The sequence below is a fragment of the Tachypleus tridentatus genome, chromosome 9, assembly GCF_004210375.1.
Source record: "Tachypleus tridentatus isolate NWPU-2018 chromosome 9, ASM421037v1, whole genome shotgun sequence".
NCBI lineage: Eukaryota > Metazoa > Arthropoda > Merostomata > Xiphosura > Limulidae > Tachypleus > Tachypleus tridentatus.
This window is the reverse complement of record NC_134833.1, coordinates 133,201,553-133,345,731: the sequence shown is the minus strand read 5'-3', so window position 1 is coordinate 133,345,731 and position 144,179 is coordinate 133,201,553. Positions and strand designations below refer to the sequence as shown.

The 144,179-nt window shown below is 32.7% G+C and overlaps 1 protein-coding gene across 1 annotated transcript; it reads right to left on the bottom strand.

Annotated features, from left to right (window-relative positions):
* Window positions 1-42,349: 42,349 nt before the first annotated feature.
* LOC143226416 (calcium/calmodulin-dependent protein kinase type 1-like) lies at window positions 42,350-125,762 on the bottom strand. The gene is made up of 10 exons (XM_076457351.1): window positions 125,555-125,762; window positions 70,046-70,180; window positions 66,744-66,818; window positions 65,828-65,966; window positions 56,274-56,397; window positions 55,704-55,779; window positions 52,269-52,381; window positions 51,104-51,182; window positions 46,216-46,303; window positions 42,350-45,323 (listed from the first exon to the last, which is right to left on the bottom strand). The coding sequence occupies exons 1-10, from the start codon at window positions 125,647-125,649 to the stop codon at window positions 45,147-45,149; spliced, it is 1,101 nt and encodes a 366-aa protein (XP_076313466.1). The 5' UTR covers window positions 125,650-125,762; the 3' UTR covers window positions 42,350-45,146.
* Window positions 125,763-144,179: the final 18,417 nt, after the last annotated feature.

The window sequence follows — 144,179 nt, the reverse complement described above, 5'->3', positions numbered from 1 at the left end:
TCACATATATACTCGGTTTGATATTTCGTATAAATGTATAATATTCTAAGAAATGTAAGGAAATGAGCAAACCTTCACGAAGAGAATGCTGTAATTAGAAGATTTAGTTTCATTTACTATTTAAGGTTTTTGTCCTAGAAGTGCACTTGTCACATTATTGAACTTCTAACAGCGGAAACGAAACTCTCTTCTCAGCACTGAAGAAGACCGTTTTGTGACGTTTTAATACAAGGTGAAAGTACGTGTGTGTTTTAGCTTTGGTTGGGAAAACTACTGGATGTACGTTAAGTCAGAAAAATATGTTATTTCTTTTTTAAAACAAAGATATCCACTAGTAGGTTAGTGGTAAGTTTACGCTAAGATCCGGAATTCTGGTGAATAGAGCTCATATGGCCCTTTTTGCTGCTTTGCACTAAACCTCATAAAGAAATGTTGTCAAAGGTTTTGACTCATTAATAATTTTTTTTTAAATACAAGAGTAAAGCTTATTCCTGACCAGAAAATTGCAGAAGGTAAATTAATTGTTATTAATAATAACAAAGCACATAGCTTTTTTGTTTGTTTGTTTCTTGGAATTTCGCGCAAAACTACACGAGGGCTATATGCGCTAGCCGTCCCTAATTTAGCAGTGGAAAACTAGAGGGAAGGCAGCTAGTCATCACCAACCATCGCCAATTCTTGGGCTACTCTTTTATCAATGAATAGTGGGATTGATCGTTACATTATAACGCCCCAACGGCTGAAAGGGCGAGCATGTTTGACGCGACGAGGATTCGAACTCGCGACCCTCGGATTACGAGTCGAGCGCCTTAATCGCCTGGCCGTGCCAGGCCGCTCAAACTGGTCAAACAGGTGAAAAAAAAAAAGTGAAATGACCAGTAATAAATTTAATGACTGTTTTGAAAATTGATGACATTTTTATTCACTTTTTGTGGAGGGGGACTTTAAAAATATCTAAGTCTGGATTGTAATTCGGGTGGGTTTTTTATTCTATAATAATAAATGTAATCTCAACTATTGTACAGGGAAGTGGTGTTAAAAGAACTGTTTTTTCGAAAATATTCTGGGCGTACAACGTTAAAACTAAAATTTCCACACTATTTCAGAAGAGTAAATTATTCAGTTAAATTGCTATTTTAGTATTTTATTCCCATAATGCTATCTAGCATTATGAACGCCCCCCACTGGCTTAGCGGTATGTCTGTGGACTTACAACGCTAAAAATCGGGTTTCGATACCTGTGGTGGGCAGAGCACAGATAGCCCATTGTGTAGCTTTGTGCTTAATTCAAAACAACAACAGCAACAGCGTTCTAAACCTATATTAATAAGAAGCCTCCCAATAATACAGCTGTGAATAAGTCTGTGAACTTAAATTGCTATAAACCGGGTTCGATACCCTTGGCGAGCACAGCGTAGATATCTCGTTATGTAGCTCCGTGCTTAACTACAAGCAAACAATTCGTATGATCATAACTGAGGTTAATGTTCAAAATAACTTCAAGACATCACGCACGAGGGCGGTTTTAGGTTGGATCCCTATATGTTTTCGTTTGGTGTATAATATTGTTATGATTAGTGCCTGTCGGCTCCAATTTCTTTTAGCTCATTAGGCATTTAAGTTTAAATATACCCCTGACTGCACATTTAACGAGTACATGTTTTGTTCATATTTAAAATGAAAAAAATTATTATATACCATTTCCATACAATAAGAACAATGCGCAGTTCAGTGAATGTTTAAAATAGTTAAATAACCATGTTAATTATGTACCTAAACTATAAAGGTAGGAGGTATTGATGGATGTAAACTATAACCACAGGGGTAGGATACTAATATGTTGATAACAGCTTTAAAATATAAATCACCATTATTGCAGTTAACTGTATGCGTATAAATGATAAAAAAACATAGAGGTATGATAGGAATACTTGGTAAGTACTTTAAAATGTAAGCAATAATATTATGGTTAACTTGGTTTACTTTGCATGCATATTTTAGGCCTAGTCGTAGAGGACATTGTTTCCCTTTCTTAGTGAAAAAAAAACAAACAAAAAACAACACAGTTGCAGTGGATTTCTGTACGAATATAAGTGTGACGGAAATTCAAAGGTAAACTATTCTGGGCTAAGGTGAGCTTGTATTTCGAGACACGGGTCTGGTTTAGTTGTTCCTGACGTATAAATTCTATATTCAGCCGTCTTGATTTGTCACATAGTTAAATCTCAATCAACTTTAGCCACTTACCATCTACTAAATCACTAAATTTTAGCAACTCAAAATCTGACATTTATGGCTCAAAAAATAACAAAAACTGCAATGTTTGTTACATTTCTTCACATGAATTTTCTTTAAGTACAATATTGTAATTTTCATGTTGTTGTTTTTTCCAATTGAATAACTAAACAGTTTGCTTTCACAATATTTTATTTCTGTAAACTAAGTTACACACAATTTCGACTACTTTCGTTCTCACAAATCTTCAAATACCGGAATAGAAATTTGACTTAAGAAAACTATAGTGTAAATCCTCAGTATAACATATTTTACGGAAGCATTATATAATTAATGAAATTAACATTTTTTATGGAGATATCACATATTTACTGAAAGTATGATTTTTGTGGAAGTATTATATAAATACTCAGTATAACATATTTTACCGAAGTATTATATAAATACTCAGTATAACATATTTTACCGAAGTATTATATAAATACTCAGCATAACACCTTTTACCGAAGTATTATATAAATCCTCAGTATAACACCTTTTACCGAAGTATTGTATAAATCGTCAGTATAACACCTTTTACCGAAGTATTATATAAATACTAAGTGTAACATATTTTACCGAAGCATTATATAAATACTCAGTATAACACCTTTTACCGAAGTATTATATAACTCCTCAGTATAACACCTTTTACCGAAGTATTGTATAAATCCTCAGTATAACACCTTCACCGAAGTATTGTATAAATTGTTAGTATAACACCTTTTATCGTATCGAAGTATTACATAAATACTCAGTATAACACCTCTTACCGAAGTATTACATAAATACTCAGTATAACACCTCTTACCGAAGTATTACATAAATACTCAGTATAACACCTCTTACCGAAGTATTACATAAATACTCAGTATAACACATTTTACCGAAGTATTATACAAATACTCAGTGTAACACCTTCTACTTAAGTATTGTATAAATACGCAATATAACATATTTTGCGGTAGTATTATATAAATACTTAGTATAACATATTTTACTGAAGTATTATATAAATCGTCAGTATAATACCTTTTACCGAGGTATTATATAAATACTCAGTGTAACACCTTTTACCGAAGTATTATATAAATCGTTAGTATAACATAATTTATATACGTATCGTATAAATTATCAGTATAACATTTTGTAGAACTGTTATAGACATTATTAGAGTTATTTATACAGAAACATAAATACTCTGATCGCACGGGAAGTATAGAAAAGCTGTTTAGCAGCCACTCACTTCGAAAACAATATCACGTGGTCTCTCAGGATAACCACGTAAGATTATTAAATCGTTAATGTATTAACACTTTTTTGAAGTAATCTTTCAAATCCATATTGCGCATGTATTACATTCTCAAAAGTTATATACGTTACCACTCACTTCGATTTTTCACTTTCAATTGGTTACTGTTTATTTAAAAATGTTCTATACATGGTAGTAGTGAAAGTGGCATGTGGCAACTGTGAACATGCCTGCGGACTTGCACTTCTAGAAACTGAGTTTCGATACTATGGTGGGAAGAACACAAATATCCTAATGTTTCATTCAGAGCAAAGCCGCATTTAGCTGTTTGCTGTGTTCACAGCAGGTAATCGAACCCTGGATTTGAGCATTGTAATTCCGTAAATCTGCTGCTGTCCATCTGTGATACTCGAACCCTGCATTTGGGCATTGTAATTCCGTAAAACTGCTGGTAAGAAATAAAACACAAATAAGCGAAAGAGTGTTTGCTACACAATACTATATATTATACACAGCATATTCACTGATAAGATTAATGTATAAATATCCCGTATATTAATGTATATAACACCATGCTTCATATAAAATATTTATAATAAGAAATATAGATCGATTGCATTTTACTCTCAATAATATTACATATAACAAGAGATATAAGTTAAACATAGATCTGCTCTAGTTTATCCATTATATCAACTCTCTTAATCATAGCATAAACATGACAACAGATATGAAACATAAAAATCGGCTACAATTTATCCTTTAGAATACTCTATTTTCCAAAACAAGTTCGTAATAACAGATAATAATATTAAACATATAGTTGGCACTTCAAAAGGTCTTTTAACCTGTTTTACTTTGCAATAACTTTTATTTTATAACTAAAACCTCTCTTACTCTGATAACGCAGATTTACCTCTATTACATATACCTCCATCACCGAAGTGGAGGAGGTTATGTTTTTATGCCTTTATGTGTGTTTCTTTGAATGGATTTAGACGAAAGTTGGTATACATTTCGATCAAGATCCAGTTTAGAATTGGATTTTGGTCAAGGTCACGAAAATCTAAAAAATACCTGTCTGTTAACACGAGGACCGATTTTTCGCACTATCTTTACTGTATAATTCAGTCGAAAATGATCGAATTTTGATGAAGCATAGTGTACACGTGTATAACAGTATTTCTCATTGTCCTGTTAAAAACGATCCGTGTTCGTTGATAAAGACGGACACATTTTCGGATTTTCTGAGAGCCGAATGTGTCCTACGCTGCATGGCGGATATATGTGCTCTCCTAAGTGCCACTCGCGCCAGGCATAGCCAGGTGGGTTCAGGCGCTCGACTCGTAATCGCGGGTATCCAGGTCGCACCAAACATGCTCGCCCTTTCAGCCGTGGGGGCGTTGTAATGTTACATTCAGTCCCACTATTCGTTGGTAATAGAGTAGTTCAAGAGTTGGCGGTGGGTGGTGGTGACTAACTGCCTTCACTCTAGTCTTACACTGCTAAATTAGGAACGGCTAGCGCAGATAGCCCTCGAGTAGCTTTGCGCAAAATTCAAAAACAAAAGAAAAACAAACAATGAGTGTCCCTCTGTGTATGTTATGGAACTACATTTTGTTTGAAAATTCTGGGTTGCATATTAGGAATTATCAAACTTTTCTGGAACATTTGACAGAAATGTCAAAATACAGTTTCCAAAATAGAAATATAGTTTTAATAGAAAGTTGGAATTAACAATTAAATTGACTGAATATTAAGGGATTCTTCCATAAAATGTAGGTTGCTTCTAGTGAAACAATATACAGGAAACATGAAACTTTTCCTTTTCCATATTATGCTACTGTAAAAATATATTTAATGAAACTTTAAAACATCAAACATGAATAAATAAATCAACGAAATCTTTAGCTTCTACTGGAATATTAAAATATTGTAGGAAAGCAAACGATTGATGAAATCCACCATTTTCCTTTATAATGTTAAAAGTCGAGCTATAAAATACTGACATATTTTGGGAAACTTTGCTTCAGAATAGTATATTAAATTAAAACAGATGTGGAAACTTTGTCTCGCATAAGTATGAACATAAACTTACGCTTAAAGCAAGCTATGTAACGGATTTTAACAAAACAAATCAAGAAGAAAACGATTACAGCTATCAAAATACACCATTGTTGCGTTCGTTATTTGTAAGGATAATAATGCATTGTTTCATCAGTCAGGTATTTCGTTGTTAACAGTATTGTCGGTTATATATTTTATAATATACCAAGAGATTTAAGCTTAGTCCTAACTCCGTATACCAAAACACAAATGTAAAAGAAACATTATAATAAAAATACACGTGTTAAATATTCATATGAACACGGTTCTAATAAATTGACAACCAATTATCTAAAAGCATAGTGAAGCAGCTTTTATTGTGGGTAACTTTCAAGGATTATAAGGTTTTGATATATTTTTGAAAATTGAAGGAAAAAATATTGTTTTTTAATATTGAAGGAGCTTGTTTGCTATAAACATCAGCGGTTAACAATAACCCATGTAAATAATACAAAGCAAGTATAAACATTTATTTATAAACAGCAGAGAAAAACAAACAAAATTAACAAAACATTTCAGTATTTAGTTCCACAAATGCCAAAGAAAAAATAATATATTAAGATGAGAAAAACTTAACAACATAAGGCTTTAGTAGCTGGTAGGTCCTTCTCTATTCTTTGTAACTTCTCTGCACCTGTTTCGCTTACTGCTGATGACATTTCAGATGACTTGCCAAGGCAGCGCAGTTCTCTCCTAGATGAAGGCAGCTCTGAGGTCCTGGACAGTTGTAGGTGTAAGTTGTATATCTCTAACTGCTTTCCCTAGCACGTTCCACACAGGATCGATCGTATTTAGGTTCTCTGATTTGGCAGACCTGTCAAGTACCTCTATTCCTTCATCCAAAAACAATGCTGTTTGGTCTTAGTCATGTGAAGACGGACATTATCCTGCTGATACACGAAATAATCTCCGACAGGGCCAGTAAAAGGAGACCAATAGGTAACAGGATCTCATTCATGTAACATCCATTCACCTCATAGAGATCTGTATACAGATGTCTCCCGAGACTATGATTGAGTCATCCCCCAAAGGCATAACGATGGGCAACATTAAAGGCTGTCTATCGCTTTCGTCCACATCTCTAAACTCTCACACGTTAATAGGTTGAAGATACACAGAACCTGCTGTCACATATGAACAATACAGAGGTTCGTTGCTAAGGGGTCAAGATAACATATTCCTGAACAAACACCAACTGGGCTTTTCGGCGCCTTGGGTTAGTAAATTGGCTCTAACTGATATTCTTGGCCTGAACGCACCCTCATAGAATTTGTTTCTGACCATTAAGCACTATACATGAACTTTATACTTATAAAACGCTCTTTCTCAATTTGCTATTGTATTAGCGTAATGTGCTTCTAAATACAAGTATCAACACTGTCAACAAAAGCAACACAAAACAAAGAATAAAATAAACCTTAATCGCATATCGATCATATAAATAATATATTTAAAAAAACTTATATAAAACTAACATGTAAAATAACCTCAATAATAAATTCACAGTAACAGATTTGACCAGTTTTGTAAATCAAAGTAATAAAAATACGTACACTATATATTTCAACCGACACCACAAACGAAAGCAACACCAAAGAAAAAATACAGTAAACTTCACTTGTGGATCTTAGAACAATGATTTTCTGCTTCACGTATCTGTTGTAGATTTAATTAATTCCAGTGACTGTTCCTTCAAACAATTGGTCTTATAAACTATGCTCATTTCTCGAAATAGTTTTGTAACTTTCAATCACGTACACGACTGCTGTTGTTGTTGTCATATCATCTCTTCCTTGACAATTAAGCAAGTTGCTAGATCTGAACCAGAGGTCAAACAACGCAAGTTTCCGAACCCCTCCTTTTCTGTAAATTGTATTCTCATTTCTTAGTGTCTGTTTTTTAAAATTATTTTAGGCCAGTGTTTTTCAAACTGTACAGGTGCAGTCCTTTTGGTGGGAAACCCAAAATAACGACAAAGGAAACAGAAGAGTTTGAAACGACAATAATCTAACAAAACTATCACTATCCTCTCTCATTTAATAACTCCTTACAAGCATTATTTCGTAAAAAATTATTAAAAACAGGTACAGAAAATGTTGATTTTGCTGTTGTCACTTGTGAAAATTATTTTTATAATTAGGGGGAGCACAAAGGAAAATTTACTTAGGGGGCGCCATTATTTAAAATCTGGGAAACACTGGGGTAAGTTATTTAGAATATACTTTTCAATCTCTTTCGTCAATTAAAATTGAAGCTTTTAACAATTATTTAGTGGTTATACTTTAAATAGTTTGAAACACCCATTTAAGTTCAAAATTTAACTTTTTTTTTAACGTAAACTTTGGGATGAACTTAAGGGAGCATCATATAAGTCCGAGATCACAACGATAAACGATGACCTTAAATATACAAAAGAATACTAACTAACTAAACGAACCATTAAATAATACTATAAATATATATATAAAAATAAAGATTTTGTAATTACAATACAACTAAATTAATTTACTACACCACTATGAAAATAGAAAAACAATAATGAGAAATTTTGCTACATTTTTGGTGAAATAGTATTTTTTTAGAATGAGTGTTTGGTGGATAAATTAATGGATACATATATTTTAAACTAAGATTTGTTATTTGTAAAAACTCAAGTTCTACTAAACGTTCATCGACAGCTTGTGGGTGTAAAATATATTGTACTTGTTGAAGGATTTATTAGCCAACTTACACAAATGTGTTGTTAAGTAAAAAATATACATCCTACAAGACTTTTCCCCTCGGTGGACTCAGTAGATAGCCTGATGTGGCTTTGCTATAAGAAAACACACACACACATCTACAATAATTATTTGATTGCAAAACGGTGGTAATTTTTATGTGTAACAATATTATACAAACATCTGTCGTTGTTTTTTAAATATAAAACATTAATTTATCAGAATTACGAAACAATATCTGGACATTTTTACTGAAAGAATCTTTTTATTTGATCAATGTGAGATTAATTATGAGACTTGTAGAGATTACAAAATTAAAAAGTATGTATTGTTTTAACTTCAAAATCTTTAATTTTTAGTTACATTAGATGGCATTACTAATGACAATGAAAGAGTTCTCTTTTTAATAAAATCTAAATATGTATTTAAGTTTCCTTAGTACGTTTCTTATTATTAGCCATCAGAACTGATATATCCTTATTCACAACTCTTTAGTACCAGCCATAAACCTTTATTTATAAGATATATTGTGTAATTTTGTAACCCAACATAATCTATGTATTATATTATAATATTTTACAGAATATACACCATTGTCTGGTAAAACTGTAATGTGTCAGTATAATGTTTTTTTGTTGTTGTTTGTTGTCAATTTCAACGTGTTTGTATCCATAATAATTATAGTGATTGGCTTACAATTAATGTTGGAGTACCACAAGGTTCTGTTCTGGGCCCTTTATTATTTCTCATTTATATAAATGATATTCTTTACCAACAGTTTTTTTGAGATATCCAAGCCTATGCCGATGATATTGCTGTTGTTTATAGTAAGCCAAATCTAATTAATGAAGCCATTATTTCTAGTGATCTTAATAAAATTAAAAATTGGCTTTTCTGTAATGACTTATCCTTAAATATATCTAAATCTTTTCTTCTTCAGTTTAACCTTTATGGTGTCATTCCAGCTTTTCCTTCTATTTTTTATCATTCTAGTGATTGTTATACTTACCCTAATTGTAAGTGTCCCAAATTGACTCAAGTTTCCTCAGTTAAATATTTAGGAATTATTTTAGATCGAAAATTAAATTGGCAATTTCATATTAATTCTTTAGTTAATAAATTAAAATATAGTTCTATGCTAATTTTGAACTTAGTCATTGTGCTCCTTATCATATTTTGTTAAGTGTATATTATGCTCTCTTTCAATCTTTCTTACAATATTGTATTTCAATTTGGGGTGGCACATATAAGACTTTTTTAATTCCTATTCACAAGTTGCAAAAAAAGTGTTTTCTCTCTTATTTTACTCATAGGCTTGATACCGATTTCAGTAAATTTAACTCCCCTCTTTCATATGATAAACTTTATTTATATTTTTTAGCTTTATCTACATTGCATGTTTCTTTTAATAGGCCTTTTAAAGTCACTTCATATTTTACACGACTTCAATCTTTTTTTCCAATTAATGTACCCACACCACGTAAAACAGTTACACTTCATCAATATCTTTATTTGGCACCTCGTATTCATAATTTTATTCCTTATAGTATAAGATCTTCTATTAATCGTGTTAATCAAAAGAAATACCTAAAACAATGGATCTTAAATACTGATGATAATATTCTGGGAACTTTATATTGATTTTCTAAGTTTTGATTTTACTTTATTATGTGTTTAACCATCACAGGACGAGTTAACTCTTTGTTGATGGTTTTATATTGATATTTGATTTTTTGTGTCTAATTTATTGCTTAATAAATTTATTATTATTATTATTATTATTAAATGCCCCTCGTAACCCAAGGGTTTTTCAGTATTGAAAATAAACCATAAGTCCATACGTAAATTTGTAATCTGAATTACTCTACGGATGAAAACAAAATTGTTAGCTGCCTTATCGACGTCAGTAATGACGTATTTATTACGTAATGAATGTAAATATTCAGCTTTGGATAAATATAAATTGATCATTGTTGTGAAATGATTTCAAATTTCTTTAATTGATACGTTACGTGTTTATGGATTATGTCTTGAATTCTGTTACAAACATGTTTTTTTTAAAAATAGGATTACTTTTAAGTTTCATTCTTACTCCATTTATACAAAACTTTAATGAGTGAATTGCTAATTGCTCGATTAGCGATTTTCAAGCTCATTCAGAACATTTCTGGAATTTAGAATCTTTGTTCATTAATAGTCGTAAACCATCGTTAGTAACAAAGTGAAGATTAGAATACAAAATAAGATGAATTACATTCACAATCAAAAAACAAACCACATGACAATATTATAATCCAACACTTCTGCCAATGGTACTCTTACAATAATAGCTATTAGTTGGATATTGACTTAATAATTATTATGTAGAAATGTCTTTGACTGTACATTTTAATTTCTCTAGATATCTATACTTCTGTCAACAGATGGAATTGTAAGGTAAACCTAATATTTACGTATTTTTTGTTTGAAGTTTAATTTATAACAAATAGCAAGTGACAGCTAGTCTAGATTGTTTATCGAAGGTGACAGCATTTATTTTAGTGTTAAGATGAATTTATTAACCATTACTCCTAGTAACATACAAACCTCTACGACCTTTAGTTTCATGATAAATTCTCCCATGCTTTAATTCTGTTTGTTCTGTGTTTATATCCGTCGATTGGGAAAAATGCAGATAACTTGCTGAGAAATATTAACCTCTTTATTATTACGATTTGTGTGTGTTTTCTTATAACAAAGTCACATCGGGCTATCTGCTGAGTCCACCGAGGGGAATCAAACCCCTGATTTTAGCGTTCTGAATCCGAAGACTTACCGCTGTACCAGCGGGGTGACCAACTACGGTTTATTTCATAAACTGTGACTAGAGTTTTTATCTTGTTGGCTTCCCTTTTCTCCACTGTAGGCCCGGCATGGCCAGGTGGTTTAAGGCGTGCGACTTGTAACCCGAGGGTCGCGGGTTCGCATCCCTGTCGCACCAAACATGCTCGCCTTTTCAGCCGTGGGGGCATTATAATATGACGGCCAATCCCACTATTCGTTGGTAAAAGAGTAGCCCAAGAGTTGGCGGTGGGTGGTGATGACTAGCTGCCTTCCCTCTAGTCTTACACTGCTAAATTAGGGACGGCTAGCGTAGACAGCCCTCGTGTAGCTTTGCGCGAAATTCAAACACAAACAAAACAAACAATTCTCCACTGTAGCACGTAAACTGTTTAAAAATTTACATTTACAACTTATATTCATCGTATACAGAAATCTTCAAAAATAAGTGTTCGTAGAGGACATTTTTATATTGCATCTTCGAAGAAAATCTCTTGAAGACTGTGACGTTTCGCCTACATGTTGAATTTCCCATTTTCTGCAGCTAACTACTTATACAATATGTTCAGCGCCGCAGTATGTAACCAGAGATCGTGGTAATTACAGTAAATATTTTTTTTAATTATAAACTAATAAATTATTGTGGAAATATGTCTTAAAAATCAACTGTTAAACGATATAGTCTTTCACATTTTATAGACAGATATCTCTTTGTGAATCTTTGTGCTTAATTTGAAGCAAACAGGAATGTCATAAATATAACGTAAGGAGGTAATAATTAAAGTTTCTTTATTTTAGATGCTATACAAAATATTTGGAATCTGAATTGTCTGATCGAAGGATCTCTGTAATAGTTTTATATTTGTTAGTCTCACACCGTGAGAACAACAAGTACAAGTATTTATGTAAAATCCGAACAAACAAACCAGAAATTCTATTTCAGTATCTTTCAAGTTTCGTACGATAAAAAATAAAATACTAACAGCATTATGCTATTTACAAAACTAGGTATGTGTGGAATAAATTAGTTTTCATACAAGTTAGTGTACCATACTTGTTATAATTCTGTTACTAAAAGAAATTTTACTACGTTTCACTGTTGTGATATCCTTAAGTTACACTGACCAAAGTTTTATGTTAAAGAATGAAAGGTGACTGGTAGAGAAGGGGAACACTTTTACGTTAGTTTTATTATCATTTGATAGTAAACTGGTGCACGTGTTGTTACTACGGCGTTGCTTCAGCTGATGAAAGAAATGCTGAGATAATACAGGGTGTTCGGAAAGTTACTGTGCACTTATATATGTATATGATTACAAAATTGCACAGTGACTTTCCGAACACCCTGTAGAAGTTCACCTCTTGCAGACCTACAAACAATCTAAACATGCGAAGGCTTTCTTAATACATTTCTTTGTCAACTTAGAAGTGACTTTTGTCATGCTTATCAATGACCCATTCTATGCATCATTATTTCTGAATGTATACATTCACTGTTTCGAAAATATTATCTTTGCTGTGATGACTACCTAAGAATAGAGCAGCGTTTAGATACCGACAACATGTTACGCTTAACATTTATTTCAGTAAAAGTTTTCTAGTGTGGTTTGTTTTTAATTTCACACACAGCTACACGAGGACTATCTGCTCTATCCGTCCCTAATTTAGCAGTGTATGACTAGAGGGAAGGCACCGCCAACTCTTGGGCTACTCTTTTACCAACGAATAGTGGGACTGAATGTCACATTATAACGCCCCCACGGCTGAAAGGGCAAGCATGTTTGATGTGAGGGGGATTCAAACCCGCGACCCTCAAATTACTAGTCGAGTGCCTTAACCACCTGGCCATGTTGGGCCTCGTTTTCATTAGATATTTATATCAAATCTCTCTAATGCAGAACGTACTTTTCTCGCTGATATCTGATATGGCTAGAACATTGTCTAATTCATGTTTTACTCTATCTAAGTTTTAGCATATTAATTTCAAAAAGAAATCTAGTTTCTCTACTTCAGAATTTTCTCACATCTAACATAGGCTGATGCAGTTTCCAATTAATTAAAAACTGTATGTAATGAAAACCAAGAATCTAAAAATAAGAACTTTATACCTTTTTATATGCTGAAGTATCAATAAAGTAGTCAAACCAACCAGAGAAGCCTCTCCCTTTAGTGGCTTTTATAGGATGTTTATATGGAAGGGTATGAGGGGGCATATAATTAAGGTTGCAGTAAAGTGGGTGTCAATTCTTATTCCTTAACATTTTGTAAGGGATCTGAAAAAATTATAAAAAAGTGCTTTTGGATGATACTTAACAAATGTAAGCTTGAGTGGTTGTGTGCATTACACTATGTAACACAAATTTTGTTCCTGGATAGCATGTGTTATTTTTTAATTGCTTGCGTTGTAAAAGTACAGAAAATGGCCATTATTCTCTTCAAACTTTACTTTTGTGACCTGGATAATGAAATTTAGAAATTAATCTATTTTCTATGTAAAAAAGGGCAAATATGCACATTTTCATTTACATAAGGTCTGAATAAAACAACATATGAATCGAGATTTAAATGTATTTACACTAAAGTTATACAAAAATGAACAAAAATGTTTAGGAGTAAGTAGTTTTTCGATATTTCCGACTGTAATGTAAATCGCTTTCATGTATCAGCTCCCAAACATAGTATCCCATCATGTTTTCGTTATACGCTCCTTGGTAGCGGCGTTCAAAGTCCAGTATATCTTTGTGGAAGCGCTCGCTTTGCTCCTCTGAGTATGCTCCCATGTTCTCCTTGAATTTATCAAGATAAGAGTCAAGGATATGGACTTTCAGGGACATCCTGCAGCCCATTTTGCCGTAGTTCTTCACCAGAGCCTCAACCAGTTCTACATAATTTTCGGCCTTGTGATTGCCCAAGAAGCCCCGAACCACTGAGACAAAGCTGCCCCAAGATTTTTTCCCTTTCTACTGAGCTTCTTGGGGAATTCTGTGCACTGCAGGATTTTCTTTATTTGTGGTCCAACGAAAACACCAGCTTTGACCTTTGCCCCAGACAGCTTAGGGAAGAAGTCTCGAAGGTACTTGAAAATTGCAGACTCCTTATGAAGAGCTGTGACAAATTGTTTCATAAAATCCAATTTTATGTGCAATGGTGGGAACAACATCTTCTGGAGGTCCACTAGATATTTAAATTTTAAAAGATCTAAAATTTGTATAATATTAAATGTTACTATTCAACAAGCAAAAATAGTCCGTCTTCCCTTCTAGAGTTTTTCTTTTTGCAGTGCTCGCAGGTAAAATGAAGTGCCCAGAATTTGTCTTGATCCCGATAGGCATGCCGAAATATGCCTTGTAGGCTTTACACATTTTAGCAGATGCTGTCAAAAAGAACATTTTCGTTCCTGTGCTGATCAGTTAAAAAATAATTTTCTTGAACTTATAAGAATTTTCAAGAACTTTCTAGAATGTTGTAGAACTTACGAGAATCTTCTAGAACATTTCATAGTAATATATATACAGGGGCTCACCACTCACTACTTTAGTTTAGTTCTAGCTGCCTAAGTGAACACATAGACTTATCTGATTTTATCAGAGATGGCATCAAGAAGCTGCCCAGGAACAAGAAAAAGTAAAAGTTTTGTTACATAGAGTAACTGAAAACATAATTGTGCATTTTTCTACTCCTCTGTATCTATAAACCACAATTAAATATTTTTGTTATGTGATGAAATATTAATTCATTTTCAATAATTCTGACGACTATAAAAACTGTTGGACATCCCTGATCTAACCGATTTTGTACCAGTGAATGACTTCCTCTTTGATTGGGTTATAAATGAGTTTATTGACGTTTGACCGCTTCGACTGCGTTTCTCTGACACTTTGTTGGTCAAGCTTGATTTTGCAAAATTTATTTATTTAATTTAGATATGAAATGTGGGGTTAGAGTATACTGTGGGGTGGGGTGGTATTACTTTTTCTTCTCATTTTTGACAGGCTATACGCTACTTAATATTATAATGTTTAAATTATAAACAGTAGTTGAAATAATGTGAAAATAATTTTTAACTAGTTATGCTGAATTTTTAGTTCTAACCAACCTTATATGGCAGAAGTGTGATCTATTCATTGTTATTATAATTACTTGTAAGATTATTTTTTGTTTATACGATTCGTATTATGATTTTTGTTTATATTTTCCGTATTTTCATTAGCAATTATCACAGCTTTTTACCTTAACTTTACTCGTAAAAACAAAAGTTAGGGTAAGATGACACGAGTTCTGAATATCTAAGGTTTTGCTGATAAATTACCAAGCAGGATTTAATTAATATTGTAATAGCATGCATGATTATCGAAACCACACGGGACAATTTCAAATATTCACGTATTTTTCCTGCCCGACTATTATGAAAATTACCCGTCCTTTAAAATAACACGATCAAATGACAGGGCAACATTAATGCTAACATCAATATAAGACTGTTTCCATTTTGTGTTTCTCTTTGTTATGAACGTATAAAGGGAAGTTTTATAAAATGAAATTATTCATGTACAGAATAACAATCCAATCTCAATCCAATATGAAATGTTAAACCACTTATCATTGGACAAACAATTTTTTTTGTGATTTTAATTATTATTAAACTGGAAACCAAGCTCAATTTTCATATTCGACATCATTTTGTTAAACATACCTTAAACTATAATGAAACTAGGTAAATGCACTTTTTCCCTTTTTGGTTGTTCATAAATCCTAAAAACTATGGAAGCAACAGTTATTAGATGTAATTTTGAGTCATGTTTCTAAAAGAGAATAGAAGAAGTCAATTGAAACTGCTAAAAAACCATCGTAATAATATACCTTGTTACTTTCAAGAACAGATAACTAGCTTGGTTTGAATATAATATGTTGCGATATAGCAGTAAACTATAAGCAAGCAATATTCCAGAAAGCTTCAAATTTCAAAATTAGGCCCAGTATCAGATCATCTAACAAACAGAGTTAACTAAATGTGAACTCTCAAGACGAAACCGGATCTCGTAGTGATCCTGATCGTTTTGTATAGACAAAGAAATTGAAATGAAGAACAGAACAACAGTGCACATCCAGAAATTCAGGTCTTGTTTTTTTTTTTAAAATAAATATACAGTAAGTGTAACGTGTTTTTTCTGTATTTTTGACTTATCATCCGTAAAGTACAAAAAACAAAGGAAAGAAGAAATAAAATCATATACTTTCTTACATACAATATAAGAAACAAACAACCTAATCCTGGATTCATATTCCGCTTACAATCATACTAGTGTATCATTAATGTTTACTTTAAGCAAGCAATGTTTGTATAAGAAAAGTTTAGCAGTCGGGTGGAACGTGAAAATGAACGTGAGTTCTTTGAGAAAATATTAGTTCCCCCGAAATAAAATTTCAAAGAAGAAAAGCCAGAGATTCATTTACTCTGTATTAAATATTTCGACAATTAGAAAGACATAATGTTACATCTTACAAACACTGTGGATATCAGTTTTCTCAAAAGAATATTTCATATTATGTTTAAGCTTGAAGTGATTACGTTTAATTTTAGTTGGGTTGCATTTAGTATTCAGTTGAAAATTAACATCACATGCGTAACCCACTTCAATTTGATATTTACGTATTTCTCAAATAACATTTAAAAATTATAACCTTTGCGTAACATATTTGAATTTAATTAACAATTATCATTAATAACACCCTGGGATCATAAGGAAGTTGCCATCAACGTTACTATCATTAATAACACCTTGGGATCATAAGGAAGTTGCCATCAACGTTACTGTCATTAATAACACCTTGGGATCATAAGGAAGTTGCCATCAACGTTACTGTCATTAATAACACCTTGGAATCATAAGGAAGTTGCCCTCAACGTTACTGTCATTAATAACACCTTGGGATCATATGGAAGTTGCCCTCAACGTTACTGTCATTAATAACACCTTGGGATCATAAGGAAGTTGCCCTCAACGTTACTGTCATTAATAACACCTTGGGATCATATGGAAGTTGCCATCAACGTTACTGTCATTAATAACACCTTGGGATCATAAGGAAGTTGCCCTCAACGTTACTGTCATTAATAACACCTTGGGATCATATGGAAGTTGCCATCAACGTTACTGTCATTAATAACACCTTGGGATCATAAGGAAGTTGCCCTCAACGTTACTGTCATTAATAACACCTTGGGATCATATGGAAGTTGCCCTCAACGTTACTGTCATTAATAACACCTTGGGATCATAAGGAAGTTACCCTCAACGTTACTGTCATTAATAACACCTTGGGATCATAAGGAAGTTGCCCTCAACGTTACTGTCATTAATAACACCTTGGGATCATAAGGAAGTTGCCCTCAACGTTACTGTCATTAATAACACCTTGGGATCATATGGAAGTTGCCATCAACGTTACTGTCATTAATAACACTTTGGGATCATAAGGAAGTTGCCCTCAACGTTACTGTCATTAATAACACCTTGGGATCATATGGAAGTTGCCATCAACGTTACTGTCATTAATAACACCTTGGAATCATAAGGAAGTTGCCCTCAACGTTACTGTCATTAATAACACCTTGGGATCATATGGAAGTTGCCATCAACGTTACTTTCACAGCTAACATTTAATTTCGTTCTTTTTACACATTTAAGCTTTCTTAATATGTGGTTTAACTCAACTATAACCTGTTTCTTCCATTGTTTAACTTCAAGATTACCCTGATGACCAGGGTATTCTCAAGCTGCACATCTTCCTAGAAACCCTTCACTGTATGTGGACGTTGTCTTTTAAGATCATGTTTATGTAGAACAGGAAACTATATTCCATTGGAACTGCATCGGAAGACTATGACTATACATTCAGTCATATGGGATTGCTGTGATTCCAGTATCTCTGATAATTGTTTCTTATAAAAACAAGTGTTTAGTTTGAAGTAAGAGCTTGTGACGATTTCAGGTCATTATTACTTAACATGTTGACGTTTTCAAAAGGAATGTCGAGCTTTGTTGCGATTGCTGTCGTTAGATTTCGGAGAACTGTTTTTCGTAACCATAATTTTTATCTTTGCGGGTGAGGTTGTTCCTCTGGATTGACTGAGGTGGGGGAGGGGTGTCACCCATACGTATGATCCTGATCACATTGAAAATTCTTTATGTCGAAAGAGTATTTCCTTTTGTTATAAATTCGTTGACAAAATTTGCTGTATAAATAAGTTTTATCGGAAAGAGCTGTGAGATATGCATCCAACCGTAAGTTTAAAAATGGTAACAGAGTGCATTGCAACGTCGAATGATTGAGAATTTGCCATGAACGAAACAGAAATGGAAATAAGTATAGGTTGTAAGTACGTTACCTGTTCTTATCTGTAGTTGCGATTGACCGCACTATTCGCTGGTAAAAAAAAATAGTTAAAGAGTTGGCAGTGAGTGGTGATGACTAGCTGTTTCCCTTCTAATCATACACTGCTAAATTAGGGACGACTAGCGCAGATAGCCCACGTGTAATTTTGCACGAAATTCAAATAAACAAACCTATATGAATCAGGTCATCTCATAAGTAACGTCCGAAAATTTAATACAACAAGTGCATCATCATTTCTGTCTTTATAGAAGGCTTTAGTGACTAAAATATGTAGTAGGATGTGTAGAAAAAATGTTCAGACAAACAGAAGAAACTAACCTAACTCCACGTTTTATGAATATGGATGTATCTGAGAAGCATATTAGGCATATAATGCTTTATGAGTTTTTTTAAAAAAGGCAATAGTGCAGCGGAAACTGCACAAAACATTCAAGATGTTTATAGTGCGGAATCTCTTTGTGAAAAAAATGTCGAAGGTGGTTTCAGAAGTTCAGATCAGGTGACTACAGCTTAAGTGATGCACCACGCTCAGGTCGTCCTGTTGAGTTTAATTATGACTTGGTGCTGGCTTCACTTGATGAAAATTGTGCTGTAACAGTTGAAGAATTAGCACAGAAACTTAATTCAACCAATTCAACAGTTCACCGTTATCTGCAACAGCTTGGAAAGGTGTCAAAACTTGGAAAATGGGACCCCCTTGATTTGATAGAAGCCAATTTTACAGCAAGAGTGGACAAATGCACTTCTCACCTTTTTTGGACAGGTTAGTGACTGGAAATGAAAAATGGATATTTTATAAAAATGTTAAGCGCCGCAGACAATGACTCACTGCAGGTAAACTTGCTAAAGCACAGCTCAAAATGGACCTCCACCCTAGGAAAGTTTTGTTAATCGTTTGGTGTGATTCATTTTGAGTTCCTGCAACTCAATGTAACGATTACATCAGACTTCTGTTGTCAGCAGTTAGAGCGCTTGAATGTTGTACTGAAAGAAAAGAGGCTTGCCTTGATTGATAGTAAAGGTGTTGTGTTACATCAGGATAATGCATGACCCCGTACAGCAAGGATCACATGTGCAAAGATTGAAGAGCTAAACTGGGAAAATCTTCCACATTCTCCTTATTTTCCAGACCTTGCCCCATCTGATTATCATCTATTCCAAAGTTTGCAGAACTATCTTGATGGAAAAGAGCTTGGAACACATGAAGATGTCAAAACTACTCTCTCTACATTCTTTTCCTCAAAATCCCAAGAATTTTATAGAAGTGGCATTCAGAAGCTTGTGAATCGTTGGTAGGAAGTAATGAATAATAATGTAACTTTATAATAATAATAACATTAAAAGCGCTTGAAATCCTTTCTCTTTTTCTGAACCTAAAAATTGGACTTGCTTAAGGGATGACCTGATAGTTACACGCTACTGCGAAATATATATAGATTAGTCTTTTAGAATACAGCTCATCTTTTAAGACTAATCTTTATCTAAGGTCTATATTTTCAAAAAATATGAAACAAACCATATAAAAAATGTTGCACTCATGTCTCACAACGGATGGTACGAGTTTTTGGTTTGGTGTGTTTTGAATTTCATGCAAAGCTACGCGAGGGCTATCTGCGCTAGCCGTCCCTAATTTAGTAGTGTAAGACTAGAGGCAAGGAAGCTAGTCAACACCAGCCACTGCCAACCCTTGGGCTACTCTTTTACCAACGAATAGTGGCATTGACCATTACATTATTACGCGTTCACGGCTGAAAGAGCGAGCATGTTTGGTGTGACGGAGATGCGAACCCGCGACCTTCGGATTACAAAACGAGTGCCTTAACCACCTGGCCATGCCAGGCCGTTGGGATGGGTATCAACACTTTTGTTGGTAAGCAGAGAACAACGTTTCGACCTTTCTAGGTCATCTTCGTATCCAAGAAAAAACACACACCACGTTTTGCACTAATATATCTTCCTGTACGCACTGATGAATAACTTTATTTGTTTTAGAAAAAAATACTTGAAATATGAGGCTTAGGAATGGTCTGATGATGACAAAAATAACATCATTCAAGAACTGTTCAAGTAGAAGCGTGTTTTTCTTACAACAAAGCCACATCTGGCTATGTGCTGTATCGACCGATGGAATCGAACTGCTGATTTTGGCGTTGTAAATCTGAAGTCTTGTCGCCGTCCCAGCAAGGTACTTGAAGTAGAAGAAATATTACCATATATAGATAGACAGCTACACTGTAAGTAGTTAATATTTACTTATTTTATATAGTTTAAAAGCCTCGAAGATATGTAATCATATGTCAAAATATAACCAAATTATAAAAACGAAAATAAAGAAAAACGTAGAGTTAGGTTAGGACTAATTAAGGAAGCGTGTTTTAGGCGAAACTTTTGCACAAGACAAGGCATTCAAAACGGAAAATTAAAAACACAAAATTCGTGAGCAAAATTTAATACCTATATTAAAAGGACACACAAAAGAAACTTAGAATTTTATCACACTTGATTACAAGGAGTGAAAAACAAAAGTTGTCCTATTTAATTTTTTATCATCCCAGAAACAATCTGCTCTTTAAATCTTTACAGGTGGACCTTGTGCAAACATTTATTGATACCAGTCAGGATTGAAAGAACCTGGTGACATCTGTGGTGACATGGGTATTTGATTCTTTTACAGTAATGACAGATTATACAAGTACCGTACACGAGAAAGATAGTGATATTTTATTCTGTGTGAATGAACATTTCTTTCAAAATAACCGCCCTCATTGACAGAAATAAATATTTTGAGTAAACACAGTGTGATGAGGTTTATCGGACACGTGCGTTCGTACTGTCAGTTGATTCATTAAATAAAATCTGATATTACCCAAGACAATGTCAACGTGAAATCAATGCCTCCGCTAGGGGTTTATAAATCGAACTATGTAAATAATTATATTGTTCCTTTTGTGATGCGACCTCTACCGATGAACAAGTTTCATTTAATGTAAAAAGAAACTTCAAAAAATAATTTTGATGCCCTAAAAAGTGAGCAAGATTTCCAAACTACTGAAAATCTAAAGAGTGCGTTTTGTAATTTGTAAAAAAACAACAACAACAAATTACTAGCATATTATTTAATATAATTGTATTAAAATAATTAATCCACACTTCAGTAATTAAAAACTGCGAAAAAATTGCTCTTCTAGTAACGAACTTAGAGAAATATTAATTCTAGAGACTGGCGTTACATAAATCAACAAAATGATGTTACTTTTTTCATGCGCATGCAAACTTTGCTATAAAAGATTTAGAACCATAATGAAATTTTTACTGTTCATCCTATGATGCGACCTCTACCGACAAACGAGTTTCATTTTTTTTTTTTTTTAAATTTCACGCAAACCTATACGAGGGCTATCTGCGCTCGCCATCCCTGATTTAGCAGTGTAAGACAAGAGAGAAGGAATCTATTCATCACCACTCACTTGGCCTACTATTTTACCAACGAATTGTGAGATAGACCGTAATTTTATAACGCCTCTACGGCGGAAAGAGCGAAAATGTTTGGTGTAACAGGGATTCGAACCCGCGATCCTCAGAATACGAGTTGAGCACCTTAACCAGCTGGCCATTTCATCTAACCTGAAAACAACCTTTAAATAATGAATTATAGTGTCTTGAAAAGTGAGCAAATTTTCTAAACCGATGAAACTACTGATAAAAGGAATTTTTGTAAACTGTAGAAAATACAAATACTAACACGTTATTTGACATCATGTTTCTTGAAATCATTAACCCACAGTTCGTTTATGTTATAAATTTGTGTTGGTCAGTTTAGTATTTTATTAGATTAGTGTGCTTCCGTACACAAAAACCGATGTTATTTTAAAGGTTTTATTGTTTTACAGTCTCAGTTGCTTTCACTTTGTCTCGTACTTCCTTCTTTTGATATAATTGGTCTGACTGCTTTGATAAATAGTCGCGTTGTTACATTTATTCTCATAATGATTTCATTTTATTACCCCTGTTGTGGGTCCTGCATGCCCAGGCGGTTAAGGCACTGGACTCGTAATTCGAGGATCGAGTGTTCGAATCCCCGTCGCACCAGACATGCTCGCCCTTTCAGCCGTGGGAGCGTTATATGTGACGGTCAATCCCACTATTCGTTGGTAAAACAGTAGCCCAAGAGTTGGCGGTGGGTGGTGATGGCTAGCTGCCTACCCTCTAGTCTTACACCGTTAAATTAGGGATGGCTAGTACAGATAGCCCTCGTGTAGCTTTGCGCGAAATTCAAATCAAACCATTGAATTCATTTTATTACAATTGTTGTGACATCCGTATTGAGTCAGATTAATTAAGTAAAGGTTCCAGTATCATCAAATATGGCGACTTGAAAACTTTAACATTTGTCATCATACTAATCCTTGATATATATTTAACATTTAGATCTAGACACAGAAACCACCAATAACCACAATGTGACATAAAACTGACTTTTTTTTTTGTCTATAGGTATGAAAATAGCTTATTGATTGTACAATTTCGTGTTTCAGTGTTATTGCTGGGTCATATTCATCAGTGTTTGTTTGTTTGTAGTGAAGTACAAAGCTACACATTGGACTATCTGTGCTCTGTCCACCACGGGCATCAAATTCCGGTTTAAAGTGTTGTAAGTCCACAGACATTCCGCTATGCCACTTGTCACTAATGTGTGTGTGTGGGAAACACCACTATTCGTCACATTTTGGATTTTGTAACATTTCAATTTATATGGAGACAGCTTCTTAACAAGTATGCTTTCTTTTATATGTCTCATTTGCCTAGAGTTACAACTGCTTAGCTTTCCGTGAAAATTCATATTACGCACATATAGTTAATGTTTGCAGTAAACTATTTTAAGAAATACTTTAGGAATGTTAGTTTCTTTATGCGTTTCACATATTTAACGTTGACATGGTATTTTTTTATTATATAGTCTCATTATTAAAGTGGTTGTAGTAATACCAATATAAAGATGGCGACCGTACTGTGAACTGGACCCTTATCCTGGATTTGTTTTCATCATGTGCTAATTTGCGTGGTATTCTTTACTTAAAGCGCTCCCTTGTGACGACATGGTTGCTAAGCAGCAGAGAAAAATAACAACAACAAATTATTAACTCTTCTTGTACGAACATAGATGCTGAGCAGTAATAAAACAAAGCAAGATACAAGGTAACAACGATCACCTGTGAAAACATAGTCACTAAGCAACAGTGAATTTGCCAGCATAGCAAGGTATGCGTTATGATTGAAACGGCCTAATGTCTCGAGCATATACAAAAAGTAAACAATTATTACCGAAATCAATGTTGCAAAATTGTCTTACCTGTTGTACTTGTAGTGTGCACATTTCTTTCGTTAACCCTAACATTTATTATTATTCTTTTCGAGAACACTTTTTATTCATGTTTTTTTTTGTGAAATAACATTTATCATAGTTCGAAAAGAGAAGATATCGCTATTATTCTATGAAATTAAATAATTCCACAGGAGGAGGATTCTCAAGCCCTTTTGATAAAAAAAAAATGTTTCTCATAGTTTGGAATAATTAATAAAATGACAATTCCATGAAACATAAAAGGGTCGATATTAAATCATAAAAAAACCAAGACTTCGTGAATAGGCTTTTTAAAATTACTTCAAAAAGTTCCTGTAACAACAAAGAAAATTGTAAATAAAACATTTTTGTTTTTATCTGATTAAAACAGCAACTTCAAAGAAATACGTTAAAAACGCGATCTTCTATTAATCTTAATAATACGATTTGAGGACCAATACCCTCGATCAACAAAAAGGCGTTTCCATAAATCTGGTAAGTTTGTGATATTTCTTAATTATTAACTATTAGGGTGAATTTTCTCACATCACATAGCTCCCAAACCTTTTTTTTTTAAGAAAAAATATTATCTGTTAAAAATATCGAATTCGAAAGTTTCTACTAAAGTTTGAACATATAAATTACATGAAAATTCTTGATAACGAGAAGCTCACTTCAAGTAAAAATGTATTTCATAACGGCTGAATGGGAATTAACATTTCTACTAATAAAGCAGAAAACAACGTGTCAACCTTCCAGGTCATCTTTGTTAACCTGAAGTCGAAACGTTGTTCTATGCTTTATTAGTAAAAGTGTTAATACCCATACCAGCCGTTCTGAAATATAAACCTGAAAATTATCAAAGTATAAAGTAATTTTCTTTCATACAAAACTAATTTTAATAACAGACGTTTCTGGGTAAACTTGATCACACCAGGAATTTTAGACAACAACGACATCGGTAGGAAAGTAACAGAACCAATGAAGTTTAACCATAAGATGTGTTATTGAAGAAAAAAACATTTAAGAATTGTTAAACAGTCATGAGTAAAGGTTTGTTTGTTTTGTTTTTTGAATTCCGCATAAATCTACTCGAGGGCTATTTGTGCTAGCCGTCCCTAATTTAGCAGTGTAAGACGAGAGGGAAGGCAGCTAGTCATCACCACCCACTGCCAACTCTTGGGCTACTCTTTTACCAACGAATAGTGGGATTGACCGTCACATTATAACGCCCCCACGGCTGAAAGGACGAGCATGTTTGGCGCGACGGGGATGCGAACCTCAGATTACGAGTCGCACGCCTTTACACGCTTGGCCATGCCGGGCCATGAGTAAAGGAAATATCTTGAGACATTTTCACAAAATGTCTTCATGTAACAATATGAAAATGTTTAAAGTGGAAATTTGGTGCTAAAAAACATACTTTCTAATTAAATTAGCGACCTGTAACATTGCAGCCGAAAACTCGTGTATGTATGTTTTCCTTATAGCAAAGCCACATGGAGCTATCTGTTGAGTCCACCGATGGGAATCGAACCTCTAATTGTAGCGTTATAAATCCGTAGACTTACCGCAGTACCAGCCGAGGACCCGAAAACTCGTTTAACAAGAAAAACTGTTTGTTTGTTTTTTGAATTTCGCGCAAAGCTACACGAGGGCTGTCTGCGCTAGCCGTCCCTAATTTAGCACTGTAAGACTATTGAGAAGGCAGCTAGTCATCACCACCCACCGCCAACTATTGGACTACTCTTTTACCAACGAATAGTGGGATTGACCGTAGCATAATAACACCCCCACGGCTAGAATAGCGAACATCTTTTGTGCGACGGGGATGATTCACTTTTAAAAAGATGTGAAGTTAGACGTGTTAATTAACACTTTGTTCTAATGTAATCATATCCTGATGGTGTCTTGGCTGCACAATTGACGTTTGTTTATAGCGCAAAGCTACACAAGGGGATATCTATGTTGTATCTAGCACGGGTATCGAAACCCGATTTTTAGCTTTATAATCTTCCAGTCTTACCGCTGAAATACAGAGGGAGGGGACACAGTGAAATGTCTGTTTGTTTGGAATTAAGCACAAAGTTACACGATGGGATTTCTGTGTTCTGCCCATCACGAGTCTCGAAACTCGCTTTCTACAATTGTGAGTCCGCAGACATACTTGCCCTGGGAATACGGTGAAGGAATTTCATTTCATATAATTTATTTGAATTTGTTCTCTTGAAAATAACTAGATTTTTCTCATTTGTTTTACAGTCCTTTACTCATTGTAAATTGTGAAGATAGGTGCATGTTCAAGAAGCAGCTGAATTATTTTAGGTTGTTTGTTGTGAGACAAGGACTGTACATCTAAAACCAAACAACCTACTTACATTCCATCACTATATGTAGCCTGCATTGTTTATTTGCTTCACTTTTCCAAACAGTAGTGATAAGTTGCGAATTCAGCGACTATAGTCTGAAGCAGCAAAAATCGCAAATCAAAAAATAGATTAGGCTACTATGTCATGCTTTCCTCCTTAAAATTCGCGTTTTTTTTGAGAAGAAAAAAATTAATAACTAAATAATTTTTTGTATGATTGATAAAATATCAAGTAAGAGAAAACAAACACAGAGAAAGGGAAAAGGGTTATAGCACTGAATTCGTCAAGTACACTGTGGTCTTAATCTGGTCTTGGTTAGAACCAATATATAAAATAAATGTACTCAAACAGTTACCAGCACAACGATACCGTCGTTACGTAAACTCACTATACTCCAAGTTATCATCACCATGTGATATCCGCATTCTGTAACAAGAATCATTACAGCTGTAACGCTAACGCATATAGAAATCAAGTGCAGCACTAAAAATCGTCAGAGATTAATCGAAACTCTTGATGTTCCTTGGTATTGACTGTTACATGAAATTAAAACGGTATTTCATTTCTTATTTGATTTTGATGTTGAGTTAAAATGTTTCCAAGTGTTTTGGTATTAGCAATGAAATGACAGTTATTAACGATTTCGTTGCAAGTGTTCAATATTGTAGTGGTAATCCAACTTTATTAGGGCACTACGTAACCTTTCTACCTGAACTACTAAGCCTTTCTCAAGGTTGTCTAGGTAAATTTTAATTAAAAATTTCACATGTTGACTAAGGAACACTTGGCAGTTAATATGTATATTTATAGAGTTTGAGTGCAAAAGAAAGAATAAAAAAAGAAACATAAATATAACCTTCGGTACGAAGAAACTCACGGACAACCATATTTATTTAACACTCCTACGAAAAGTGGGGCCTAATAGGCCCCAGAGCAACTTGAAAGGTTATTAATATTAGGCTAATAATTTTGTATTTAAATGAAATTGCCATTTAAATCCATTAATGAATGGATTAACGAGATTCCCACTGTCCCTATGTACTATCTAGCGAAACCACAGCCAGGGGAACGGGCTTGGAGAAATCAGGACTAGAAACGTCTTTTCGAAGGAGTGTTAACAAAACTTACCATCGAATTGCATTTTTCGAAAACAGAGGACGCTGTTTGAGGTTACAAAACAGAAACCTGAATTTTAGATTTTTGTGTTTCAAATCGAAACCTCGAATGTTTGTTTGCTTGCTTGTTTTAAATTTCGTGCAAAGCCTCAAGTGTTTAACGTAATTCTCACTAATGCATGTTCTTCAACACCCAGAAGATTATAAAATAACTTTTAAATGTTTTAGATTACATATGAAACTCATAAGATTAAGGTCTTTTTTGTATTTTCTGCTTCGTCGTAATAACAAAGCATAAAATAAAAATTCTACGATAAATAAACCTAGAATGGATATTATGATAGTAAACTGGATCGTTTCCAACCTTAATGTCACTATTAAGTTTTATTTGTAATACACTTTATTGAATACTTAATTTTTTTTAAATATTCATATTATGTCGTGTTTAGGTAAATTAGATATCATGTTTATACATGTTTTGAAATTACGTCCTCTAAAGAGTAAGAATTAAGTTTTCTTTTCTTATAAAAATTTGGAAAAAAACAACAAGTGCAAATATTTTATAAAGGCTAATAAACTTGTTATACAAAACAGAGGTTGGAGTTGGGCTTTGTGTGTGTATATATATATTTATATGTACACATTGTCGTTTATTAAAATCGAAAACGTTAATTTCATTAATGGCAAACCCTGAAATCATTCTCCTAAGTTTGCTTGTAATTCCAAATTTCACTGATTTACGAAATGAGAACTCTACTAAACATTATTTACGTATAATAGAAGATTGCTCTAGTAAATATATGGATCATTTATGCAAGCTCGCTCGCACAAGTTAACTTAATAATAAAAACACTACTGAATTTCTCAAACGTTTTGTATTTTTTTGTTGTCGCTAGTTTCTTGACGTGTAAACATTCTTTAGTTGGGAGAACCACCAAACCATTATTCAAATATAGATACACAACGAGTATGAACTATAAGAATAAATAAATAAAGCGTTTGATAGACAAGCGGACTTATTTCATTATATATATGCACAGCATTGTCTTATTTAATAATTTTTCGGCAAGTGTACTTTTTCTCTAGCCTAATAATGAATTTAATTAAAGGGTAGTAACCCTATTTATGAGTTTTACGCAATCAAGATTGAACCGTTGAATTCTTGAGCGCCAACTCAATATATTGCGGGCCCGGCATGGCCAGGTGGGTTAAGGCGTTCAACTCGTAATCCGAGGATCGCGGGTTCGAATCCCCGTCGCACCAGACATGCTCGCCCTTTCAGCCGTGGGAGCGTTATTGTGACGGTCAATCCCACTATTCGTTGGTAAAAGAGTAGCCCAAGAGTTGGCGGTGGGTGGTGATGGCTAGCTGCCTTCCCTCTAGTCTTACACTACTAAATTAGGGACAGCTAGCGCAGATAGCCCTCGTGTAGCTTTGCGCGAAATTAAAAACAAAGAAACAAACAAGACATTGCGAACTAAGCTAATGGATTAACTTAGAAGGAATTCATAATAAGGCACTTTTAATTATTCCAACTACCACAAGAGTATTAGGTATTCATAGCAACACGTTTATTTATTTCAGATAAAAAAATATCTAAAAGATTCAATTAAAATCTGCTTTTGAACAGAACAAGGACTCGAGGCTCCTTCATAAAGCAGATGTTTTTTTATATGCAAAGATGCATGTATACCTGTGGTTCCCAAACTCTTTTACTCTTGGGGCTTTCTTGATATGCATAAAAAAGTCTGAAGCCTCACAACCCCTAATTTTAGAATTGTGACTGAAAAACAATGTCGTAGTAAAAACAATAACACCGTCTTTCGACATATTGTATCATTTAATTAATTCATTATATTTTTATCGGCATTTGTTTATTTCGATTTAAATTTGATTCAGCATCTTTGTTTTCAGTTCATTTTGGCAACGCCGCAGAAGAATCTTCATGGTATCCAGGAGAGCCGTATCTCTCATTTTGGGAAACACTGATGTATACTATTTGCATGGGCATGAACACTCAGGGGCATTAAAGGGTGGCGGAGGGTTCATAATGCTCCCCTGGTTTGACGTTCTAAGAATGTTGCACATGCGTGGTTCAGTTCAACGTCTCATTGCAAAAATTATCCCATTGTCAATGACTACAGATAGACTTTCTTAAAAAGAAAATTTGGTTAAATTATACTGACATGGATTTTAAATATTAAAATCATTAGTAATAAGTAATTCTTTTCAAAGTAAACGTTGTTAGAGTTTAACGCGTACTTGAAGAGTTTTATATGAATAGCACCTCCTGGTGTTTTAATAATGTTTCTCAATCTTTCTTCTCGCCTGCAAAGAGACGCAAAGCATTCGTTTTAATATCTTCCAGTGGGCTAATGTTTATTCCAATTACACAAAAAAACGCAGATATGACTTCCTAGTACTATGTATTTCATTATCGTTAAAAATTAAACAATGGGTGATGTTTTGCGTGTCTGTTTCTACAAGCCCTATTTTATATATCATTTTATGCGCTCAGCAGTGAGCTTGAGGGCTTATAATGTCAAATTATGGGTTCGATTCCTCATGGCTGACATAGAGCAAGTAGCCTTTTATGTAGTTTTGTATTAAAAACAAACCAGTTACTACAACATTGACCCCAACAGTGATTAATAAGTGCAATATTGATTGAATTTTTCTGTTATACTTTTTATGGCTCATGTATTATTAAGTGTCCCTTAGTCATCAAAGTCATAGACTCATAAGTAACAAAGTGTAAAATAATTAAAAAACGTGTAAAGAACTTTTGTTAATTGGAATGTTTACTTGTAAATAATCCTGTAAGACAACAATTCATAATTTAATATAAAATTTTAAAAATCCTTATTAAACTTGTCTTTTGATAAGTGATATTAATAATCAAAACATTATATTCGGAAACATTATTAAATGTTCACTGAACTTTATTTATTTTCAAGCAACAGCCGTTTCGGTTCTGTTAACTCCAATCAACGCCTCCTTGCAATATGTAGTAATCATTTGCATACACTACGAAAATGTCGTCGCTATGGAAACCAGTAACGTCAAATTTTACTAGTTCGTTGATCTTGTCTCACAACGAATACACTACATAATAATACCTTGTTTGTTTGTTTGTTATGCGCAAAGCGTAAGTAATCACTATCTCAATTCTGGAAGTTAAATATATTTTAGACTGTTAAATGTTGATCTAAATATTAAAACGTTCTTTTCAGTTAAAACTTGTACACTTGATCGCACCAGTGATCGAAACGTCGGACGTATTCTAAAACTATTCTTACTGTAAAATCTGTAAATTGTACTAAAATATACTGTATAGTGTTTTAAAGTTTTGATGACCTATTAATAGGGTATTTATAATACCATTTCGCTGAACAATCCGAGCTATTTCTACATAGCTAGTGCTACCGCCCGCTATGGCCAGGTGGGTTTAAGGCTTTCGACTCGTAATCTGAGGATCGCGGGTTCGAATCGCTGTTGTACCAAATATGCTCACCATTTCAGCCGTGAAGGCGTTATAACGTGACGGTCAATCCTACTATTCGTTGGTGAAAGAATAGCCCAAGAATTGGCGGTGGGCGGTGATGACTAGCTGCCTTTCCTCTACTCTTACACGACTAAATTAGGGACGGCGAGCTTCGTTGTTAAATATCACTTAAAGCTATTCGAGGGCTATCTGCATTAGCAGTACCTAGTTTTAAAGTAACAGACTAAAGGGAAAGCAGTTAGTCTTTATTTGTTTTGAATTTCGCGCAAAGCTACTCGAGGGCTATCTACACTAGCCGACCTAATTTAGCAGTGTAAGACAACAGGGAAGGCAGCTAGTCATCACCAACCACCGCCAACTGTTGGGCTACTCTTTTACCAACGATTAGTGGGATTTACCGTCACATTATAACGCCCTCACGGCTGAAAAGGCGAGCGTGTTTGGTGTGACGGGGATTCGAACCCGCGACCCTTAGATTACGAGTCGAACGCCTTGACCCACCTGGCTATGCCGGGCCTAGCAGTTAGTCAATACAACTCACCACCAACTCTTGGGCTACTATAATCGAATAGTGGGATTGACTGTTACATTATAACGCTTCCATGGCTGAAGGGAAAACATATTCGGCGATGGAACTTAATAATCTTACATGAGAGATTAAAAATGCCTAATAAATATTTATTATTCAAGAAAATGCATTTCGTTCATCTAATTTCATTAAAAGCATCGTTGTTCAAGCAATGAAAAGACCGAACTGGATAATTTATATGCACAACTGTCTACTGGAATTGAATACTTTTTCTTGAAACGGGTTTTTTAAAATGTAAAATATGTATTTTTACTGGTATAAACAGTGACGTAAATATTAAGATTCTGGAAGATTTCTAAATGAACACAAATTTATTTCTAAGTTATTTCACTGGTCAATGTACGATACGTGTGACTGTAAATTAGGCTAAAATGCAGTCATAATGTGTGTTGTCTAAGACGGTCATACTTTTCTCGAACGTCTCGGGTAATATTTGTCTTTTTTGTTTCCTACAATACATAATTATTTATTTCAACTTGAATAGGTAAAAAATCTCCATAGGTCGTACATGTTTTATGGAATTGACTTAATAAAATAACGTTAGAGCAATAATTTCTCCCAGGTGACCATAAAAACAAAGATGTTTCAAATCAGCAAATCATGTTAATTAAAATATATACATATATGTATAGTCTTTAAAATTACGTTTACACATATACATAATTAAAATATTAACATCATTAAAATAATGGCACTGTGAAATTTTTCAGAAATTAAAAAAAATAAGTGTTCAAGCATAGTTATTAATATTATTCTAGGTAGTTAACCAAATTATCAGCTAAGAACATCAGCAAGCATACTGAAATATAAACATGCGTTCCATTCTGGTGAAAGTGATTAGAAATTTCAAATAAATATATATTATTTAACTTTCCAGATAATGTAATTATAGAGACATAATTTGTCATTAAAATGAAGGGAATTCTTTTTGTATATATTTACAATATGTTTAAGTTTTTGGAAGTATTAACTTGTTTTAAAAACAATCTTTTCTATCAACATAGAGTTGTTTCTCCATGCGTATTGTTCTGCTATTACTATTAGCATACAAATTGTTAACCTATAATTAATTCGCTTCCAAAATATGATTATATACTGATAGACAGATCACTGGAATCTGTTGTGAAATGGGAAAGTGTATTTAATAACCTGCAGATTTAAAAGTTTCAAAATGTTTTCTCATGCGTCATCTTCAGCACTTAGCCACTATACTTTCAAAAATACAATTGATTATTATTCACTTCAGTAACAATACCTGATTTTCTGGGCGTAGTTCATTTATATATATAATAAAAATGAAAGAACCAATCAGCGTATAAAAATGGATTTACGATTTCCCCAAAATGCAATGAAGCACATTGTCTTCACTATACCCTTAATATTAACATACTTTTTCTGATTGAGTTAAGTCTTGATGTCATTGAAATTTCGTATGAATTCAGACAATTTTGTTTTTGAAAATATGTTACTCAGGACAGCAGGCATTTATTTACTTGTTTTTAAAATGGAACATTCACATTGAGACAATAAGATAAAAGAATTGATGTTGGTCACGTGCTTTTCTCGAATATTTTTGGTTGAAATCAAGGACTAGTTGTCCTAATTTTGAACTGATACACAAGATAGAAGGCAGCTAGTGAACAGTATGATTTGTTTTTTCGAATTTCGCGCAAAGCTACACTAGGGCCATCTGCGCTACCTGTTCCTAATTTAGCAGTGTATGACTAGTGGGTTTGTTTTGAAGTTCGTGCAAAGTAATAAATGGGCTATCTTTGCTAACTGTCACAAATTTAGAAGTTTAAGACTAATGGAAGGCAGTTAATCATCACCACCCACCGTCAATTCTTGGTCTACTCTTTTACCAGCTAATAGTGGGATTGACTGTAACATTATAATGCCCCCACGGCTGAAAGGGTGAGCAAGTTGGATGTGACGGGGACTTGAACCTGAAACAATAAGCATCACCATATTGTGTCTAGTCGAATATAGGTATTTGGCAGTCACACTTATAATACTATGGCGCACTCATAGCGATTTGTTTCGGTCAAATGACATTACAACAGGACTCTTGTAACGCACTCACTGACTGAAATGAGGGTTGTTTTTTTTTTTTTTTACGATATCCTGGCTGTGAAATCCATAGCACCAGCTTGCGCTCCCGGGCCCTCTTTAAGAGTAGAATGTTTGTTTCAACAACTAAAACGGGCATCAGACATTCGGCTACAACACCTGAAAAGAGCTGCTAATTTATCTCAGTGAGGTTAAGCACAAGAGTACGCAATGGGCTATTTGTGCCCAGCACGGGCATCAAAACCCGGTTTCTGGCATTGTAAGTCCGTAGACATGCCGCTGGGGGAGGGGCAATGAGAAAAAAGTTATAACTTTCTTTAAATCCAAGCGATCTAAAACTCAATATTTCAAGTGCATGTATGATCTCCCAGTCTCACCTAGACAACTTCATTGACTCAACCATCGCGGGACAAGAACTTCCTTCGACATTCTTTGCGACTTTTTTCGTCTGCTTCTTTCAATTTATTTCAACAAACACAACTACAATTACTGAAGTATTTTACTCATACGCGCAAGTTTGAAGAAGAACAACAATTCCCGAACACCCCAGTTAGGAAGAGTAGTCAAACACAAGACTGCTTTCAATTTTTGGTATTGTGTCCTGTAGCTTTAACATCTCCTAGTACGGATGGGACAATATTACAGCATGCTAAACATTCAGAAGAGTTTGTTTTTTTTTTTGTTTTGAATTTTGCACAAAGCTACTCGAGGGCTATCTGCGCTAGCCGTCCCTAATTTAGCAGTGTAAGACTAGAGGAAAGGCAGCTACTCATTACCACCCACCGCCAACTCTTGGGCTGTTCATTTACCAACGACACTGGGATTGACTGTCACATTATAACGCCCTCACGGCTGAAAAGGCAGGCATGTTTGGTGCGACGGGGATGCGAATCCGCGACCCTCAAATTACGAGTCGCACGCCTTAACCCACCTGGCCATGCCGAGCCTCATTGAGAACAAAATTCCTACTTGTAAACAAAAGATTTTGTAAATCTTAAAATAAAAATACTGTGCGTGTTTTAAAGTATATCAATTCTCTAAGTTTAAACAATTTTAAAATATACACCTTGAGTACTGGTAGCGCAATATTGCTGATACTTTATGTACGTTAACGCTTTTGAAAGCAAATTACTGGTAAAACTTACGTTCAGGGCGTAATATCTTGATTAGTGAAGGTTCTTCATGGTGGAGAATCGTATCGCTTTTGGCATCGAATTGGACATTTAAGAAGGGTAAGCGATCTTTCAAAACACTTCAATGGGATTTTGAGTTTCTTCATTGAGAATGTTATCTTGAGCAGCAACTCTTTAATTCAATCATTAAAGTAGCCTTGAGTAAGTGTCAAACATAATTAATATAATGATCATTTAAACATTTTCAAAATTTACACGATATACAACATCGATGCAAAAACATCATGTACAAAATTTTGCAATGTGTTACCTACCGGATTTAATCGATCGTAATTAAATTAAATAAAGTAATTACTGTAACCATTGTGTGACCAGTTCTTAAATGCAGATAAATCACTTTCAATCGCCAATAAATATCTGGTTAAGTGTTCCAAAACTGTGCTTTTGCTGCAAATGAACTCTGCTTTGTTAAAAATATATATGTCAAAACGGCTCGTTTGGGTTGAGAAAATATTTTACGTAGAGGAGCGAAGAACTCAAATAAGCCGTTTTTACATATATATTTTTTTTATACAAGTGGGTTTTTCTCGACATTACTGATTTGCTTTATCTAAACCCATTATATAACATTTCATAACTGTAATAAGCGTTTGTTTCTCATAGCAAAGCCACATCAAAGTATTTGCTGTGTCAAACGATGAGAATTGAAACCCTGATTGTAAATCAAAAAACTTACCGCTGTCCCAGCGTGGTACAATTGTTGTAAGAAATAAAGTTCCTGGAGATAAATATTTGCCGCTCTTTTTAATTTTGTGCTCTTCTGATATTAACTTGATACGATAATTTTAAATTCCATTCCTGAATGGTACATGTTTTATAATTAAGGAAACCAAGATTTGTTTTTAAATTTCGCGTGAAGCTCCCCGAGGGTTATCTGCGCTAGCCGTCCCTCATTTAGCAGTGCAAGACTAGAGGAAAGGCAGCTAGTCATCACTACCCAACGCCAACTCTTGGGCTATTCTTTTATCAACGAATAGTGGGATTGATCGTCACATTATAACGCCTCCACGGTTTGGTGCAATTGGGATTCGAACCCGTGACCCTCAGATTACGAGTCGAACGCCTTAACCCACTTTGCCATGCCGGGCCCTACCAAATATTTAAATTAATAGGTGTTATCTATAGGAATTCAGGTTATTTATTTTGTCACAATATCACGCATTATTAGTAGAGGTGAAGTCTCCTTTGCTAATTTTCATTAAATTAATTTTAAGGATTGAGAACATACGACCAAATATATTTAAATATTTAGTTTTAGTAATAAATCGAAAAAAAATTAATATTAATAACAAAATTCTGGTTATAAACTAACCAGTTTTTCACCAGTGTTCGTATCTAAAAATTGCCATCGACATGGATTTTTATTTTTGGATTTCAAAATTACCGTGAATGTTTGACTGAAGCGTTACCTATAGAAAAACAAACTTAACTGATCGTGATTTTCATCCAGTGTCGCTGATACATGTGTTATTTTGTTGTCTGATGAGAAACGGATACTTTTTATCTAATCTAAGAAGAAAGCAAAAGTTGTATATATATATATATACACGTCACATGTATCGTTGTTTGGACAGTGATGCATCTGCCAGTAACACACAGATATCACACTTCTGGGTAATTCTAAACAAAAACTTTATAATAGAAATCACAAATCGAGTTCAGAAGCAACAAACAACCACCAACTGGCACGAAAATAACTGACTTTAAGTAACTTGGATTTCCAGAGGTGTTCTACTGATAGACGGAATGTTTAAAATAGACATGTATATACTGATGGTGATAAAAAATTGTATTTACACCAACAGCAAAGGTCTTCATTTGTCACTCATAGTACAGAGTTCAAAAAGCCAATACAAAGGAGCATGCTGTCACTCTAAAGAATGAAATTTTGTACATATATATATATGGGAAAGTGTATTTAATAACCTGCAGATTTAAAAGTTTCAAAACGTTTTCAACAAAACGTCCGTCTACGAAGTTTAACCCAAGTAAGGGTTAGCTAACAACTTTATAGCCATTATGTTTAAAATATGTGAACACGCAAGACAAGCAACAACCATAAAATTAATATCTAACGCTCTGCATGTAAGATCTGACACACAAACACTAGTTCTATAGTTTGATTGCCTTCTGTATGTACGTTACGCCATATGGATAGAAACTTAAGCGGTTTCATTCTTCAGTTTGTCCAGCTATAACACGTCTTCCTAAAGTCGCTTAATGTTGTACATAATGGGCTTATACCACCCAACCAATGGTGACACCTTTCGAAAACATAGGTCAGAAACATCCGTCAACTAAATGTGAATGGATCATAGACATTCACTTACTAAATATTTAAGTAAGTCGTATTCATCTACTAGAGATGCTTGAATCAATATCATTTTGAACTAAGATCTTAACATAAATGAATTTACGTTAAACAAAACGTCCGTCTACGAAGTTTAACCCTAGATTTTTACATTAAATAACTTCATTTACAACAAACGAAGTGTAGAGTACACACTCGATAGGCCATCGCACTGGTTAGTCTAGAATAACATATGAACTGTGTTATATTCACTCTGTTACTTAAAACAAATACTTAGATGCGTTAGACACACATAGGGATTTCTAAATTGTGTGGCTAAACTAAAGGAATATGCTAAAAATACAGTTATCTTTAAACGTAACAAAATGCTTGTAATAAAGTTTTTATTTTCAGTTTCAACTCATTAGAGAATTGGGTTAAAGTGGGGGTTTTCTATATTTTTTGGGCCTCGATAAAATTTAATCAAAGTTTATCCGTTGAAAATACAATAGCATATTAGTTATCGGTAGGTAAAGATTCGCGTTGGCGTAAAAAAAAACACCAAGTAAGGGTTAGCTAACAACTTTACAGCCATTTTTTGTTACCTGTCACTACATCTGTCTGACAAATCGAAAATTCTGTGTACTACGCTTATTAAGTATGCAAGAGTGAAAGTTCCTTCGTGTTTGGTCTGACTGAACAAGCAAACTCAAACAAACCAGAATAAACTTTTCAGTATATACACTATCCAGCCATTAAGACCTGCTAAACGTGTATAAATATATAGATAATAGTAACATACTTATAGAGGGCAGGCGTTTATTGCTTTAAAACAATAACAATTAATTCACCACTTTTTTTTTCGCTCACTATACCGATAAAATATCTCTTAGTCGATTACTTATAATTAGGAATTCTGGTCATATAATGATAAGGTAGGTTCTTGGAATATGTTATCTATGCGTAAATTCCACGTTTATTTAAACTGGTTTTCATTAAATATGGCTTACCGGTGGAAAGTACACACAGAAACTGTAACAATAAACGCCTAAGTATTATACGATAACTGATGGCTCTTTATGACGTCACATTATTGAAGGAAAAGTAGGCTTCAGTTGGTAGCATTCTAGTTATAGGTAAGAGGTAGAGAAGTTGAATCACACATTAAAAAAAACTGGACTGTTATAACGTTTAACGGTCATTTATAATATCAGAAAGTGACGTTAAAACACTACAAAGAATTAAATAACATAAGAAATCAAATTTCTCAGCAAAGCATGAAGACGGTTGATGCTAGGACAGTGACGTGTAACTACAATTTATAAAATTTTAATGTGGAATGCAACATCAATTTGCTGGGTCTATCAGTTTCTTAACCAACTAGAATGTGTAGTGTTTCCTAAAAATCACTAAAACTAAAAATGTGCAATACTGTATTGCACGAAACAGTTGCCTTCATCAAATGTATCGTACTTTTTCATTTCTTAAAAAAACAGTTTGTATCGATAAGTCAAAGCTGTCTTTTTGTCGGGGAGAGAAGGGGGGGGGTTACTGTGTTGCATATGCCTCGTACTTTGTCACAGAAAATTTATACCAATCTCCTTGACGAAGGTCCTTTTGGTAAGTTATTTAAAACATCAAAAGCTATCAGAATACGCACAAACTCAAACGCCTGTTTTAGAAGAATTAGTTCTTCGCTTATAAAGCTGTCTCGAGGGTATAATGTATAACATCACGTCTTTCAATCTGGAGGATTTCTAGCTCAGAAGCTAGCAAAGTATTTCAGTCAACACTATAAATACAAATTAACTATTTTTCAACGAATACTAAAAGAAATTGAAACAAAATCACGTCGTATGCAAGATTTAAAAAGTTGACTGAAAAGGCGCGAAATAGTCTCGAGTCTTCAGTATTTCACGTAGAATGGAGAACATGAACCACGTATAAACGGTAAATCTTTTTTTTTTTTTTTCTGAAGTGCATTCGAAAGTTAAACAAAAAACCTTGAATACTTGTATGTGGATCACGTTTTGAACTTACACGGCATCGCTACAAAAAAAAATCTTTACTAAAAATCTGATTTTCTTTATAGTCGGTGTAATTCAATAAATTCGAAAATTAGAGTAATATTATATACAACTTTAACAGCCATTTTGAAAACTAAGTGCATTTTAGCCAACGAGAAGTCTGTTTGGAATTAAGCACAAAAATACACACAAAACAAACATTTAAAACTGTTATGTAATAACAACAACTGTAATAAGTCTAAATATAAACAGATGTATATTATTTTATTGATACATACAGTCATTACAGAACTACAAAGTATCACAAAGTGTTTTTAGCAAAAGTTAAAATGATCAAAATACTTATTTCATTCGCACAAAATACTTTTAACATACTTTGCTTCTAAACGTGATGTTCGTAACTGCAAATGTAAAGCTCGCCAATTCCTACTAGGCAAAAAAAAAAAAAAACAACAAAAAACGAACAGAATAGCTAAATGTGACAGTTTTTACTTTTATTTTTTAACGTCAACTACATTAACTTTTCTAATACTTACTTACGGATCAGGTTGAATTTTGATACTTGGTAGTATAGGTGTTTTTTATATAGAAATTTTAAACGCCACGATAGTGTATTTTAATATATTTACAGAACTAAAAATATTCATTCATTATTACGTCCACTGTATTTTGACAATTAAACAAATACTTATCATGCAAATTTAGAATGTTATTCACGTGAAACACGCATAACCTAGTTATTACAGTAAAATTAGAACACATTCTTCACGTGAAATATCCATAATCAAGCGCCTTTTTATAAAAAACTCAATAAATTACCAAATGTTTAGGCTACAACATAACTTTAGCTTTCTCCCTTGGAAAATAATTCGAAAAACACTGAGAAAGACTATAAAACTATAGGAAAATAAATTGTTCAACAACCCATTTTGTGGTCTCCATGTGTTAATAAGGGTTAACCATGTGTCTGTAGGATTTCAATTAAACATTACACATGTTGAAGGACAATATACATGAATAAATATCTTACAATACTTGTTGTAAATTTAGTAGAAAGACCTCTAAAGAAATGAGATTCTGTTTTACTAACATTTTCCCTTTATAACAAAGGTTTGTTTATTTACAAGATACCAAAAAAACGTTACAATGAAAGTTTTAAACCAATGTGACATCTCACACATACACCAAGTGAGGCAAGTATGTGATTTGTAAGAACACCACCATTAATTTGCCATCAGAGGACAAAAAGAAGTAAAAAGTAAAACAAAAAACAAGAGAGTATGATTTAGTACTAAACACTAAACATTCACTTTAACAGTAATTTTGTTTCAGCAGTAATCTACAGTTTTAATACTGACTTCTGGTATTGTAACACTAACTCCTGTTGTCTTAACCCTAAAACCCTTTTAATATAATTTGTTTTAACCCAAACGCCTTTTAACATTAAACCTAGCATGATCAACATTAATCTTTTTCACTTTAACAATAACCTATGGTGTTATAACCCTAAAAATTGGTGTTTCATTTGAAGTTACTTGTAAAGTTACAAAACCTGTCTTGATCTCAGCTTCAGTGACAATATTTTATGAAGGTGATCCTTTTTAACCATTTTTGTAACACTTAAAAGTCTACATTAATTAAACAAAACAATGCGAATAAATAAGAGTATTTCAAAAACAAGAGAAACAACTAAAATGTTAATACAGATAATTGTTACTTTTCAGTTGAAAATACAAATAAACAATAGTGTTGTTTCAATAACTGTTTTAATTATAAAGTTTACAAACCAATTTAAATTAATGCTTTTAATAATAACATTCTTAAACCAAACTAATGTTTCAATTAAGAGATTTATATATCAGCAAAAATTAACGTGTTGATTAATCTTTAACAATATAAATAAAGCAAACTAAAATAAATGCTTTTGTCTTTTGAAAATGTATATCAAAGAACAAATCAATGTATATGACTCAGTCTTTTAATATCCTTTAAAGACAAAAATAAATGCTTTACACTTTGAAAAACATACTTTAAAAATTAAAATATCTTTGTCTATTACTAACAAATATTTAAACCAAAAACACTTTCTATTTTAATAAAATTCTTCAAAAAAAAACAAACCAAATGTATGTTTTAATATATCTTAAATTAAATATAAAAAAAAACTGATATAAAATGCCCTATAATCTTATTAATAAAATATACATTGCTTTAACTAGTCATAAATGTTATGTTATACTAGCTCACAGATAAATTCTATATATCCTTAATTTAAGATCACCACATTTCTACTGTCATACTCAAACATACTAGATATAAACTACTAGAGATGATTGACAAAACCAGGTCATGTGACACTGTAGAAGTACATGTCTCCTACATACTGACACTAAATTTTAAATTATTAAAGAGCATATCATTTAACATTATAATATACATATTTATGAAACTTTGTTGCTGAATACAAATTATTATAGGTAGTCTTTGTTCTTGGTATCTTTTTGGTAAAATCTTTGAAGAGTACTATCCTGTCCTACCACAGACAGAAACCAAATTCATTTCTGGTATAACAGTTAAAGTCACGACAGGCACCAATATTTTGCCCATCTGTCAAAATCACAACATATCATTGTTAAACCCAACTTATGGAAGCACTACTACATACTACTCCATGTTGCATTTTTAACAGTAAATACTTGTTATACACAATAAACGGTGTTTTTCGTCAAGTAATACCATAAAACATGAGCTCAAGCCATTGTTTACACAATCTTAAGCATTCTTAGAATAACACAGAATGCTTTAAGTTTTCCAACAAATATCTTTACAAGTTCTACTCACAAAAATAATTAGTACTGCTTTTCAGATTTATCATGCCCCATTAGCATAAAAGTTTTAGACATTTCATTGATAAGATTAATAATCATTACTGTTGTTCAGTTTCACTTTGTTATACTACTGTAAAACTTAGAAGTTCTATTAATAAGATTAATAATCATTACTGTTGTTCAGTTTCAGTGTTATACTACTGTAAAACTTAGGTCTATTAATAAATTACTAATCATTACTGTTGCTCAGTTTCACTGTGTTATACTACTGTAAAACTTAGAAGTTCTATTGATAAGATTAATAATCATTACTGTTGTTCAGTTTCACTGTGTTATACTACTGTAAAACTTAGGTCTATTAATAAATTACTAATCATTACTGTTGCTCAGTTTCACTGTGTTATACTACTGTAAAACTTAGAAGTTCTATTGATAAGATTAATAATCATAACTGTTATTCAGTTTCATTGTGTTATACTACTGTAAAACTTAGAAGTTCTGTTGATAAAAATAATCAGTAGTGTCATTTAGCTTCATTCTGTTCTACCACTGTATAGACTTTAGGTCTACTGATAACAATAATCAGTATTGTATACTATTGTTTAGTGTTATTCCATCTTTAGAAGTTCTGTAGAGAAGAATAACAAGTGCTCTTGCTCAGTTTCACTCCATCCCTGCTGAACCACACCAGCAATGCTACTTGTATTGTCATCTGAACTGGCAAGTTCATTAAGTTTTTTGCTTTCATTACCAAAAATAATAAAACTGTAAATTCATAGAAGGATGTTTAAATTAAAATGCTACACAGAAAAATATAAAAAATACATAGAACAAGAAATAATTACATTTACATCATAAACTTATACTAACTTAAGATCAAATTCTCATTCATATTTCGTTTTTAAACCCATTTTAGTTTACATAAAGTGCTGTTTTTCCCAACACCTGGTACACGTGTAAGAGTGGAGAAAGACACTACAACTTCTACTAATTCACACTTAAAACTTTACTTGTGAAGTGAAAAGCATCTATGTATAAAAGAGCTAAGTCTGGACTAGTGCAGGGCCAAAGAGTAATTCACACAAATTAATTAGGAAAAATACATTAAATACAAGTTTGATCTATAAACACACATCCATTTATATTACAATATTACTAAATATTCAAATTATTAGTAGTAATATTAACAAGGGAGTAATGATTTCTTCACAAATTTTAAACTGCTTTTCATTATTAACAGCTGTACATGAAATGCTAATGAAGCTAGATTTGTCTTTACCTGTATATAAAACAACATTATCAATGAAATGAATTCTGCTGTTTAATTGTGTAAGCCTATTGCAGAATGATAGCAAAACTATCCACATCAATTTTGTATTAATCATGAAAAATTGTGATACAGTTATATTTGAATTATACTTTTTGATATGTAGACTTAAAGCTATTTATAGCTTGTTTTAATGAATTAAACTCAAATAGTACAGAACTTAGTTCCAAAAGGTTACATAAGAACTCAAGTGATACATCAACAATGCTTTCTGCTTTTACCACATATAGAAACAACTTCTTTTACCACTCAAACATATACATACTTTTACCAGTCAGTGTCATAAGAACACTAATCAAAATTATTTACTTCATTATGCTATCATACAAAAGTCAAAACTATCAAATTTATCGTCACACAACTATTACATCAGTTACTTAACATAAAAATGTTTTATGACAAACTACATTTGTTCACAAATTCTTCCAAACCTAATAGAATTTAAGTATATTTTTCAAAACTAGCATGAGATTTCCACTTGACTCTAAATCAAACTCATACAACTGTTTTTATCAACTCTCAATTTCTTTTGATTTGTACATATGATTTAAAATATGTATTTTACAGTTTAGTTGAGTCACAAAGCTGGGAAAAAAACATCTGTTGCTTACTAATTTAGATTTAAGTAAAACATTTTCCCAATGCTTCATTCATTTCACTTTAATGTTATTACATTGTATATACTATGAGATATCCTAAACTTTTAATTTAGATTTTCTATGTACAGAATATCTTAACAAATCTTCATAGCTTTTTAATTTAAACCAACATTTTATACTTTTTTACTTTTAATAGCTAAAGAAAGCTAAAATGCAAATGATCCTTTTAATTAAAACCTCTAATATTGTTTAGACAACATCTACAAACAGTATTCCCATTGTATAACACGAGATGTACAAGGATGATGTTGATTGTGTCATTTATATTTGTATATTTTTAGTAAAACATACTAAAGGATTACAGATAGAAACTAAGAAAAGGGAAATTATTCTTTTTATTACCCTCACTTTAGATTATTTAGATTAGCAACACAACCAAACTATTTTCTTCACATAATAAAAAATGTAGATTATAAAACTGTAATACATAAAACCAAACAAGTTTGATGTGCAACATAATTAGATCAATAACCATTACAATATATATATACAACATCACTGTAAACAACATAAGTTGTGTTTTTCTTTGGCAACTACCTATCTAACAAAATCATCTTTAATTGTTGAACAAACAGATGGTTAAAGAAAAACATTAAATATCATAAATCTTACAAACTTGTACAAAAATGTATAAAAAAGTAAATGAACACATTACAGGATTATATAACTTAAGAAATATTATTTTTAAGGAATACAGAGAGAAATTAGTAGAACTCAGTCGCACAGAGCTAAAAAACACGTCCTTACTAAATTACTGACTTAATTCTTTTATATGTTTGTTGTTAATAAACATTTCATATCTTTCGTATACCAAGAACTTGCTGTAGTGTCTGCATAGAATGCAATTATTGATTGAATATTCTCAGAAACATATGTATAGAAGAATTATACATAAGTGCCTGTTTTAGATGTGTGTACAGAATACAAATAAAAGTAATAGAAATACTAAAGTGTCATTTTCACCAATATAAAAAATACACATTTAAATACACAGCCACAGCACATATATGGAGAAAGCAAAAAAAATGTAGAGGACATATTCCTGCCTTGCTACATCGATGGGTCAATCCATCAATTTAATAACCACTATTTTCGTCTCTCAATATTCTTAAATTATCAACAATGTGAATGTAACTGCAGCTAACACAAATATATATGAAAATGAGCACCCCAATAGGGGACAAAAATCACCCAATTAAATAGTTGCTAGTATACATGCTAGCAGTAAATGTTATCTTTAATATTCTGTAATTGCAGCATGGTTTAATTCTTTTCTGAGGTACTGTTTATAGTCACCTTTGGACTCGACTTTGTTGGTGTTGTGCTTGAGACATCATCTTTGGCACTAGCCTGATAGTTAGCTGAATCAGTGGAGCTTCCTGTGCTGTTCATGGCTAGTTTCCTCATCTGTCGAATGACAGCCGTTGCATTGTATGCTTGCTGTAGTAAAGATTTAAAGTTCATAAAAAGCTCAAAATTAATACGTCCTTACTCATGCTGCAAAAGCATACATTTTGATTCAAAGTAAAAATTACAATCACTGAACAGTGGGTAGTAAATGTTTTGATAGCATGTTGTTTCTCTTATGTTTTACAAAATCAGTCCACAAAAATAAAATTCAAACAAGTTTTTGTTTGTTTGTTCACCAGATTAAATAATACTTCACCATGCAGATACGCTCCTTTTCTGACAGAAAAGTATCACACCTGCATCAAACGTAATAAATGTTAGGGAAAAAGTAATAACTTTAAGCATTTTCAGAACAAGACCCATAAAGTATTTGGTTTTCAATGAAAGATTATTTAATGTTTTACTTATGCTTAAACTTTATTGTTTTCTTATCTCAGTATTTAAAATATCACATCTAAATTGTTTGTTTATTATTAAAAAAAAGTTGTGCTGAAAACACAAATACAATTTAGTCGTGGTTTGATTTTACGTTGCACGGTGTCCTTTATATCAGGAATGTTAAACTATATATTCCAAGTCAATCTGCACTATAATATCACCCCTCTGAAGAGGATGTAATAGTTCATATATCATCAGTATAAGAAATCCTAATTTATTTGTACAAGTGCATATAGTATTATTCCAAAATTTAAAAACTGTATCTATCTGTCTAGCTAACAACCAATAATTACTCCAGTTAACAGTAATTTACTTCTCCATTCTTCAGCTGTAATGGGAATAATCATTCAAATAGTGTAAAGAAGTGCATTTTGGATGAGAAAAAATTATATAATTCCAATTAAAGTTTCTCAGTTTTAGGGCTCATAATGCCCTACAATTTCTTAACTTTCAGAGAGATGTTAAGGACATTAAGTGTACAAACCCTCCATTTTGTCTTAGCAAAGTTTTTCTTCAGCTGCTCACTAACAGTTCCATGAATATTGGTGTCCTTAGCTGTATTTCCCGAAATCCTATATAAATAAACAGGTCAGATGAATTTTCAGGTAAGTTACTAGTTTTTATTGTAGATACATTATAAGCATCAGTTTTCAGACTATAATTTTCCAACAGTTGGTAAGCTTAACAGCATTCCAATGACAATGTTAAAAAGTGACAGAGATACAGGTGTACTGATATTTGTCATTTCTTCAAAAATTCTTCACAGGGATGAAAAATTGAAGGAAAGCAGTGGAATTAATACAGGTAATAAAATAATGATGTTAGTATTGAATATGAAATGTGTATTTTATACAGTTTACAGTTATAAGAAGCCTAATAATGAACCACAGTAGTTCACAAAAATTCTAATAGAACATATGGCCAAAAACCCTCTTTAAAGCAGAACTGCTCTTGAAAGAACACTAAAAATCTCTTACTTCAATGGTTAATGCTGTTAAAATATTGAAAAGAGCAAAAAAGTCAATTTCCAATTGTTAGACAAAATTTATCAACTTAGTCTTCATATTGTTATTATTTTTTCACAAGTCTAGAGACAAAATGATTATCAGTATCTTATTCAAACCTTACACACCTACTAAAAAAACTCCTCTGCATATCACAAGGCTATTTTTATGTTGATTCTTGAAATAAAAGGAGAAATGTTTATCAATGTTTTCACTATAACTGGCCAAGTTTCTCTTCAAAGCCATTCAAACGACAGTCTCATCAAAAACACCTAAGGTATACTTTGCCAAAATCTATGTACAGCTACTAAAAAAACTCCTGTGAAGTTTGTAGGACCAATTTTAAGTTGATTCTTGAAAGTTGAGATTTTCACCCTCTATAATTTTTAACTTTTTCTTTGCTACCATCATAAGCTCTCCAGAGCCATTCAGATATTGCTGAAATGTAGAAGCCATTTATTTTTGTAAACTATGTATATATTTATAACAGTCTCTTCAGCATTATTATCATTCATTAAAGGTATAAAGCCACTAAAAAAACAGCTACAAATTTTTTACTGAAACCTAGACAATAAATGCAGTATTGAGTATGTCAAAGTAGTTTTAAAGTTAATTCAGGCATAATCGTTTTGTGACCAGGAAAATTTCTCCAAGTTCTTCACTTTCCACCATTGAAAAATATCCAATGTTTTACTAATGTGCATTAACTGAAAAAATATTTGGACAACTTATAGCACATTAATTGGACATTGCCATGTTGAGGATTCATTATATCTTCAGTTTGCTAATGTACTTTGTCTCTGTGATTTTCTGCAACTATTTCAGTGAGTTTTCTAACAGTAGATGATTACCATAGTAGATTTCTCTACTCTCTTAGGTGGTGATTTATTCTATTATTTTTCTTTCTTGTTAGAAACTGTAAATTCGTATCTTAGTATTATTTTTCATATATGTGTTTCACAACCATACAGCAAATAAATCAGGGTACTTTGTATCAAAACAGATATATGAAATTGTGCACATGCCCATGGCCTATTTAAAATTATTTTATCTTGAAAGTTAATTTATTTGGCAATAAACACATAATATATATAATGTTGTGACTGGCTTGTTTTGATCTTGACACTTATTAACTGCACAGTTACAAGAAATTTCAGGCACAAAACAAACTAGCTCAGAAAATAATGGTCAGGTGGGAAAAAAAAGCCAATGCAGCAGTAAGTTGTTGAAAAACATGAAACATTTACAGAATGCACATGCACATTTATAGTTTAAAACTTATTCTCCATAAATGAACATAAAACCTGAGAAGATAATTAAAAACTGTTATTTTAAGAAGGGGAATAGAAATAATCAAATATGAACAGAAATATGTTGAATCCATTTCTGCAGTACTTATCACTTTCAGTGGAGTCAAAATACAGACTGGTGACTTGAGAAAATAATGTAGACACTATTTCCAGTGTAATTTGTTTACTTTTTTTAAAAGTCCTTAATTGTAGCCTTGAAAATACAATCTTTGCATTTTGATTCAACTTGTTTCTGTACATTTTTCATTATCTCTATTACCCTTTTGAAATTAACAATATTTAATCATATTTTCTTCTTTTTTGATTTACTCTTGTTAGAATTACTGAGGAAGAGTGGAATTTTTCAAAATCAGTACAACTCCATGGCAAGAATGAATTCATGATAGATGACTTCATATTTATTGTTAACATCATAACACAGCTTGGCTGTTAAATAATTAAGAAAGATAAATTAGTAGCACACTGATTCTATATATTCTTCAAATCCTATATAAATATAGGTTAATGGAAAGGGTAAATGACAGCATACTCGCCTGGTTTGTTTGTTTTTGTCTTTAGCCAGGGTTACTTATAAAGGTAGAATTCAATTTGTTTGCTAAAGAATTCAGAAGCATAGGTGAGAGCATAAATGCTACATATATTTTTCAAAATTTAAATAAATGCAGATTTAGTGTGATGAATATGAGAAAAAAAAAAGTCACCAAATATAACTGGTTACCTTAAAGGTTTTCTGAAAATCCTGACATACATAAGCAAATTGCATAAACATTTGCCTTATCAGAGATTTATCTTTCACTGGTGTCTATTATAACTTACTAAAACTGGTTCAAACCTTACTTGGTTAGTTTAACTTGATTTGGTTAATTATTCTAGTAACATATTTTATTTTTGTTATGTGCTGCCACCTATTATCATCTAATAAAGTAGCACGCTCGTTTTTTTAATTCTTTATGATAGATTTATAAATTAAAATATAAAACAATGAATTAAGTGTTTAAAGCGCTATATGGTATAAACACAAGTATAAAACAGGTGAAAGAGAATTTCTATATCACAGGTTCATATCAGATACGTTTCTGTATAGGTTTGAAATGACAAAGAATTACAAGGTTCACATAAAAAAAATTCAAAAATAGAGTGACAAAATTAATAAAAGAAGCATTTACGTATTTCCTTCACATAATATTAAACTACTACATGAAAATACAGAAAAAACTACAGGTGCAGTAATCTACAATTAATCAAAACACTTTGGTGCACCATAATAGACATGACACTTAAAATTAATAAATACATCTGCTTGACAACAAAAAATAATATTCCAAAATTACCAAACAAACAAATATACTCTGTATCACAAACATGATATTCTAAAATAGTGTCATACATCTACTAGAAGATTCTAAAGCATATCCTTGTACTATACACTGCTGGCCAAAATCTTAAGGCCAATGAACATAAAGAAAAAATATGCATTTTGAGTTGTTAGACTCAACCACTTATTTGAGTAGAGCTTTGAAAGATGAAAATAAGAACAAGGAAAATAAAAATAAAAAACTTTTTAGCATTTAATAGGGAAAATGTGAATACTATGAAATTAGCCTAAATATTAGCTGGTCAAAAGTTTAAGACCATACCAAAAAGAAGTCATAAACTGGGTAGGAAATGCCCAACAAGAGGTCTCAGCAGTGAGTTGCACGGCCATCATTGTGAAAACTGCAAACATTTGCTTTGGTATAGGTGACATAAGCATTTGCAGAAGGCTGGCTGGAATGTTATTCCAAGTGGTAAGGATAGCTTTACGAAGATCATGCACTGTTTGGAATTGATGTCCATTTCCATAGACTTCCCTTGCCATCCACCACCAAACATTTTCAATGGGGTTCAGTTCAGGCGAACACGCTGGATGATGCAAAAGAATCACGTTATTTGCCATGAAAAAGTCCTTTGTCCTGCAGACATTGTGGATTGCAGCATTGTCTTGCTGAAAGATCCAGTCATTTCCACACAAGCGAGGACCTTCAGTCAATAAGGATGCTCTCTCCAATATGCCAACGTAGCCAGCTGCTGTTTGAGCCCCTGTATAACCTGAAGCTCCATTGTTCAATGGAAGAAGAAAGCACCCAAGATCATGATGAAACCTCCTCCACTGTGTCATGTAGAAAATGTCTCCAGTGGGATATCCTTATCGTGCCAATAATGTTGAAAGCCATCTGGACCATTCAGGTTAAATTTTTTCTCATCAGAGAACAAAACCGTATTCCACTTTTCTATGTCCCATGTTTGGTGTTTCTCAGTAAGGTTTAACTGAGCTGTTTTGTGGTGTGGAAGGAGGCGTGGCCTTTGAAGACGTTTACGGTTTTTAAAGCCTTTCTCTCGTAGATGCCATCTTATTGTTTTTGAATTGCATTCTGCATCAGTAAGGGCCTTAATCTGGTTCGACAATTCTGCCATGTTCAAACTCTGTCAACTTTTTTAAAAACCACGTTTTTAGTCAATGTGACACAGGAGATGCCAATGGGAGATGTTGACAATGCTAATGCTTGAACACAAATGACTAAATTTCGTTACGTGTTTACCGATTAACGTTTCATTTCAGTATGGTCTCAAACTTTTGACCAGCTAGTATTTAGGCTAATTTCATAGTGTTCACATTTTCCATATTAAATGCTAAAAAAGTTTTTTTATTTTTATTTTCTCTTTTCTTATTTTCATCTTTCAAATCTCTATTCAAACAATTGGTTGAGTCTAACAATGAAAAATGCATATTTTGTCTTTACATTCATTGGCCTTATGAATTTGGCCAGCAGTGTATACATAGTTACCATTTTATACACATTAAACTGACTATGACAGTGCACCAAGTGAAAATTCCAAACTTAAGGATCAAGTAATATATTAATAAATATCTTTAGTGGTACTATTTCAAACACTATATCAAGTAATAATTTTAAGTAAATACCATGAAATATTGTTTATTATTATACTTCCAACAAGAATACAAATACACCATTAAAATAACGACACTCCCAGTAAACATCTAAAACAATATACTTACCATGGATGAGCTAATGCTTTTTGGCAGGTAAACCTTTTACTTGGATCAACACAGATCAAGTGACTGATAAAATCCTTTGCTGAAAAAATATTGACACATAATACACATTATTTTATAGTTTTGAACAGTTCAAAAACAAAAAAGGAAAAAATACAAAATAGAAACTTATGAACAGAACTTATATCAAATAGGGTAATAATTCACTTTGATGTTCAGAACAGTTTCATTGATTAAAACATGTTTAAGCAAGTATATTCAATCACAGGATATTAAATGTTTGTGAGGCTTAATTTTATTATATTATGTCTGTGTGTAGTTATAATCTGGTTAATAACAAACAATCCTTGAAGCTACTTCTGGTAATTAGTATCAAATATATTTTCACTCTGAAAGACAGTTTTATATCAGAATGTTACAAGTGGCTGTGAGATACTTTAGAGCTAGAATTAAAGTTAATTTCTGTCAGGCAGTTATTCTTATGACACTATAATTTTGTTATTACTAGATGTTTCCAACAGCTTTTCAAAATAATGAATACACTGAAATATGACCAAAAATCTATCTTGCTTCATTGTCCACATTAAGAAACTTTTGAGTAATTATAATTTTATTTACTACAAAATATGGTAATTAAAACATCTATGAGCTAAAATGAGTAAACTATCAGTTACACACTTTTGTTTATAAGTGAATTTGTGTTATTTAATATCTGCTAAATATATGATTTAGGTCTACAAGTAAAGAAATTATACCTACATTCTTTGCTAAAATCATTCTTGACCATTAAGAAATTCTTCAACAAAAACAGTTTTGTAATATGCATTTTAGTCTTTCATGTAAATACTGTTATAGAAAACAAGTGTATGTAAGCAAATAAGTTGTGTGTGTGTGTGTGTGTGTGTGTGTGTGTGTGTGTGTGTGTGTGTGTGTGTGTGTACACTTATGTATGAAAGAGAGAGAAAGGGAATATCTTTATCAACAGTGTTTTGGTTGGTGATAAGGTTTTTAAACATTGCACTGGATTTTGTGAAAATACCAATCAGTATGACAATGATAACATTTTAACATAGACATTTCAGAATACAAAACCTTTATATGTTTGTGTGAAGATCCAACCATAATGTAAAGAAAAAAAATGCTTATATAAAACCCAAAATGATTTTACCTGAGTTTGATATGTCATCCCAATAAGGAGAATCAAACTCAAATTCTCCTTTCAGAATCTGAGCAAACAGGTTAGCATCATTTTCATCATAGAAAGGTGGATAACCACACAATCTACAAAGATAAGAAACAACTTACATCCATACACAGTGTACATTACCTTATAAAAAATTTAAGGTATAAATAAATAAATAATCAAAATTAATGCTTTTCAAAAAATGCCACTCATCACTGACAGAATGTTTTCTGTCACAATTAAATTTTTGTACTACTCTTCCTTCAGTCACTTCTATTCTCAGTATATTTGTTTTGTTGTTACACTAAACAGTACAAAGAAAAGGAAAGAAATGTGTGGAAACATAAAGCAACATTCTAAAGTTTGAAAACACACAACACTCTTCTTGTTATAAATTACTCTTCCAGTAACTTAAACCATTGCAAGATACATTTGCTTTTCTCTGTCTAAATGAGAACCTCAACACGTAACATTTACCTGAACCAATAGATTTTTTAGAGAACATACTGTCATTGAAAATATCTACATTTCTTTAAGTATCTATTCAATATTCATATTATAAAATTCTTCTTGAATTCCACAGACTGAGAATCTCTAATCTGGATGTTGAGAGCCAACATTGTCCAAAACTAGTCTTCAGATTATTATGGTATGGATTTTATTATTTAACATCAATAAAATGCTTTTATATTTCAAGTTATAAATTTATAATTTCAGAGTAAGTATTATAATAAAAGTTTTATGTAATAGTAGAAATAACCTTCCAATAACAGCTTGGTTTTACACTGTTCAGCACTGGGATCCATATGTTACATTATATTGAGCAATTTTATATTTTTTTGTCTCTTACAGCAGTCAAGGCAAAGAACTGACTAAAATATTTGGTGAAATCACTTATTTTTTATGTAATATACACAGAAGACTCCAGCAGAATGAATTTCAAAACCAGTTTCTTTTCCTTTTTTAAATTTTTATGTGAATCCTGTTATTATGGACCATGTAATCAAAAAACTCCTGGACTCGTAAGAAATTTGGCATGCGAACAGTTTTAAAAAATGTGTTTAAAAACTGACAGACCCCAACAGTAATAAATTCAAGGCTTAGTCTCAATTCACGAGAGTGACAATTTCACAGTGTAATGTAAACACATTTTAATGGTATAAAAGTAGGTGATATTTCCCACAAGACTCTTTGACGTCCTTGGTTAAATAACGAGATTAACAAGAAAACAGGTTTACCAAGTTTCATACGTTGTCATACATTAGCTACTGACAAAAAGAACAAATAGACACAATTAAAGGATACAACTTCTGAAGAAGTTTTATCAAATAAATTCACATTTTAATTAAAATACATAATGAAAACAACTTCTACAGCAGGTAAGTATTTATTTTAATAACTACAGTATTTTGACCCAAAATGATGAGTTATGAGCAGGTAAGATTTTTTAATGTAATTTCATGAAATTCAGATTCTATTCAAACTATTTTTTAAATAAAATTTGCATAACCTGATACTAATTCATGTAGATAGAATGAATAAAACACTTTGCTGTGATATAACATATGTATAGTATGATTAGATTCTGACACTTAAACCATAGATAATATAAACACCTTACATACAGATAGCTTGAAAAAGTTTTAATCTTTGCATGTGTTAATGTGGCTTATTATAGTTTTAAATAATTATTTTCAGAAATTAAAATATACAACAGATGACAAGTATAGGATCATGTGAATATAACTATTATCCAGGAATTAAAATATTTAGTTTTGAAAAAAAAATCAGATGCAATTAATATATTTTTTATTTCATAGAAAAAAACAAAGCATATGATTTTAAATGATTTGTGTATAATTATGTGGGCTGATGTTCCACTGAGGATAAATATATTGAAAGTATGTATATATTAAAAATCTGGACAATGTATACTGAAAGTACAGATGTATGAAAAATTTGGACAATGTATACTGAAAGTACTGATATATGAAAAATTTGGACAATGTATACTGAAAGTTTAGATATATAGAAATTATGGACCAGAGTATTGATAGTTTGGATATATGGAAAGTTTGGATCAGTACACTGAAAGTATGGGTACATGGAAAGCTTGGATTAGTACACTGAGTATATGGATAAATGGAAAGTCTGAATCAGTACATCTAAAGCATGGATACATGGAAATTGTGTACCAGCATACTGAAAGAGTAAAAGGTTGGACATACAGAAAGTCTGAACCAACATACTGTGTTTGGATCACCATACTGAAAATTTAGACATGTGGAAAGTCTGAAAATATTTTTCAAGCTTGGAAGTAATAGATTTGGGTGTTAAGTTATGAAACAAGCAGTTTGAAGATTAAGAAAAACCTTTAAGACATCTTGAAATTGCTCTAATGCTGAAAAGAGAATAGCCTGATTTAATCAACCATGTGTACCTTCATCTCTATGCGAACATCTCTGAATGTAATAACTATTTTGGTTGGATTTTTATGACATTAAAGTTTAAAAGAAAAAATGCATATAAAAGAACTTCTACTTGAGTATGTTAAAAAAAAACAAATAAATACAGACCCTCTCCCTTCTTTCCATACTAACAAATATTCATGCATGAATTTAGTATGACAAAATCTTGGACTTTTTATAGCATTAAAAATTGTCTCATACTCATTTTATTAGTTTTGGTAATAACTATTACTACCAAAGCTAGACAGTTAGTGGAATTTGCTAATAAATTAATCAAAAGGCTTAATATACAATCACAACACATATAGCCCATTTTGTACCTTTGTACTAAACAACAAATAGAAATATTTTTATTATTAAATAATTGGAATAATGAAAACTGTTAATATTCAAAAACTCTATTATTTCTTAATTAATTATTTTAATCAGTTGTGACACTAACTGATTGAACTGAACAAACCTGAATTCAGCAAAAATAATGATGAGAAATCATAACGCTAATGTCTGAATTATTGGATAGTTGTAATAATTGGAAACAATGGTGGATTATTTTCATTATATTAACTCATTTAACCATTATCTTACTAAAGTGGTTATTTTACTTTACAATATATATGTAATCAGTTTGATCTCCCAGTTCTAATTAATATTTACAAATTTTGATAAACAGAAGCACATCTACTGGATATAATCTTAATTTCAAAATAGCTATTAACAAGTAGTTTGTACAAGGTAGTTTCCTAAACCTGTCAATACTGAAAGTTCAAGTCATTTCATGATACATTAGGACACTTCTATTTTTTCTGAGAGTTTCACAACATATTTTGTAAAGATTTACATATAAAAATATAACATGGAGATATTTTATCCAACAGAGAATTGTTTAAAATCAATATTTATGTTGTTTATATTGAAGCTATTGTCCTGACACATTATTATAAATATTACTTACAATATATAAGCAATTACACCTATTGACCATACATCTACAGCTTTTCCATAAGGTTTCTGGGCTAATACTTCTGGAGCTAGAAAAAGAAAAACATACAATAAATTACATTTTACAAGCAACCAAGCCCTAAAAGATAATCATGCTTAAGAAAACATGGTGAAAATGTAAGCAGCAGACTTTCCAAGAGTAGACTGAAATATTCCTATACTATAAAATGCTAATGGCTAATAAGTAATATCACCAAATGTATCTTGGCTTCTTATATTTCTTTTAGATCTGCTGAAAAGAAGTCCAAACTAACTTATAACAAGCTAGAACCTATAAATTGCAATGCTACCATGGATGAAATATCAACATGACAATCAGATGCAAACCTTTCAGGTACACACTTGCACTTATAAGAACTAACATACTCTTCTTTCAATTTTCTTACACTATGCTACACTTCCATTAATTATTTCTTTTACATTAATGATCAGTTGGTTACAAATATTGCCCTATTCTGTCCATTTAATTAATATTTTCAAATAATGTTACATGGTACTAAAGCAGTTCAGACAAGTTTCCTACCTACATATCCAGGTGTTCCACAAGCTGTGGCCATTATTCCTGAATCTTCCATTTTAGACAATCCAAAATCACTAATCATGATTTTTGAGTCATCATCTGGACTATAATAAAGCAAATTTTCAGGCTGAAAAAAAAATAGTCCAGATAAAATATGAAGCCCTTACTTCTTTGCTTTACCTATAGGTTTGTAATTGTATTTTAAGACTTATAGAAATAGCCTCTTTAAATTTCTTTCAAACTTTTACAAAAACACCAAAAACTCGTATTCTGTGTGGGCAATACAGTATCACCTTTAATGTAAAAGTCTAGTTCTAATGATTAACTTAATGAAAACAAAAAAACATAAAGATTGTTACATTAATACCATGGTGTATGAGGACTTGCACTTAAACAGAACCAAAAAGAAAAAAACAACAACTGCAAATTGACATAAGTGACATTTCACGAGCTGTATTCAACTTTCTGAATTAACAAATATCAAAAAGGACAGACATAATGAATTTTATCAATGATATTAAGGAGACACAAATGACAAGCTTGTCACTACCAATAATGATCAGGTAAAAGTCCAAAACTAAAATGTAGATTAAGATGATAACATAGCCTCTAAAACTCACCATCAAAATGACATGAAACGTACAACATACAAGGCTCGAGCTATCTTATCAGAGCTAACAACAGAATGGTTGTCAAAGTCTATCTGTGAATTAGTCACTTTTTTGTTTGAAATGTGAAAGGCTTCCTTTCATCAGCAACACTGTCTAAAATCTATCAACTGCAAAAATACTGAAGTACAGATTCTTACAAAAAAAAGTAATACTGGAAGATACATCTGTGCCAATGTTTTTTACAGAAAAATGTCTAATACTTTTGAAAAACTTAATCCATTTCATATGTATTTTCTTTAATATATATATTTAAGATTCCATCACTTTATATTTAAATGTTTTACAATAAATATTTTAATTTCAGTTTCTACACCATATCATGATAAAAAGCCAAGATTTCTTATACAAGTTACTTCATTACCCCTCAAGACTAATTTAAGTCTCTTGATATTCAAGTTCATTTAGTATGTCTCATGGTCAGGTGCAGTAATGTCTTATACAAACTACTTTTCATGCATCACATGGTCAATTACTCTGACTTCCTCTACAAGCAACTTCATTACACCACACAATCAGATGGTATGATTACTTGTACAAGTTACTTCATTACACCACACAATCAGATGGTATGATTACTTGTACAAGTTACTTCATTACACCACACAATCAGATGGTATGATTACTTGTACAAGTTACTTCATTACACCACACAATCAGATGGTATGATTACTTGTACAAGTTACTTCATTACACCACACAATCAGATGGTATGATTACTTGTACAAGTTACTTCATGATACACCACACAATCAGATGGTATGATTACTTCATTACACCACACAATCAGATGGTATGATTACTTGTACAAGTTACTTCATTACACCACACAATCAGATGGTATGATTGATGGTATGATTACTTGTACAAGTTACTTCATTACACCACACAATCAGATGGTATGATTACTTGTACAAGTTACTTCATTACACCACACAATCAGATGGTATGATTACTTGTACAAGTTACTTCATTACACCACACAATCAGATGGTATGATTACTTGTACAAGTTACTTCATTACACCACACAATCAGATGGTATGATTACTTGTACAAGTTACTTCATTACACCACACAATCAGATGGTATGATTACTTGTACAAGTTACTTCATTACACCACACAATCAGATGGTATGATTACTTGTACAAGTTACTTCATTACACCACACAATCAGATGGTATGATTACTTGTACAAGTTACTTCATTACACCACACAATCAGATGGTATGATTACTTGTACAAGTTACTTCATTACACCACACAATCAGATGGTATGATTACTTGTTCAAGTTACTTCATTACACCACACAATCAGATGGTATGATTACTTGTACAAGTTACTTCATTACACCACACAATCAGATGGTATGATTACTTGTACAAGTTACTTCATTACACCACATAATCATCATATCAGTATTTTACAAGTTACTGTGTTACTTCAATACACCACATAATCATCATATGTATTTTGTGTGTGTCCTCTTATTACTTGAAAACCCTATTCGATGGCATGTGAAGGTCAGTATTCAGTTCTAACATTTCTCTAACACCACACAAGGGTCTCTATGAATTTCCCAAGAGTTGAATTGGTACACCAGCTAACAATATCCTGAAACAATGGGTGCCTGACTGATTATAACAGATGGTAAAGCATACCTAAAAGTGAAATGAGCAGACTATCTACAACAGTTGCTAGTGACTGAGAAATCAATATATTTCTGTAATAGTTATTACAGTATACTGAAGTCTGATGTCTGACTATAAAAGTTGTTATAATATATTAATAAAACAGATGTTGGACTGATGATAAATACTGCTCTATTCCACTGGAGAGACAAGTGTCTGACAGGCTATAATGGTTGCCATTATATATTCTTGTGCTCCAAATAACAGTGCAAGGCAGAGCAACTGAAAAGGTCAAAATCATAGTATAAAACAAAATTGCTTGTGTTTTTTGCTTAAGTTGACTTAAAAAACAATAGCTGTGTAGACCCAAGTAAGAATTATATAAGGTGGAATACTTCTCCAAAATTAATAATTGTACATGTACAGTTAGTTACTATAAAATAGATTATATATTAAACGATTCTTTCACTTTCAATAAGAATTTGTTGTGGTATGACACAAAGTATGAGGATTTCTGAAATTAATTAAACTACAATGTTGTAAAGAAAATGCATTAAAAATGACTTGGTAGATTTTTTGAAATGAAGACTATTTGCTATCCTTATTAAATTAAACTTCTTCAAATGAAGTAAAATTATTTTAAATTATTTCTGCATGAAACTGTATAGTCAAGTATTATGGATTGAAACGGATTTTGAAGAAACTGCTTTCATTGTTATGTATTTCTGCAATTCATCTGTACTGAAAGATGAGATGGTAACTCAAATTTATGCATAAAAAAACTTGTATTAATTTGCACACCATAAATGATTTTAAAATACATAAACCTGTTAACAGGTAGTTATTGATATGGTGATGCACCATGAAAGTAATAGTTAAAGCTTTCCTTTTCTATACCAAAACAATAATGAATGGAAACAGAAAAGAATAAGTTATGCATCATAAAATTAAGATAACCACTGAATGATTTATTATTATAGTGTAACTTTTTCAAAACAATTAAGAATTAGCATGATAAAGCAAAATCACTTTTAAATCACCATTTTTTAACTTGGTCTCCTCCAGGTAGATGAAGAGCATGTATCTTCTAATGCTTCTTTACCATCCAATAATTGTGGACCACTCTTTATTTTTGGGCTAAATGTCTTGACATTTGAGGGCATTAGTTTGATTCAATACACCCAGATACCTTTCTATATTTTTTTTAATTTTAGAAGTCAAAATTCATAAATCACAAAAACGTCATTCTGTAGTTCACTTACTGTTCAATCAATCCAAATGAGACTTGGCACAAAAATACCTTGCAACAATCCCTACCAACAAAAGCTGACAGATTGGGATATTTGCCTTCATTTTTATTTTACAAGAGCCAGATATAAAAATTATATGTCAAAATTAGGGTTCTTGACCTACCGTTCTTTTATATTTAACCAGTCTAGATAGTGCTTTGCACAATTGTACTTTGCAAATAATAGCCTCCACAAACTGAAATAGAAGTCTGATTTGTTCTTTTCTTTCAATTTTCCAGAGGTTAAAAGTCAAAATATTTCTTACTAGTTTAGCTTGCCAATCTTCTATATTTTGAGCAATCTAGATGAGATTTTGGACAAATTTACGTTATGACTGCTCTCATAGACATAACTGTATCTTTATTTTGGTTTTAGAGGGGTCAAAGGTCAAAATATGTCTCAAAACTAAGGTTTCATCCTGTATTTATCTTTCAATAAGTCAGTCAAGATGGTGACTTGGTACAAAGATACCTAGTGACAATCCCCACACACTGAAGCATCAGTGATTTTGGATTTATGACTTTCCTGAAATTTTAAAAACACCAAATTTCAAAACATGTTGTATAATTAGGGTTTTCAGTTTGTCATTCTTCTACATACCATGCCTTGTTTCCCTCAAAATTATGTGTAATGTTTTTTGTCATTATGAATAAATCTATTTATGTAAAAACTATCTTATGTATCAAAAGGTCACAATTTAGTACGCTCAAATAAATTTTTCTCACAATAAAGTGTCAAGTTACTACTACGTTAAATTTCCATCCCTGTAATGTATAGAAGTCATAGTTTGCCTTTTCCTCTGCCTTTAATACCATTTTCTTTCTTGAAATTATTATATTTTGAGAATCTTGTCAAACAAGATGGATGAGAGAGAAACAGTGAATTTGGTTACAAATGTTGCTTTTTTCTCTTTTTAAAATCTCAGGTAGAAAGCAACTTTATTAAGAGAAAAACATTCTACAAATACAGAATGCCAAAACTATATTACATTAGGACACAATAAAACTGTCTGACAATTCTGTTGACTTAAGCACTGCAAAATATATATATATATATTTTTATATATGTATAATACATGGTATTATACCTTAAATTGTCATTTGTTATTAGCCACACTTTATCTTGAAGAGATTGAAAAACTATTAACCTCTCAATATAACTGAAGAATATTTAAGAAACAACAGAAGTGTAATACTTTGGCAACTGAATTATTAGTAAATGAGTAATAATAAGCTCAAATTTATAAAATCATAAATTATGAATTTCATTTTTTCTAAACTATTAATTAGCACTTTATGTTTTAAATGTATTAATCTGTGAAAAACGTTAACACTCACTATGAATTTTAAGTGTCTATTTTAAGCTATTCTACATAATTTGTTCTCAATTAAACTGAAATTACCTTTAAAAATTCTCACAGGTGAAATAACAACGACAAAGTTTCATTTACACTTCTAAACACCATTAGTGACGTAAAAAAAACTGACAATCCAGAAATGTTAGAATGTGTAGCTAAATAAAGCTGCTCTATAATCCTATAGTTGTTCATATAAACTAACAAGGAAACTACTCAATGGTAGAGGCAGTTGAAATGTGAAAACTTAAACTTTGTCCTAGAGAGAGTACTTTCAGCCCAGCCAACTTCCTGTGTACTTTAATATGGGACATTATTAAACAACCTGAGATAACATACTTTTCTGTTCTTGTTTATTTAACAGTTCTTTCTTCTCTGACATATATCTTACTTTAGTAAGGAGTGTGTCTGATTATTTAAATGATGAATTTTCTTAGTAATCAAGCCCAATAAGCATTAGGCATCTGCATTTTTTTAAAATACACCAAGTTAGTTTCTTCTAAACTTTTGTTCAAGACTATAACAGATTGTTACTCAAGGTTCAAAATTGTATGTTTTGTTTTTGCTACTAAATAAATACATGTAATAAAGAGTAAAACATTATTTCTAAAAATACTTTAATATTTGTTCTAATAATTTTTTCTCTCCTTTATTTGAATTTTTCTATCCAAACTTATTATAGTATTTTCATGATGAAACCTTAAAACGATTTTTCTAAATTAAATGTACTCTATTAAAATTCACAGCATACCTAATTTTCCCCAGTATGTTGAAAATTGCTTGTTTGTGTGTGTGGATAAGTTCTGAAGAAAATAGTTACATCCATAAACTATGAAAAAATGTATGAACAAGTTAGGAAGAAAAAACATGTGCAAGTTTGAGAAAATGTGTGTCTGTGTATAAGACCTGAAGAAAAGTGTGTAATGTATAATGAATAGTGTAGTGTATCTAAAAATTATGAACAGTAGTGTCCTTGTGATGAAGATCGGAGCAGTGCACAGGCACGATAAAATAAGTGTTTGAACTATAGAAAGTAATATCTAAGGTGCAAAAACAATAATGAAAAGACAACTGGAAAATTTACTAAAAACTAATTACTAAGTGTGTGTTGAGACAAAACAGACATCTTAACAAAACATTATACAACTACACATTTTTTTGATAGTGTCATAAAATTTCAAAATATTATTCATTATTAGTTTGCTTTTAATTTAACAAGTTAAACACCTAACAACTTTACTTATTTAACAAGAATCCAGTGCAAAACAAAAAATTATACCAAAGTCCCAAAAACACTCATGTATATTTCGACGAGTATTTAAAAATTTAATTTATGGATCAGTTAATTTTTCATTGTCATTAGGGAGAAAAAAGATTAATGCATAATTAAAATGTTCTTGGTACAAAAATGTATACACCAATTAATATATATTTCAACCTCACTATATATACACTAATGGCCAAAATCTTTAGGCCAATGAACATAAAAAAAATATATGCATTTTTTGTTGTTAGACTCAACTTATTTGAGTAGAGCTTCGAAAGATCAAAATAGGAAAAGGGAAAATAAAAATAAAAAACTTTTTTAACATTTAATAGGGAAAATGTGAACTCTATGAAATTAGCCTAAATACTAGCTGGTCAAAAGTTTAAGACCATACTGAAACGTAATGTTAATCGGTAAACATGTAATGAAATTTAGTCATTTGTGTTCAAGCATTAGCATTGTCAACATCTCCCATTGGCATCTCCTGTGTTACATTGACTAAAAACGTGGTTTTTAAAAAAGTTGACAGAGTTTGAGCATGGCAGAATTGTCGAGCTGCAAAAGCAAAGTCTCTCTCAATGTGCCATCGCTGGTAAGATTGGGCATAGCAAAATTGCTGTTGCAAATTTCTTAAAAGACCCTGAGGGATACAGAACAAGAATTTAAAGTGGTCGACCCAAGAAAATTTCACAGGCATTGAGCAGGAGGATTTGATGGGTTGTCCGGCAAGACACCAGCCGATCATCGAACGAGATCAAGACCCTTACGGATGCAGAATACAGCTCAAGAACAATAAGAAGGCATCTATGAGAGAAAGGCTTTAAAAACCATAAACGTCTTCAAAGGCCACAACTCCTTCCATAAAACAGCTCAGTTAAACTTTGCCGAGAAGCACCAAACATGGAATGTAGAAAAGTGGACATAGGTTTTGTTCTCTAAAGAGAAAAAATTTAACCTGGATGGTCCAGATGGCTTTCAATGTTACTGGCACAATAAGGATATCCCACCAGAGACATTTTCTACACGACACAGTGGAGGAGGTTCCATCATGATCTGGGGTGCTTTCTCCTTCCATTGAACAATGGAGCTTCAGGTTATACAGGGGCTCAAACAGCAGCTGGCTACATTGGTATGTTGGAGAGAGCATCCTTATTGACTGAAGGCCCTTGCTTGTGTGGAAATGACTGGATCTTTCAGCAGGACAAATCTGCAATCCACAATGCCCACAGGACAAAGGACTTTTTCATGTCGAATAACGTGATTCTTTTGGATCATCCAGTGTATTTGCCCGAACTGAACCCCATTGAAAATGTTTGGGGTAGATGGCAAGGGAAGTTTATAGAAATGGACGTCAATTCCAAACAGTGCATGATCTTTCTGAAGCTATCTTCACCACTTGGAATAACATTCCAGCCAGCCTTCTGCAAATGCTTATATCGACTATACCAAAGTGAATGTTTGGAGTTATTCGCAATGACGGCTGTGCAACTCACTACTGAGACCTTTTGTTGGGCATTTCCTACCCTGTTTAGGACATCTTGTTGGTATGATCTTAAATTTTTCACTAGCAAATATTTAAGCTAATTTCCCTATTAAATGCTAAAAAAGTTTTTATTTTTATTTTCCCTTTTCTTATTTTCTTCTTTTGAAGTTCTACTCAAATAAGTGGTTGAGTCTAACAATGCAAAATGCATATTTTTTCTTTATGTTCATTGCCCTTAAGAGTTTGGCCAGCAGTGCCTATGTATAACTGCTACAAGTAGTTTATACCACAACAAGTAATACTTTTGGTAAACTTTCCTTGAAACACTTGATATAAAAGCCAATTAAATATTACTTTCATTGGAAAAATTAAGAACAATACATATTAAATACACCTCAACATTCTGATATGAGTCAATTACTTTTATCAAGACCATTCAGTTACAGATAAATTACTTAGTACTTGGTGAGCAACCTTTTTAAACACTCAAGCTTCCTAACTGTGGGTCACAATACCATTTGGACACCAACGAAATATGCAAACATATACCATAGGTTCATTGTTGTTTCAATGTTGATATCTTGTTGTGTACACAATTTGTTTTAGTAAAATTACCTGTAAACACTACAATCAGAACACTAAATATAATACTGATCAGAAATAAACATTGTATTTAAATGTATTTAAATTATTTCTTTAGCATATTACAACAGAAATGATAATATACTGTTTACTATCAGATGTTACTGACAACATCACAGAGAACATTATTTAGATACTGGTTATCACAAGTCATATACTAATTATTATTAAGCATTAACTGATCCCAAATTTTAAAAATTTGAATGCAAAAATAAGAATGTGAAGTGTACAGACATTTAAAGTGTTACAAACCATTACCATTTGGCAACTGAATGTACATGAAATATTCAGTTTGCGATGACCTCTGTAAGTTTATATTTGTTTGCTTAACTGCATGTGGCTATTAATTCAATACTATGAATCTTAGTGTCCATAAATAAACACATAAAATAGAAATCAATGCCAAAGTTCAAAGGATCATTCAACACTTACATAGATTGTCAATATTTAAGAAAACTTCTTGACACTGTTACATGCTTTTACTGCTTTGTTTTAAATCTAGATTAAGTGTGTTGAAAATACACAATCTTAGTAGTGTTATGTAATTAGCTGTCCTTGGTGAGAAGTCAGCTAATATGAGAAAAAACAACAAAAAAAAACACCTGAAACATTAATAAGAGTAACAGGTGTCCAAGAATATATTTTACTTTCTGTAGACCAACCATATCAAGTAAGTTACAACCAACAAATATAAAGCAATGGTGCTGAGAATGTAAGGAAATTTAATCTCTGTAATGCATCATTCATTTCCTCTGATATTCAGAGAACCCCAGCATTCTAGTTTAGTACATGCAACCAAGTTAGTTAAAATGATGAATACTTCCCTATCTTACAGAAAATCCTGACCTGGTGCCTTAGTCCTCTTAAGAGTGGTCTGGAATAACATCACTCCTAGACATCTGATGTTTCTCAAAAGCAGTTGCTGCAACTGAATTAATTACACCACATCTGCATATCATCTTAAGTGTGTGATGAAGCTTACTGAATGATGAAAAATAGGAATAGCAACTAGTAAAGAAATATGATGAAAATAACCTACATCCTCCACACCACAGCTTCTGCAAGTTCTGGTCATTTCATAATATGATTAGTCTATAATTAAATCAAAACAGTTCTTTCTGCCATTTTTGTACTGAAATAACATACAGTCCAAATTTATAACTAGTGAGTACTTTATATTCTCATGGTGATAATCTAACCCCTGAAATAGTTATTAATTACCTTAAGATCTCTATGTACAACACCTTGGGTATGCATATAATCCACAGCTTCAAGAATTTGTTTAATCAAATGGCTGGCATCTTTTTCAGTGTAGCTTCCTTTTTCTACTATTCTATCAAATAATTCTCCTCCTGTAACCCTAATAAAACACAAAAATAAGTATCATTACAAAGTCTTAAATCTATTTAGAAAATATGGTCTAGATTGTTCCTTATAAGTGCAGAAAATTTAACATAAATCAATTTATCTGCTTGAAATTCCTTTTAAATACATTTAAAAAATCAGTAAAACAAGAACAGTCCAGAAACTGAAGGAAATTTAATATGGTTTAAAATAGATATCTAAGAAAATATGAAAAAAAATGGATGCATCTCACTCAAAATGGCTAAGTAGTAGTTGAAAGCCTGAACACAGAAAAGTAAATGATGCATTTTACATACAGTTGTAAGAGTAGTCTAAATCAAACTGTGTAAGAAAATTGACTATTCTATATTCAACTAAAATTATATCACAAAACTTGTAAAGGAAAACACCAGTTTTCATCTTAACAATCCACATATGAATATACTACAGATTATTACTTCTGAATTGATTAAACTATTTTTTTTTAGAAAAAATATGAAAAGTACAATAATAAATGAATATTTTTTTGACAGTTAGCTGTTCCTAATTTACATTTATTTAGATAGGGGCCTGCACTGTTTCATTAAGATACATTTGTCCTTAGTTATGCTCATTTTTGGTTATTTTTTATACTTAATTTTGACTGGGCCATGACATCTTTAAAGAGCTATTGTCAGTCCAAAGTTAATATAACTGGTCAAAGAAGAGTTAATCACATATTTATCTTATACTGTACGAACAGCCACATGACAAAAATATAGTTACTGAATTACAATGTCAGAAAAATACTTACAATTCCATAACTAAATAAACTTTGCCCTTATCTTCAAATGTCTCAATTAACTGAACAATATTTGGATGCTTTAACCTAGAGAAAAACAACAACAATAACAAACAGGCAATTATTCCAAATACTGATCAAAAATACATTGAAACACTGTTAATCTGACAACTAATATATATATTGTTACTAATGTTATAGTCACCATTGCTAAAATACTACTATACAAAATTTAAACTGTTAATAAATTCCTAACATATGCTCCTTTTTATCAGTTTTAACTGCTAGAGCCCTGGCATCGCCAGGTGGGTTAAGGCGTTCGACTCGTAATCTGAGGTTCGTGGGTTCAAATCCCCATCGCACAAAACATGCTCACCCTTTCAGTCATGGGAGCATTATAATATGATGATCAATCCAACTATTCGTTGGTAAGAAGAGTAGTCCACGAGTTTGTGGTGAGTGGTGATGACTTGCTGCCTTCCCTCTAGTCTTACACTGCTAACTTAAGAGATGACTAGTGCAGATAGCCCTCGTGTAGCTTTGTGCAAAATTAAAAAAAAAACTCCTAGATTTACAAGGAAGAAATGTAATTGTGCTTTAAATATTTAATTAATTTATAATTAATGAAACCAAGCATTTTCTTTTCCATACATGATAAAATTCATCATCTAACTAATTTAAAACACTTTCATCAGGAAATTTGTTGATTAACTCCCATACTGTCTGTTGAAAACCCCAGACTTCTTTCATTTAGAACTAGCTATAAGGATAATGTATTCCTATATATATATATATATATATATGTATGTAGATGTAACTCGCATTTCTTTGCACAAATGGAAAACAGGGTTGGGCTTAATTTGTTTTCTCTAATTATTCCCTAGATACAAATTACTGTATTTCCTATTGATGCACTTTGGGTGTGGTTCCAGTGATGAGAAAATTACATTCTGTAATGAGGTATACCAATTTCCACAAACTGCTAAGAAAGATACTAAAATACTATTAAGAAACAAAATATATGATTCTCTTCAAATTTTAGTAATGTAGGTTTGAAAAAAAAATAATCCAGATTTTCTGAAATTGCTACTTACAATAAAATAAACATACACAGTTTGAAAAGTATATGTTAAGCAGGAACAGGCTTCGGGGATATTTTCTAAAATATTTTATCACTATCATTCTCCAAATACTTTACAAACTCTGCCATGCTCTAGTAAATACAAATATTTTAATCTAATCTTTAAACTGTGGTATTGCAGCATAAGTTAATATTTTCATGAAAAGTGTTTCTTACATAAAAGTTTGGTAATTAAAAACAATATTATATTGCAAGTTAATTCTTACATCTTTTAATTAATCATGATTTCTCTTACTTAAAATTATAACTCAGTGCACCTTCTCCAGGATTAAGGAAGCAAAATGGGAGATGCAATTTCTGGAAAAAATTAGGCATGTAGATAAGAGATTACTTCTAATCCTTTAAATTATGATACTTCCAACTGTCAAAACTACTGTTCAGTAAAAAACACTTGCCCTTTATAAATTAATCCTCCCACTTGCTCCTCCCCCATAACCTCTATTACTTCAAATTATTTACACTTTAGATCAAGAAGCCAGCTTCCCTCAGGAAAACTGTGCTTGAAATGTCAACTGTCAACCCACTCACTCACGGTCTCTCTTGAGAAAGAATCAATATCGTAAGTTACAGATGGAACAATGTTGTGTGACAGTGAAGCTTGCATAACTAAATAAAAATTTCAGACTCTGTTTCACTAACTGTTAAAGAAAAAAATGTTACAGCATAAAGCAATGATTTGGCCTTTACAATAAACAAAAGATCTTCAAAAACGTAGATCTGTTATTTCCACTCTCTATATTTAATTATTATTAATATAAAGCACAAGTTAAAAAAATTACACTCACATGTACTGTCATTTACATTTTTATATGAAGGTAGTCAAATAGATGCTACTCCCCTTAAACCTACTTAATTAACACAATGTATACTCGTACATCATTGTAAGTTCAGCCCAAGGGTGAAATTCTCACAAAAAAGTGTGCATATGTCAAATAAGTTTGCTCATACATCTAATTTATAATAAACTTTACTAAAAAATAAAACATATACAACTACTGTTTTGATTGTTTTAAAGAAACAAAAATATATATTATGCACAACTGAATTAAATATTTCATAGCTGTAAATATACCTTACGTTTTGTTTTGTTTTACTTCTCTTTCTGATAAATGGCAATAAAAGACTTTATAACACTAATATCAGGGTTAAGCATCAACCAATAAAACAAGTCATTTGAATATATTTATCACTATTGCTCAGTCAAGCAAATCACACAGCCAGAGAAGATTATTCAATTGATTTAATAAAGATTAACATTAAAGCTATCTAATAACTTATTGTGATTTTGTTGTCAATAAGGACTAATGTCATTAGATAATTTATTGGTTTATACAAATAGCATTTAATAAGTTTTTACACTTTGTGAATTGTGATATAACTGCTTTCTGGCAGTGGAATGAAAGGCATACAAGGTTAGACAAAAAGCATATAAAACATGTTCCAGTACTGAGTACCAATATTGAAATTAATTCTAGTACTAAGTGCAATCATTAAAACACTTCCTGGTAATAAGTACCAGTGAGAACTTCACAATAATACAACCCACGTGACACACATGGCTTGTACTGACTTAATTCTGCTTACAACACTGTATGTTATATCTTAGTTTCACATGTATGTATGACTCATTTAACACATACACATGTATAGAAATATGTAATTCAACTTCCACTGATATTTACATGGAAACAAAACATAGTGATAGAACTGCCTACATGTTTAAGTGAGTTGAGTCATTTGTCTAGTTTTCTTTTTTTTAAATCACTAGTCACTCATGAAAACTGCAAAAACAACCAATACAAAGGATTTTGGGAAACATTAAAATGAGTTTCCACAGAATAAAGAAAATACTAGAATAATTAGTTTCTTTATCAAAAAAAAGGTGTTGTCACAAGCTGGAACTGAAAATTTCTATTGCTATATGCTTTGTCCAACTGTTCCTGTTACATGTAGTTCATTACAAGACATGCTCAGGTACATAAGAATTTACTGTTGCCCACTGGTAAGCCATATAAGTATATCAAGTATGTATCATATGCTGTATGAGCTGTTCAAAGCTGTTCAGAAATGCTTGACATACTTGTGTATACAAACTTAGTAAAAGACATACACATACTTTTATTCTATATCATACATACATGCTGTACTCTGCTAGAACAGAAAACCTACATACCTCCTTAAAACTTTTATTTCATTCTCAAGGGAGTCTTCTTTTCCTTTGAGAGCTTTTTTGTCAATGCATTTAATGGCAACAAGCTTCTCGGGCTCATCTCTGCTCTCTGCCAGAACCACTTGGGAAAATGCTCCTCTAGAAAATAAGTTAATGCCTTATTAACTATCACATCTTCACTCTCTCAAAGCGGAATTATCAAAAGTTGTGTTTCAGCACACTATTTGTTCTCTCAAATATTCTTTGTATGCGTGTGTTGCAATGTGTTAAAAAGTTTTGATACTAAATATGCATATCAGATAAAAGGGTTTAAATATAAATTAAACCTGTGTATTCATAGATTAAAAACATTTTTTTTTTACTTATACTTCTGTATTAAGTTATTTAAAAAATAAGTGTCTACATGTGCACATCTATGATGACAAAATCTATTCTACATCAGCAAGATGCATAACAAAAAAAAGGGCTCAGTCTTTTAAGATACACAAAATTTATGTATCACCTACCCTAAAAATATTTTATTCTATACTTAAATCAGACTGTTTCTTTGATTTACAAAAAGAAAGAGAAAAAGCATTGGGATTTCATAAAAGAAATTCATTTGTAAATAATTCAAAAATATTGTGAGATACTTTTCTGTTAATATAGAAGGGTAGTTTTTTTAATAACCAGAATACATTTTTTGGTTAATTTCAAGTGCTTTCCCCTAGCTAATCCAGCAAAACAAATGCATAGTAATGTGATGCATTAAAAATTCCCATCAAGAACATGAAGACTTGCAAGTTTAAGCAAGAATCTCCTTTTCTGGCTGTAAAGTAACATTTCACGCAGGTGACTTGCTAGGGCCTCGAGGTTATTACTTCCAGCAATGAAAACTTCCGACTGCTCATACACTGCATTTTTGTGAAAATATAAAATGCATGTGTGCACCATGAAAACACAATGACTATTCTTCTATTTACCTAATGTGTATAATTATAATCTTGTAAAAATATATTTTAAACAAAGTATCAAACTAAAAATAGGTTAAAAATTTAAACTATACAGTATAAACATTAAAATATTTATTTAACAGTTTCTGTAACACATCAACTTCATTTATACAACAACCATTATCTTTACCAAAACACTCCTTATTTATGATAAAAGTAACTGAGCTAACACTTTTTATTAACATTCTTGTTTGAAATCAATAGCAGGAAAATGAAATATGAAAAAACACATCACTCTGGCTAAGTTTCTTTAATCACAAATGTTAGGCATCTTTGATTCCAATGCTTCATCAGGTTTTGGCAATCAAATTGTAAATGAAATAAGTATACCATAAACATGAATTTATAATCTCTAATACTATTTTGCCTCTCGCCATCTAATCCAGTTGACAAGTTCTGATAGTGAATGAACATACCCTTTGCCAGTGAGTCGTTGACACAAAAGATAGATCCGAATGCTATTTACACATGCCTCTAGTTTTAAGTGTACAATCCAGAAATGTGAAATCTCTTAGAGTCTGTCATTTTATCACAAACATTAGGCCTATTAAACCTAATGCTATGCCAGCTTTCAAGCCATAATTATGACACTTGTATAATTTTTATAGTACTTAACTATATTTTAGACATTTATTAAAAACCCTTTATACAAAAGAAAGCTGAATACTTTTATAATTTTTAAGTCATACAAAAGATTCAGTATCAATTACAATGTTTTTGTTTTGTTACAATGCATAATATGGAGATTTTCAGCTTTGCAAAATGAAACTTAACCATATTACCACAACAAATGAAACAAAACCATTTTTTTTAAACAAGTACAAGCTAATCATACATGTAATAACTGTAAGTTAACCATATGTATGACAAATAAAAAACAACCATACATCTAACAAATAAAACCTAGCTACATATGAAGTAAATACAATCAACTGACTGAGGAGAAAATTCACTTTATCATTCCAAACCATATTCTTTATAATAATAACCCTTAGATCACAGGTTACTAACTGAGAATCTACAAAGAGCATGCAATTTAAAATGCATTCAAGTCCTAAAAGTTTAGTTTACTACAGGTGAAGAATGCTACTGGTTTAAGTCAGAGCCCACAAAGTCATGATTGAAGTGATCTGCAGCAGGTTTTTTTTATGTACTTCATGTTGTGCATTACAGACATTTTTGACTCATATTTTAATTATTAAAATGTTTGACAGGAAATAAAACAACACTGAAACATTAAAACAGCTCTTGAAATTAGCAAAATACTGGTAAAATTATGAATGTCAGATCTTGCACACATCAGTAAAATGTAACCATACCTAATTTTATATATCATATCCATATCACAAATACCAGTGAAAACTCTTTGCAATTCCAATTTTTTAAACAGCTTTAGAAATGACAGCTTCTTTTCACAGTTTTAAAGATGTTCTGAGCAATGAGCTAACACCATGCAAAAAATAATATCCTAGAATTTCACCAATTCATTTTCACATCAGGCAAAGATATTAGTATGTAAATCTCAGAGTCCCAGACAATTCTATCCAGTAAACGTTTACTTTGTTAGATATTGAATAACACAATTCTGAAATCAAAGCAAATGTTTATTTACATTTAAATTATTTCTAGTCTCTCATTCAATTAACGTAAATACTGAACATAATAATTTTACATTCTATTGTTCTTTCAATTCAACTAGCATTAAAATGGTAGGATCATGTTCAAGTTGGCATAACTTTGTGTACCTAATGAACAATTGAAATTTAAGCTATAAGCAAAAATAACAACTATAGGCTTTATATAATAAACTAAAATAAAAGGAACTGGTGGAATGATCAAAATTGTCGTACATATCTAACTGCATCTGACAGATCAATAAACCCTGTACTACTTACACTTGAAAGCATTTAATTTTGTTCTTTTGATACCAATTTCTGTCAGTTGTTTCTTCTCCATAGGGTTCAATTATTGATTTTTGTGAAAAGATATTCAAATGCCACAAGCATACAAACCTACATACATATCCATCATATAATCATACAACAAATTCACATGAAATAAGTTTCACACATAACTTAAAATTGATATTAAAAATCAGCCAAAAATTTTATACCAACATATATTTCTTAAAGAATTTTCTACAAAGAACTAATTCTCAGTCAAGTTCATAAAGTAGAAGTTTTATTTTTTATATATCCATAAACTCATATTGATTGTGAAAACAAACAGAAGGAATGAAACCAAAAAAATTTTGATCACAAAAATTATGAGTAAGACATCAACTTTTATATAAATTATATCAAATTTCTCAAACTATTCTAAATTATACAAGAAACTACTATATATTATTGAGAACACAAAAGCTTTAAATAACAAAGAAAGATACAATGCCATAAGAAAAATAAAGGTTTCCAATCATCAACAATTAGTAAATAAAAGAATGCAATAGGTGCAAAGATAAACTGAGGATAATTACTTTGTCAAACTAATAATAAAAGGGTGTGACAAGTGTGTTTGTGGAAGAAAAGTTTAAGCTGGAACTTCTTAGTGAGAAGTTTTATAAACCTAATTTTATCCTCCAGATATGGTAAATTTATCCACAATGAAAATGGAAAAACAATGGTGAATAAAACTGTATACAAACATGAAAAGTGTTATAAGCAGCACATATAGTATTATAGAAAGTGAAACAATGCATGTTTCATTGAGCTTCCATCACCTGAAAAGTGTTATAAGCAGCACATATAGTATTATAGAAAGTGAAACAATGCATGTTTCATTGAGCTTCCATCACATGAAAAGTGTTATAAACAGCACATATAGTATTATAGAAAGTGAAAGAATGCATGTTTCATTGGGCTTCCATCACATGAAAAGTGTTATAAACAGCACATATAGTATTATAGAAAGTGAAAAAATGCATGTTTCATTGAGCTTGCATCACATGAAAACTTTGTTTCCAATAATTTTTTCAAAATATATAAAGCACAACACAGTCATCCATTAATACTTATAAATTTTGGAGGGAAAAAAATAAAATTTTGTGACTTTAGTCACTAACATTAACGACCCTTGGAGAAAGAAGGCACTGGCTGCCAAACAAAATATTATGTCAACACTTGTATCCATAGGTGGCAGCAGCAGAAAATTAAAAACAAAACAAAACAAACTTCCAAAAGTGTGGGTGGGAAGTATAATATTACTTCCAATGAGCAAGTAATATCAAGTATAACATGAAAAGATTCTTTCTACAAGGAACTTGTGAAAGAACAGTGTTAAGTGACTAAGGCCTACATGTATTCAACTTTTAGAAAATAGTTCTATCAAATAAACAGAAACAGAGGAGTCAGGCAAGAGAGGAAGAAAATGAATGATAAGTAAATGTAACATCTATAATAAACATATCATGAGGTGTTTCATAGAAAAGATTATAGATATAATGACAGTTATTGAAACCACACTAATTAAAAAGTTACTGCATATGCAAAGATTGAAAAAAGAACTGAACTAAAGAGAAGTATTATTTTATCTATCACAGAACAATAAAATGTCTTAATAGCTTCAGAAGAATTTCTGTTAGTCAGTAAGTACTAGTATACAAAACTAAGTTCTGTGAATTGTTTAACATATGAAAACTTTTATTGATTTCTAAATCTTAACATATATAAGAAGTGAATTAACAGCATAGTCCAAATTTTATTGCACAGAAAAAAAAAAGATTTATTTTGAAAAAACAACAACAGACTCACCACAAACTCTTTGTTGGAAATATCTAAAAATATTGTGCACCGCTTGTAAAAGTGGTAACAAATAGCCTACTAAAACTCAGATGTACTGTAGGGCTAAAATAGTAGTCTGGTCCATCTTTATTCTGATTTTTATCTGTATGTTTAATATAACTTTATTTTTACTATGTACAAACTTTATTCAGAGTTTCATGGATCTATAAAACTTACATCTTCTAAACAATAATTAACAACTGGAACCAGGTGCCTGTTATACAGCACCAAATGTTGCCAATAGTGCTTAAAATCATAAATTTTAAATTCTTTAACTGACCAAAGGGAAGAAAAAAAAATCAGTCTTTAGAGTACATTAAAATTATAGTTTGTCATTACCAACAATAATATTCAAACAGACTGTATTCTACAAATTAAAGTTGCTATGACAATGTACAACTGTGTAACATTTTACTACAAGTTTTTTCTGTTACTTAAAAAATATACATATATAGATTTTGGCTACATTTACTTATGTTACTTTGCAATACAATTGACTCGTACATATTTCAGAAGCCAAGATTTCTTACAAGGTCAAATGCAAAGGTTTTCACTTGATATATAATTTATATTGCACTTGAATTAAATATTACTGATACCTACTACGTTTCAATTTTAAATGTATAAGAAAAATAAAATTTCTTTCTCTAAGAAACCAAAAGCTTGTTTTAATATTCACAATATTTTGGTTTTTATATCAATTGTGTTTTTATAGTGCCATAAAGAACTTCAGAGATAAAACACAAATGTTTGAAAACAGAAAAAGTTCACTTATTGTCTTTTGTTTTCTCTGAGGAAAAGAAATGGCTTTTATTTCTCTTTAAACACATTCAAGTGTCTTTAATCTGTATAGTTTGTTTTTAAAGCCGAAGATAAATTGAAATTTACTGCTTACACACCAGAGTTGAAAACTGAACTTTTCTACATTACGAGTTGGATATAGTTAAAGTAACAATAAAAAACAATCCATAGAGCACAACATTTTACATTTTTAAAAATAACTAATGACTTAAATGCCTCAGCAAATCTAGGTGACATTTCTGAAGTGAGATATACTAGGTGTTTGTAAAAGTAAAACAAATGAAGTTCCTTTCATAATTTTCTCCCCATTACAAAACCTTTTCCTACTATTATTGTAACTTTATTAATACGCCTTCAAAGAGAACTAAAGTAGATCAGAGGTTCTATACACTACTAGTTTGTTAGGAGTTATGATTAAGTTTAATATATTACATATTAGTAATGTTTATCATAAGTAAAACATAACTAACTTTAGCTCACTCTTCCAAACATTCTCTATATTAAAAAACTAATACTTCATTTACCTTTAAGTTTTATGTTTTGTACTTTTTAACTATCAAATGTGGGAGCTCTAAGAACAAAATGAAATAATTTTAAGTACTTGAACAAGAGATATATTTGTACATACATCAACTGGGTAATATTTTACAGTTTTTTTTGATCAAATAATAAACAAAAGCTAAGTAAATTAAATATATTAGAAATCACAGTTTTTAACTTTTTTGATAAGCATGATGTACTGATCACAGCCACTCATACATCTGTACATCCCATGCAATATACACAAACAAAAAACTGATAAATATGATGTAATTATCTTCACAGTAAAATTATAAAATAATTTCAAAATGATAATTCCTCTTACCTGCTGTGCAGTACTTATTAATTAATATAAAAACGAAAAAATTATTTGTTATAGAATCAAACACCACGTGCAGTGTATCTAAGCAGAAAAAAACAGTAAGAATACTGTAGCAATGGTACCTACAAACTTCATACAACATATGACTGTTGTACTGATGGAATCTCCAAACACATCTTATGATATGCAGCTAGGTAAAAAAAACAAAAACAAGTTGATGTAGCAATAGCAATTACTCCCCTCGTTCCTTCACATTATGCAATAAAATTATGATATTTTCATAACACTCTCAATATCACAACTCACCACAGATGAACAATGCAGGATAATGTATTATATTACACACTATATCCAGAAGTTAGTAATAAAACAAGCTGTTGCAATTCAACAACATTAGATTGTGTTCAACTATGCTTCCCTTCAAAACGCTTTGATTTATACTTGTTTATTACGTGAAAAAAACACAACAAAACTCGTACCCATCTTTTATAAAATCGTCAAAAAATAATTTTGACTTTCAAATGTCTCTTATACAAAAAAATAGATATTGCATTCAAACAACAACATTTAAACATAAATTACTTTTAGCTGAAAACATTTTTTACCTCTGGTAGGCACAGCACACAAAGCTCGCTGGTTAGCTTGGTACTTAACCACAAATAATTAGCCTCGTCTTTATAAACCTTCTACTTCATTATTTGAATAATCAACCCCTTTATATTTCAAAACAAATATTCTTAAAGATAGAGCATTATCAGTTCTATATGGAACTTTCAGTATAAGAATGTTTGTACCTGAAAGTGGTAGCAGATTCTATTACATGCTACCATTTCTACTAATTCCTCTAGTGTTGTAATCACAGAAATAAATTTACTTGAATTACTGTACATAATTCAACAAGAAACATTTCAACTCAGAAAATAAATGTCTGAATTTTCCAATATGATAGGATTCTTTGAAACCTTATTTATTCCAAAAGTTATATATAATACTAGCTAGAGTACCCATCCATTGGGCAGGTAAAATTAAAACCAATTTGTAACATAGGATAGGAAACTGTACATCTAGTGTTGTTCTTTTTTCTTAACATGATAATCCTTAAAAGTGTGATAAAAATTTAGAGGTACCAATACTGAAAAGAAAGACATATTGCTTTTGAGAATTCTATCAATATGACACTCCTCACGTTATCTGTATCACTGTGTCAAGTTGTAATGATTTGGTAGTTTTACAAAATTTAGATAAGGATCCAGATTTCTAAATACAAGTATATGCACAAACACAGGAGTAATGCTAATGGTAAAAACCACCAGTATAATATGCGAACTTGGAACTAAAATACTTCAGCAAAATTATAGTAAAGCTTTATAAACTTGCTACAGCAACTTTTTTAGTAAATATGCATTTATAACTTGGGGGTGAAGCAATCACTGCAATGGTGTGAGAACACAGCATAACTTGTGAACAGATAGCAGACATCAATGTTTTATAAATCAATGATGTGATGACTGTTAAGTTTTACTTATAGATTATAAAACAATGTCAAAGATCAATATAGCTTTATGTACATCATCTATCAAAGCCAGCATCAACAACAATGGATTACTGTTTACGACACAATGTGCAAGAAATGAAAAAACACAAAGATTTCTGAAGAAAGAAGAACTGCTTATCTAACAGGTTGATAATTATGAATGTCTTCACACACGTCATTTTTCAACAATTAACCGAGAAGGAGGTTCCAAGTACAACTTTTTAGTACCTGGTTTATTTTATTTCTGCTCTTTTATGGAACTTTGCCAATATATATATTTAAGTGGATCAGTCAATACAACTAAAACAACACAGCTTGAGCCCCATGGTTCTGACAAGCTATATTGTCAAATTTTACTGGCATCTTCAAACAGTTCATTAATTATTAATTTGTAGGATCAAAATACTGTCTATTGTAACAGTGTATAACAACTATACAGGCTACAGCTACATGTAAACTTCAATTAAACAAATTCACAATGAGACAAAGGTACTGGGAACTCTGAAGAAAATATGCAGCTATCTTAGTATCAGCATTTCTCAGCCTTTATTGAGTTTAGATAGTCTAGAGACTGACTCGCTGCCTCCCTCACGTGTCAAAAGAAAACACAAAATAATTGGTTCATATGTGAATGTTATTATTTATTTGTTTTTGTGGAGTCCCAAGGATAATTGAGAAACACTGCCATAAATCACATCATACGCATCACACCATCTAGATAGTAAATAGCCTTCAATGTCAATTGAACTGAGTACACAATACTTGACGATGAGAAACACGCTTGAAATAAAAATGTATCTCAGAACAGCTGTTATGGGTATTAACACTTCTATTGATAAGGTGAGAATAACGTATCGGCTTTCCTGGGTTATCTTCAAGGTAAGAAAGCACATAATACTTCCCTCAGGCATAAGTTTCGTCTTATATATTTAAATTATCTTAGGGAGGGCAATCACTTAATTTAACGTCTCTACGAAAAATTATACACAAACGCAATGAATCAAAAATTATTTTAAATCATTTTTCTCACGTTAGGCCTAGCGAATGACTTCAACTTTCGATTATTTCTATGAAGGTTGCCCGAAAAGTTCGTAAGCCAACCTAAAATAAAAATCTGAAATATGATTTTCTCTGATAAATACTAAGTTTAAAACCTTTTTTAACTTTTTTTATGAGTAAACAACACGTAACCTATAACTTAACCAGCTTATTTTGTGTGCTGCATACTCTTTAAGTAAAGACGTAATTACTGTTAAACGTCATGGAAAAGATCTAACTTTGTGCCATGATCAAATATTTTGTTAAAAAAGAAAGTGACACTAAGAAATCCACTAGAATGTGGAAGCGACATTAGTAGAGGGTGCTCCGGCATATTAAACAGTAAAAAAGTGGTGTGCTGAATTTGAACGTGTTAAACAATCATGTAAAGATGATCCGAGGTCAGATCGAGCCTCGACATCGGCCGCAACAAACACTATACATAAAGATCATGCTATGGTTATGCATGACAGAAAAATTACCGTAGGGAAGTTAACAGATGAAGTGGAAACAGGTAAATTCGAGCTGTTGAAAGCCAATATCAACAAATTCATCACTTCGATCCAGAGATAAAAATGTAAATACCAATGTTTTACCCCCCCCCCAAAAAAAAAACTCTGCTGGGAAGGTTATGACATCAATTTTTGCCCTCTCTCTTGAAGCATTCAGGTCCTTGTGTTTGTCTGTCTGTGATTCCACGCGAGTATCTCGAAAACTAATAGACCGTTGTACGCGAAAATTTTACACAAGATGGGAAGTTAATATGGAACTGTCCTTTTCAAATTTGGTCCGGATCCAATATATGACACGCACACACATAATAGGGATATATGACATTTTTGCGGATTTGGGTTAATTAACTCTGAAAAGTGTGATTGAATTTGTACCGAATTTCATGGGTACCTTAAGGTCAAGACTCCTCATCAAACTACAAACAATTAGCCAGATCATTGATCATTCTCGATCTGAGAAGGGTTTTCGGGAGTTTTTGAAGGTAAAGTTTAATGTTATCCAATACACTCAATAACTACTTTATTAGGCACACCTATCTAGTACCTTTTATCTCCAGAACAACCTGAATTCGTTGCAGCATGGATTAAACATAGTGCTGGAAACATTCCTTAGGGAGTTTGGTCCATGCTGACTTGATAGCATCACGCAGTTCCTGCAGATTTCTGCCACACATTCATGCTGCGAACTTCCCGTTCCACTTCATCCTAAAAATGCTTTATTGGATTCAGATACGGGAACTGTGCAGGCCATTGGAGTACACTGAAGTCACTGTCAAGTTCGTGGAACCAGCTTGAGGTGATGCATGCTTTATGACATGATGCATTATCCTGCTGGAAGTAGCTATTAGAAACTGGGTATCCCTTTGGCCATAAAGGGATGCACATGGTCAGCAACAATGCTCAGATATGCTATGGCATACAAATGATGCTTAATTAGCATTAAGGGACCTAATGTGTGCCAAAAAACATTCCCCACACCATTACACCACTAGCCTGTACCATTGACACAAAAAGGATGGATACATGGATTAATACTGTTTACACCCAATTCTGACCAAACCATTACACAAGGTGACATTTTCCTAATCTTCAATCGTCCAGTTTTGGCGATCCCATGCCAACTGTAGCTTCATCTTACTGTCCTTAGCTGACAGGAGTGGAACCCGGCATGGTCTTCTGCTGCTGTAGCCTATCCACTTCAAGGTTTGATGCGTTGTATGTTCAAAGATGCCCTTCAGCACACCATTGTTGTAAAGAGTGGTCATTTGAATATTTTTGGCCTTGCTATCAGTCTGAATGATTCTGGCCATCCTCCTCTGATCTCCCTCATTAACAAAGTGTCTTCGCCCAGAGAACAGTCGCTCAATGGATATTTTTATGTTGTTTTTTGCACCATTTTCTGTAAGCTATAGCGACTGTAGTGTGTGAAAATCCCGGATCAACAGTTTCTGAGATGCTGGAAGAACCACTTCTGGCACCAACAATTATTCTACGGTTAAAGTTGCATCTTCCCCATTCTAATGTTTGGTCGAACAACAACTGAACTTTTAACCATATATGCATGCTTTGTATATTGAATTGCATCCATATGATTCGCTGTTGACCTATATACGTTAAAAAGTAGGTGCACCTAATAAAGTGGCCACTGGGTGTCTAAACGCATGCAATCTCAAAAAGAAGCGGCTGGACGAGGGAATGCAATCTCTGTGATTGCTCTTGTTTGGATGTCCTGGGCCTCTTACTGGTTAATTATTTGTAAAGGATATTACTATGTATCCATAAGCAACAATTGCATCAAGATATCAAATAGAAGAGAAGAGGACTGCTAAAAAAACAAAACATGTGGCTCACATTTCATGTTGTGCTTCAAATTACTTAACAACTTCCGCCTTACTTACCTAATTTAATTCAAAGTGACTTTTTTTTTATTTCCTAGTCTTAAAATCACTCAGAAATGTCAAAGATTTTAAGAGTCATGAGGCTCTCGTACATACCTTACAGTCATTGACTGAGGATCAAGAAGAATAGATATTTCAGACCTTAGAGCATCGCTGGCACAAGTGTTTTAACTCAGAAAAGTATTATATTGAAAAATAAATCATTGTTGAGCAATGACTCTTTTCCTTCTAAGTCTGGCCATAAATCATCCGGACACTTATCGTACCTAAAACGCTTGTATAACACTTTAGGATGAACAAACTTCATTCAGGGAATGAAACTCGCATGTTAAATCCGGTATATTACGGAAACATGTTTATATTATATTACACATGTTTTGTAATCAAACCTATAGAACAAACTATGACATTCGCCACTTTATGTTTTAAATTCCAATGTAATTATTATACATATATTTGGGAACTTCTAATGTTTTTGTTTTCTTTTGCAGTTGCACTGAGGCTAAGGTTGAATTTCCCTCCCACTATAAATAGGCAGACAAGATGCTACTCTCTAAATCTTTCACTAGGTTTCGAAAGTTTTTAACCACTGACATTTGATTCATATCTAACAGGCTAGCATAAAGAAGTCTTAGTGTCTAATGTTGCACTTTGCAAAACCTAAATTACAACTTGAGCTTTTATTTTTAAACAAACAATGATTAACTGCTTATTTTAATTTAATACCCACTTCCCTGCACAAGGAGTAAGTATAGACGCACAAAACAATTTCCTGGTAGGAAATAATTGAGCTTAGCTGCTCTGACTAATATATATGAATTTAGTGAATATTTTCACTATGTTATTGCTTCCATTTATAATCATGTTTTTAACTGGTTCGCGTATCGGGTTTTTAGAGAGAAATACAAGAGCGTATGCCTCTTTGATTCAGACATTCAAGTTTTTGGATTGGTCGCAAAGCAAGAAGGCTAACTCGAACGACTTTACTTATTTGCCGAACAAATGTTTTACAATGACAATGCCTGACAAACCAAATGAACCTGGCTTTTTAACTAAGAAACTTTTGTCAACAGTCCTTCTCTATACCATAAAAGTCTTAAACACGTACTTTATGATATTCCATCTTCTTGTTTACTTCAAAAACTGTGAATAACACTTACATACAAAAGATGCTTTTAAAGGAAACTGGGTTAAGGTTTTATATATATGCTGATCAATATATATTAATGCCTATTTTGTTTTTTTCAATCACTTATCAGTCTAGACTTTGGTACCCGGTGGCGACAAAAGCCATTACGTTAAAACGACTTGTTTCTCTTTCTAGAACAGTGGTTCTCAACCTTTTTTCATGCCCCTCACCCCTAAAAAATTTTAATATGTTCTCGCACCCCTCACAGTAATTATTTATTTAAGAATAAAGGTGAAGATGGCCAAAACAAATGTTATCTCGCACCCCTGGTTGGGAAATACTGTTCTAGACGCATAATTATACAGAAATGCAAATTTAATCGTACGTTATATACCTACCTAACTGTTTCTGTATTCGTGTTTTCCATATTGGTTAAAAATCAAACATGATATACAAAACACATACTGCGAAGTTTTTCGTAACAGACAATTTCAGATTAATACCCTGAGGGAGTTACCAAACATACTGTTGGTGAGAACGTGCTTTGTATTCATTATGGGTAAAACATGTACACTAGATAGGTGAAAAAAAAAAAAGTGCCATTGGCCACTATTCAGTTTTTCACATTATACAGCCGCACAACAAAAGATACAATAAATAAATTTTGTATTCCGAAAAGTGTTTACTTTCAAAGTCTTAAGTTCAAAGCTAGTATAATACGCGTTGATCAAAGCGTAGATTGAATTAGACATGCTCTGAACCTCGAAATTAAACAATTTTCGGAACGCTAAGTTTATTTATTACCCTGAGGGTAACGGTTTAAAAGTTAGGAATGTTTAAGTAAAAGTCGGAAATATATCTTCCCTTCCTCAAACTGATTACAGTGAAAAAACTGTGGCTTCATTTCTCAAAAACATTTTATTTCACTGGTGTTATCAAAACACTACCTCGTTCTTTGTATTACCTTAAAATTAGGAATATGATTTGCTAGATTACCACAAATGCATTACATTTCTCACTTGAAGGTTAGGTTGCACTGGAAAATCATTTCGATTGAGCTCCTAGTTTGTAAATATTTATACATAATCTAAGTAAAAATAAGAAAAATAAACTTGAAGAAGTAGCGTTTATAAATACAGAATTTCAAACTACTAGTTTTCATGACGAAATAAGTTAACAGTTTTGTGATGTATTCTGCTGGTACCTGGTCTTGACTTTGTGTCCACAAATTATTGCAATATTCCGAGAGCTTACTGTATCACAAATGGAGCATTTACCAATGGGGGTGGTCGGTCAGATTTGAAAGAAAGAAATTACTAATGCGTGGCATTCAGCACAATGCAGTTTTCTAATCTGCAACTAGTCCACTAACTACTGGAGAAATATAACAGTAAAGTCAGGTTATTTAGAAGTCTGTTCATTTTCGTCACTCCACAAGAGCAGCGAATGTGTTTACGAAAAATTAATCAAGTACAACTTTTAATTTACCAAAATATTCATTTTTTATTTTTACTTCCATATAGTAAATATAAGCAAATTGCTAGTCATGGACGTTAAAATTAACAAACCATTACACATTCAATGTTAAGAGTATCAGGTTATGCGCTAACTCAACAGGAGAGTGCCATACAGTCACAGCTGAAAATGATACTGGCTTTCGGCAAAATGTAACTACAACTAAAAAGCTCAAACAGCACCCTAACTTTCATCTTAGTCATCTAGTATTATATCTGTATGAACAACACCTCCAGACAAATGGTTTTCCCGAAATATCTGTACGTAGCTAAATTCGAAAGAACTCATCATAACAGTACTGATAAGTGTGTGTTTTCTTATAGCAAAGCCATATCGGGCTATCTGATGAGCACACCGAGGGGAATCGAACCCCTAATTTTAGTGTTGTAAATCCGTAGACTTGCCGCTGTATTAGCGGGGGACTACAGTACTGATGAAGCTAACGGAATAATAAAAGTAAATGCATCTTCCTCAAATGAAGACTTGATTAGAAGAAAGTTTGTAAACTGTTATGGTTGGTCACAACAAAACAAAATACATTTTAAAGTAAATTTTCACGTGGATTATTTTACTTTGTCCTATAACTATATCATAGCCAATGACACGTTCAGCTTTCCAATGATTAATATTGACATAGCTACCCGACTCTACGTCACTCTACTCTGTGAAATTTCGTCAAACTGCAAAAACTGTTTCTTCGTATGTGACGATCTCGTATAATAGTCCCATAATTGTTTGTTTTTGAATTTCGCGCAAAGCTACACGAGGGCTAACTGCGTTAGCCGTACCTAATTTAGCAGTGTAAGACTAGAGGGAAGACAGCTAGTCATCACCACCAACCGCCAACTCTTGGACTACTCTTTTACCAATAATAGTGGGATTGACCGTTACATTATAACGTCCCCACGGCTGAAAGGGCGAGCATGTTTGGTGCGACGGAGATTCGAACCCGCGACCCTCAGAATACGAGTCGAACGCCTTACTCCACCTGGCCATACCGGGCCTCCCATAATTGAAACTTGCAAAATACTGTTACATATACTAGTTGTTTGGCCACTGAAACATAAGCAGTATTACTTTACGTACGTTTTTATCAACCTGATGCTTAAAATCTGGTGTGTGTGTGTGTGTTTGTGTTTATAAATCGAAACACGTGATTACAACCAAAAGCTTTTCTGTCTGGCAAGGAGAATGGGAATTAAAAATATTTTTTGTATAAGGAATAGAATACAATAAACAATACAAAACTGTCTTCAAGTATTACTATTACATTTGGCTTTTATGGATTACTTACTAGGAGTGTACACGCACACATTCTTGACGAAGAAAAAATATGATACGTCAATGTGTATCAATCTTAGTGATTTATCACGAAAATCCTAAAACAGACACTTTAAGAACCGTAGCTGTACGCGGAGTCGCTTCATGTTCTGGAATACACAAGCACCTGTTTCACATATAATTTGAACTCTGGCGTTTTACATCAATATTATTCCACAAACACAAACATATATATAATCATCCGGTATTTTACTGCCGATATGAAATTTTTTAAACGTATAACATAAGAAAAATCATGAAAGATGACAATTATACCCTTTTAAACCGAATTCATGTTGTTCTAAAAGTTCAGTTTATTAGAGAAGTTATACAACCAGCACAAAGCTACAAGTAATGAAATTTATTATCACATTTCGAACGCTGTAAAGGTAAAACAACCAATTAAAAATCTCAGGCTGATTAGATACAATATTACCATCAAGGGTACAAGATAATTGCCTGGACAAGTTATTTAGGAAGAGATTGATGAAAAGTTTAAACAAACAATTAGCTGAATAATTTACCAATAAGGTGTGACAGAGGTTTAAACACACGAGATGTGGGATAACGAACCTGTCAAGAGTGTGTGTCAGATTTTAAAACTCCTACGAAAAGACGTTTCTAGTCCTGATTTTCCAAGCCCGTTCCCCTGGCTGCGGTTTCGCTTGATAGTAGATAGGGACAGTGGGAATCTCGTTAATCCATTCATTAATGGATTTAAATGGCAATTTCATTTAAATACAAAATTATTAGCCTAATATTAATAACCTTTCAAGTTGCTCTGGGGCCTATTAGGCCCCACTTTTCGTAGGAGTGTTAAACAAACGAATTAACAATTTGTGTCATTTATCATACACATCTAACCCAGTAAGTACTGGATAGTTGTAATGGTAAGATAAGCTCGCTATACAGTTCTGTTGGGTTTTATTCATTTTCATTAATCCACAGTCGTACCTCAAGACCAGTGGTATATGGTAACTGAAATATAATCAAAATATATTGTTGGCTCTAATAATTTACGTCACATATCAAAACCACAATAATAAATTATAGTGACTTTATACCTGTCCCACGATTGTAAATGTTTATATTGCCATGTGAACACCAAAATACTATTATTTCATTTTCATGAAGCCATGAATGTATTATGAAGTAAACTTATATTCAAAGGAATATACAGTCCAAATTTATTCTTAACAAGTCAGTTCTATCCGTGCCACTGTATATAATTCATCGGTGGACCACAGCCGCCAAATGATAGCATAATCACATCATTGCAATGCCTGTTTCATTATAACAAACCACAGAAACGTAAAATTCTGTTTATTATAAAACAGCTAATGTTTTCTTCATACGAACGTAAGATTTACAGCTGCCTCAATACATTAAATAACAGTCAAAACATAGTCAGAATAAATAAACTTTATACACCCTCAAACAAATGAGGCCGTAAATGAGTATTAAGTACATTCATAATAAAATACGATTCTCATTTCGAATGAATGGAAATTATTCTGACCTTTAAAAACCATAAATGATGGGCGGCGATTCAGAAGTTGGTACTATAAAAGTGGCATTAAGCACAGTCATGTTTGTGACATCACATTATTTGTCGGTAATTTCTCTTTCCTCTTACACTGGTTTATGAAGACAACAGTTTTAATTAACCAAACGAAACAACCCTACTAATAATGCAATCATGCGCTCAGGTTCGTTCGATATAAACGAACGTCCTGTATAAAAAAGGAAACTGCAACTCTTTCTATATCGATAAGGACGTGATGACGTTCTTTTAACAAAAAAAAAAAAAATGATACTGAACACTACACAAACCGACATATTTGAGACTTCCTTAATTCTACCCAAACTCATTTTTATATATTAGTGGCAGACCTGTACAATTAAACAATTATTTTCCGTTCTCCAATGTGTAATTATGAAGTGATAAATGCACATTAACTTATTTCTGTTCATATAACAAGGTGCTGAAAGGCAAATAGCTAACTTAAGCATGTACATCGTGTATATTTTCAATCAGAAGTGATCGTCTCGAAATCGGACAGAGGAATAACATTACTTCTTTAAAAACAACAAATAGCCTTTCGGCACTGATAAAGGGTGTACTTATTTATTCAAATTTATTTTAAGCTACCATATAAGTGATAGAATTAAATGAAAGTTCAACACACCAGTATGATTTATAGCTATCCTCTTCCACAGTTACAGCTTCCACAGCCATTGACACTAGGTGATCTGGTCGCTTGAAATAAGTAATTTTGCCATATTAAGCCCTTCAGCAAGTGCCTAAGATAAAACATTCCATGCACATATATTTGTCATGTTCTATTAGTCTTTTTGTTAACAAGAACTGAGAGAAAGAAAAGTGTATTATAATAGTAATACCTAAACCATACTATATCTTCTGTATCCAATGCCAATGAAGCCTGAACCACACTATATCCACTAGTAATATCCAATGCCAGTGAAGCCTGCTGGCATATGTCTCAGTAGTTTTTCAGATGCTATTTATATTATCAAATCACTTGACAACTGTTACATTGTGAAATTAACTGAATGGAGATGCATAACTTTTGTCAATTTTATTTATGTCACAATATATCAATATTTGGGTAAGGATTATTTATTCATCAGAACTGAGAATACTACATTCTCTACTAGCAAGTTACATGGGTAGCGGCAACACGGGTAATCCATATTTATTTATGATTTTTTCTCTAGATATATAGTTGCTCAGTTTATACATAAATTATAAATTGATCAAGGATCTATTATCAACATAATAAATTTTGAATTCCATGTAAGGGTCATTAAGTAATTTCTTTTTTTTTTTTAACTGCTTTTATGTTTGTTGTTGATCATATGTGGATAATTATGTGTAAAACTTCCCTTTATGAAAAGTTACTGAAGGCTTTTCATGTTAGAGAAGTCTGAAATTTCTAGAACAAATATTTTAAACAATCCTAATAAAACAGTTCTAATAATACATTTAAGATAATTAACTTCACATAGTTACTCTTAACATAACAAAATACAAGTGTGTATAAAAATCAGCAAAATGTAAGAGGGTGATGTGCAGTACTTATCAAATGTCAGTTGAATTGACATATGTTACTCACGTAGTTTAAACAAAATTCATATGTCGGATTACACGTGTATATCTTAGATACATTTTGCACTTGTGAATTCTTAAGTTTTTCTGATGGTTTAAAAATTTTTGTATCAAAAAATTTGGAATATAATTTGTGGAAAACCATTTAAAAGTTTTTTTATCCTATTTGATATTTGCTTTTATCTAAAAACTCTTGTACAGTTTATTTCCACATTATACTTATCACATTTTTTGCTTTGTATACTTGAGTAGCATTTCTTGGGTATACTGGAAATAGGAGACAAAATACAATAATTCAAATATACATTTAAAATTAAACAATATGATTCAGGTAATTCGTATTTTATTTATTTTCCTTTCCCCATCCCTTAAACTTCAAACTAGATTTTTTTTAAAAGATTCATTGTTTGTTTGTTTTTGAATTTCATGCAAAGTTACACAAGGGCTATCTGCTCTAGCCATCCCTAATTTAGCACTGTAAGACAAGAGGAAAGACAACTAGTCATCACCACCCACTGCCAACTCTTAGGCTACTTTTTTACCAACAAATAGTGGGATTAACTGTCACATTATAATGTCCCAACAGCTGAAAGGACAAGCATGTTTGGTGTGACAGGGATTCGAACCCGCGACATTCAGATTACGAGTCGAACGTCTTAACCCACCTGGCCCTTTTAAAGATTTGTATTCATTAGAAGTATAATAAGCTGATACATGAAACATGATGCAACTTTTCTTTTTGTCTTAATTATAGAAATACCAGTGTAACCATTCTTTTTCTAAACATTCAAGACAAATTAGAAAGTTTTTGCATTTTCCCCCCCTTATTGGCCTGAAAACTATTTCAGTATGTGGTATGGTTTATAAATAAATGATGTCATTAAGTGCTTAATCTGGTTAAATGGTTAACTGTATGTATGTCACCTTCTTTGTATTGACTGGATGACATGGCCACCTCATTTCTCCTGTAATATGTAACCTACATTAAAATATATATACACTTTCATGCAAACCTACACAGTAAATAAATCATGAAAAACTGATGTTATAAAAACCTTATGGTGAAACTAAAGTTGAAAAAACATAACACTTGCCATTGTATTCAAATTAGATTCAATTTGTATAAAATACAGGATGACCCAAAGGTAGAAGAAAAGTCTAGCCAGCAATTTCTAGCTATGTAACACATTGTTCACCAAAGATATACTTTACTTTGTTAATTTGTGGATTTTCATCTCACTATTGTTATTTTACATACTTTCTAGCCCTATATTTTGCTCCCTCTTTAATGATGTTCATTAATGTTTGTTTTTTTTAAGCAGTAGAACATTGCCTCAATATTTTATCTTTTATTGAAACTACTCAGGTTGGTTCTTACTTCTCAAGCAACCAATACTAATGTGACCATTCAATACTCATACTGGAACCACCTTTATTGCACTTGCAATTGACTTTACTCATTTATTTATTTATTCAGCCTTCATTAATTGAAATTTAACAGCATCAACCAAAAGTCTTAATATTAAAACAAATATATGGTATGGTTAAAGCAAGATGCAGTGTTTTTTGTATAACCTACTCATATGCATTTCTTTGAAACACCTTTACACAGGCTTATGTTAAGTGCAAGACTAGATATATTTAATATAATATTTAACACTTTGTATTTTTCAATTATCAGTTTAAACTATTTTAAAGTGGAAGTTCAGTTGCTTTAGTGCAAAACTGCACTGTGACTACTGCAGGAATCAAACACCAACTTTTCTAATTACAAACTTTCAAGCATACTACTCAGTTAAGAGAAATGTGACAGTGCTAACTACTATACATACACAGTTTATTCATTCATTGGCATTTGTAACAAGATAGACTCAAAATAAGTTAAAATAGGCAGAAAAAAGTATTGCAGTGTATTCTTTTTCTTTTATTCCTGTTTTCAGTTTTCTTCACTTTCAAGTATACAGGTTACCTATTTTACTCTAAAGATAACTAATCACAGAGCACTGTCTTTTCTTCACTTGTTGCAAGGAATAACATAACTGAATTTTTTTTATTAACCCTACTTAAACAAATTCTATATTAAATAAGTTTATAATTTAATATTAAAAAATAATGATTAAAAAGGTTTCCAAATTATTGGAGCCACAGTTTTATTTTTTTTCTTGTTATTATTATCAGAAAACAAAGATAAATAAAAGTAATTTAAAAGCTTCAAAATAAAGGTTATTCACATATCTTTCTGGTGGACATGTGTTACAGATAATGTAATTTTAACAGCCATAATAACTAAACAATCCTTTTCTTTTCTTTTTACTTTAGGTATGACTATACAAATACTACAAAGGAAGATGTGATATGATTTAAAATCTGTAAAAACAAGTTATAATTTTGGCCAACAGAAACCAATATTCTGACATATCTTTACACAAAAATCTTCATAACTTGATTCTTAGCCTTAAACATGCAGGTGTTATAAAACTATGTAATTTTAGTGAAAGAACTATTGAAGTAAATTTGATATATGATAACAGGCAATGAAATAAGTCAAAATAATGAAAGCCATGAAAAGTTAGCTTTCTATAGGATCACAATAATTCACAACAAAAATGTTTTGACCATCAGTATGCATAATGCATTAATAAAGAAAAACTGGTGTATGTATACTTCTGAAGGACAATAAAATACATTAAAAGCGCTAGGATGAGCCATAAAAATGCCACCACTTGAAACAAAACTTTGAAAACAAGGGAAGATCTTTAATATTCATATAAAAAGGATTTGGTATACCAATACAAAACACATTCCAATGCTTATGTCCTCTTGTATGATGAAAAGTACTCATACTTTTGTCATTACAGCTTATGAATGTATGTATTTGAAACCTTTTTTTAAATACTAAAATACAAGTATTTCTTCAATCTTTATTTCAATTATATTTCTACTCCAGAAAGTTTCCTAGCTTCTAGAGTTTCATAACAGAAATTCAAAAACTTTGAAGTGCTACATCCAACACTAAAACTTCTTTTCTAGAAAGTCAATAGCAAATTCATATCAATACAATATCCAAGTTTTTAGTTCTGTGAGCAGCTGTGAAATAAAGGATTGAAAGCTATTCAGTTTCACATTCTTCTTTATATGCATCACTGAAATGGCTTGCAACATTATATAACACAATACAGAAGAGAAATCTGTCCTCTTCCTTTAATGTTAGAATGAATTTTTTGTAGAGGATGTATAATATGGTATTGTAAACTACGGAACTTGGGACTTGTGACATCATCGCAAACCTCTATTGTAAAACTAAAGATGATTATTTTAGTACAGTTGAGAAGATAAAAAGTGATATTTTTGGTAAAAATGTACACTGTTTAATTATCACATTGGAATTCAACTGCATTTGTTTTCATGGAACACTAATTCTGACAAGTATATCAGCCTTAAATTAGCTTGCTGGACTGTGAATAAAATGGTCTGGGGTAAATACGATCTGCTCAGCTGTGTATGCATTATGAAGGTGTGGTTAGTCTCATTATTTGCTTCAAAGAGCCTTCTAATTAGTTTTTCAAAACTAAAAGTAACTTTACGCAAGTCCTAGAGATATCTGAACCTGGCCATTTAGCAAACATCTTATACAATTGTTTTTCAAGTTGAAAATTCTCACACTTGGTTACTACATTTAATAAATAAAATTTCCTGGAAACTTACAAAAATTATTCTGCTATCACAGTGGCCTACTAACAAATAAATTGATGTTCAAATAAAATAATTCTTACCTTCAAACTTTTTTTAAATATTTCAACTTTGCCAAAGTCATAACACTCAGAAAACCACCATCTGAAAACTATGTCCAATTTTTTCATTGAAGTAAGAAATATTTTTAACTTTTGAATGATATTTATTTTCACCATCTATATGACATTTTGCAATCTAGTGAATGTCATTAATTCAGCTTTAATAATAGTCATGTTTCAATTTAAAAATGTCTAAATTATACCAAATATAACTTCAAATGTGCTTTTGCAATCACACAAGACTTGTATAGCCTGTTGTAATAGCATGCTTGTATATAAAATTCTACATTCGTAATACATGTTTGTTTCTGTATCACAATTTTTTTTTTAAACCATAAGTTCAGTATTGCACATTTAATCATGCTAATGTCATATACAAAGAAATTAATGCCCAGTAATTCAAAGTAAAAAAAAGAAAACTTACACAAATGAAAACTGAGCTTCATAGTTATATAAATATATATATATTAGCATTATTCTTTGCAAGTGATAAATCAGTAAAAAAAAGGAACATCTGTCCTTTGTTCAGTATGTACGATATCAAAATGAAACTTGATAATAAATGATTCTAAAACTGTAACCAGCTAAGATCCATCCATTAACCTACATTGGAACAAATTTTCACATCATTAAAATAATTTTACTATACAATTTTGAATCAAATAGCACATATTACGATTTTTTTTATAAGTACTTATACAATTCCCATACCTGATATCAGTGTTTTGTTTTTACTTGCACACTTCTATGAAATAGGTATACCATTACAATCTAGTTTATTAGTCATGTACTTGTAAAGTATGCCGACTAAAGGTAAGTCATGTACTTGTATGGCATGTCTACTCAAGGTAAACCATGTATTTCTTTGTTTGAAGTTAAACACAAAGCTACACAAAGGGCCATCTGTATTCTGCTAACCATGAGTATAAAAAAACACTCAAGTTTCTACCATTGTGAAGTCTGCAGATAACTACTGTGCCACTGGGGAGGGGTGGGGTGAGAGCGCTCAAAGTAGATTATGTACCTATTGGACATGTCTAATCATGGCTGTTATAAAGATTGACAATTGTATTTCTCATGATTACAAAGTAAAGTTGAAATAACTTAAGCACATCTAAATTTTATACTACACACTTTCAAACATTATTCGATTTACTGTTGGGATTTTATAGATGAGTGACTATGCTAATGCAATACGTAAGATGTTTTAAACAGAGACAAATGATCAAAGTGTAACAGCACATATTTATTAATCATTATATGTTCCTTCAACTCTTAACAAGATAATTTTGGATAAAGATAAAATGTTGCACTCCTTGTGTTTGTGGCATTTGGAGAAGGAACTTGGAGCCTAATGATCACAAGTCCTCTTGGTCCGGAACAGGAACCCACGTCGCCAAATAAGCCTATTATATCGTTATTCTCAATTACCTTACTGACTGAACCCGTTTGAAGTTTCGACTACTTAATGAATTGGGTCAAAATGTTATGAACCAATTACAGAGTTATACATTTTAATTCAACTCAGAATAGAAATGAAACATTAATCAGTGAATACCGTGTAGTGTATGGTACAGTCAAGAAATCTATAAACAGATTGGTGTTGATTTTGGAATGAACAGATGTTGACACACGTGGTGTTTGTTTTAATTCTGTAAGAGCTTTTGGCTACGTCTTACGTATACTGTACATACTCTACAAACATTTAAGCCTTCTAAGATAAGCCGAACACTAATGTGTTTAGTTATGTAAGTGTTAATATTTTTTTTATCCACCCATGTACTTAGCAGTTTAATCACGAAAACAAACTACAATTGTACGTTTACGGTGAAACATAATAAACAAAACACAGTATATGATGTGAGGTAGTTATTGATTACATCCTTCGTTGCTCAAACTTACACTTCCAAGTCTCTTTCGCTAGATTACGGCTGTGTACAGTTCGCATCATTCGCTTCTTGTATTTTTACACATACTGACAAACTCAGCAAGCTTGAGACCAAAAAGGTTCACGCTTCATCACTGTATCGATTCTCTCTATACCGTTTCTACAGCACGGCCTACTTCAAGAGTAACAAAGAAACTTAAACCGCACATCTGCTCTAAATCATTTTAATTATATATATTTTTATGATTTCTCGTTACTTTTAGTACGCCACATGTTATACAAATAAGACGAGAAAGTTTTTATTACAGCTTCTGTATCAATGATGCTGCAGATGATGCTTGGTGCATACAAATGTGTATATTGAAATACAAATACTTAAAAGGTTTCTTGAATATCCTCAGAAAAAACAGTCACAGTTGAACATTGTTATACACACGATCCTATTCAATTATTCCACGTATTCCCTCTTCCTAGTCTCCTGCATAAAACCGCCAATCTTTGTCTGCAGATGGCGCAAGTTAGATTTGGTTAGTTATTAACTGACCTCCTGAAAATGTTAAATTATACGGACATGGTTAACACGATATCAACTTTTTTAACTTCTTTATAATTTTATTTAGTTGTGTGTTGTTGTTGTTGTTTTTGGAATTTCGCACAAAGCTACTCGAGGGCTATCTGTGCTAGCCCTCCCTAATTTAGCAGTGTAAGACTAGAGGGAAGGCAGCTAGTCATCACCACCCACCGCCAACTCTTGGGCTACTCTTTTACCAACGAATAGTGGGATTGACAGTCACATTATAACGTCCCCACGGCTGGGAGGGCGAGCATGTTTGGCGCGACTCGGGCGCGAACCCGCGACCCTCAGATTACGAAGCGCACGCCTTAACGCGCTAGGCCATGCCAGGCCCTTTAGGTATGTAACAATGTGTTTACTGAAGAGTCAAATAAACGCACAAGGTAAGAGACACCTACTCCAACTAGAATACTATTTTATTAAATAAGTATGAAACAAGGGGAAGAATATTACCACTGCTATTTGGTGGAATTGCATTTTGCAATACTTAAAGCAGAAACAAAGTTTCACTTAGTATTTACAATATCTGAAGCCTAGGCCTGTGAGTCTGCAACACGCTCCTGACGAATAATTTGGATAAAAGTCAATGTTTTCTGCAAGTTTTTAAATCCACGTGCGGAAAGATTTTTTTTCATGTGCACCAGTATTAAGGCAATGTACGAACGTGCGCTCAAAACTTTCTATTTTTCTTTTTTTAGGGGAGGAGGGAATCTTTAGACCATCAATCCTATTAAATCATTATGATACCTTTCAATGCTACCAGATGGGTTGTTTGAGATTTAGGCCTATCAAATGCCAGGGTAGGCCACGTTAAGACTCATCATCGTCACTGAAGATGCGTCACTTTTAACAATTTCAAATGGTCTGAAATGCAGTTAAATTGTAATTTAGTTACATAAATGTTGATATGCATACAATTTATATTTGCCAACAGGATTAATAGAGTTTTCTTATCATAAATATATTTCAATATACAAATAATAATGCACTTTTTAATAATATTTATTACAAATAATGATTTATTTAAAAAAAGTTTTACAAACAATATTGAGTCTTCTGCCTGGTCTGGATATTTTATCGAAAGTCCACGATGATCGAATTAATTTTGAGTAGCTATAGTTACAATTCAGTTATTGGGGAGCTAGCTTGCTCTGCGTTCTTTTTCTGTTGGCCACACGTCGAAATTTTCCACCGATAAAGTTATATGATGTTTTCGTAAAAATATTAATGTTCGATATGAATGGACTGAAGTTAAGTGATTTGTAATGTTTGAAATCTATAAACGTTCCTGGTCAAAATATCTGAATTTCCCGATTAATAAGTGTTGATAACAGTATTAGCTTCCAAGGTTTATAGCCAATAATATATACTATCTCTCAGTACTGTGCGTTTGTTACATTTATAGGCGTGAGGAGAATTTCTAGAAAATTTAAGCCTGCACAACAATACTGACTATACACATAAATTGTTAATTCTCATACTCGAAAATCTACAGTTTTCGCGAATACTCGGGAATATCGCAATACGGGCTTAAAAGTTATGCGCATTTTTGAATATATAAATTACACATCAATATTAGAATAGATATATAAATAGTAAGTCTGCCACACTTTCATCCTTAAAACATTAAAGCTTGTCTAATGCCAATTTATATTATATATATATAAAATTGTGAACAACACATTAAATATAATACATTGTCGTAAAACATGAAAGCACATCAGGACAAATGTTATCAATCCACTGAACATGGTTCATCTTCAAATCACATTATTTTAATGTTTAACTCTAACTTAAGTTTTTTTTTTTTTTGTTCTTCATTTGGTTCAAATACTTCAATGAAATCAGTGTAAACGACAATAGGTTGTTATGGTGCAGACACATTCACATTAAAATGTTCTAAAGCTAACAAAAGCATTTGTTTTCACAGAAGAATAATTCTTCTGGTGACAGATAAACATTTTGGAGGAATAACAAACATGGTGTTCAATACCTTTGTCGTCTTATTGTGATACAATAGCACCAACACCACAATCGGTAGCATCAACAGCTTATATGAAAGGTTTTTAAAGTCACGTTCCATCAATACAGGGTAAGTGAACAATAAATGACTTTTTCAAAAGCAGATTGACATGTATCAGACCACTTGAACTTCATTAATTTTCTTCAATAGGTTTGTTAATGGTACAGTGATGTTAGCAAACGTTTTACAAACTTCCTGTAATAAATAGCCATTCACACACACAAAAAAAGCTCGTTAACCTTTTCTCGTTGATAGGGGTTGGATGATTCACAATACAATCAATTTTGGCTTTAACTGGAGAAACATGGTCGTGACCTACAACACGACCTGAGTAAACAACTTTGGCTTTACAAAAGTCAGTTTTTGCCGAATGTACAGCGAGACTGGCTTTCTTGAACCACTAAAGAGCATCACGTAATACACAAGAAACCTTTTAAAGAAGCAACAGAAATTTTCGGGTTAGGTTTTCCATCCAGTTAATAGGTATGACAGGTTTTTAAAAAGTGACAAACATTTCACTTAATATTTAGCCAAAAGAAATATTTCATAATTTTGTCACAAGATTTGTTCACACCTAAATAACCTCCCATGGTGAGTTAATGTGCAATTTTGAATATTTTAGAACAATATGCTTTAGGAAAAATGATTTGATAAACTAGCACCCAGTCTTCCGAAGCTGGCACATCTGGTGTCATCATTTCCTCATAAATACATCATTTTTAAAAAATAACCATTTGGAACTATTTCATTTCATATTTTGGAAGTGTAGATTTAAATTATGAAGAGATCTGCTAATCCTTTTCTTTGCAGTGATCAGTGTACTTTTAATAAATGGAACTTCACCAGATGAACCAAATCCCTCCCGTCCATCACTGTCACTCAATGAGGAATCATCAGTAGAACAATCATCCACAAGAATCCCGTTATATCCAAAAAATGCCTGAAACAAACCTATCATCCTGTGAAAACATGTCTATCATTTGTTTTGGGCTTATTTTTTTAGCCTGAGCTCAAATCACATCATACGAGGTAAACATATTGCGATTCTCCTCAACACCATCTTCAGATGAAACAGGATTGACTCACTAACCATTTTGGGTTTAGCAACAACTTTACCTCCCACTCAATCATTTCCCATCAATAACAATACACCCTCACTTGGTGGATTAAGTCTTACTACAACCTCAACTGGTCCTGAAACCAGGTTTGATGCTAAATAAATTATATGAGAAGGAACATTAATAAAGCCACCCTCAATACTTTAAGCAATAACAGACTCACCAGTAGGATCAAAAGCAATATACTTTCTAACAAAAATGACTGAGTCAACCCAGTAGCCCATAGAATCCATATGGTTATGGGGTTGGCAGTGTCATTTGTCAAAGACACAGAACCAACAGACACAAAAGGTCTAAATTCCTCCCTGATTATATCAGTGGCTTAATCAACAATATTGGGTGATCTGGTGAAACCACATCCACATGTGACCACTAATGCACTGGGTGTTTCCCTCTTTTCTTTTTCAAACATCAATAATCGGACATAACATGGCCAGGTTTTTTTCATAAAAAATGGTAGACAGGCCTTGATTGGTTTGATTAACTTTTATCCTGTCAGAATATTTCGACCTGAAGGGGGAGTTTTTAGAAGAATTCTCAATTTTAGAATACTGAACAGGTATAGATTTTTGCCGAGTTAGGAATTTTTCATTTTGTGAAAAGTAGTTTTGTGTGTTAAAATGTAATCATCAGAATGAGCAGTATTATAGTATTTCAAATGTTTTGTCATCCAAGGAGAGTTTCCAGACAGTTCAGAATGCACAACAGTACTGATTATACACTGGTGTTTGTTCATACACAAATATTGCTGATTCGTATATTCGAATGTTCTACAACTTTAGTGAATGGGCAGGAATTTTACAATACAGATTTAAAAGTTACGTACTTTTCTAAACATAAATTTAACTTACACAAACATTGTCATTAGAATAAATATATAATAGTAAATCTTTCACTGTTGCATTTGATTGGTTATTATTTGGTAACCCAGCATAAAGGGAAAATTGAATTCAGGGTGTCTCTAGAAGTTGTTTGTTTGCAAACCTTCTGCAAGAATTTATTAGAAATTAAACACGTATGTTTGGTAGTGTTCATATTCGACGACTGTCTTGGCCAAAGGAGAACGATAATGTCCTGACCTTCAAGCTTCCACTTTGTAACTCGGAAAATGAGCAGAATCTCCATTCACGATCATTCTTAGTCATTCTGGATCCCCAGGCAGAATTAAATAAATGGTGCCCCACAATGATTGATTGATTGACTTAAGTGTTTTATGGCACAAAGCAGCTAGGCTATCTGCGCCAAACGTCCAGTAAAAAGGTAAAAATAAATTAAATGTAGTAAAATACACAAAAGGAAATGAAGGTAAAACAAAACATCATTGAAAAACAGAAAAAGTATAAAATCAATGTTGACACCTAGTCTACAATGTTAAGAGAGAAGGCAGAGTTAGAGAAGTTGTAAAGAACTTTCTCTAGCAAAATGGTAATGATCATAACCCCATAGGAAGACTAACAGGTAAGTTCAAGAACCACCGTCAGTCACCTGAAGTTGGCCTTTCCAGTCCTGGTTCGGGTTATGTGTCATAGCAGCCATTATCAAAGTGTAAAATAATAAAAGTTTTAAAAGACATATAGCAAAATCGTAATAATGAGTTGCCAAATGTCCAGTAAAAAGGTAAAAGTAAAGTAAATGTAGTAAAATTTGTAAAAGTAAACGAAGGTAAAAACACCCCACAATGATAAGAAAATTCAAATATGAATTGATTAAAAGGCACAGTATCAAAAGCTTTCCACGTGTGAAGCCAATAGGTAAGACCACCCGTGTCAGGAAAAGTCTCGTCTTGTAACCTGATTGTTGGTGTAGACAAGGAGAATGCTTTGCTCGAGAAATGTGATGTATCTTGCAGCAGTGGCCAATCATTCCAATACCACCAACTGTGACTGGTCAGATGTCCAAGTAGTAACCCAAAATACAACAGAAACATCGCCTTGTTTTATTGTGGCTTGCAAGCAGTTCCCAGGGAGAATAGTCTTCAAACCAACTTGCGTACAACTTCCGAAAACCATGTAAATGCAAAACCGCCATGAATTTTTTTTTTTTTTAATTTCGCACAAAGTTACTCGAGGGCTATATGTGCTAGCCGTCCCTAATTTAGCAGTGTAAGACGAGAGGGAAGGCAACTAGTCATCACCACCCCCGTCAAACTCTTGGGCTACTCTTTTACCAACGAATAGTGGGATTGACCGTCACATTATAACGCCCCCACGGCTGAAAGGGCGAACATGTTTGGTGCGATGGGGATGCGAACCCGCGACCCTCAGATTACGAGTCGCACGCCTTAACACGCTTGGCCATGCCGAGCCTACCGCCATGAAACATTACAGTATCTCAAAAGGTGAATGAGGGTATGACAGTATCTGTGATGTCAATACTAATAATGTCTGGAGTGACAAGTGGCTTCTACTACTGTATCTCTTCCTTCGACAGTGTTAGCCTTTTGAAGTGAGTCATTCTCCAAACATTCCCTCACAACATGAAAAGACCAAGACGTGTAGAAATTCTCACCCTCTCCGTTTACTGTGGACAGCGGTTATCACAAGTAACTTAGCGACTCGTCGCTGACGACAGCTGCCTTTCCAGCGTTCAACTATGCGACCTCGTCTAAAGACGATTGAAATTTGCCCTTTCTACACTTATAACTTAACTGAAGACTCTATTCCGGAAACGGTTTGCACGCGTTTATAGACAAACTAGCTCTCAGCAGCATTCTGAGCCGTACGTTACCATTAAGAAGGTTAAAGAAAATTTGCTAATCCAAAAATGGCTGAACCTCATGTTTGATGTTGCAAAAGCGCTCCCTCATGAAGTAGAAAAAATAATCTTCAGTTCGTGCTTATTTATTTCATGGTAAGTGTTATTTAAAACAAAAATCCTCACAAACAATCTCATTGAAGTAACGTATATTAAAAGCAAAGAACAAAATGTCGTTTTTCTGATTTTTACTATCTGTCTGCATATGTTTATATGTAAATAAACTTATATGAGCATTAATGACATATTTCGCATAGATCTTTTAAGTTCGTTTACACTAGATGTTTTCCACTTCAGAAACGGATCAACCTATGGCAATGACAATGCTACAGCACAAGCCGAACTTTACAAATATTCGAAAAAGAAATGGTGTAAGCTCACGCATGGTGTCTCGAGACTACTTGTATAGCGTAGTCAAAACGTAGAATTTTTCTTCTAATAACAGCCTTGTATATTACGGTAAAATGCTATGTCATTACGCACATACATTCGGAAGTAACCGAAGTTTTACACGACACGGACAGAAAATAATCCCTAACTGTCACCCCATACAGTAAACGTAGTCTTTTAAAACTGGCACAAAGCTGTGTAGAGTACATACTGTAAAGACTGGTGAATAACATTCAGTGCGAGCTATGAAAATCTTAAAATTAGTACAAGAAAATACGTTCAAGCTAAAATACACACCTGCGCGTTTTTTGAAGGCTAGTTGTTAAAGAAACTAATATTTGTAGTTTATGATGTCATGAAAATTCTTATATTAACTTTTTTTTTTTAACAAACGCCAAAAACAGGCAACAGATTTGAAGTTAAGAGAGTCTGTAAGCAAAGCAGGCTTAAATTACTAATTTTGTAAACTCTTTTTTGCTACGTATGTGATGAAAAAACACTGAAATAATATGTTTTAGGTTTCGTGTGTAACGCACATATTCTGTAGAGCTTGAACAAGTTTCAAGAACGTTTCCAAATGTTATTTTACAAAAAGTGGAAAACTGTCTTTAAAATAGTTGTTTCTTATAACTAAGCACATCGGGCTATCTGCCGAGCCCACCAATTAGAATCCAATCCCTGATTTTAGCATTGTAAATCCGTAGACTTACCGCTGTAATAGCGGGGGTCGTCTATATACACACATAATAGGTATATATTTTTCATTTTCAACGACCCTCACCATTTTACTTCAATGTTTCTAGCAGCATTAGAAATAAAAATAAATACTTTACAAGTACAAACCTGTCAAAACGTAGTCTACGTTAATCACGTTCTTTTATACATAATTCAGTTATCTGCGATCCACGTGCCTAAAGTTTGTGACGTCATGAACATTCTTGTATTTCAAAGATTGTTTTAATAATCAGCACAGAAAACAGAAATACTTGTAAACTGTATTTCAAGCTGTTACAACTTTGCTGTTGTAAATATTATCAACATATTACAAATATACACTACTGAAAAAGTTATATATATATATTTCATTATAGAACAAAATCCGGCTAAAAAACTGGAACACGACTAAACCCACAAACATAACAGGAAATTCCAGAACCTTGTTTCCATGACACTAAACATCCTACCTTACAAGTAACCAAGGAACTTATGAACGTGTTTTTTCTCTTTTTTTTTTAACGTAAGATGACGGTAAAACCTTCAAAACTACAATCTCTGAGGCCAGTAGTGAAGCTAAACAAAACAACCATTAAAGAAACTTCGTAACTGGGCTAACTATCTTTATCATCACCAAAAATTAATAACTCCATGCAGTTAAACATGGCTCATTAAAAACCCCGTGACATACGTATAGAACGGCGTTTTACGAGCCTTTACACGGGTAACGACTCCAAAATAAGGATAAAAAATTTTCTCTACTTAAAGGTCGTATAATATTAACATCCTACATTAACTCACATATGTGTAAAACATATACAACTAAATTGTATAAGTGATACCGTAAATATTACAACAGTTTGTTCTACTGTCTGGAGGACCTTATACTAGTAAACGAGAAATGAAAATTTTAAGCGCTAAGACAGGATACAAACAAAGGTTGACGGTAACCGTTATTACACCATCTAAGGTGGAATGATTTCTTACGGATCACACGTTTATCTGATTTTGTTTCGAAGTTGTTGCTTAACCTTGTATACGTCCATTATCATACACGGGTTAATACTGACATTACAATCACAAACATTGTAATCATAAAATAACCATAACGAAATAATACTGTTAAAAGCATTAATCTATGAGGAAGATAACGTGTGAAAGTGTTGTGGTAAACATAATAATCAGGTACCGGCACTATACACCATCCATAACGTTTCATCAAGTTTTTAAACATTGTGTTGTTGCAGTTATCATACGTCTGGATAAAACTTTGTCGCTGTTGATATTCTATAACAAGTTATATAAACATTTCATTGCCTTATCCTATAAAAATCAAATAACAGTATAATTAATGCTTATAAGTATAAAATAATAACAAGGTGCCTCAAAATATATTTAAAAAATGGTGCCACGCAGGATAGAGATAAATGTTATGAAGGCTTAGTTTTAATTTACGGACTTTTATAATTACTTTTAAGTGAACAAAAAAAAATATTTTTTTTGCCTGTTTAAGTGCAGTCACACAATAGGCTGGCTATTCGTGCTGTTTCCAACACGGGTATCGAACTCAATTTGTAACATTATAAGCGGTAAAGTCAATTATTACTCCATCACTGGGTGGGTGTGGGGGAGAATAGCCTATATATCATCGTAAAAGTTCAGGTCATTATAATAATAATTAATAAATTTTATAATTTTATTGTAGTAAGTGACTAAAAGTAGGAAGCCAGGAAAACAAAATTTTCGTCACAAGCAGCATACATGTGGAAAATCAAAACCAGAGCACAGGCTAATAAGATACTACAAATTGCAAGCAATAGATGAAAGATCCAAGGTTACAAGTCTTTTATCGTCCAAGAAAGTTTGATCATATTAACAAGTTTCACAGCTTAAACAGGTCATATACAAAGCAGGCTAATCACTGGAAACACACACACGCCTTCACAGCTGGAATCTTCCACTTGGTTTCCTTCCACAAGTTACTCCCCAGTATCTCAATAGAATCGGTGCTTAAGAGTAGGAGGCTTTAAAAAAGAAAACACCTGAATTTACACCTAATCCCAGTAGGCTTAGTCTGTACGTATTCCACGGGATGTAATGCATTTTATTGACTACAGTTATAAGCACTAACTTCACTGAATCGACTCTCACCGTCTCTCACTAATACAACGTCATCAAAACGCAGAAGAATGTAGTTTAATTGTTTCATAATCTTACGTTCAATTTGTACCAAAACCATTATTAATTTTGGCTTTCAAAATATACAAAAATCTATCAGTACGAATGAAGTATGTAATCATTCCCACGAATACTTTCTCTTATACGGGTACTTTCCGTCTCACAACACACACACAGGTATATCATCCACATAACTTCGAATTCTAATTTCATAATATTTTCGTGTTTATTTATTTCACTTGCTGGGAGTTTAGCTGCAAACAGTATACATATATGGAAATACGATGGTTTCTTTTTCATAATTCGTTGTAAATTGAAGTATCAAAAATATATTCCCATAATAAGGGCTATTATTTTTCTTCCTTACATCAATATAATACTGTCTCTTGTATGTGCACGTAACTACCTCGCATACCGAAATTGGTATGGAGGCTCATACATAAAAATATTCAGTTATGCTTTTTTTCGGTTTTAATGGACGTTTTTCACCACTATTTCGCCAATTCTTGATGGATCTTTACCAAATATGGCACGGAGATTTGTTGTGTCTACAGAGAGATACATACGGTTTCACTTTACATTTAGTGTTTCACAGTTCTTATGGGCGTTTTTCAAAATAACATATAACGGAAGCTACTTTTGATATCCTAAGATAAACTTTCATTAATCATAAATTTATATAGCTTTCGCTTGGGGTATGGATACTCCAACTAGTAATAAATACCTTTAACTTGTATCTAACCTTCCAACAACGTATGTATAATACAACTTTCATCTAACTTTCGAGCAATACAAGTGCAATGATTTGAAACAGAGTCTAAAACTGTGGTACTAATGGTAGTACATAGGAGCTACTGCTAGTTGGTTGGTTGACTGGTGCTTCATGGAGCAAAGCAACGACGCCATCCGCGCCAAAAAAGTTGTGAAAATACAAAAGTAAAATATTATACAAGATAAAAAATAAGTTAAAACCAAATAAAGCTTCAAAAGCAAACAAAAATACAATTAAAAAGAACAATGGCCAGTAAAAATTCTAAAAATACGAGTGAGTTGAACAAATCAACTTCTGCATAAAGCGCTAAAAACTGACTTGACTCGTGCAAACTTCCGGCTGGAAAGAATAGCGAAGGCACAAAACGAGTCAACTTCCGGCTGGAAAGAATAGCGAAGGCACAAGCTGAGTTTTGTGATACCAGAGAAGGTATTCTTCACTCACCTGGGCACCAAAAATACGAGTATTTCCAGATGACGGAACTTGCAATAATGCTGAGATCTCATGAGTTTGAAATATTCTGAAAATTCGAATACAGTTGTCAACAGCACACATATACTCATGGGAAAAATATTTCTTTATACGTATGTACGATTTTTGTACAAACACCACCAACATCAGTCCAACTGACAAGATGTAAAACGGAGTAAAACTTCAATGTTTTGGTCAGAAAACCCTATACTGTTAATTATATAACTGATCTTACATTTTTTAACCTCATTCATCAGTTTCTTAAAACTCTAGTCTCCATCATAAAGCTACTTTAGTATAAATGTGAAATATGATTTTATTCTAGTATTTGCATGATAAAAAAATAGATGGAAACAGTAACCTTTTCTATTATTCCTGAATGATTTTCAACCTACAGTGGGTTGTACGTTGTCACGAGTGATGGAAAAACCACATCATCAAATCGGATGCTGCTGGTTGCATTTTATTTGCAATGGACAGAGAGCACTGTTTATTTGTTTGTTTGTCTTGAATTTTGAACAAAGCTACACAAGAACTATCCATGCTAGTTGTCTATAATTTAGCTGTGAAAGACAAGGGGGACACAGCAGCTAGTTATTACTACCCAGCCACTCTTGGAGTACTCTTTTACCAACAAATAGTGGGGTCATCACATTTAATGCCCACACAGCTGAAAGGGTGTGCATGTTTGGTGGGACGGGGATTCAAACCTACGACCCTCAGACTGAGAGTTAAGCACCCTAACCAGATGGACATAGGGAAAAGAAAGACATGCAATTCCTTATTTACATGTGACAGTTGAAATACATACCCACTATATATATTTCTCTCTGACACATTAAAAGTGTATGTGAAATAGCATATTGTGGTTTGTTGAGTATGCCCCACTGCAGATAATCCTACTGATTTATATTGGAACAGTGAGTTTAGGTGATGGAATGTTGTGGTAATATACAGTTGTTAATTCAACAATTATTTTAGTCAGTAAAAGCTAAGGTTTGTGCATTTAAAAAACAAACCAAAAAAATCATCAAGTCACAAAGTTATGAATGTTTAAACACACAAACTTAAACCCAAAGATTGTGTGAATGTTTGTCTTTCAAAACAAATATACCTTTAACATTTTGTGCCCCACTAAACAAGCCAGCTGAAATTATGAAACTATCAAGCCCCAAACAATATAATTTGTACTTATCACACAAATGTCAACTACTAAATGCACCTTCTTTCAATAGAAGCAGTAATTGCATTAACAACTGAGTTAGTTTATTTCACACCTTTAGCAGGTACACAAGATATCAATATATGTTTTTAACATCATACATATTTATTTATATATAATATGGTCAGGTTGTATGTTCAAGTTCATTTCACTTGGAAACTATATCTCTTTCTATTGTTTCATAATATGTCATTATAAAGTAAATTTTACCCTTCCAGTGGTATTCCAAACCCTACTTAGATACCACTTCCAATTATGTAAATTTCATTTAAACTTTTCATTTTTTTTTTCTAATTTATGAATGAGCTCTTTGTATGAACAACAATCCACTTATGACACTGTATATGAACTACTATCGAACCACATATATATTTTTATTTTCCTGGAAAAGGGCTGAAGACCACCTGGAGGAGTTGCCTGTTTTAATACACTGCTTTGAGTAGCGTGTCATCTGTCAGTCAGTATACACTAAAATGATGTCACATAAGAGATGTTTAACACTGCAGTTTCTGACGTCATTAAGTAAGTAAACACAAAGTATGCCATTAATCATGGGGGGAATTATGCAATCTGTAGGCTACAACACAGCATGGCATATGAACTTCAAAAGCAAAAAGAAAAAAAAATTGTTACTCTTAATTTTGGTTTTATTTACTCTGAACAGAACACTTTCAGATACCCTGTGGATGTGCATCTAGTATATAGATATGCACAAAAACTGTATCCATCTACATTATAACTAAGTCACTAACCAAACGTGCAAATACGTGGCAGATAAATGAAGCGTTTTGATGACTCTGTCTACAAGTCATCACCAAGGAATCACATCTGACATCATAACAAGTACAGGTATGAGAGTACAGAATCATGTCTAACATAACAAGTACAGGTAAGAGGGTATAGAATCACATCTGACATCATAACAAGTACAGGTAAGAGAGTACAGAATCGTGTCTGACATAACAAGTACAGGTAAGAGAGTATAGAATCACATTTGACATCGTAACAAGTACAGGTAAGAGAGTATAGAATCACATCTGACATCATAACAAGTACAGGTAAGAGAGTACAGAATCATGTCTAACATAACAAGTACAGGTAAGAGGGTATAGAATCACATCTGACATCATAACAAGTACAGGTAAGAGAGTACAGAATCGTGTCTGACATAACAAGTACAGGTAAGAGAGTATAGAATCACGTCTGACATAAGTACAGGTAAGAGTATAGAATCACATTTGACATCGTAACAAGTACAGGTAAGAGAGTATAGAATCACATCTGACATCATAACAAGTACAGGTAAGAGAGTATGAATCACGTCTGACATAACAAGTACAGGTAAGAGTATAGAATCACATTTGACATCGTAACAAGTAGATGGAAGAGTATAGAATCACATCTGACATCGTAATAAGTAGATGGAAGAGAGTATAGAATCACATCTGACATCATAACAAGTACAGGTAAGAGAGTATAGAATCACATCTGACATCATAACAAGTACAGGTAAGAGAGTACAGAATCACATCTGACATCATAACAAGTACAGGTAAGAGAGTATAGAATCACATCTGACATCATAACAAGTACAGGTAAGAGAGTATGAATCACGTCTGACATAAGTACAGGTAAGAGTATAGAATCACATTTGACATCGTAACAAGTACAGGTAAGAGAGTATAGAATCACATCTGACATCATAACAAGTACAGGTAAGAGAGTATGAATCACGTCTGACATAACAAGTACAGGTAAGAGTATAGAATTACATCTGACATCATAACAAGTACATGGAAGAGAGTATAGAATCACATCTGACATCATAACAAGTACAGGTAAGAGTAAAATGATTCCTTGTAAATGTGTAGTATTGAAAGTAGTTATGGTAAGGGGTTACAAGTAGTTATGGTAAGGGGTTACAAGTAGTTATGGTAAGGGGTTACAAGCATAAAATTCAGTTACTGTACTATGGAACTTCTATCCCCTTGACTTTTCGAAAATTCCTGCACCAAAGTTGATAATTTACACTATGTCTGACTGTAATCAAGTCAGACAGACAGTGCTGCACTTGTATAACACACAGAAAAGTACGAACAGTCATGCTATTCCTAGTAATAGTGTGGTTAATTGATTCATGGTTCCCAGAACAAAAGTACCACATAACAAATGTGTAGAAATTAAAGTTATGGCTAGTGAAGGCTACTCCATGTGACATATTGTAAGAGCTGTGTGAAAACTGAAGAGAAAATGTCAAACTAATTCTGCTTACAATAGAAGCAATGAAATAAAAAAAAAACTTTTCAAAATGATGTTAATTAGCTCCAAGTATAATCTTCATATGATACACAATAATACAGTAGAGACTTTGCTAATGACTCACCTGTAATTACAGATGTGAATGTTACCTCCAGAACAGCAAGTTAAATCTTAGCATGAATATGAAGTTATTCAAGCCAATGATTAAGAGAAAGAAAAAACCAAACCAAATGGCAGAAACTAGTATCAGGCTTCAAACAATTACTGTGATTAAAAAAAGTTGGAGGAGAATGTGCTTTAAGATGAATACAGGTTCACATTTTTTAACAACAATAATTTGTTCAGGGGCAGAAACGAAAATGATATAATTGTACAAAATCTTTGCCGATGATGCCAGAGATCTACAAAAACAGATGGCACACAGACTGCTTACAGGTCACATTCTTATCCTACACAGGAATTCATATTTCAGTCAGACAGTGATTCAAAGCATGCAGAAAATGTGGTGGAATGGTTCCTGAGTAAGGAAAAAAAAAAAAAAAGGCCAACAAAACATTCCAAACATAATTTTGCCTGCACAAAGTTATGATGTGAATATTATTAATGTTGTATGGGTTTGTATGGAAAGTGAGCAGACCAAATGTAAAACAAATACAACTTGCTCAGAGTAATAGAATATATCTGGAAGAATACTACCCATTTATATATTAATACACACAAGATGGCATAAAAATAACATGTATAACTCTGTTTAAAGCAAATACTAGTGCACTCTAAACTCATTTACTGTTCTTTCATATTTTGTGGAACAATATATCATACTAATGACAAACTGAGTACTTATTTGTAATTCACCATTTGTAATTTTTGTATGTGCATAATTTGTTTATTTTCATAACTAATTCCAATGCTGTGTATCAGCAATATCCACATACATCTAAATGCTACAAGCTGCAATGACAAGAAACAAAAACCTTCCTTTTTAAGAGAAGCAGACTTAAAAAAACAATTTAGACAATCATAGTAATGTCAGGATAACAACCTCCTTTTACTCTACAATATAAAAACAACAATTTGATACTATCTGAAACAACTTCCAACACTTCCAAACCTTCTGAACTAATCCAAGAGTGATGGCAGCAAAAAATAAAGCTTAGAAGAACTTAAAAAAACCTAAGATATGAGATAAAATACTTTAGAGGTACATGAAGAATCATATGTTCATCTTCCATATGAATCATAAATATAGATGGAATCTACACAAAAACAATAAACAACAGTACATATAGAAATTGCAAAATAAACAAACAAGCCAACAGCAGTATAATACAATTAATTATTCATGGATATAAAAAAAAAACTTGAATGACAAGAGATTTTTGAGAAGACTTACAACATCTTTGTAAAACTGATATTTAAGTGAAAAAATTTGATGTAATCCACTTAAAAAGAAGTGACACAATCTTATGATACTCTCAGGTATTGAGTATTGTTGGACTAATTCAGAAAAACAAATTTTAACAGTTTTTGCCATTTCTTCATAAACAATAAAATAATAAAAAAAGTGCTTAGACACTGGCTAGAACTAACCAGGCAAAATAAAATGACATCTACCAATGTCAAGGAATAGTGAAAAGCTCCTAACAAAAGGTACAAATGTAATATAAAAAAAAGGCCAGCAAAAGCAAATGTGTAAACGAAGTCAATCACACACAAAAAAAGACAATTTATCAAGATAGAGATAAATCTTGAAGAAAAGAAAACTTCTGCTCTTGAGACAGAGAAACTACATATGAAACAAAACATTAATACAAGAAAAGCAGTTGGGCAATTGCAAGGCTGCTTGGAGTTAATACACACAGAAATTTGACAAGGTATTATTAAAAATACAAGAAACCAAGAATGATAAAAGTTTACAAAATATGTTTGAAAATAACTCAAAAACAAGATGATTAAAAATGTTTTAATTTATGAAGAAGAACAAACACAAAGTAAAAAAATGCAACCATCTCTTTTGAAAAGCAAAAAGAAAACACCTCTAATTCATGATCTGTAAGGGTGGAATAAAAGAGATAAAAGAACTTGGTATCAAAAAGATCTCATTTGTTAACATCACTATTTTATTCCTGTATTTGTATACTGTAAGTGAACAAATAAAGTTGAACATTCATTTGCTCTCAAAGAATTTGCAATGTCAAAATTAAGAAAACCTCCAAAAATGAAGTTTATAAATTCAACACAGTTGTTTTTAATTTTAAAAAGTAAATCAAAATATGCAACTTAATTTTAACACTTCTCAGTTTCACCATTTTTTGTTTCTCCTTCTCATGTGCTTCTGCAGCTCATGAGTGTGCACTAAAATATATGTTCTAATGAGTAATGCCCAGCTATGTGAATGTACTAAGGAGAAACTGCATTTGGATTAATTGGGTGAAATCAGAAAGTGTGTACCCAAGGTTTATCACTTTCACTTGATGGTAAATAACAAAATATGTGACTATTTCCACTTTAAAACATTGATTAATTGAGTTCAAAGCTCAATAACTTCTGGATCACAACCATCACACTTATACCTAGTTTGTTTTTTAAATGAATTCTTTGTTGCCAGACAAACATTTTAATCTAATTTTTTTAAATGTGAGTATAAAGAATTGTGTAGTTATTACATTTCAAGGGGATATGTAATCTTAAAGATTTTTGTTCCCCTAAAAAACCATTACTGCAGTGTTGCAACTTCTTTAGTTTTAGTGTTAAAATGTCAAAACTACTGAAATTACAACAGCTGTATGTCTTCTCGTGAGTGTGTGTGAGATAAAAATTTGAAATGTGTTACAAGACTGATTTAGTCTTGTAATTCCCAGTTTGGGGTATGTACATATATAGTGGGTGTCAATGTTTTTGCATTTCAGATGTGGTAACCCTATTTACATCAAGCATTCTTAATTTAAGAATGACTAAAGATACTTTATGGTACAAATCATACACATTTTGTTGTTATACTTAACTGATAATAATTAATACTAAGCCAAGTCATAAATCTTAAGCATCTTTAGGGTTACTAAATACACACATATATAAAGTATATATATTTTTTCTATGAGCCTTTTTTGCAATTATATATTGTTCATACATTACCAAACAAGACTTCTAAGAACCTACACTAAATAGGGAATTTAGAAGTATGCCCCATATATATATATATATTAGTGAAATTAAATAAATATTAAAGAAAAAATGAAAAGAAATCAAGAAATAAAAATCAGAAAATCTTACTGAAAATTACTAAGAATTATTTTTAATTAAAAATAAGGTCATTTAAGAACTTGGCACTACTTATAAAGATGTACACCTTGAGCTGCATATAAAAGCATGACAGTCACAGTAAACTCACTATACTGATATGGTTCAATGTCATGCTAATTAGTGCCTCTACTATAGTAGGGGCAGATAAGTAGGTATTTCATGTTTATTAGCACAAAGTTACTAGGCTATCTGTGCCAAACAAGATGTAGTATACTATAATGGTATATGGAAATGAAGGTAAAAATACATAAAATATGTAAAATTAAGATCTGCCAGGAAGACTGAAGCATTGAGTTCAAACTTGCTGTCAGTCACCTGAAGTTGGCCTTTCCAGTCCTGGGTTCAGGTCAAAATAAAATTAAAATGTGTAAAAGAAATCACGCTTAAACACTATATAGTCCAATAAAAACCTTATATTAAGTTAAAAAGACCAATGGCTCTTAAAATGTAAAAACATGAGCGAGGCAGCCAGTATCACCTATGACATTGGCTAATGTAAAGGGCAAACCTACCTTAAAAATATGTTTAAAATGGTGGCGGCGTTCTTGGTTTGTAACTACAGCATGATAATAAAATATGTACAATTGTGACCTGAGTGCCACACAGACCACACATTGGTGCATCAGTACCAAATAAAAGGAAGTGGTGAGTTAAAAAACTGTGACCAATGTGTAGCCTTGCCAAAACTACTTCCTTTGATCTTTTTAGAAACAAGATGGTCAAAGAGCTAAAGAAGGCTTGATTTGAAATAGCTTATTATTTCATTGCTCACTCTAGGTCAACTGCCAACTGATGTATAGTCGGGTTTTGATAACTGGACCACAGTCCATGTAGGGAACAGGGATGATGGTGATAGAGCCAGAGCAGATGGACTTTGCCTTTCTGTCAGCTAGCTCATTCCCACGAATACCAACATCACCTGGTATCCAAAAAAACTGGACAGATATAGATGATAGAGAGAGATGGGCCAGTTTGTTTTGGATATTGATAAGAATAGGATGGTAAGTAACATGGAATGATATCAGGGCCAATAGAGAGCTGAGTGAATCAGTATAGATCGTACAATTTATATATTGCATAGTTTCAATATGATTCAGGGCAAGAGAAATGGCAGTGAACACAGAAACTGTAGAGGAGTTTCTATGTGCTACAACCCAATTGTAACAAACCATGGTAGAACCCACAGAGTCACTTGATTTTGAACCATCTGAATATAGGCAGTGAGAGATGAACATACTAGGTGTGGTCTATATACTACTTTGCAGAATCTCCTTCAATTCATGACAAAGATGAGAAGTGAGGGAAAGTGTAAGATAATGGATTTGTTGGCAAAAAACCTAGAACAAGATACAGGAGGAAGAGGGTAGAGAGGAGTAAATCAAACAAACCAAAAGGTGGACCCAATTCATGAGAATAGAAAGATCACAAAGTGAGGAGGACTGCCATAACAGAGGAAGTAAAAACCATAGACTATCTAGAAAAATGGGAGGTATTTGAAAGTGTCACCCATCATCTGGAAAGAGAAGTAACTGAAAACCCATGGTAGAAAAGCCAACTGAGAAATTCCACCATGCAACCCACAAATCACCTGCCAGCTGACCAACAGCAGAAAACTTTACACTTGTGTTGGTGCACTTCTATGAAAAATGGATGTATGGAAGTAGCTAACAAAAAGGCAACTCTATGTGTGAAGCCAGATCTTCTCATCAAGAACCAGAGACCACCCTGAAATGTGCAAACTGACAATAAAATCGAGATTTAAGTAAGATTAGATTTGGAGATAGGTTTTGGAGACATCCATTTCTGTCATTCACAACCCTGAGGAACATGCCTGTCAGGGTGAGAAAGGACTTCATAGTGAAATTTGGGATTGCTCCAAAGTGACTGAGGAGTGAGAAATTGAGAATAGGCCTTCAATTCCAGCTTTTCTTCAGAACCACGAAAAGACATAAGTAAAAACCCACCGAGGGATGGTGAACCAGTTCAATAGCCCACAGCAAAAGTAAATCTTGAACTGCCTCTGACAGATGCTGGCATGTTACAGAATCTTAAAGATGAGGAATGGGAATGGGGTGAGGAGAAATGAGAGGTGGGGAAGAAACTTGAAAGCAAAACCCTCTGAAAGAACTGTGTCACCAATTGATTGTTCACAAAGGGAGGTCAGCAAGAAATAAAATTCAACAATTGAGCTCCCACTGGACCCGAATTCACTAGGTAGTCACCTGTATTGTAGATGATCTGTGGTACATTGTTGATGATTTTGATGAAAAGAAGAAACTGGATTTGAAGAAACAAGTAATAGCTGTAAATATGAAGGAAGAGAAACAGAAATAGGTGGCATGGAAAACTCTGACTGAGACAAACGAGCCATAAAAGTTGAAAGGGTGCACTGCTTACAGGTTGATGTTACCTGCAGCTTGATATTGTCAGTAATGGTATCAAAGACAATGTCTGAAAAAAGAAGCAAAATATAAGTCCCTGAAATAAGTTGAGGGTAAACTGACATGAGTAAAAACTGAGTCCAAACACATAAGGTCCCAACAAAAAAGAAATCACCTACGTAACACCAGAACCAAAGATGATATACAGGTTAATGTGAAGAAGAGAAGGTAAAGAGTATTGTTAGAAAATCCCTCAGGATACCTGTGGCGAGCCTCTGAGAAAAGATGCATGGAAGAAAGACACCTGAGAAATGCAGTAAGGATAAGAAAGAGGCAAGAATATAGGGAATGTGTGAGACTAACATTAGATTTAGAAGTTGCCCCTTAAAGAGGTAATTAGGAACCCAACAACTGTTGATCCAGAAATGGATAATTTGCCCAATGGTAAGAAAGAGCATACTAATCAGAGACTCTCAGGAGGCAGTATATGCTGATCCATTCACACAATTGGGAGACAAAGTAATCTGCATAAACCCAAATACCAGGAAAGGAAGAAATTACCAAATATGGTTGAGAAGAATGCTTGTAGAACAAGGACAAGGGAAGTAAGAGGTAGGGGAAAAATAAAACATCATAAACCTAAAATAAAAAAGTCAATGAAGGCTAATTGTAACTTCAGGCTGGAGTTGGGAAGAAACAGCAAACTCAAGAGATGGGAAAAGATAAAAATCCTTGTCATTTTGAATAATGTCAGTAGAATTATGTGAGTCTGGGCAATGTTAGGGGATAAAGGTTGACCTATGTAACATTCAATTTCCCAGCATCCAAAAGCAGAAAGATACATCACTGGGTCACACACACCCAAGGCCTGAGACAAAACATTGGTCATTGGTGTGACTCCCAAAGTTGTAACACTGACTTCTGAATTTATGTATAACTTGTAAAATCTACACAAAATTGTTGAGTGGAGAAATACAGCAACAATAATAAACTGGGAGAAAATGTTTTAAAAGATTTAAAAACAACAAAACTCTTCAAGTGAAAGTTAAATTATGTCACATGGGAAGCACTGAGTGCATAAGAAAATGTCTGTATCATAAGCTGCCAAACAAGAAGCGAAGGTCTGGTAGAGGGAGTCACATCTATTACATGAGCCTGCTATGCCACTGTTGGTGATTTGCATGGGAGACATGTTAGAATATAATGATTTCAACAAGCAGAGAATGCAGGGTTTGTGGTATGAGTAAACAAAAAAAACTGCAACATGTAGAAGCAGCATCAAGTGAGAATAGCTAGTTTTGTGAGATGTGGTAAGTATCGTACATTCGTAATTATACAATATTCAAAAAATGTAATACCTGGTAAAAGGACTTAGGTCCAAAAATAAAATCCTAAAATAAATCTGCTGAGATGGGATGTTTTCAGAATGTAAATTTCTATAAAAGGTCATCTTTTAGAGTTTTAGAGGTGACAAGATGCTTGAATGAGGAAACTTAATATAACACTTAACATTACAAAATATAAAAGTAATTTGTTACATCAAACTTTTAACTGTGAAAAATAAATATTAAAGAAACATTTGAACTGCAAACCTATCTCTAAACATGAAGTTTTACATTTATAAAAGGAAACGATGAAATTCCATCTTTTTCACGAGACTGATAAGAAAATCAAGCTATGCAACACACACCTAACAAGAAGTGATATGCTTTACAAAATACATTTGATGTTGAACTAAATTCTTTGTTGTTTTGGAAACTTTTAGCAAGAAAAGGTTTATTTGATAAAAAATCATAAACTTTTTATTTATTTATTCTGCTACATTAGCTGGAAATGAGTTAAATAATCTTCTGCAGTAACACTTAATTTCACGTTAACAGTCACATGCAACTTATTTCCTACCTTTCTTTACTAAATATTTATACTTAACATGCTTTTCAACAAATCAACCCAATCTCTATTATTGCATATTTTGTTCTTTTTGTTTTACTCAGCTAGGGAGTATTTTTAACTCCTTTGGTGATATACAATTAGGATTAAGGAATGGTAACACAACTACATTTATTGAGGTGCTTAAATTATTCAAAATTGGTTTCATTTGTAAATACCCAGATAAAGCTTATGTTTAGTGAAGCTCACAGTTGCTGTGTTTTATTACATACACAGAGTACGAATTGCATTAGTTCAAGACAACATAAAGAAGAGAGATTCTTAAGGATGATGTTTTGAAAGGTGGCTAGAACTGAAAAGTTAAAGATTTTATTGCAAAGAAATAATTAAAAGCTTCTGTTTATATTAGTCCAAAAGGAATTCTGTTGAACAGGTGTACACTACTGATTGACAACGTGCTGAAACAGGACATGGGATATTAAGTTTTTATTGTACAAGACTCGCTAGTAATTGACACAAGGACCTATCAACTCACACAAGTTTCAAGGTTGTCACACACTCTTTTACACTTGATCATCATGATGCCATACTTTCTAACTTCCCTAGAGGTTTCCCATGTTTGATAGGATAGTAATGCTTCAGCCATATAAAAACTGTTCATAGTGAAGCAGAAAAGAGAGGTTAATTTACTTTTCTGACACTAGTATTTCCAATGTATCCACACAATAAAATATACTGAATGAAGAAATTGTCAAATGGTGACAATGATTGTGTACAGAACACTAAAATACAGTTTAGAGAATCCATACTTACGTTAACTGTTGAAAACAGTCAAGTGTATTGTTCAGTTATGAAGAGATTCAAAAATAAACTTCTTAGAATGGATGAAAGGAACAAAGCTGAAAATTTTTTTTTATCTTTTAATGGTAGTTTTACTATTGTAGATGATAAAAATCAATATTCTTGATTACGAGAAACCAACTTTTTTGTTAACCTGAAGACGACCTAGGAACATCAAAACATTGTTATCTGCTTTATTAGTAAAAGTGTTAAAACCCATGTTAGTCATTCTGAGATACATTTTTAAAAATCATTATTGTGATGTACTTATAAATGGAGTAGAATTCCTGAAATTTAGTAATAAAGGAACACGATATTATGTATATCAATTAGCAAAAAAAAACAGTGAATGGAACAAACTGTCAGAAATTTTGATATGTGAGAAACTAGTCTGAACACATTCTTGCATTATGTTCCTGCAAATTAATTTAACTATTGAAAAATTGTTCCCTTGAAAAATTTGAGAAAATTCAGGAGGAAAGCTAATGTCCAAAAAAAGAGCTTTACCCTAGGAAGTTGAAGATCAAATACTTGATGGCCTTAACTTTAAACTTACAAACTTTGCTGGTCATTTAGAGACTTGCTAATGATTACAAAATTACTAATACTATTTTTTTTTTTTAATGTGAGTGTAAAAAGAGACCAAGAAGATACCATTTTTTTATTCTCTAATCCAATTTTTGTCACACTAAGGTTTTAAAATCTATTGTCAGGGAAATTAAAAAAAAGATTTTAAAGATTTGAAATTTGATAAATATATAGTGTTCTATAAATATTGTTTCAAAAATGGTGTTTTCTTACTTTACTAAAAAGAGTTAAAAAAAAGTTTTTGATGAGAATTCTGTATTTTTCAATGAGATATAAGAGCTCATGTCTTTCACATGGTAACTATACAAAAGGATAACTAAAATATATGATCTACAGAGTATAATGAAAAAGGTTATGAAACCAAATTAGTATCATGTTAGTAAAAAAAGAAAAAAAAAAAGTGTTCAACATATGTATGGGTCGTTCCCAATTCAGTAGATCATCTGTAGTATGCATCTCCAAGAATGTCTGGGAAGTCTTTTCATTTATTATTCATGTTCCTATCTGAGATAAAGACTGGGACAATAAATAATTTAAATTCACTAATGATATTAAGATGCTTCTTGTGGATTTTATAACAAGAAAATTGTTTTAATTTAGAGAAGTAAAAATTAATTAATTTAGAATATGGGAATTCAAAATACTGTACAAGAACACTGGTACTACAGAAATCCAGAAGGAGTCAACTATGATTATTAATCCTGTGACTTTTGACTGAGGTGATAACAGCTTAGGGAATTTTGTTGTCTTATTACAAGTTTTAAGCACAACAGTAACAATATTACTATCTTCTTTTTATTTTAACCTGGCAAGTGTTGTTTCATACTGCTTAGTTAAGATTTGGCATGTTTGGTTTTAGTACATTTACAAAAACTTACTAACTTGACAATATTAAGCAGATTTTCTGTTTGGTGTTTTATAATTTAAAATGAATAATGATATACTGGAAAGATTGCAGAGAAGGCTGTAAAATGACACCCAGTTTAATCAATTTGAACTGAAAAGACAAGCTTAGACCAAGAGCTAGCAAAATGAAGGAAGCTTAAAGGTGATTTGTTTCAGATGTCTGTAATTGTTAGTGGCTTATATAAACTGCTCATGTTGATTGATGAAGTTGAAAATATAATTATGAACTTAGGTTTAAACAGCAAATTTTCTTTTGTTAGAAAATTCCAATTGGTGACACAATATTTGTTAATATTTTGAATTTATTTAAAGTTTTGTTGGAAAATTATATGAATATGAAAATCTACAAATGAAGTTAGATCTCATTTTATATAGTTGTTTCAGGAATGGCCTTTGCTACCCTATTAAAACAGAGATCTACTTTTTACCAGGAGAAAGCCAGAAGGGGCCATAGCCCTCTCTAAATTTCTTAATTTTTGTTTTCAAATTTAATTTACAAAGAAAAAATCTACTAATTAGCTAATTTTCTATAAAAATAAAAATTTATCTATGGACCTTTAATAATGAAATTATTCTAGTTTTAGGAAATAAAAATCAGTAAATTGGTTTAATTTTCTTAATGTGTATCTATTCAACACAAGTAATATTCAGATGATCTCTAACCTTTGAAAGAAAGGTAAAATGATTTTCAGATATTGCTACATTATGACTTTCCCTAAACCACAATCCTGTACAGTGCATCACTATATTTCATACAATTTTGTTTAATGTTCATTTAAATGTGTGTGTCTGAAAAATCAAAAATAAACTTTTCACATGCAATATGACAACAAAGGTTTTCTCAGTTTATACAATTGTCTAATTTTGTTATAAAAATCTTTTTTACCTCCATTCTAAAAAAAACCTGGCACATAATACACTACTTACTACTACTGTAGCTAGAACACTGTGTTCATTCACAAGTGAAATTTTATTGATGAAAAACCAAGTTTGGATGATTTTATGTATCTTTCACATTTGATTTGTAATTTCCGAATGTCAGTCTGCAAGTCACACTGTTTAATATCATTATAACAATGCACATTAACTACACACTGTATTTGATCATTATGTAAAAAAAACTCAAAAAATCTAACTTGTTTTCAAAATGCGAGATTAACAAAATAAAGCTTTTCTTTTCTCTTGCAAAAAATCAAAATATGTTTATACCCATAGTTCAGGAACTCCCAAAATTAAAATTAAAAATAAAGGATTTATCTTAAAATAAGAATAAAGATTAAAAACATTATTCAAAAGTGGTTATGGAAGTTACATACTACAATAAGCATATATTAGCTTTGTTTAAAAATGTTCATTTACACATAAGCATTTCTTGTTGACAAAACTAAGAGTTGTAAATGAAAAAAAACTAATTTCGTCTGGTAAATGTATAATCTTTAAATTTAAAAGAAATTCTAAACTTAAAAAGAGACTGCATCTGAAGTAAGAATTTACCTATAATGGAATGTATACAATTATACAAAAATCTTTGATAATTATATGTTACACTTTCAGAATACTGATATATAATTATCGTAACTCAGTAGCTTATGAAAACAAATGTCTGCATTTACAGGTGACCAATAACACACATAGCATGCTGAAAAGTGTCAATTATACTTCTCTACACATTTCACATCAAACATGTATGAGCATTTATCATGCCAAACGCTATGGAGAGAAGAATTGAAATGATCAGATATATAACATTTCAGGTTTTTTTAATATAACAAATAACAGACATAAGAATGTGGTACTGGATTTTCAAAATAAACTATTTCTCTGAAAGTTACATGTTTCAGTATTTTTACTTTACATTTTGAAAACCTTGCATCTAATAACAAATTAAATATTGCAAAATTATTTTCACGAACTTTTGCAACTTAAAAATAAAAAATATTGATAGAAGTTTTACAGCATGTGCTAGCAAAATGTTGCCAACTGATCAGAATGTTATAATGCATGCTTATTGAGAGAATTCCATTAAAAAAAAAAAGTACCAGAACTGATAATAATTGTGACTAATTAAATAGTAAGAGAAGAAAATTCCCAAGTTTTGCACAGGATGTTCAAAATAAAAGTTGAAAAGTCATCAGCATAAGTACTTAAGCTGTCTGGAAAACTGTCAACAACACTCAAGGTATAGTCACTACTGCTCTGTTACATTTAAATTACCCACCAGGTGAATCAAACACCATGAGATTATTTAGTAAGACTTGAAATCACTCTCTAAAAGGCTTTTCTTTTAAATATATGATGGCATTTTTAATCATTACAAAAATGCTGGTTTTATCAATATCTCTTCAATGACCAATGAAAAGAAATACAAGGGCACAGATCATCCTATAATATTAAAGTCAAATTTATAATGCTAATTTCCTTTTTATAATTAAACTTTTATACTAGTGATAAATATGCAGTAATAAAAATTGTATTGCCTCTAGAAGATATACTTTATGCACTAAAAAGGAATTTATCTGAAAAGAGCAACTGTGTTACAGTGAAAAGAGGATTTTAAGATAACTGTTAATAGAAACCAAACATTTTGTTAATAGTTTAGTTATGGTGAGAGTAACAAAAAATAGTTTTTATTCACAAAATTTCAAATTTACAGAAAAAAAAATGTTATTACAGCCTTGTACAAAATTCTGATGAAGCCTCAATTGGAGTAGAGGAAAAATATTAGAATGTTTACACAAGGTTCAAAAATAGGACAACCAGAATGATATCCGTGTTCAGTAAATGTGTGGAAATGCTCATAATTTTAGGGTTCTTTTCCTTTACAAAAACAAACAAACAAAACACAATACAGAGGACTTTATTCAAATTAAACTGTACTGGTTCAACACACTTCCTATGGATTGTCTGTATGATCAATAGAATGAAAAAGGTTTAAAATAAAAACATTAATATTGGGGAGAATAGCTTTAAGTGTTGGAAGCCAAGATGCAGATGTCTTAATTAATATAAAGTTTTGATTATTTACAAATTCACAAAATACTTTCCCTGATGATGTTGGTTTACACTGTTGTTGCCATAGTCTGAATTTTATTTTAGTTTTTTTGAATGAGTATATACTGTGCTTGCAAAGGGCTATATGTAAATGTTCTGGTTTTTCAGGCTTGTGGTTGCCTAAATAAACTGACATATTGTTAATGTGCTTCTTTCTTGCTTGCATGAATTTATAAATGAAAAATTAAAATAATTTTAATAAAGAAAGTGGTATTTTATTTGTTCAACAATATGAATGGTTTGCTTAATGGTCTGAAGAATGAACTGTGGTCAAAGAAAAATGAGGTCAATATTAAGACAAGATGAAAGTCGGAGCAGATTTGAAAGAAAATGGGGAATAATAGTATCAAAACAGGAGTGGAATAGCATTTTATTTAGGTAGATGGTAATATGATGCATCAAATACTTAATTACTTAATTACATACTCATCTAAAAGTATAGGTAGGTTCTGACAACTTCGATACACAAGGTCTCTCAATATCAAGAAAACTCACAGAAACCTCCTCAGTGATAACTCAAACATCTGCATCATTCAGAATGTCACTCAAGGTTTCTACCGTACACAACTGACCAGAAGAGGCAACACACACACACTCCCTCTGTATGTAAATGTCTTACCTTAATGCTCCAACTTCTTTCTATTACATTGTTTGTTCTTACATTTTTATTTGTTGTAATAAATTTACATTTTATTATTAGTATATACAATAACAGACATTATTTATGTACAAGATAATGAAATCTTTTACCAAGAAGTAAAAATCAGAATTTATTTGTTCAGAATTAACATTAACTTCTTATCAGAGAAAGCTACCTACACAGGTCTGATGGTTAAAAACCTAGACTTGCAAGCTGGAAATTGCAAGTTTGAATCTCTATCATGAAACATGTTTGTCCTGTGTGGATACCAACTAGGTCAGCCACAGAGGTTTGAAAATTGTGGCAAGAAATAAAGTCATAAGAAAAAAAGAACCTCAAATTTTTTGAACACCCAAACAAAATGTAAAGTAAAACAACATAAAACATTTTAAGTCAGTTATTTATTACAATGATATGATGATGTGTAACATTATATGAAAATACACACATGAGGTCAATGAATGACTGTATGAATGAATGGAGTAATTCAATTTAACTTATGAATTTTAAAAAATATATATAAATTTTCAAATGGACTTTTTTCTTTATGTCCATAAAAATGTTTACTGTACAAAAACATGTGCTAACCCCAAATTAGTTGGAAATTAAGGTGGTAATGAAAAAAAGAGAACCCAGCAAGTTACTTCCAGCTAATATTTTAAAAGTGAATTGGAATACTAGAGTAAAGCTGATCCATCTTACAAATTTATTAATAAATGACGACTGAAAGGAGATACAAGCTGCCAGCTTTTTGTGATTATTTAATCTGTTTTAAGGTTGCTTCCATTTAATGTATACACTACAGATGCTGAAATAAAGAATGTTGATGTTTAATATTTCTAGAAGAAAAACTGTCAAAGAAGTTATAAATGATATAGTACAATTAAAGTGATATTAGTGTACTGAAATGTATACTTTTCTGTTTAGATTTACAAATTTAGCCAAAACCTAAGGCCTATTCTAACTGTTACTAGTTTTCAAAAAATGAAATGGACACTTTAGAGTTTCAAGATTCTAAAAGATTAAACAACCTCTTCAGTTTCAAACAATTTCTTGGCTATTATACGAGAGTAGAATCTATGTTTCCAAAAATAGTTGTAACTTGTTAGTAAGTTTGCTTGACAAAGTAGTACACTAAAACAGTAGCATGCCATTACAGGCTGTAATTTTTACCAAACTAATTCCTTGAACATATAGACAATGAGGCTTTAGCTCCTTTTAAGATGTTCCATGGAAACTCCTAATATCTGGATGATTGCCAGTTTCAGCCCTATTTAAAAAAAAAAAGTCTAGGGAAATACAGACCTATTAACCTGATTTATGTTATTAACAGAATCTGTTAAATCATTTGGAAATCTGACCTTCAATGTGTCTCAGTTTTGTTTAAAAAATCAGATTTCAATTGCCAAACTGACTTGAATTGCTCCAAAGTGCCTCCACTTTTTTGAATTATGGTATTTAAATTGATATCATATACTTGTATATTGGCATTCAGAATGCTCCTCATATGGTGCCTCATAAAAGACTGTATCGTAAATGATTTATTGGTAGAAAGCAATAAATGAAGAAAAACAGCCATTTTGCTGACTGAGAAAGTACGATTAGTGGTCTTTATTGTTCACTAGTTATATTAACCATCTTAATGATGCTTTGGAAAGTAGCAGTATGTCAAAATTTGTTGATGACATTAAAATGTTGGAGTCATGGTGTTGAAAATGCTTTATTCAGTTTTAATGAATGATCCACAATGTGAAAAATAGGTTTAAATACTGAGAAGTGTATAGTTAAGTATATAGTACAATTAAAATGAAATTAGTGTACTGTAATTTATGCTTTTCTGTTTAGATTTACAAATTTAGTCAAAATCCGGGAAGAGTATTTGGAAAATATTTCCTTCTTGTATTAGATTAACACTGGTATTGTAAGCACGTGCGACTGTTAATAGCTCCTAAATCATCTGTTCAGTGTTTAAGTGTGATGGAAATTGCAAAGAATTATTAGTTTCATTTCTGGAATTTTGAGTTTAACATTGTAGAAAACTACTGAGGTTGTAATTGGAGTAAAACATGCAATTTTTTTCCCTCCCATCATTAATATATAAAAGATATCACTGTTTTTAGCAATGAAAAAACAAGGTTCCTAGAATACTACTGTTTAAGATAGTGAGAGAGACATGCTTTTTTTGTAGATTTGGTTTGTATTAAGTTTCTTGCAAAGTTACACAAGGGCTATCTGTTCTGTTTTCCCTAGAGCAAAGAATAATTACAGGAAGAGGACTAGATACAAAGTGTTAAACACTATTAGTTGTATGAGGTGGAGTGAAAAGCTGGAAATGCAAACTTAAATATTAGATTTAAACTTTGGAAGAATGGATTCAAATTATTCTTGGGCAGTTGTAAATTTGATTAGAATTATTATATTATAAAAGATTTTCAGTTTTCTTAATAATATAGTTTGTGCTGTTAGAGTGAATTTTTTATAATTTTGTTCAGTATTTGTATATGGTTATAACTGGATTACACTAGTAAACACTTTCAATCCGTTTCTTAATATTTTTCCATTTTTTGTCATTGATGGGTGGTTTTAAAGGGCTTTATATTTCTTTTTGTCACATTGCCTTTTCAATTTTCTACAGTCTTTTTGTCTTGTTGTTTAAATGATAAAACATGGCAAATTATTAGCTATCAATAATTCTACAACTGATATAAAATCAAAGTTAAATCACTCAAAATCTTTAGTGTGGGTAAAAGTAGTCCAACTAATTAGTTCTGGTATTGAACTATGTAACATTCTCTTTTTACAAACCTTTTGTGCTGCAGTGAACAAATAAAGAACATGAAAAAACACATGCAGTAAAGTTTATAACAATTTTATGACCTTTTAGTAGAAAACAAATATTAATAGCACTAGTAATGCTAAACCAGTCAGACAAAATTTTAAAATTAAACATGCACAATGTATGCATATTTAAATTATTCATAGCCAGCCTGATAATTCAGATTACATGCCAACATTTTACGAACTACAGTATGTTAAATCTGCGTAAATGTCCTATTTTCTTTCTTTAATTGCAAAAAATAAAAATTCTACGAATATTTAATACACTCGTATACCGATACAGACATTACTAGGCTGTGAAGCAAAAGCTAACGGTACGCAATGGACAATCTCCGGCAGTAAGTACGGCAACTTGCGGCACTACGTACTACGCGATTAGTTAGATTTGACATTAATAAAGTTGTTACTTACGTGCCGAGTAAATCTTTGAACTCATATCTGTCTTCAACACTTGAATTTTCCTTCTCTTTTTTACGCTGAGGATCTTTCTTTCCAAAGAGAGGCATTATTCTCAAAAAAATTACACTCTACAAAACCAAAATCATGAACTATAATTGATATTACACAGTGCCTATTTCACTACCGTCTCAACACTGTCGCCATTACTTTTCGTGTAATACGAAACACTTCTTGTTAATATGACGTCAAGATTTCGTCACGCCTACACCTCTAGCCGTTTTTTGCTTTAGGTAATAAGTTCACATTCAGTGTCTTCAACTCGTATGATTTTGATCAGTTTTCCTGTAAAAATTAGTATCGTATTATGCCTAAAATATCAGTATAATTTTCACTTATTTGTGTTACGTAAAAATATTTGTTTCTCGTATTGTACGTAGATATGTATGTGTGTGTGTGTGTGCACGAATTGTAATTAGTACTATAATTGTGTCACTGAATGAAAAAATTCTGCCTCTACTACCTTGCACCTGAGAGCATAAAACAGCAAAGTCATAAACGATCGTAGTTTTTTTAGTAATATTTAATCACATATATTATTCGAGCTTCCTATAAAGAGGTGAATATTATATAATGCTGTAGAAATAAAGTAATGTTTTATTCTATTCAATACTCTCAATGATCATTACTTCGAAGAACACCAGAAGTATATCAACTTATTTTATTCTTAGTAGAATGAAAGCGAACGATGTCTGTTTATAAATTTCAGAGACATTGGTTCAGCATGTCCACTGATGGGTCTGCGGTGAGTTTCTGGGCTTATAATGCAAAATTCTGGCATTCAATTCTATGCAGAAGACAGAACGCAGATAGCTCATTATGTAACTTTGCATTTAAAAAATGCAGACAAATAATTAAGCATCATCTAACTCGGTGCCTATCCTACACTTTTATTACTCCCATGTTAAATTAAATATGATCAAAGTATAATAAATAAAAAGATGAAATAGTTTCTTGTTTATCAGTTGCTGACATTCATAAGAAAATCGTTTGAAAAATATTTGCCATCTACCATACAAGCTTAACGCTTGGTCTCCATTTATAACACTTTTAGTACAGAGTTGGTTGATACATACTTGTGGAATAAGAGTTGAAATTAATTATTAGCTCTTCTTTTTGTTAAAAGAGGTTGGGAGTGAGAAAATGCAACATGAGCTAAAGAAAAACAAATAAAAACTCCTTGATTGTTTGTTTGAAATTCACACAAAGATACTCGAGGGTTATCTGCGCTAGCGGTCCCTAATTTAGCAGTGTAAGACAAGAGGAAAGGCAGCTAGTCATCACCACCCACCGCCAACTCTTGGGCTACTCTTTTACCAACGAATAGTGGGACTGATTGTCACATTATAACGCCCCCACGGCTGAAAGGGCGAGCGTGCTAGGTGTGACAGGGATTCAAACCCGCGACTCTCAGATTGCGACTCGAGTGCCTTAACCACCTGGCCCTGCTGAGCCTGAAACTTCATAAGTTATGAACTATGTTTTGTGGTTTCTCAAACTTTAAAGACAGAGAACCATCATGTGCTTTTGAATGTGTATGTGTTTTTATTATAGCAAAGCCACATCGGGCTATCTGCTGAGTCCACTGCTTTTGAATGCAGAGGATATTACTATACGCCATAGTTTTATAGCTTAGTGATATGTGAGCTTCGTCTTTAAAACGAAAATTTATAGTCACCCATAGCTTTTATAGACCATCGAATATACTTCCTTATATCATTGTCTCCAAAATAGTTAACATAAAAATTACTTTGTAGACGTTATTATTAATAATAATAATAATTATGGTTCAATAGTAAGTATAAAAATTTGTACCTGTGATGAGCACAGCACAGATAGCCCATTGTGTAACGTTGTACTTAAGAACAAACAAACTTACGCTTGATAAATTATAAATTAACAAATTATGAGCAAATGAAATTCAAAACTTAGATCTTTTAAGAAATGAAAACTAATAACCAAGGCTGTTTCACAAATTAATATCCCTTAGCCCCAATGGGTCAGCACTAAGTTTACAGACTTACAATGTTCAAATCCAAGGTTCGATTCCCTGTGGTGGAATGGCACATATAGCTTCCTTTGTAGCTTTGCGATAAAACAAACAAATAATTATAAATTAGTTTTAAGGGTCTTTTGACGAATTCACTAAAACTATGACAGTGTTAAAACTGTGTTTCGAGTTCTTAATGGTGGACAAAGTGCAAATAATCCCAAAAGTAACTTCAGATTAAAAATAAACATACAATAAGAATATCACCACAATGGCACATCGGTAAGTCTGTGAATTTTTTACCCTAGAAATTGGATTTCAATACTCGTGAAGAGCACAGCACAGTCAGCTGTGTTCTTAAGTGCAAAGAAACTATCAAATGCTAAAAGTAATGATCTATTTTAAAATATTGAACCTGTTGTAATTATACAGAAAATTATTATTTTAAGATATGGATAAAACTTTGTGAATAATCCAAATCTTCCCTTACTTGCAAAATTGAAAGTTTTTAACTACCTCTCAAATTCACCTATAAGTGAATTTCTATTAGGTTGTTTGAAAAATAATGGCGGATTTAAACTTTTAACTGTAGCAATAAATAAGAAGACTCGAAACCAATTTTATTAATCAAAATCTAAACCTAGCGAATTTATACACTTTTGCCAACGAGAAACACGATTATTTATGCCATGACGATAAAACTCTGAAGTCCAAGAACTCAAAAATTCTTTAAAGCCATTCTCTGCTGTTGCTCTACTGTTGAATCTTTTGTCCTATAAAAAGTTGTCAAAATGTTTGAAAAAGGGGTAGTCGGTGAACGACAGGTCTGGGGAGTAAGGAGGATGAGGCAATGTTTATTTCCTCAATTTGTTCAGCTTCTGGAGCTTCATTTGAGCAACGTGAGGCCGAGCATTATCATGAAGCAAGATTGGATCTCTTCGATTGACTAATACTGACATTTCTTCACGTAACTTTCTGTGCAGTACTTCCAATTCTTGATAGTAAACTTCCGCAGTGAGATTCTGGTCCTAGTTGAGAAAACTATAATGGATAATACTCGCCACAGACCACCATACGGTAACCATAATTTTCTGTTGGTGCAACTTTGGCTTTGGGAAGTGTTTTGGAGCCTTGTCACGGTTGAGCCATTGTGAAAGTCGCTTTCTGTTGTCTTAAAGGGTCTACTTTTAGTAAGAAGTAATAATTCGATCAAGGAATGGGTAATTTATGGTGCGCAAAATCAGCATGGAGAATACTTCAAAACGACAATTTTTTTCAATGAATTCATGTGGAACCCACTTGTCGAGCTTTTGTGGAAATGCCAACACCCAATCCTTGTGCCATTTCTTGAACAGTTTGTCACGAGTTTCTTTCCACTAATGCTCTCAGTTGATTGTTTTCAACAGCAGAAGGACGCTATCTGCCATTCTTATCTTCAAGACTCACATCTTCACTACAGAACTTTTTAAGCCAACGCTGTACTGTAGGTTCGGATGTGATTCCTTCGCCTCATGCTTGGTTGATATCGTGAGCTGTTTGCGATGCATTATGACCAAGTTTGAATTCATACAAAAAATGATGCGCAACTTTTTTCATCATTAATTGTGAGGGTCTGAAATATTGGAAATAAAGTTTTAGAAAAGAATAAAATAATAATGAATAGAAGAAAAATTTAGTTTTTCAGTGATATATATGAAGTTATAAAAAAACAGGTTTCTTGTCCCTACAAATTACTACAATTTTAGTGCAAAATTCCGTCATTATTTTTCGAACGACCTGATAATATAAATCTACATATTAGAAATGTCTTTGTCCTAACACAAATAGTAATAGGCAATTTGGATATTTTACGTAATAAACAAATTCGAGATATATGTGTAGTGTACAATTAAAAACCTGTCTGATTCCTAGCTGAGTTGTTTCTTTTTCTTTCTTTTTTTCATGTTGAACATAATTTTACAATTAATTATACATATATCTCTGTGTGTGTGTTAAATACGCTTCTGAATATATGTATGTATCGGTCCGGCATAGCCAGGTGATTAAGGCATCCGACTCATAATTTGAGGGCCGCGAGTTCGAATCCCTGTCACACCACACAAGCTTGCCCTTTCAGCCGTGGGGACGTTATTATGTAACGGTCAATCCCACTATTCGCTGGTAAAAGAGTAGTCCTACAGTTGGCGGTGGGTAGTGATGTCTTGCTGCCTTTCTTCTAGTCTTATACTGCAACATTAGGGATGGCAAGCACAGATAGCCCTCAGGTAGCTTTGCGCGAAATTAAAAAACAAACAAACACATATTGATTAGTTTTCAATCCTAATATGCTGCAGATAAAATTTCATTTATTAACGACTCAAATGAGCACATTAAATTTAACTTTAAAACGAGATTTAAACTGACTTTTATTTTCCTTATTAATAATTTAATCAATGAAAGTGAACAAATACTATTTACATAAATCGTGTGATTTGGCTTGATTTGTTTCGAACTTCGCGCAAAGTTACTCGAGAGCTAACCGCGAAAGCCGTCCGTTAGTTAGCAGTGATGAACTAGAAGAAACCGAACTTCGTGAAACTATAGGATTACAGTTAAAGTTGTCAAATTGATGATTCAATACATTCTAATCATTATAACGTTTAGTTTTTGATGTACTTATTTATGAGGTTAAGTATGCCTAGTAAGTTTGTTACACAGGATTTTATTCGTTAAAAACTGTAAACTGTTTTAGGTCTGAATTGTTTCATATTAGCTTATCGTTGGTCAGAAGATCTTAGTAATATCTGGTACCCCCTCTTTATTTTCACAATTAGTGAACAGATGTAAATTATTATAGCTGAAAAAAACACCTTAACTATAGCAATACATATTTTCAGTAAGAATCTATATAATTAATTGTACTTAACTTATTTGTATACAATTGCACATTGTTTGTTGTAGACCACAACAGATGAAATATTAATTAATAATAGCAGGAGACGCTGCGTTTGAGAAAATTATTCTCAATGATAATGTTAAATATTTGAAAAAAAGCTACATATAAACAATCGCAAAATGGATCCTAATCCGACCTCAGAAACCTCGTGCGAAAAAACTCAGAGAGTTTCCTTGTTTGGAAAGAAACACGAAGCTAGACAAGAGACAATCTATGTTCTGCCTACCACGGGTATCGGAATCCACTTCTTAGCGGTGTAAGTCCGTAGATATACCGCTGAGAAACTAGAGGACTATATTCAGACACCGCTACTAATAAGTATTACACAGCAATAAAAATGTATACCTTACTTTTGCTGACGAGTTTTACGAAAAAAATGCTGTTGTTTAAATGAAACTGAATATAATCACTTATTTTTTATATAATGCAAAAGTTACAAGAAAGTCATTATACAACATTTTCTATCTTAATGGCTAATGCCAAAAGAAGGTGGTTTGTTTTGAACTTCACGCAAAGTTGCACGAGGTCTATCTGCGCTAGCCGTCTCTAAGTGAGGAGTGTTAGACTAGAGGGAAGGTAGCTGGTCATCGCCACCCACCGCCAACTCCTTGGCTACTCTTTCACCTACGAATTATGGGATTGACCGTCACATTATAACGCCCCAACGGCTGAAAGGGCTAGCATGTTTGGTGTGACGGGGATTCGAACCCACGACACTTGGATTACGAGTCGAGTGCCTAAGCCACCTGGCCGTTAAAAGAAAGTGAATGGATACATTTGCTTCAAGTATAATGCGTAAGTGTTGCAGGAGAGAGCTATAATATATAATCAAGGTACTTTAATGAATACTTTTATTGAGACCGTTACATTAGACTCATTGATTTACGTAGAAATGTTCACAAATCACTATATATATATATACATAATACAAACTCCACCATATATTATTTTATTTTTAAAGACTTACGTCTTATACCAACGTCACAAGTGCCCACTGACGTGATAAAATTCTCATACAATTACAGATATTAAATTATCTAAGCAAAGATATATTTAAAATAACGATTTAACAAAAATATTTTTGCCTTCAAAACATAACATAATAGTTATGTTAATATGAATCTCTAAAGAGTTATTTTAGGCCTTGAAATAATTGTTTCGAATTATATGTGCACATGATACATCATGAACAACGCGTGACATATATAAAAATATTCAGGTACTGTAGAGACACAAAAAATCAGTGTCTAATTGAGTACAAGGATATTACGTTTAAGTTCTCTCTTGTTCTCTGTATAACATAACTTAGTAAATTATTCACAATTCAGTTCATCTGTTTAGGTTTTTCATTGGACCAGAAAACATATTTCTTCTTCAATCAACTGTTTTTAAATTTATACACTTTATTACAAGCAAGTGTTTATAATCAATTGTCTTTTAAACTTACACATATTATTAGAAGCAAGTGTCTCTAATCAATTGTCTTTGAACTTACGCATTATATTAGAATCAAGGGTCTATAACCATTTTTTTTAAACCTCTCCATTATATTAGAATTGTTTGTTTTTGAATTTCGCTCAAAGCTTCTCGAGAGCTATCTGCGCTAACCGTCCCTAATTTAGCAGTGAAAGACTAGAGGGAAGGCTAATCATCACTCCTCACCGCCAACATTTAAGCTACTCTTTTACCAACGAATAGTGGGATTGACCACACATTATAACGCCCCCACGGCTGATAGGGCGAGCATCTTTGGTGCGACTGGGATTCAAATCCACGACCCTCCCTCAGACTATGAGTCGAACGCCTCAACACGCTTGGCCATGCTGGGACCATTATATTAGAAGTAAGTGTTTATAATTAATTGATTTTTAACTTTATACGTTATATTAGAAGCAAGTGTCGTCTATAATCAATTGTTTTTAATCTTATACATTATATTAGATGCAAGTGTTTATAATAATTTTCTTTGAATGTTATACATTATACTGGAAATCAGTCTGTGTATTCAGTATATTTTTGCCGTTGTGTGTAAAACAGAAAAGAATAATATATATTCTTCAAACCATATATATTGTTTGTTTATGAGTCACACATAAAGAGATTGTTTTTTTTTTTGAATTTCGCACAAAGCTGCTCGAGGGTTATCTGTGCTAGCCGTCCCTAATTTAGTAGTGTAAGACTAGAGGGAAGGCAGCTAGTCATCACCACCCACCGCCAACTCTTGGGCTATTCTTTTACCAACGAATAGTAGGATTGACCATCATATTATAACGCCCCGACGGCTGAAAGGGCGAGCATGTTTGGCGCGACGGGGATGCGAACTCGCGACCCTCAGATTAGGAGTCGCACGCCTTAACACGCTTGGCCATGTCGGGCCACTACACACAAAGAGTTGATTGTCTTAACCACCTTGCCATGCCAGGCTATCCTTATATATTAGAACTGAAGCAAGCTTATATAATTAGATGTTTTAACTTTCAATATTATTTTGAAAAGAAATACATCTAGTCAGTTTTTTTTAAATATTCCATATTAATCTAGAATGTAGTGCTTGTGTCACTATTAAACTTAGCCATTATACTGAAAAAACCTATATATGTGTGTACGTGTGGGTAATCAGCTTATTATAAATGTATGTGATTTTGATAAATAACGTTTATTTCCAAGCATTATTTATGTATAATTTTACATAGAAATACATTTTTGTTTTGGTTTTTGGAAGATTTTGCTCCGTATAATTTGCAATCCTCTCAGCATTCTCTGGTATCCTTTTTTTTTAATAATATTTTCTTACCTTTTAAATTTTTAAAATATTTTCTTACAGCTTGTAAAAGTTATATCAGAAAAAGAAATCCTAGTTATTTTTTATGAGATTGAAATATCTTGGACTAAAAACAATGGTATTCTATAAGATTTATAAGTTCGTTATAAAAGTGACAGTGCATCCCGCTATTGAAATTAAGGATTCACATAATTAAGCCCCCTTCAGTACAGCAGTAAGTCTACGGTTTTACAACACTAAAATCAGGTGTTCAATTCCCCTCGGTGTGCTCAGCAGATAGCCCGAGGTAGCTTTGCTATAAGAAAACACAAACACACCCCGCTATTCAAATTGAGGACTCACACCATTAAGCCCCCGTCAGCACAGCAGTAAGTCTACGGATTTACAACACTAAAATCAGGGGTTCGATTCCACTCGGTGTGCTCAGCAGATAGCCCAATGTGGCTTTTCTATAAGAAAAACACAAACACACACCATTAAAAAACAACAAAACAGGTCTCAATTCTCGCGATCGGTTCAGCAGAGATAGCCCTTGGTGTAACTCTGTGCTTAATAATCCATAAAGAAACCCGCTACTTAGTTAAAAGTTGCCACTTAGTGCAATGTGTTCTGATAACCGGTTGTTCTTTCTCTGCTCTCCAGGAGTCTCTATTACGGATAGTAATACAAATCTACGTAGTGAATATTTGTACTAACACTCCCGGTTTGTGAACTAATGGACTACAAAGAATGAACCTGTTCAATATTACTCGTCGCCAAACTTTTGGACTGGAGGCACACAAGAAAGATCGTCGGATTCACAGTCCGATACGACAAATACTAATTTGTACCCAGCCCCAGGGGGTTTCTGACATGACCAATTAGCTTATAATGTGGATAAGGTGCCGTTCCAAAGAACAAACACACAAACTTAAACACTTGTAAGATTCTGTTTTAGCGTTTTTACACTTTAGTAATGTATATTATCATGACTGAAGAACTGGTAGTCCTGCCACCGTCTTATGTTACACTTTAGTCTCGTATATTGTTGTTATTACCAAGATACTTAGATTCTTGCAACCGTCTAGTGTTAGATTTTAGTCTCGTATGTTATTATTACCATTTTCATTAAGCAGTGCTGATATCCAAATAATGATTCTTTAAACCTCTTTATTTAACATATTTATATGATGAGATATTCTGTCATATTATATTTTGTACTTCCACTGCTATTTTTTCACGACAAGGAGAACATTTTCACTCAGAACTAAAAAAGCATATCATGAGTTTGCTATTACTATGTACAACACCCACGCCGGCATAGCCAGGTGGGTTAAAGTGTTCGACTCGTAATCTTAGGGTTGCGGGTTCGAGTCCCCATCGTTCCAAACATGCTCGCCCTTTCAGCCATAGGGGCGTTATATTGTTATTGTTTTGAATTAAGCAAAAAGCTACAAAAGGAACTATGTATGTTCTGCCCACCACAGGTATCGAAATCCGGATGTTAGCGTTGTAAGTCCGCAGACATACCGCTGAGCCACTGGGAGGCAGGAGCGTTTATAACGTGACTGTAAATCCTACTATTCTTTGGTAAAAGAGTAGCCCAAGAGTTGGCGATTGGTGGTGATGATAGCTGCCTTCCCTCCAGTCATACACTGCTAAATTAGGGACGGCTGACACGGATAGCCCTCGTGCAGCTTTGGGCGAAATTAAAAAAAATAAACAATACTATGTATAAAGAAAGTGATACCAAAAATACAAAGCAAAAACAAATTTTAAGATAAAGCAAAACTAGAGTATTTTATTCAGCTCACTGAAGGTTTAGCATCCATATAGAGCGATAAAATCAGGCTTTGAGAAATAATCCTCTCATGTTCGTACGTACGATGAAATGTAACTGATACCAGATAAAGTAAAAAGTAAAATGAATTAAATTATCTGGAGTTCTCTACTAGGCGCCGCAATCATAAATCACAAATATATTGGATTATTGCATGGATCTCTATCATGATGCCCTAAATTGATTTATGGGGATACTATTGTTTTTTATTAAATGATAATACGTAATGGAAATTTCACACAAAGATTTATTCTTTCTAGAAGAGGAGGGAAGGTCTAAGTGAAGCATGACAACGTACTACAAACCAACTACCAGTAAGTATGTATTACGTGAATGTGATGAATTAAAACCTTACAAAATACAAGTACATATTGTAAGGTGTTTTAGTTGTGCTTTGCTTTCCATAGTGAACTTATATGTTTATAGGATTTGAAAAATATGGGGATTGATGCTACTATTTTATTTGTCTGAATTATTTAGCAAACAAACTATTTAGATTATTAAAACAAGATACGAAACACGGTCTTTCATTTAATTCACCAATTGTCACTAAGTTATACCGAACAGGACGATAAATTAGGCTTAATATTTGTTTTCAGTACCAGCGAGTTTTGTTGATTGTATTCCATCACATATCTGAAACAAAAATCAAAACAAAACACAGCCTTTACCCATGTAGGCTTAACTCGGATTGTTCATTGAAATGGTAATTTAAATATATCCCACTGTGTAACAATTTTTTACTTTTTCTTGTTCCTGGACAGACAGTATTATTTCCCAATTGCTTATGCTTAAAGTAAAATGGAAAATACCTATTTTTCTCTTCAAACTTTGCTTTTGTGATCTGGGTAATGAAATTTTCAAATTTACCCATTTTCCAGAACATTCCAGGTAGATTCAGTGCTAAGTAGCTGATATAGAATTTTTTAGAACTTACAAGAATTTTCCAGAATGTCGTAGAACTTACGACAATTTTCAAGAGCCTTTTAGAATTTTCTAGACCTTTCCATAGTAATATATATATACAGGGGCTCACCACTTATCACATCAGTTTAGTTCTAACAACCTACGTGAACACATAGATCTGTTCAAGAAGGCTTTATCAAGTTTCCCTGTTATCTTTGCCTTTGGAACAGCAGGGACACCGCAGCGCACTACAACAGGAAGCACTGGCCACAACGGACCGACTTCTCTGTGGGGAGGCACAATGTCAAGTGTGAGCCACTAGTGGACCTTCAGAATGTGTTGTTTCCACCATTGCACATAAAATTGGGTTTTATGAAACAATTTGTCACAGGTCTTCATAAGGAGTCTGCAATTTTCAAGTACCTTCGAGACTTCTTCTCTAAGCTGTCTGAAGCAAAGGTTAAAGCTGATGTCTTCATTGGACCACAAATAAAGAAGATTCTGGAGTGCACAGAATTCCCCACGAAACTCAGTAGAAAGGGAAAAAAGTTTGGGGCAGCTTTGTCGCAGTGGTTCGGGGCTTCTTGAGCAATCACAAGGCTGAAAATTATGTTGAGGCTCTGGTAAAGAACTACGGCGAAATGGGCTGCAGGATGTTCATGAAAGTCTATATACTTGACTCTCATCTTGATAAATTCAAGAAAAACATGGGAGCATACTCAGAGGAGCAAGTCGAGTGCTTCCATCAAGATATACTGGACTTTGAACGCCGCTACCAAGGAACGTATAGCAAAAACATGATGGGAAACTATATTTGGGGTCTGATACGTGAAAGTGATTTACATTACACTCGCAAATCTCGAGAAACTACTCACTTCTAAACATTTTTGAATAACTTTAGTATAAATACATGTAAATCTTGATTCATATGTTCTTTTATTCAGACCTTATGCAAATAAAAATGTGCAAATTTGCTCGATTTTATACAGAAAATAGGTTAATTTCTAAATTTCATTATCCAGGTCACAAAAGCAAAGTTTGAATGAAATAATGGCCATTTTCTCTACTTTTACAACATAAGCAATTAAGAAATAAGACATACTATCCAGGAACAAAATTTATGTTGCATAGTGTCTTCAATAGTTCATCAGAACTTCACAATACTACACAGTATTTTATATCTATGTAATGACTGACTTACAGGAAATGTTTGTAAACATCGTAATAAAAAGATTGAATTCCTTGTTCTTCTTTGTTCTTTTTCTTTTAGAAAACCAAAACAACGATGTCAACCAGTTTCACTGAGGTGACACAGTTCCAAGTGGGGTATTTGCTTTTATAAGTATTACTAACCAGTAGTAATTTTAAAAATGGTAATTCTAGCGTAAACAGTGTTATCGTTACCCTTTGAAGTTAGCTTTTTTAAAATAAAAATTTAATGTTCCTTTAAAAAACTTAAGAACAGGGTGAAACAAGAATTCCCAACCAATAACAGATAGATAATAAATATTACAAACATAGTGTGTTGTGAACGTACTAGAACCCAATAACACGTGCTGATCAAAGTGAGGATTGAACTGACCAGCTCTTGCACTTATACTTCAAGATTAAATAATTTTCGGAATACTGAGTTTATTTATAATATATATTACAGTTAGAACCTCACTGTCTTTAGAATTTGGTTGTAAGTACAATCTTCCTATGTCTATTGAAAAACTGTTTTAAGAAACAGGCAAAAAAGTAAAGAAAAACTTCTCGGAAAAGGAAGTAAATCTAGAGATGGCTGATATTAATCCTTCACGAGGAATGTAACCAAGATAGTAGGGATGGCATTTGTATCATTCCTACATAATAATACAGGCAAGAATTAACATATAGCAAAAATATATGTGTGACCATTCAATCATAATAGAGTTAAATCTTTCCTGTTTCTGTCTATAAAAATTCTATTACAGTGTATAAAGGCCCGGCATGGCCAAGTGTGTTTAGGCGTTCGACTCATGATCCAAGAGGCGCCGGTTCGAATCTCGGTCGCACCACACATGCTCGCACTTTTAGCCTTTTAGTCTTACACAACTAAAGTAGGGACGGCTAACGCAGATAGCTCTCGAGTAGCTTTGCGCGAAATTCAAAACAAACAAACAAATAGACTGTGTCCTTGTGCTACTATGTGGAGATAACGCAAATGCCATCCCTCCTTCCATCTTGTTTGATATTAACCATCCCTACACTTGTTTTTTGAAAATGTCTTCTTAAATGGTAGCTTTATGTTGTATTTCTAAAACTGTACTTTGAACCACTGCAAAACTAGTAATAAAGTATTCATGTTCGATCTACAAAAGAAAAATATAACGGTAGCAAACAAGTATGATATTTAACGCAACGTTAACTGTACACATTCGCATCTACATTCACAAACATCATTCTGAATGTACATATATAATTACCACATGAACATGTGTATATTTTTCCATCGAGTTATCATCCAGGTAGTTGTGCCAAATGTATTAAGTTCCTACTGTACTTCCTCCACGTTATTTTGTCTTTACTTCGACTTGTCAAAAACTCCTCTAAACCTTTTTGTAAATTATTATTACGTTTGGTTTTATCACTGGAATATTTTGTTAAGGGCCCGGTATGGCCAGGTGAGTTAAGGTGTTCGACTCGTAATCTGAGAATCGCGGGTTCGAATCCTCATTGCGCCAACATGCTCGTCCTCCCAGCCGTGAGGACGTTATAACATTACGGTCAATCCCACTACTCGTTGGTAAAAGGGTAGTCCAAGAGTTGGCGGTGGGTGGTGATGACTAGCTGCCTTCCCTCTAGTTATACACTGCTAAATTAGGGACGGCTAGCGCAGATAGCCCTCGTGTAGCTTTGCGCGAAATTCAAAGAAAACAAATATTTTGTCAAGATTATTAATTAAACATTTATTTATAAATATTCTGCATTATACTCGCGCAATTTAGTCTGTCCTAATAGCTTTAATATTTTACTTTAATGTTTATACATAATTAATTAAAGCATTAATAAGCATTGCAGTAAAATTGTCATTAGCGTTCTAGTCGTCAACTTGATGTCGTAACGGATAATGCTTGTGGTAATAGTACCCTAATGCGTTGGGGATATTCCATCTATCAGACAAAATCCAACTGCTGATATTAAAATAGTTAGCTGTGGTGATAAATCAGTTAAAGGTACGGAGCTGAGTGCTTACACCCACAACGACTCAACTCCTACTTTCTGTCGCTCTCTGCAGCCAGTTGTAGAAAGGTTGTCACATGAGAAGTTCTGAAAGTTTTTAACGTAGAAACGAAACCACCCTAAAATTTTTACTTGCTGGCTAGTTTAACATCAGCGTTTGAATTGTGTCTGACAGATGGATATCTTCAACGCATTTGAGTCTATTGCCACAGACAGTATCCGTTATGACATTAAGTTTACAACTGGGATTGACAGTATTAACCTTCACTCGAGACCTTCTACAGTGGACAAACTATACGGATGGTGAATCGAGTTCTCACCATAAGAATATACTTGTTTATTGTTTTCACTCCACAATTGGTGCCTTAGTTTTCTCTGACGTCTATCTCAGTTATGATTTTAATTTGTTGTGGGTATGAATATGCTGTTCTTTTTTGTTTGTTTGTTTCATTGGAATTGAGTCGCAAAGCTACACAGTGGGCTCTACCCACCATTGGTATCGAAACTTGTTTTTAACCGTGTGAGTCCGCAGACGTTCCGTTATGCCACTGGGGGGCTGTTCTCTCTATTAAATGTTATATATATATATTACGTTCCCACTGAATGAATAATGTATAATCTACAAAACATGCGAACTGAAAGCAATGAAAAACAATAATTTGACAAATATTTCTGACCTTGCATGGCCTAGTGGTGATGATACTTCAATGTGAGTCACGGGTTTAAATCTAAACACCCTAATTGTTTAAGCCGAAGGGGAATTATAATGTTACGATCAAACCCACATTCAGTTAGAGCAGTGGTTCCCAATCAAGGGTGCGAGATAGCGTTCCAGGGGGTGCGAGATAACATTTCAGTTTTTTTTTTGTTTATATTAAGGGTACTGTCCTATATATCCAAAAATTACGTTCGATTTTTTATTTCTTATTTTCTTGTTACAGACGTAGCTTTTTTTACCTTGTTTCGATAAACTATCGTTTCTACCGCCACCGGCGCAGACCAAAATCTTAATGTACAGCTGTAAACAAACAACACACGAAACGTAAACGTGACCTAAATACTCGGCATAACTAATTAGGTTACGTTCGTGAACGCCGTCTTAATGTGTCTATTATTTATTTATGTTATGTATTCACGTGATCGTGACTCGAGAAACTTCCAGAAGTATCCAAAATTAATCGATGACGTCATGTTACGTATATTCGAGAATGTTCTAGAAAGTTTCGCAGAGTATACAAACCCATGCGTAATGCTATGGTAATCAGTGCATTGTTGATTCTGTGTTCGTGCAAAAAACTTCATTGTGTCAAAAAAAAGGAAATGGAATGATGATTTTGTAAAATTTGGTTTCACTTGCACTCGGAACACTGAGTGCATGCTTTGTGACGCTGTCCTTTCAAACGCAAATTTGAAGCCATCTAAGCTGCAGGAACACTTCAACAACCGGCATGGTGGAACAGCTGTTGCAGGCCATGATGTTGAATCGTTGAAAGGTAGAAGGGCCCGCTTTGATTCTCTAGTAACCCTTCCAAAATTAGGTTTTATATCTGCTGACAAACCACTGCTGATGGCTTCATACCACGTGGCGTATAAAGTAACCAAATCAAAGAAGCCCCATACAATTGCAGAAGAGGTGATAAAACCGTGTGCATTAGAAATAGCAACAATTGTTCTGGGAAAGGAAGCCTTAAACAAGCTTAAATTAGTGCCGTTATCAAATAATGTTATTCAAAACCGAATTGGTGATTTGAGTTCGGACATTTTGAACCAAGTTATCACAGATATCAGGACTAGTCCCTTGAAAATCTCTCTCCAATTGGACGAAACAACTGATGTTGCAAATTGCAGTCAACTCATCGCACTTGCGAGATGTGTCCATGATGGTGCCATAATGGAAGATTTCCTGTTCTGTGAAGATCTGAAAACAACCACAAAATGGAAAGGTGTCTTTCAGTGTGTGAAGAACGTCTTTGTGAAATATGATTTAGATATCCAAATTATCGGTTCTGTGTGTACCGATTGTGCCACTGCAATGCTAGGAAATAAATCATGATTTTTTAGCACTGATGAAACACGAGATTCCGCACTTGCAAGGTATTCACTGTTTTTTTCACTGACATGTTTTGGCATCAAAAACATTGCCTCCAAAGTTGAAAAAGGTCCTTGACACTTCTGTGAAGACCATCAACTGGATTATGGGTCGCGCTCTGAACCACCCCCTCTTCAAGTCGCTTTGTGAAGATTTTGGAAGTGAGAATTCAGTTTTGCTTTTCCACACAGAAGTCCGCTGGCTGTCAAGTGGGAGAACTTTAACGCGCTTCTTTGAACTGCGAGAAGAAGTCAAAACTTTTCTGAAGGAACGTGACTATGATCTGCCCTGAGAAATAGAATCACAAGAATTCAACCAAATGTTAGCCTATTTGAGTGATATTTTCACTCGTATAAATGACCTGAGTGTATCTCTTCAAGGGAAAACATAAACATATTGAAATGCTGCGAAAAGTTAAATGCTTTCAAAGAAAAGTTACATCTTTGGTGTCGACGGGTTAAAAGAAGGAATCTTTCAAATTTTCCATCACTTGAAGAAATGGTAGGTGAGGACGAATCCCTAATTCCATATGTGTGTGAAGAAATTGTGGATCATTTGGAAATACTATCAAAGTCATTTAATGGATATTTTGGAGGAGAAGTGGAAACTTCTGAAGAATGGATTGTGAATCCATACTCCTTCAATTTGGATAATATGTCGGATGATGAAGAACTGAAGGAATATCTTATTGAACTGCGCACAAATCAAGTTCTTGAAATGCAGTTTGAAAGCAAAACTTTGGAACAATATTGGTGTTCGGCAATGAACATGTTTCGAAGACTTTGTGAAAAAGCATTAAATGTGCTCATCCCCTTTGCGACGACATACTTATGTGAGTTTGGATTTAGTGCCCTTTTGTCAATCAAGACAAAATATAGAAATCGCTTGGGTGCACAGGCAGACTTGCGGATTGCTATCAGCAACAAAGTGCCACGCTTTGAAAAACTCGTAAGAATTAAACAGGAACAAAAGAGTCATTAAATTTAAATTGGCTTATGAACATTTGAACATTTTGAATTCAAAGAAATTTCATTTCATGCATGGATGAAAATTTATTTTTTGTACGCCATGTAGGGTTTATGGAACTTTGAGTTTGTTGTAGTATTTTTTCTTTTCCAAATGTTTCGTTTTTGTTTATATATCATTAAAATCTAATTATAAAAATTTGTTTTGGCCACCTTCACCTTTATTCCTAAATAAATAATTACTGTGAGGGTTGCGAGAACATATTAAAATTTTTTAGGGGTACGGGGCATAAAAAAAGGTTGGGAACCACTGAGTTAGAGTAATTAAAGAATTAGCAGTAAGTGATGGTCACTAGCTAGCTTCACTCTGGTCTATCACTTATAAATTAAGGACGACTAGCGCAAATAGTCCTCGAGTAGATTTTTCGCAAAATTAAGAAAACAAACAAATTCATCTGACAGTAGATTTAGATACATATGTTAACTGAAATAACCTAGAAGCTTGCAGATCTATCAAAATATATGGTGAAACTGCAGTTTCGCATTGATTCAGTAAATAGGATACTTGTCGAAAAACTGAAAACCAAAAGGTTCTTCTTAAAAGTGTGCTTTAACTGTTTCTTTAATAATATATTATTACGTGTCTGACTGTTACTTTCTTTGGCACTTAGAATCTAACCACATGGAAGTATTTAAGAGTAAGCCACAACACTTTATTTAATGCAAGATTATGCGTAAATTACAAATCAAAATGGCTGCTGATCCCCTAAAGTCAACTTTAATGCGTCAGATAAAATGTACTAGAAAAACCTGAGCTACACGAGAAATAGAACTTCTGGCACATTCTATTAAGTTGTTTTTTTCGTATCAGAATTTCGTGTAAAGCTATAGAAAACTACCTGTGCATAGCCGTCCCTAATTTTGAACTGGTAGAATAGATGGAGGGCAGCTAGTCAACACCAATGATTGGCAGCTCTTGGGCTAATGTTTCCTAATCAGATAGTAGGAGTTAACAGCCACATTTGTAGCGCATCCACGGCTTTAAAGTAAGGAACGCATTTTTGTGACAACGAGCCGCAAACCATGAACATTTAAACTTCCAGTATCAGAATGTAACCACGAGAACATTTGATTAAGTAACACAGAAATAAATAACTCACATTTGTTAAAACATCTCCACTAGAATACCTACACAGTTCTTCAGAATAAGTCACATGTTCTCACGTGTCGCTCAGCTGTAAATCTGAGAGCTTATAACACTAACTTATGAACTTACACATGAAATCCACTGTAAGTGTAATGAGTCCACTGCGTATATAAACAACTAATGTGTTGCATTTGAAAGTAGTCTCCGAAAATTAAAACATTCTGTAAAATTGTCGTTTATTGATAAAAACGTAACTGTGTTTGTTTCTTTTAATTTCGCAAAAAGCTACTCTAGCTCTAGCCGTCCCTAATTTAGCAGTGTAAGACTAGAAGGAAGGCAGCTAGTCATCACCACCCACCGCCAACTCTTGAGATACTCTTTTACCAACGAATAGTGGGGTTGACCGTCGAATTATAACGACCTCACGGCTGAAAGGGCGAGCATGTTTGATGCGACCGGGATTCGAATCCGCGACCCTCGGATTACGAGTCGAACGCCTTAACACACTTGGCCATGCCGGGTCCACGTAACTGTGCGTTGACCAGTTTTTTGAGGGTATTCAAAAGATAATTTGCAAATTGTTATTCAATTGTAACATCGTTACAACAAGTCCGTTATCCGAGGGTCGCGGCTTCGCGCCCGCGTTGCGCTAAACATGCTCGCCCTCCCAGCCGTGGGGGCGTATAATGTGACGGTCAATCCCACTATTCGTTGGTAAAAGAATAGCCCAAGAGTTGGCGGTG

What these genes read in the sequence shown, in the direction of transcription:
- LOC143226416 (XM_076457351.1), bottom strand. Translation starts at nt 125,649, where the DNA reads ATGCCTCTCTTTGGAAAGAAAGATCCTCAGCGTAAAAAAGAGAAGGAA. An exon ending in GAAATAAAAGTTTTAAGGAG is followed by an intron (nt 66,819 to 70,045) that starts GTATGTAGGTTT and finishes GTTTTTCTCTAG; the next exon opens with GTTAAAGCATCCAAATATTG. An exon ending in AAAGCATTAGCTCATCCATG is followed by an intron (nt 46,304 to 51,103) that starts GTAAGTATATTG and finishes TTATTTATATAG; the next exon opens with GATTTCGGGAAATACAGCTA.